Source organism: Lampetra fluviatilis, chromosome 33 (genome assembly GCF_964198595.1).
Source record: "Lampetra fluviatilis chromosome 33, kcLamFluv1.1, whole genome shotgun sequence".
NCBI lineage: Eukaryota > Metazoa > Chordata > Hyperoartia > Petromyzontiformes > Petromyzontidae > Lampetra > Lampetra fluviatilis.
The window spans coordinates 5,987,766-6,118,913 of record NC_136307.1 but is presented as its reverse complement, the minus strand read 5'-3'; the positions used below and the strand labels follow the sequence as shown (position 1 = coordinate 6,118,913).

At 48.3% G+C, this 131,148-nt stretch overlaps 5 protein-coding genes across 16 annotated transcripts; 3 read left to right on the top strand and 2 right to left on the bottom strand.

Moving 5' to 3' along the window:
* Nucleotides 1–6,174: 6,174 nt before the first annotated feature.
* Nucleotides 6,175–11,574, top strand: LOC144943982 (cystatin-like). The gene is made up of 3 exons (XM_078871928.1): nt 6,175–6,539; nt 9,129–9,242; nt 9,906–11,574. Exons 1-3 carry the CDS (start codon nt 6,312–6,314, stop codon nt 10,020–10,022), a joined length of 459 nt encoding a protein of 152 aa, XP_078728054.1. The 5' UTR covers nt 6,175–6,311; the 3' UTR covers nt 10,023–11,574.
* Nucleotides 11,575–32,617: 21,043 nt separating this feature from the next.
* LOC144943981 (activator of 90 kDa heat shock protein ATPase homolog 1-like) lies at nt 32,618–49,233 on the bottom strand. 3 transcript variants are annotated; one of them, XM_078871926.1, is made up of 10 exons: nt 49,148–49,233; nt 48,699–48,808; nt 41,878–42,068; nt 40,723–40,808; nt 40,177–40,294; nt 39,526–39,614; nt 39,082–39,210; nt 38,294–38,395; nt 37,557–37,608; nt 32,618–37,077 (listed from the first exon to the last, which is right to left on the bottom strand). In XM_078871926.1, the coding sequence occupies exons 2-10, from the start codon at nt 48,776–48,778 to the stop codon at nt 36,896–36,898; spliced, it is 1,029 nt and encodes a 342-aa protein (XP_078728052.1). In that variant the 5' UTR covers nt 48,779–48,808; nt 49,148–49,233; the 3' UTR covers nt 32,618–36,895. The 3 variants fall into 3 exon arrangements, with proteins under 3 accessions (XP_078728052.1, XP_078728051.1, XP_078728053.1); XM_078871925.1 differs by lacking the exon at nt 49,148–49,233 and having other exon boundaries at nt 48,699–49,076; XM_078871927.1 differs by lacking the exon at nt 49,148–49,233 and having other exon boundaries at nt 39,082–39,207; nt 48,699–49,076.
* A 1,875-nt stretch (nt 49,234–51,108) lies between these two features.
* Nucleotides 51,109–94,911, bottom strand: ANAPC1 (anaphase promoting complex subunit 1). 8 transcript variants are annotated; one of them, XM_078871920.1, is made up of 50 exons: nt 94,867–94,911; nt 93,128–93,409; nt 92,532–92,723; nt 91,181–91,241; nt 90,632–90,726; nt 90,176–90,258; nt 89,489–89,562; nt 88,323–88,468; nt 87,098–87,537; nt 86,233–86,433; nt 85,746–85,841; nt 84,539–84,632; nt 84,321–84,386; nt 83,782–83,925; nt 82,873–83,016; nt 82,197–82,257; nt 81,174–81,361; nt 80,729–80,803; nt 79,797–79,913; nt 79,243–79,424; nt 77,919–78,013; nt 77,371–77,528; nt 77,158–77,236; nt 76,709–76,745; nt 75,506–75,576; nt 74,291–74,466; nt 72,997–73,099; nt 72,016–72,259; nt 71,537–71,655; nt 70,595–70,875; nt 69,580–69,814; nt 68,931–69,022; nt 68,554–68,688; nt 67,801–67,883; nt 66,631–66,709; nt 65,592–65,666; nt 64,909–64,994; nt 63,777–63,867; nt 63,051–63,104; nt 62,279–62,472; nt 61,557–61,643; nt 60,902–61,019; nt 60,172–60,249; nt 59,124–59,191; nt 58,324–58,462; nt 57,346–57,432; nt 56,483–56,578; nt 54,708–54,945; nt 54,171–54,308; nt 51,109–52,742 (listed from the first exon to the last, which is right to left on the bottom strand). In XM_078871920.1, the coding sequence occupies exons 2-50, from the start codon at nt 93,386–93,388 to the stop codon at nt 52,630–52,632; spliced, it is 6,369 nt and encodes a 2,122-aa protein (XP_078728046.1). In that variant the 5' UTR covers nt 93,389–93,409; nt 94,867–94,911; the 3' UTR covers nt 51,109–52,629. The 8 variants fall into 8 exon arrangements, with proteins under 8 accessions (XP_078728046.1, XP_078728047.1, XP_078728039.1 ...); XM_078871921.1 differs by having other exon boundaries at nt 92,532–92,702; XM_078871913.1 differs by lacking the exon at nt 51,109–52,742 and having other exon boundaries at nt 53,547–54,308.
* Nucleotides 94,912–96,183: 1,272 nt separating this feature from the next.
* RCE1 (Ras converting CAAX endopeptidase 1) lies at nt 96,184–112,962 on the top strand. 3 transcript variants are annotated; one of them, XM_078871922.1, is made up of 8 exons: nt 96,184–96,398; nt 98,914–99,016; nt 102,748–102,831; nt 104,963–105,041; nt 105,670–105,835; nt 106,972–107,043; nt 108,389–108,451; nt 109,564–112,962. In XM_078871922.1, the coding sequence occupies exons 1-8, from the start codon at nt 96,289–96,291 to the stop codon at nt 109,928–109,930; spliced, it is 1,044 nt and encodes a 347-aa protein (XP_078728048.1). In that variant the 5' UTR covers nt 96,184–96,288; the 3' UTR covers nt 109,931–112,962. The 3 variants fall into 3 exon arrangements, with proteins under 3 accessions (XP_078728048.1, XP_078728050.1, XP_078728049.1); XM_078871924.1 differs by having other exon boundaries at nt 105,668–105,835; nt 109,520–109,888; XM_078871923.1 differs by having other exon boundaries at nt 102,742–102,831; nt 105,668–105,835; nt 109,520–109,888.
* Nucleotides 112,963–113,892: 930 nt separating this feature from the next.
* LOC144944130 (uncharacterized) lies at nt 113,893–119,454 on the top strand. The gene is made up of 2 exons (XM_078872209.1): nt 113,893–114,674; nt 117,758–119,454. The coding sequence occupies exons 1-2, from the start codon at nt 114,593–114,595 to the stop codon at nt 118,507–118,509; spliced, it is 834 nt and encodes a 277-aa protein (XP_078728335.1). The 5' UTR covers nt 113,893–114,592; the 3' UTR covers nt 118,510–119,454.
* Nucleotides 119,455–131,148: the final 11,694 nt, after the last annotated feature.

Sequence of the window (131,148 nt, the reverse complement as noted above, 5' to 3'; positions counted from 1 at the left end):
GGTGAGGCTGTGGGGGGTGGTCCAGTTTCGAGTTGGTGGCCATCTTACGTAGGGGATGCGCCTGTGGGGGGGGGGGGGTTCAGTTTCTAGTTGGTGGTCATCTTACGTAGGGGGAGAGGCTGTGGGTGGTGAGGGGGGGGGTTGAATTTAGTGTTGGCAGCCATCTTACGTAAGGGGAGAAGCATAAAGGTGGAGTTCAGTAAAGTATAAGTGCTGTACTGTACAAGGTTTTTTTTGCATTTTCATGCTCGCTGTTTTGTTCACGTGGAGAAATCGACGAGGACTCGAGTCTATTAGAATGTGCCATCTCATGCGTACCGTGTTCAATAGCCAAACTCACCAAATCACCATACTTTATGTCACAACCCACTCACCAACTCACCACACCGCCAATCACAACACACCAAGTCATACCTGTCAACAACCCATACGTTTTACCCGTATTCTTGTACAGGGAAACTGAGTTTGCAGGTCCATGCGGCGTACAGCCGTTCCAATACGAGCAAAACAACTCAATATTTGTGTATTTGCGTTTCTCCTTTGTGATGTGACTTTGTAGGATGGATGTTGAGATTTATAAGGGCACGAGGTGACCAATAAGGTCTGCATTGGTCTGTAATAAGTAAGGTAGGCACTGATAAGGGGTTGACAGGTTTGCCAACTCATCACACTGCCTATTCTCTCGCATTGCTCGATTCTTGAATTCCCTCCCATCGTCTTTTCCCCCCAAACGCTTATAACTTTACTCAATCTAACAAGGTTTCATCTATATTCTTGGTTCTTTCGGTAAAGTCACGTAGAATGGAAATAATAAAATAATACAAATATTAAAAAATAACAATTCTCACGACGTTTCGACTACAACACAAGCAATCATCATCAAGTGTGAAATCCACAGCAAGAACATTTTCTTGCTGTGGATTTCACACCTGATTATGAGCACAGCACAACACAAGCAATCATCATCCACAGCAAGAAATGTTTTTCTTGCTGTGGATTTCACACCTGATGATGATTGCCTGTGTTGCAATCGAAACGTCGTGAGAATTTTTATTGTTTTATATTTTTATTATTTTATTATTTTCCTTCTACGTGACTTTACCGAAAGAACCAAGAATATGAATCCCTGCAGTCACGAAAGCTTTAAATCAAAATGTCGTATCTATTTAAATTTTGACGGTGCTCATTGTTTCTGGCCGATTGACGTTTTTGGACCTTTGCTCGGCATTAAACAAAAGTCATCACAGAGAACAACGCTTGGTCCAAAATCTTTAAAAAGCGGGCTATCTTACCCTGACTTTCTAGTTCATTTTTTTATAATATAGTGTTTACTAATGATGGCCTGTGTCCACGCCGAGTCACTCACGGGGGTTGTTTGACCATACTTCACCACTCTGGTCAGTGCGGGTAGATTGAGTGGGTGGGTTTGCTCAGGATCAGTGCATATATAATTCACCAATGATGCTCGCTAATCACTGCGCCACCGCTCCTAACATTTCAATTGAAAAAAATCCGTTTTGTGCCTGAGGACTTAATATATCTCTGTCATCGTTGCGAAAGACCAATTTAATACCAAACCTACATCGGGTTTTACTTATATTGTTTTGTGCAATCATTACTCAGTAACCGGACAGAGAACATTAACGTTGCTGCACCTGGTCTAATTAACCTGGTTAGGATGAATGATTAAATCCAGGTTACATTTTAACTGCTTTTAGAATACAAAATTCTGTACTGGAATGGATAATTTGTTTTTGTACATAGCAGCTCACTGACTCGACTTCTGATGCCTCAAATAACTTTTAGTTTTATCACAACTCCTGACATCACAAGGATACTTTATACGGGGATCACGTGAACCACGTGGTGTTTACCGGAACACGTTTAGGGTGACACGTGGATGTTTGTGTTTTGAATTAGACGAGAAAACGTCCGTGAAAGATCAATGTTACATTTTTTTCCTTAAATACACGCATCACCGCAACATCTGTCATGATCAATCTACATGGTGATAAAGGCCTCCAAAGACCCCTCTAACCCCTCAAACGTCTAGCCATGTAACAACTCAGCTCCTCTCTACACACGACTGATTTAATAGCTCCATCTCCTCGGGGAGCGTGGTGGTAGAGACGTTGCGGCGAGTGTTTGTGGGATTGATTTTATGGCGTTTTTTTAGTATTTTCAGGGCGTAGAATTTGTTTGAGGGTGTTTTGACATACTGTGAGCTTTGTGGGATGTAGACATACGGTGAGCTTCGTGGGATGTACGGAGTTAGACTGATGGCCTTAATCTAAGTTGTCTTGTAGTTGTTGTTGTTGTTTGACTTGCATCCCACTGGGATTTTTGCACACAGCGTTGGTGTACGGTGCTTTTTCTGCAATATTTTGCTGTATTTTCTTGGATTTTTTGTTTGCACATAGTCACATAGTCACTTTACGATGTTTTCTTGTTCATGTTTTTGCTTTCTGTTTGTTGCGGTTGCACCCGATTCAAGAGCCGAATGGCTCACATGGCTATACCTAATAAATTAACTTGAACTTGAGTATTTTGCAGGGTTGTTTGATAGTGTAGATTATTGCACTGTTTAGATGGCTATTGTATGGTCGAGGCTATGTTGTCAGCAAGGGTAGTGCCGCAGTGGACCAAAATCCAACGTCTCTGCTGTTCACCTTCATTCACCCACACTGACCGGCGTGGTGATGTATGTCCACAAATCCCTCCACGATCCAGCAGTGGAAAGGAATGGTAATGCACTGGTGTTTTAGAAGATGCAATGACACGTTTTAGATGGCATTTAGAACTGTTGGAGAACAATTGAGAGTGTTGTGTATATATTTAGGAAGTGTGTAGTAGACGTGTGTGTTCTAGAGGGTGTCGTGATTGAAAACAAATCGTTGAAAGGGCACAAGTGTGTATTTGAAGATTTGAAGATATACCTTGTTAATTTTAGACGTGTGTGTTAAAATAGAGAGTGAACATCATGTTTGTGGCTTTTGAAGTTTGTTGGAGGAGGGTGTTAACAGCACAATAAACAGGATGCTTAAAAAAATGTTAACACTTATATGAGACTATCGTTTATATAATGGAAAAAGAACGGATAATACACTGTAACACAATAAGAAATGTATGTTAATAGCTTCAAAAAGTTAGAGTCTCCACTTATTCGTCATCATTGTCAACACATGCCTGGAATCTTCTCCAGGTGGTCTCCAGAGCCCGGAGGCACATTTCTTGTGGTATTGTTGTTTTTAAATTACTCTATACTCTATATATTATTATTATTAACCAACATGGAAAAATATGGACAAAAACCCACGACGATCCGTGCGGCGTGGGGAGGCCCTCATGCAGGGATTGACAATGAATTTGAGAAAGCTTCAAATCTAGAATTAATAGCCTCTACGGGGATGATTTCCACCTATCTGTTAGAATTTTTAACAGACGAGACAAGAAGTCACAGCTTCTCGAGATGCTGGCCTTCCTCAAGAGATGCCGCGATAACAAGGTAATACCCATCGCTTTCACACTCACATCTGCTGCTGTGTCTGATAAGCCCCCACCCCCCTCTCCCCCCCCCTCAACTTGTATTTAAGGGCTTACATCTTGAATTCCTGCCTCACTTGATACAGCAAAATCTGGCTGTGACGGTCCCACCTGATGACGGAGACTTGTGTTGCCTCCGAAACGTCGTGATTTTTATTTTATTTTTTATTAATTTTAATTTCATTTTTTACCTACGTGACTTTACCGAAAGAACTAAGAATATGAATCATTGCAGTCACGAAAGCTTCAAATCTAGAATTGAGAAAACGTGTTGGAGACATGTAGTGCGTTTTAGTTTTCGACGGTCTGTTGTGATGTTTTCATTATATTTCCAGGAGGGTGTTTATATAACATTTTAGGACGGCGGGGTGTTAATTATAGCCACGTGGGTTGTTTGGGACGGTACCGTGACGGCATGACGGGTTCTACAGCGAGTGTTGCTAACTCATTATCGTCACTATGAGCCTCAAAAAGTTGACGCTAGATGTCGCTACAAGAGACATGTTAATGTCATAAAAAAAATGCACCACTGGACAATTTACAAGTGCAGTATATCAACACTAGAGGATCCTTACGAATTCCATGGAATAACGACAAATAGTTTTACCACATTGTGGTAAACAAAAAGTGCATTTAAACAGGATCCTGAATGCATACCTGGAATAATGTCACTAATTACGGTATTCACCGTAGGACACTGATGCCAGATATTTAATCCAGACCTGGAATCGCACTTAAAACTGCATAATGTCCTCATCCCATAAAGTCACTCGATGTTTCGCTACCATCGCTGTGGCACATCCTTTTGGCTGGCCATGGAACAAAGACGGTCAACTGCATTGCGCTCATCTGATATTAGGAAGCCACTGGAGCTATGCACTTTTAAATCTAGAGAGACAAACTCATTTCTTTCCAAATGTTTTTTGTGTTCAGTTTGTTGTCCTACCCCCGCACCTCCGTTTAGCGCGGTTGGCTACGTACGGCGCAAAATAAGTTCAACATGTGTTCACACAAATCTAGCGACACTTCAGAATAAACACCTATTTCTGGAGCCAAACATCGCACTTCCTGGCTTAGATATTCCTCCTCGAAGACACTGGTCGAGCGATTGTGGCAACGCAACCTAAACTATGGGCCATGTAAAAAAAAAACCTACAGAGACTCATAGAGAACCATAGATATACATTAAAGACACGCGCCACAGTCGTGCCATTGTGGCCTTGCAGCCGAAATTATGGACCCATATAACAAATACACCACTGGGATAATACAACTACTCACGAACTATACATCTCTCTCTTGTGAAGCACTCTCGTCATGGCCTAACATTTAGCTCTTGAATAACACAATGCTGGCCATCCATTCTTTAAGAATAGAATCCGGCGAAAAATAGAATCCAATGAGAAGAAAAATCGGCCAGGTTGGCAACACCGCAAGAAAACAAACAAGCGGCGGTGTGACTGGGGTCGTTCTTTATACTAGGTCGACTCAGCCTCAAATGGGTACCTGATGCGGTGTTTAGTAAACATCGCCACTGGGGGGGGGGCAAAGTGCGGCCGTGCGTGGTGGTGTCGGCCACAACCCCTCGTGTGCCACAGTGCCGACAACCTTCATAGGTGCTGCTCGCTCACAGCACTTGCCCCAACAGTCTCTTACAGGCTACACGGGGGACCTTTGTCTTTGTGTTGCAGTGGGGGAGCGTTGGTGTAGCGGTCAGGGCGCTGCGCTACGAACCTGGCGATCCGAGTTCGACACCCGCTCAACGCCACCAACACCGGTGACGATTATCTGAACCGGTTCCTGGGCCTCCCCTAGGTCGACTCAGCCTCAAATGAGGACCTGGTGCGGTGGTGTAGAAAACATCGCCACTGGGTGGGGGGGGGTGCCGGCCACCCACCCCCTCGTGTGCCACAGTGTCGACAACCTTCATAGGTGCTGCTCGCTCACAGCACTTGCCCCAGCAGTCTCTTACAGGCTACACGGAGGGGAGGGGATGGGGGATCTTTGTCTTTGGGGCCGTCCATAAATGACGTCACGCACCTATGGCGGGGGGGGGGTCAGACATTTGTGACGATGTGTGACGAGGGAGGGTGAGTAATGTGACGTCACATCAAAATGCGCAACTTTAAATAAATATAGACAACACGTTCTACTTAATTAAATAGACTTTAATTTTCGATTTAAAGCTTTCGTGACTGCAGGGATTCATCTTCTTGGTTCTTTCGGTAAAGTCACGTACTGAAAGAACCAACATCAGAGTGCAGCGCCACATTAAATACGCACTACAATGACAATAGTTTGAAGCATATTTTGGTTCTTTCGGTAAAGTCACGTAGAAGGGAAATAATAAAATAATAATGTGAGAATTTGTATTGTTTTATATTTGTATTATTTTATTATTTCCCTTCTACGTGACTTTACCGAAAGAACCAAGAATATGAATCTCTGCAGTCACGAAAGCTTTAAATCAAAAGTTTAAAGCATGTTTTATTTGGGGGGGGGGGGCAGGCAGAGCTTTGTGACGTCATTTTTGAAGGGGGGGGTCTGACTTTGTGAAGCCGCGTGACGAGAGAGGGGGGAGGGGTCAAAAAAAATCTCGTGACGTCATTTACGGACCGCCCCTTTATTTTTGAAACTCCACCCCCCAACTGCTGCCGCTGTTGTTGTCGTGGGTGACCTCCTCCATCCCTGCTCCACCACCACCACCACCCGCCTCCCTCCTGCATCACACATCGCGAGGCCACACACCACCACACACCACCATCAAGATGATGTCCCGTGTGGCATCGTTGTCCCTACTGCTGTGTGGCCTCTACTGCTGCTGCGAGACGCTGCCAGAGACTCGCTGGAGGCCCATGCTGGGTGCACCGACCGCTATCCAGACCACGGACCCGGGCCTCCACACGGCGGCCGCGGCGGCCACTCGCCTGTTCAACTCGGGCCTCAACAGCCGCACGGTCTACAGACTCGACAGGGTGACGAAGGCCACACGCCAGGTCAGAGACGTTGACGGGTGGACACGCAGCAGCAGACCGCCGGTGCCAGGCTAGGTGCACGTCGATGCCGCGTGGAAATGCCAGGGTCGGCTTTGTCAGAATTGTTTTTGTTTTGGAGGAATCCGATGAGCTATGATACTCTTTTGTTGTTGTTGTTGTTATCACGGGATCGACCCCCCCTCCCCTCCCGGCTGTGTCAGTATGTTCGTGACGATATTTTTGTTTTATTCTATTAAGGACCGTCTCTTAAAATATATAGTTTTTTTTACAGAATAAAAAAAATATCTTGTTATTTTTGGCTGCCGACTCCGGGTCTATACAAAACAAAGATGTCATTGTCGTCTTGCATAGCTGATTGGGGTGGGGCAAGTGCTGTTAGCGAGGGGGTGGGGTGGCCAACACCACGCCCGGCCGCCTTTGTCTCCCCATTGCCCATGTTTACACACCGCACCAGGTGCTACTGATTTGAGGCTGAGACGACCTAGGGGAGGCCCATAACCGGTTGAGATTAATCGATCACTGGTGTGTTGGCCGTGAGCCAGAATCGAACTCGGGTCGCCGGGTTCATACCCAAAGGTCTTCCAGAATAAGCTTGCTCAACCTTAAAGAAACGTGTTAACTCGTAGGCTTTCGCGACCAATATTATTCATAATCAACGTTTTTGGGTTAGATCTCGTTATTAATAAATGTGTCGTAACCCTCCACCACCCGACACGGCCAATCGGCAAAAAAGTGTCACGTTGACAAAAAGACAAATAGTTTCACTACTTTAGCCCACCGGTGTGTTAAAGCGTGAATTGCCCGATGATGCTGGATGCAATTACCAGCGAAACGTCGTACTCAAAAAACGTGTTAACTCGTATATACAGACTGTATTGCAACTTCGATAGTGCCGTTTGCTGCTGGCCGCCAAACGATTATGGCCTGTGCTCAGCAACTACGAGAACAGAACAATGTCATCATCGGCTATTGTCCATAAAGTTTAGTCCCCACGCCAAACACACAAAATGTCACGCAGTCAACTTTTACACACACAGACAGTCATGTATACACAGAGGGCCTTACTCAGTAATCATGCCAACGTTGTTGGCATGTGGTTGGAACCGTGGGTTCAACGTTCAATATTCACTGGGTATACTATATATGTGCACGGAGGGATTTTGTGTGTGTTTTTGGATGTGTTTACACTAACATTGGCGCTGTTTCAGTGGTGTACATCACACCTTCGAAGGGGTGTGGGGAACCATTGCCTTAGTGCGGACTGAATAGAACTTTCAGGCGGCATCTTTGGTGGGCCTCAATTTAACTCACAACATAAACATTGAACGTTGGGCCAACGTCGGTCCAACGGTTCCAACCACATGCCAACGTTGGCGTATTTGACATACAGCACAATATTTTACTTAAAATGCTAGGTTGAACATTCCCTGATGGGTACCCAATTCGTACGGCTAAGATGATATGAGTGGCGGATACATATTGTTGTGGGCTGTTTTGACATGGTGTGGGGTCCTATGAAATGAAGTCGTGGGCTGTATTTGGCCCGCAGATCAGTAGATCCCCCCCACCCCTTCTTAGAAGGATGCTTTTGTATAGAAACAGTACGTTTACCCTGATGTATCTAACGTTCGAAATTTTAGGTTAAATTCAAACTTGTGCGGCTTAAACTTAAGCTGATTGTTGATGAGCAGTAATGCTATATACCACACAGCTACAAATAATATTTAATAAAACCCCACATATGAAGTGTCATTTGCTCGTGACTGCTGTTAGGGTCGTAAATGTTGACCTTTTAGACTGGACCTCATGCAAAACACAGGCCCCCGACTATTTCCACACCCTGCTTATAGCCGTCTATGACCAAATAATCCAAAATGATTTCGTCAAAATGTTGTTCATCGAAATGGCTTTTACCATTAATTTAATAGTAAAACTTAGGGATGTGTTTCGGACAGTCATTCCAACTGTACTCCTAACCTAAAAATATATACCTATATCACTTTTAACGATACAAAAATAATAAGAACATAAATATTGAAACTATTCAATAATAAGTAATTTAAAACTAAAATAATTAACCTTTTCAGGGAACTCCCCAAAATATCTGCATGTTGGTTTGACTGCAAAGGTGATGTGGAAACCTGACTGTTGCACTTTAGGGATACCGTGACACTGTCGTGGAAGAATGACAGCCTCCTGGGCGGTGGTTCTTTTTTGATCTCATGGCACGTGCTGTGTGAAATTTCATAACGTGGAAATAACATTTCGAAAAGTTAATTTGTCATTTGGGTTAATGCAACATTTTGTAAACTGAACGTTCGTCAATCATGTATTGTGATTTGTATTGTGATTTCCTCCAACACGAACCAAAGTTCACGGATTTAGTCAAACGTCAAAATGCAGGATCCTCGTGCATTGCGACGTGTACCTGGCACACCATATCCAGTCTTACCTCTCACTATCGATGTGACTACTGGTCATGTGCCTGCTCCAGTTCACCAGCCACCCAGAAATTATTCAGTGGCAGATGAAGCTCCTATTATTATTATTGCTACGAACTGATGTTCACTTTATCGCTTGATGGTGCAGATTGTGAGCGGTCTCAAGTATATCTTTGAGGCAGACCTGAAGAGCACGGAATGCTTGAAAATGGAGGAACGAGTGGCTGAGGACTGCAACTTTCACGACGATGGCGTAGCCACTGTGAGTACAGCCAATGCTTGGAAAAAAAAAATCCCCTCATTGTGCAATCGGCATCACGTAATGAGTCGAAGTATCCATTTGTATCTCTTGCAGAGCTGTGACGACCCTTCGTGTTTGAGAATGGTCCGCAGAAGCGTAGATCGCAGAGCTACCCTCCAAATGACCTCTGGACTACAAAGTTGAGAGGAAGCTCCTGAAGGCAGGCTACTCGCCAGTCTTGAAATGACAATATAAACATTGCTGATCAACTCTCGAGCATAAGAATTATATATATATATAAAAATTGACGACGTTTTGGCCCATCATTACTATTTCTCATTGCAATGACTGCTCCTTTATGAGAAATCACCAGTGGTTATAATATGGTCAGACCGGCTCGTGTCATGGGAATGTGAAAGTTTCACCACCAGTTAAGAGCCACGTGTAGGAGGTGAATGCTGCTCCACACTACTATGAGCAATAAGATGTGAAGTTATAAATAATATCATTAAAAATATACATCAAATTAGTTTTTTGTTGTACATTTGAAAATGTATAAATTAATGTACATGAAGCTATAAGGGTCAACCATACAGTCACATAAGGATATGAATTCAGTTGTTGTTTCTGTTGTTATTGCTGTTCAGTGTAAGAGTCTTGCTGTACGTGGCCATCCTTTGCCAGGTTTTCAAGTGCCGCTTTGAGGTGTGGACAATCCCCTGGCGCAAGCAGACCAAGGTGCTCAGTCAAAGCTGCGAGCAAAACAACCCAATCAAACCTTCTACCATGCCAAACGCCTAATTAGGAACACATCATCCAGCTGGCTAGGCAAATATAAACATGCATTTGGCCCGCCAGCCAATTATTTGGGCACACGTACAAAAACCAGACATGTTCAGCTAGTTATTCAGGCACACAGCGAGACACCTTTATAATTAGCCAGACACACATACATCGAGTCATTTGGATGAGTCAGACGCACAGTTAGCTTTTCAAGCACGCAGCCAGTCTACTTGATGGCTTTGATGAGCACACTTCCACTCGACATTCATAAAATTAGTAGACACCTAAGTCCACTGGATAATGATTCATTTGCACATCTACGCAGCTGGACAATTAGGAATACATTACACCGTGAGAAGACAAATTAGCGACTCTGTAAGACTGTGTTTGGTATTGAGGTGCGACAAGGAGTTGAAGATTAATTTACAAACATTTGCTTTTAAAATATGACCAATACACACATGACACAAAGTGTTACTCTATTTCAGAACATATAAAAAAATAGATTTTTAACACTTGCTTTAATTTAGCATGTATACTGTTGTTTTTTTCATTGCTTATATTAATATTATCTCTTCATCACAGTTATTTGATAGTGTAGCCACTGTTATTAACGAGAACCCTGTATTTTCACATCTCTTGCACAATTATTAAAAACGTCAACGAATTGCGTCGGTTTTTCGCGGTTGCGTTGCACAACTCGCCGTTGTTGTCTGCGGTCGTACTCACGAGCACGTCAACATGATGCCTCGCGTTCCGCTCCACTGCCGAGCGGAAAACGTCGGTACATCCTACCGAACAGCATGTGGTACAACCCAAAACACACACACACCGGTGAGCTATGCTACTCTTTACACAACCTGGAATGGAAAAAAGAAATACAGACGCAAATTGTACTAAATGCAACTTTCATATCAAGACCGTTTGCAAGTTGTGGCAAAGGAATTCAAACGTCCATGTGGAGTAATTGAAAAAGAGGTGAGAGAGGGAGTTTGGGGAGTTTTAGCTTGAGTGAGGAATGGTGGCATAGACTGCTAGGGGCCCAAGGGCAAAATGTATACAACTTTATTGTTGGAAGTACAGATGCAAACACTTCATTCGGAGAGGCAGACTGTCTTGAGCCTGGGTCTGAACAGGATGTCTCAAGCAGTGAGGATGGCCAGAGTAAGAGATAACCGATGGTTGAAGTAACAAAGAAGGTGTGACCTCCCACTGCGCAAATGTTGACAGACTGGAGCAGAGGGAACGTGAATACGTTGGGAGTTACACCGGACAGGCGATCACGATGGGACATACGTTTGAATTTCAGTGCGACTGACGCATTTGACATAGACGATATTTAACGTGGGGTTTTTACACATAGTTTACGATTAGAATGTTTGCATGTTATGTACTGTCGCTCACCTTTTTTGTTGCGAATTAGAAGCCGCATAATCTCAATGTATGCTTCACAATTGATTCTCTCTCTAAAACAATAGTATTAGCAGTATTAATCGCAAGAAATAATCAAATATAATCGTATTTTGCATATTAACATTTAGTTGGAAATAAAATCAAGTTTATCTCACCAGGCTTGCGTGTGGGTACACTTTTGTTTACAGTGAATGTGGTTGCGGTTTTTGTATGACGTGTGAGAAATGTGTTTCCTTTGCACAACACATGTTACTTCAATTGCAGTCCAGAAAATCGGGCCACCACTCACAAAAGATTGCAAAACTATTTTTTTTTATAAAAGCCACCCAAATGCAAACGTGACCATGTGATCGAAGAAAATAAATACATGCTTTACGATGAATCTGTATTCTTCTTTATCGTCGGTGATTTTATGAAATAGCTCCATTCAGGGCCTTGATTCAAATAATGGATCGATTCCCCTTATAGATTTTTTCCATTGTGAATAGTAGTGCCTCTAGTGGCTACAAAGGACATGATGGTTACACACAATTCAACACGTGTATTGTGAGCTCGAAAATCGATTGTCCACCCCTTTTAGGAAGTTTCTGTTTGCGAGCACCTATAACCCTACGGTGTCACTATCATGCGGCGGGGCTAGTGCTGCGAGCACCTGACCACGTTTGTGTCTCCCCCCGCCCCCCCCCCAGTAATAATGTTGCCCAGACCATACAAAAGGCTCATTAGATATTTTGGTTGGCACAGGCCAGGTTCATGCAGCAATCCTTCTTTGGGCTTTGTTTTCCTCAAGTCGTGCAGGAACTTCACCCAGGTCACACGAATTCTAAAGCGATGTGCCAACTAGCCCGCTATTCACCACTTCCCGCACGTGTAAGCAACGTTGCAACGTGGTGTTTGTGAAATGGTGAAACGCACATGACGAACGCACACAGATGGGCAAGTTTGTGAAAATGGATCAGCCACTTAAAGCTGTGACAGTCATGCGCACTGCCTTGGCCGTCTTCTTCCCCTTCATGACACCATATACCGTACACGTATTTGTCAGCGAATAAACATATACCGCTACTAGTTGCGTGCTAATGTGTGGTCCAAAGTTATTTGAAAGGCCTATTCGGCCCTCAGTAAGGACATGGTGCCACTGCCCCTGGTATGTGTATTTATATTCTACAGGGTTGAGAACCAGTCACACCCACAGCCCAGATGATTATGTACGAAGCGATGCGTCCAAATAGTTTGTCTTCATTTGTTTTCGGTGGGGTTTTCCTCTTCAACTAGGAGACAAAAAACATTAGTTTTCCCGACTTTGAACTGCTTATTTGTTTGAATGTATAACACGCATTAAATTGTTCATTTATCCGTGATAAAAAGGTTTGTTTCCTTCACACCACGGGAAGAGGGGTAGAGACAAGGAAGTTCCCGAGACAGAGAGGTGGACACGGCTCAAGGTGAGCAGCGGGAAAGTGAGGAGGGAGAAGGAATGGCTGGGTCAGGATGTCGGGGATTGTGAGAGTTGTGATGATGATGATGGAGAGGAGAGGGAAGAATGGCAGGAGAGCAAACACGTTAACGGCACGGAGCAGCGTCTGTTTTCACAGGGAGTGGGGAGAAGGGAGGAATTAAGTGGGGGTGGCCACACGGCACTTGATTTAGATATTAGCGTTATTTCATCATTAGAACAGTGGCAATGCAGCAATTAGTAGAGCAGTTGCACGAACACAAATATTGCCCAAAACCTCGCTTGAAATTTCTAAACAGTGGTGTGTTTGTGACTGCATAAACTTTCTGTACCAACTTGGCTGGAGTCGCATCCATGACTGGACAACCCATAACGATGACCACTGCACTACATGTTGCTTTACAGAAATCCCTGGATATTTCCACGTTAGCTTGGCCGTTCAAGTGACCGAGTTCCAGTTGCCAAATCTCGTTCTGATATTCTCTTTTGACACGCGTATCTCGGCCATGGTACGCAACAGTTTCCCGAAATCGTGGAGAGATTCGTCGAAAGGCGACTGTCATCAGGTCCCATGGTATGAACAAGTGCAGTCTCCAGCTCGTATTGTCCACGATCTCTCTGGCCTCTGTGTAGGTATGGGGGTATTGAGTGGTGGTTTTATAATCCCTTGTACTGGTAGGAACTGCCAGGTTACACCAGTCCACAGGGGATTGTGTCCGTCGTGCAGGGAGGGGCTGGTCACCCCGTGGTGCCCTTATAAAACTCAACGTTTAACCTACTCACGCCGGCTTGTACCCACCCTCAGTCGGCCATATTTGCGGAATACACCACGCCGCCGTTGACCCTGGCCATTGACAGAGCAACCCAACGTTCCTACCAGCTCCCTCCGTAGGAATGTGTTTAAAATGTAAACAGACCTGCCCCTACTGGACATCTGTGAACAGAACTTTATTTGCTCAGATTCCTCCAGTATAAATATTCCAATACATTTCGTCGTGCTATATTTGGACTCCCCCCAGCCCACCTCCCTCCCACCCCGACCCTTGAATGGGGGTCATTGTTTCACGGGGCTGGTGAATGCACCACTTCTTTCCCCCTTGCCCTGACCGCACCGTCGGCTCTTTTGCTGCAACGCCATGGCGTTGCAGCTGCCACTCACCACCACCACTCGCATGGCCACGTCACACGGGAGCGGAGGACGGCGGCCTTCACGCGGCCCCATCTCTGCCAAGTGAGACATCACGACGGATGCCATCAACGCGGCGACCGAACATCGACCCCCCGGGGTCTCCAGAGCGACAACAAACACCACGCCAATGGCCGTATTCGAGGGCCAAACGACGCGCCACATGGCTCCTTAGACGAAGATCCTCCAACCGAACAATGAGGGGCTCTTGCCCGGGCGAAGTGCGAGTATTTTGCCGCTGTTCTTGACGAGGTTGTCCGACTCGACCACCTGAATGCGAAACTGTAGTTGCTCTGCATCGACTTCAGCCACACAAAAGAAGCCACGCACCACAAGAGGGCCTCTTTAAAAGTTCACCCCCCTTTGCGTTCCCTGCCAATTTCCCATAAAGAATCAAATAACCAGCGCCCTCTACACAGCCCTGCACGACCCCTGGGTCTACCCGCCTTGCCAATTGAAACAAAGCTGCCCTAAAGCCAAAAGCAAGTCTTGGGAATCGTCCATATACCCCTAAAACACAGAATCTTTGATTTTCCTGGAAATATCTAGCGTTATGAAGCTCTTTTTTCACGGATCTCCAGCAATGAATTATTTACGAAAGAAAACAATTAAAGACCACGGCTCCTTTCAATTCGCTTTCAAGAACCAAACTAAATTTACGCGACTCCGCTGGCTGCAATTGTTACAGCCAATCCGATAGAGCGAAGGGACACCGATGTGCGCGACTCGGCCTATACACACACACACCATAAAGACCCATTCTCCGATTTAAAGCAGTGAGTCTATAATTAAGTCGCCGCCGCTATTTAAATATATTTCTCTCCCATGTCCGCTCAGTCACACAAACGCAGCCCTTGGTCGCCACACAAAGCAGGTCCCTGTGCTGTCAGGGATGAATGGAAGTTGGGGGGGGGGGGGGTCAATGCAGATACATGCAGTGGGGGTGAGCGGTGGGGGCGGGGACGTCGCTGCCGCAAAGTGACTCAATGCATCGTGCCATACAAGGGGAAAAACGTTCCCAGGACAAAGGCCCTGTTTGTTCGTGAAATGCATAGGCTGGGACATTTCTTCAATACTTACCACTGGGAGGGTTTCGCGATTGTGCCGCGTAGCTCTAAGATTACATTTTGGCTTGTACTGCGCAAACTACAGAGCGCATTAAAAAGAAGTTTCAGATGGGCTTTGGTTAGAACTTGCAACAAAAAAGTTCCCCGTTAGCAATGTATACACATCGCACACACGCAAGCCGGAATGGTGGTGACAATGGCCTTAGCGCGTGTAATGCTCGTTAGAGGCACACGGTGCAATGCCAGCGATGTTGGTAGTCCAAACGTCCAGCTTTTTTTCTGCAAAAGCTCATTGTTTTCCTCCACCAGAAACACGATGGAAGACCACATTACACACACACGTTTGTTTGTCATAGGCAGACTTTATAAATCTTATGCCAAGCTGCAGGGCCCCAATCACAACAGCCTCATCCCGGTTTACCAAACCGACGGAATAGTTTCTTTCCATTATATTGTATATGATGCTTATTTACATACTGTATGGATGCTATACACAGAAGTGGGTGGACAAATGCAGAAAATATGAAATAGTTTGTTGCATCAAGAATGAATAACTGCGCTCAACTTCAGCCGTCACAGCCCAGAACGTGGTTCCGACAATTATTTTTCGCACTTTGATTTGTCATCATTCGGCACTGCACCAACGTCGAGTCAAACATGTTCATGGGATTAAAGGCATATTAGGGCACCAAAAACACAAACATTTCCGGATAGACCCAACTCGTACCTCTAGTGGTTTAATGCCTTACACCCCGGATAAGCTCCTACTCCAAAGTCAGAAATCAAAAGCGAAAAATGGCTGCGTGAAAGACGAGTTGTCGACCAACATGGGGCTTTTATCAAGGAAAAGAAACCAACAATCGTAGTTCTTGTGGAAGCACAGGCTGGGTAGATGGCATGGAAGCATCGCAGGCTAACGAGCAGTGGAGACGGTACACATTTTAAGGGCACAACCGAGCAATGTCTTGGTACACGTCAATGATGTGGCGTAATAAAAAGTACCGCGTCACAACACCGCAGTGACATCACCAGACTACAGGACGCGCACCTGAAAGTCAATTTCAAGTCTTACACCCCCCCCCCCCCAATCATCCAAATTCGTGGGACCCGGGCCTTAGAACACGCCTAGCAGGGCACGTCGCGGTTCACATCTCCACACCCCTGAGCCAGCAATTCACAACAACCTGCTACGCGCGTCGCGTTTTTACCAACTTGTTTCTATTCGGTTCTTTTCGGATTTTTTTAAATACAACCTTGTCCACAATTGCGCCGAATTTAATGGCACCGTGTGATTTGCATATCAAGGTCAAAAGGTGCAGCCCTGAAATTCCTTGCTCACGCTACTGCTTGCACGGGGGGGTGGGGGGGGAGAAACTTCACTCGCAGCAGGGCTCGATGGCATTCGGCCTACTCCTCCACACTGGCTAGGAAGTCTTGAAAGAGGTGGGTGTACCCACACTTCGCCCCACCACACAATCTGCTGATCAACTGTCGTTGTGATCATTTATAAGGCTGGGTGGACAGAGGTGCGGGGGGGGGGGGTGATTTAATGACTTTGTTTTTGTTTCAAGTTCCACGCCGGGAGATTGAATCAAACTGGCAATCTATAGATTGCACATAAATCCAGCTTGCCAACCACGACACCAATGCAGCATAACATTTGTACGCATTAATCTATGCGACAATACGCTCGTATGACGAGTATACAAATTACATACACCACGATAAATCGTGCCCAATTCCCATGGGAATTCCCATGGGAATTGGGCAAGATTTTCCCATGCTATTCAAGGTTGATTATTATTACACCAGTGGATCGAATTGTGACTTCTAGAGATGACAATCCATTCGTGTTGTGGGCCCCATCTTCAACCAACTCTTCACATCTCGGCGGTAAGAGGAGGAGATGGGGGCGGCAGCAGTGGTGGTGGCGGCGGAGGCGGGTTCGCCATCCTGGCGGCGCACGCCTGCTGCTCCGATCCTTCCGCCACGAGCTCTTCGTCCACGGTGGACACCTGCAGGTCGCCCCGACGCCGGTACTGCCCGTTGTGGCGGCCCCGCTGCTGGTACCGGCCGCTCATGCCGCTCGCCAGAGGCTGCGGGACGGCGGCTCGCTCGCCGTACGAGCGCGCGGTGTAGGTGTCGCCAGGGCGCGGCGGGGAGCCCGCGACGGCGGCGGAGCTCTCGTCGCAGTCTTGCCGACACCGTTTCGCGCGCCGCTTCTGCACGAGCGTGGCGAGCAGCAGCGCCATCATGACGAGCAGGAAGAGGCCGCAGGCCACGGCGCCCAGCACTACCGCGAGCACGGCGGCGGACATGCTGCTCTCCTGCACCTCTGCACGAAATGTACATTTCGATATCTTACCTGGCAGATTCAAATCATTCCCCATGCAGCATTACCCCCATCCAAAAATAAAATAGTGCCTGCCCCTGGCCAATAAGTAACCGTTCCAAGGCCAAATTGTATAGGGACAACGCCCACCAACCACCATGGCTGTCGCAGCCTTCAGCAAAACTTGACCCAGAAGCCTCCACCGCCGCTTCCTCACACAAAAAAACCCTGCCCTGTATAGCCTGAGACTTTTGGGGCTGTTAGCGAGTACCTAGGAAGGCCAGCACGGTACGCAGGGGGTGGTGGGTGGCCAGCACCATGCCCGGCCACCTTTGCCTCCCCAGCGGTGATTTTTTTTCACTTTACACACTGCACCAGGTACGAGGCCAAGCTGATCTAGGAAAGGCCCAGAACAAGTTCAGAATCGTCGGCAATGTTGGCCAGGAGTGGGAATCGAACACGGGTCGCAGGGTTCTTAGCCCAGCACGCCAACCGCTACACTGCCGCTCCCCCCACTATCGCACGCACAGGCGGGTTTAGCTCGAGCGTGGCACCTTCGAGCTGCACGGTCGTGCAGCGCACGCCCTGCCACGCCGGGTCCACGTCAAGGAAGCCGTCGTGGCAGCTGCAGGTGTAGGATCCCTGCGTGTTGCGGCACGCGGCGTTGGTGTCACACAAGTGCTGCTCTGCCACGCACTCGTCCACGTCTGCACACAGACAGAGCCACTCAGCCACGCATGCCCCCACCACACGCCCTCCATGGTCGCCTTCAGAAAATAATCAAATTGTACTTGAATAGACACTCGGAGACTGTTGTCTGCCAAAACTCACAGCTAAACATTTTGGGTGCCCATGGCAAGGTGCTATCCCTCACGCACCCTTGTACTCAGTTAAGGTATTAATCACCAATGGTTTGGCGTGAGCGGGACCTTAATTTCTATATTCTTAGGTTTTTTCGGTAAAGTCACGTAGGTAAAACATTAAAATTAATAAAAGTAAAATAAAAATCACGACGTTTCGGAGGCAACACAAGCTTCCGTCTTCATTAATTTCTAGTTGCCGGGTTCTTAATGCAGTGCCCTAACCACTACAATAGCACTCCCCCTGTATACACACACAAAAATGCCCAACGCTTGCCTCAGAACACATGAATGCAACAAAGAGGCCATTAAAATGTTACATGGTGAAAATCCGAGGATGAAAAAGATCCTACTGAAAACACCAATAAATATGTAGCATCATTTACATTACTGCATATGAATAGAGTCCTACGTTTCCTGCTATAAGAAAAAAACATGTGCTGGTTGGTCCACAAGCGGGCAAATGACGTCACCCACATCCCAGAGGTGAGCCGGGTTCGAGCGTACCGACGTCATGCCTACCCACCCCAACCTCCACCCTGGCCAGGGAATGCACGAGCCGTGCTAGTCTTTACAAGAAAAGGTGTGGATTCTTCTGAAGTTGTGGGAGCTCTAGTCCCATGGGCCAGAGCACAAATTGGTGCCACCTAGGAGTTAATACACAAGGTCTAAGCGTCAACCATTTACTTAGGATGGCCAACCAAGAGTAAATTGCTCGATAGCCCACAAATAGAACCCAGAAAGTTGTTACGCCACTGCAGGTCGTACCGCCAGGCTAAAACTTCTCTGGGCGCACAGACTACTAGACATCTCCTGCGTCTACCTGCCAAATCCAGCCATGGGGGGGGTTCTCTCCTGGCCTCACTGGTGCCCCCCCCCCCACCCCCCGTAACTCCATCACCACGCATACCCTTAACATGCACGGCCAGTAGCTCCAGACTCGTGCCGTTGTCGCGGCTGCTTAGGAAGTGGTGGTGGCCGTGGCCCAGGAAAGCCTGCAGCTCCGAGCGGGCCCCCGCGTGCGTGTGCGGGCGCAGGAAGAGCCCAAACTTGGTGAGGAACTCCGATTTGCTGATCATCCTGGTGGTGGGGTGAGTGGGTGGGGGACGGATGTCACAAAATTATGCATAGAGTAAAAATTAACGCGTGTGGCTTAAATCGGTTAATACATTCTTATCAGTCACTGCTGGATCAGTGTTCTTCGTTGCAAGGCCTACGGGCCACTGGCGGCCTTTAATGCGGCCCCCGACAATTACACAAAATGTGAAAAACCCCCTTAATGCTGTCAAACCAAGTTCCAAAACAGCCCCCCCCCCACCTCTGAATATGAGTGAAGAACACCGTACAGGATTGAAGGCAGTCCCAATAAAGCCGCAGTCATTCATGGTTACGCAATGCAACAACCACCAACCCAACACCTGGCACACAAGCAGCGTTAAAAGAGTTCCATCTCCGCAGTGGAACTCTGGGTACACGTTCTTTCCTTGGGCTACTAATCCTGTGGTCACAATCTTACCGACCGGCGATGGCCCCCTCGCTGGCAACGCGTCCCGACTGGGCGAAGCCTTGATGCGCCCCTTTGTAAGTCTATAGCTGGATGAGGGCCTCCACAAGCCGTGCGGTTCTTGAGGGTTATTTTACCGAACTTCATGCTGGTCAGTGCGGGTTGGTGAATGTGGAAGCTTAGAAGTACTGTACAACAATAGATGTCGCTGGACTCTCCTTTGCTGCCCACCACTTTGCCCTGGAGAGCTATGGACACAACCTATTGTGTGCTTGGTGGGCACCCATCTGACTACGGTACTAGGCAGGGTCAAACCTGCTTGGCTTCCAAGATCTCACAAAACCGGGCGATCAGATGATAATAACAATGCAAAGACTACGCACCAGTTGGAATGCCTGGGCACCACTCCGAGGAACGTGTCCTTATTGACGCTTTCCAGCTCAGACTTGTGGATCTGCAATGAAAGTGGGGAACGTGGTAGCACACATTGGAGCACCACACAAATCAAGAACATCGTCGCCATTGTCGCCTTTGTGTATTGCTAGATATCGTACCACGCACCAGCATAGACCGAGTCGCGCGGACCAGTGTAGCGGGCGCGTACGACTGAACAGATTGCTGCACCAGCGGTAGTCGCCAGGCAGGAAACTCGCTCGCTACGCTGTATGCACTGGAGCATATAACCAACACACAGAAGCAAAACGCGTGTGGCGACAAACACGCATGCACACGACTTGAATTACACGCTTCGGATTATGTTACAGATGTTGGGATTCAAGGATGTTGGATCTCTGATCGTTTACGACTACGACCACTAATTTTACATCGTTTTACAAAGTAAACAAAGAATGTCCGAACCAGGCGTGAAGTCTGGGAAGCGCTCTCCCTCTCTCGGCACGCCCCTTACCAGGTGCTCCAGGTGAGACTTCAGGAGCTGCACCAGCTCCTCAACCTCCACCTTCGTGTTGTTGCGACTCCGCAGGGCCGAGTGCACCGTCACCTCAAACCACGTGTACTCTGGGGGGGGGGGCGACACATTGCACGCACAAACGGGGAGACACCCATCCCACACCCCCCCCCCCCCATATAGCAGGAGGAAGGATTCCCTTTTGAGGAGCTGAACAGGACTTTCACATCTCTCTTTGGTAGGTAACCAGTCACATTACACCAGTGTGAAAAGTTCAACATACATACACGTACAAATAACGTGATAAACAACGTGCGCCTCCATCCAGTTCTGTATAAAGAGCCCCCCCCTCCACACTCACCAAGCGCAGTGCAAAGATAAAGCAGACATTGTTTTTTCAGGGCTACCTTTGGGTTTAAATGGTCCCGAATGTGTGCGGTAGGACGGTCCCTTGACTCCTCCAGGCTGCTGGTTGTTCTGGGCGTCTGCGTCACGGTCATAGGGGACACACGTCACAGCAAACAGGGCCAGTGGCAGGGGCAAGGCCAAGGAGACGGCAAGCTGCAAAGTGTCGCCCCAATCACGAAATTCACCAACAGTCAGATCTCAAAGCCAAGCAGGGTTGGGTTAGCGGTTGGAAGGGTAACACCACAAGGCTTGCTGGGTGTTTGCAAATGTTGGGGTTACATGCTGTGGCCAGGAGCTTGCAGTGCAGAGTGTCACCCCCCCTCGCAGTTATGCGTGGGGAGTTCAGGATTTCCTCCCGTATTAAAAACCAAAAACACATTTCAAATGGAATAAACCAAACATTTCAATTGTAGCAGCAATCTCCTGAAAACGAGAATCGGCAAGGGTTTGTGCGAGTAAATATTTTTTTTAAAATGGGGAATATGCAACACCTTTATGGGCGACACTGGCCAAGCACACGCATGGCCACATTGCACCACAGTGTCCAGTCTGCACGGAGCCACCTCCACATGCTGCACCTCGCAGCCGGTGGAAATCCCGGCTGTTCCATGGCGAGCGTTGCTCACCTTGCGGTGTGGCCTCCTCTGCAGGGGTTCTCATCCTCTCGATGATGTGGTCAAGCGGGCCCCATCCCGGAGGAGAGAACAAGATGGACACCTCTTTGTCCACCGGCTCTGATGGAAGGGAACTCGTCGCGGCTCTAAAGGGCTCATCTCCATCCTCCTGGGGTGTCCCAGTTGGATCAACTGCCAAATTTATTCCCTTGTCGGTTTGTGACGAAGACCAATTCTGGATAGGCGGCTGGGTTTCTAGCTCGGAGTCACTCGTGGTGCCCAAGTAGAACTTCTCCAAACTTGGCCCCGGTGGAGTGGGCACAGCGTGACGCTCGGGTCCATTCTCCAGCAGAGGTTCCAGCCGAGGTTCCAGCTGCTCCTCCTCCTCTTCTTCTTCCTCTTCCTGGGCCTCCTCAGTGGGGCGGTGAGAATGGTATTCATCAGCAACAACGGTCACCGGCACGGCATCTGTACCATTGTCCTCGCCGAAGGTCCACAGAGTGGAGGCAAAACTCTCTGCCCCACTGCTGGGATCTTCTGCAACAGTGTCCAGTGGCAGCGGAGACGGTCGGCCGATGGCAGCACGGCGCTCGGGGCCGTGCTCCGTTGATGACTTTTCGAGAAGAAGAGTTTCCTCCTCGGCCGCTGCCTGGCTCTCGAGGTGTTTGGCCACTGCCAAGAGCCACATGTTCCCCTGCGGTAGGGCCGGCCTATGAGTCAAGGGGAGATGTAGAGGGACAGGTGACATGGACGAGGGTGCGGATGACAACGTCGCGAGAACATCGCTCTTGGTGTCCGACCTCTGCACGTCCGTGAAGGTCGGCGGGCGTCTCGGCGACTCTGCCACCATGGCCGAGCCTTCTGGCCGTTCGCTCCAATCGCGCGTCGTGACTTCCGTCACACCAGGGGACTGCGTGCTGGTTCCGCTGGGATGTTCACCGCCGCCATCCACGCCTTGCGCCACCGGGCTGTGCGTAGAAACCGTAGAGAGCGTGGAGACAGCGGTGTGAATCTCTTTCAGCCGCATGGACCGCGTCGTTTCTGTGGTCGTCCCTCTCGAGCGGCCCAGGGTGGCTTTCACAATCTTGCCAACGGACGCCGGTGTCAACGGTGTAACTGCCCGGCGTTGCCCTCCTAGCTCCTCTTCCACCTCCGTGGATTTAGCGGATGACAAAACGGTCACCATGGTCGACTCCAACACTGTCAAATCCTCCTGCACGCCCTTCACTGGAAGTAACATCCAACGCCACAAGCGGTCCCATCGACCTTCAACAGCAGAGTCTCCCTCCGGCGTCGCCTCCGCCATTGCCGTAGCTTCCATCGCTGCCTCATTCGTCATCACTGGAGCCTCCTCATAGTCCCCAAAAGTCAAAGCATCTTCGTTCCTTCTGCCATCACGACCTGAGTTGCCACCATCATCAAGATCACTGTCATCATCGCAGCTCAGCTCCGAGAGGTTCACCACGTCGTCATCTTTGTCCAGGATGAAGTAGCGGCCCCTAAAACGACGCGGTGGCGCGGCGGCAGCGCCGCCACCACCACTCTCCTCGTCTTCCCGCTGGCCGGCCATGAGCACGACGCTCACGCCATCGCCGCGGGGGCTGTAGAGGAAGGCGCCGTGGCCCCAGCACGCCAGCACCATAGCGCTCGCAGAGCGGCGGGGCACCTCCTCCAGCACGAGCTTATCGCTCGAGAGGCAGCACTCGCCGCGCCGTCCCGCAAACCCGCACACGCGCACCAGCACGGCCTGGCCCGGCCGCGCCGCTCGCACCGTCCAGCGGCAAACCGCGCCCGCCGGGTAGGAGCGCGGGAAGCCGGGGGACGAGAACGAGCCCGAGCGGCCACGCAGTTCCACGTGGCACTCGGGCAGCGGAACCGGCTCCTGGGCAGTGGACGGACGCGACTCTGTGGCGGGGGGGAAACAGACAAAAATGAGGTGAGGGGGGTTGCCAGTGTAAAACACACAACTGGTTGTGGGTGATTGCTGCCGGCGAACACCCGTCAAGATCAACACGAGGGGGGTTGGGGGGGGGGCGGCGGGGCTGTGTAGCCAGCACCATGCTTGGCCACTTTTGGTCTCCCCAGTGTAGATATTTAACCACTCCACAAAAAGTAATAATTTAAGATCGAGTCGACCTAGCGGAGGACCCAGAATTGATTTGGATAATCGTCACTAGTGTTGATTGGCCGAGAGCAGGTATCCAACTTGGGTTGCTGGGTTAGTAGTGCAGCGCACTAACCATTACACTCCCGCTCCCAACAGACGCAGCACGGAAACCACTGCACTCCCGCACCCAAGACACACCGACACCCTCCCACCCCTCCAGTGAACTACCCTCACGTGACCGCCCACTGACCGCACTTGTGGCCATCGGCCGCGACCTCTTGGCTGCTGCCACGTCTCTCAAACGTGAGGAGGTTCTGGCTGAAAGGCCCAGCCGGGTCCAAAGGGCCGCTCGCATCGTCCGAGTGCAAGGGTCGGTCCACGCGGATGCGCAGGGACCTCATGGCGGGGCCCTTGAGGGGGGCCTGCACCCAGGCCTGACGGCTCAAGTCCCGCAGGGCGGCCACGAACCGGCTCTCTGCCTCCCCGTCCTGGCCCGCGGGCAGCAGCAGATGGAGACGTGGGTAGCCACTGCCCAGGTCCAGCACGCGCTCACGGAACGGTGGAAGGAGCGAGGACGGCCGCGACAATGGAGGCCATGGGATTTGCACGTCGGCGACGTCGGACGCCATGGTGGCACGGCCGAGCGGCGGGGGGGACTGTGGCATGGCCCCGTTGGGGTCGGAATCGACAGGGCTGGTTTTGGAGTTGGTCAACGGAGAGGTGAGAGCAGCGGCACCACCACCACCACTTGCAGCACCAAGAGCAGACCCAGCTGCACGACCATCAGTAGCAGCCCCGCTCTTGACACCTTCACTCAGACAATCAAAATTGTCACCATCTTGAAGAACGCCATATTCGGAGCACCCAGCCCTGATCCAATCTCGGAGTTGCCGCAACGTCCTCGACCTGTCATCGTCGTCAGCATTCGGGCGTCCACGCGCTCCCACCTCGCTGGCAGAGGCGGCGCCGAAAGACGACGAGCGGCGCCTTCCAAACGCGATGTAGCGCAGCCGCACGGGGATTCGCTGCTCACCACTGCCCGCCCCCCCTCCGTGCCCCAGAGACTGCGGCACCACCGTGATATGCGCTCCGCTCCAGGGGACGAGCAGCACGCGACTCGGAGCGCAGCGGAGGATGCAAGGTCCCACCGACACCACCTGGGGAGGTGGAGGAGGGGTGGCCGCGGACGAGGACGACCCCGGTGGAAGTTTCTCGGCAGGCAACACCGACACGAAGACTCGCTCGCAGCGGGTGGAGCGAGGGCAGGCCGTCGGGCAGGCCTGCACGAGCAGGCACGAGCGCACGTCTGGGGAGCGGAGCGTCCAATTGGACCAGATGGTGGCGGCGGCGACGGTCGGGCCGACGTCGCCAGGACTAGTGGTGGCGGCAGACGCGGACGGTGCGATGGAGCAGCGTGGGTCCAGCCATCCTGCGCAGCCCAGAGCCGATCGCTGACAAGCGGCTTGTGGCGGCGCCCGCGGACTGAAGCCTGGGATCGTCAAAGATGAACAAAACACAGGGCGTGGGCCGGGTGGCACATGGAGAGATTCCAGAGGTTGGTAGAAAAATGGTTAGAAACCAGCATTTAAAATTCACCTGAAATTTTCCAGAATCAAAAGTTTGGCTTTGAGTAAGGGACTATCAGCATAAGGCATTCCGGATCCATAATAATTCTGTATTTCTTTGCAAGTGGTGGGGGGGGGGGGGGGGGTACTGAAATATCAAGCTCTTTAAATAAGGCCTCTCGATTAAATAACCTCGGATATTAATATCAATATAAAATTTATAGAAAAAAAAAATCAATAAAACACCAATTTTCAGGGTTTCAATGGGGGCGATTGCACCCCCCCCCCCCACCATTGAATATGCCACTGCTTTAAGGTGTGACCGGCGAGGTGTCATTAAATCAAGTCGTGGGCTGCATCTGGCCCATGAGCTGTAAGAGGTTCCCCCAACCCCTGGCTCAAACAGCTGTTCAGTCCTCCATTCCCTCATCACGGTCGCACCCACCTGAATTCATATAGAGAAGATTGAGTCCAGCTTGAGCCATAGACAATTCCACCTGCATAGACATAAGCTTGGTTTTAATTGGTCGCAATTACACAAACACACACAAAGAGCACATGGAGGGATCTGCCATAGGAATGTGGAATTTCCACCACCGTCTCAGGGGCTAGCGACAAAGAGGAGCCCTCCCCACTTCGTTAAAGTGTGGAAACCGTCACATTTGTCCAGTGGAGTCCTAACAAACTCGGGGAGCGCGGCAATTGGTCAGATAGGGCCCCAATATTTTTTGGAATAAAGGAAAATACGTGGAACGTAAATTGAATCAGCTCAATAAAAAAATTTAAACCGCGTTTTACACCGTTGTCGAAAACATCATGGTGCTTGTCAAGGACCCCCCCCCCCCCAACTCGTAGCTTTGGCCACCGGGGAGGGGGGGGGCAAGGCACCCCCTGCCCCCACGCTAGTTACGCTTCCGAATCTGTCACATTGCCCAAAACGGTCAAAAAAGCTTGCATCATCTCCTTTGCAATTCTCACCCCCCCCTCCCCCTTCCCAACATTATTGGCGACGGGAACAGTTTGAGTTTTTTTTCACTTTGCAGTCCAATTTTACCAGGGCACCACGGTGGTGAGATGTTAACCACCTCTCCTGGTATACAAGGTCGTGGGTTCGATGAAAACCTTGGCACCTGCTGTATATTTGGAGTTCTTTCCCCGTGGTCGCGTGGATTTCTCTCCTGGTCCTCCGGTTTACCCCCCCCCCCCCAACATTTTAGAATCGACGTGCGTTTCACGTTTTTGGCCGCTACAAATTTCCACGCGATAAGCCACTTCGTTGAGCCATCATGTGACCAAGTCGCTTCTGAAAACGGCCACATAAGATCAGTGAACCTTTCCTGGGTAAAGTAAAAAAAAAGCTGAGTTTAATGAGTTTCTACCTGGACACACCCCGAACTCACCCGGCTCGGTAGCTCTGCACCCAACGCTCTGACATCCACTCCGCACTCCTGGGCCGAGCTCTGCGTCAGGAGGAGCAGAACCAGACCCAGGCTCCAGACCCATGCCGGTCGTTCCATGACCCCTCAAAGAGCAATGGCACCCTGTGCTTAAAAAAACCACACCACATAGTAGGTTTTTACCCTTTTAAACAACTGGTACAAAAACTGACACCTTTATTCAAGGCATCATGTTTGCAATAGCCACAACACAAGTAGTCAAAAAAGCAAACAAAAAGAAGCAACTCTGATAATGATAATAATATGCACTGTCCTTGAAGTTGATTGGTCCACACCCGCGTTCATACCAGCGATTGGTACGACGACCCCACCGTCAAGAAATACCTCTTTGCTTATACCCCCAGACTATACAAAGTTACCAAGGTCACAATACAGAGGCGGGCACATCAGAATATGTATTTATACTGGAGGAATCCGAGGAGCTATAAAAGCTCTTTCACAGATGTTCACAACTCTAGGTCAACGCGGTATTTTTGCAAGGCATGGTGCATGTTGTGTGTGTTTCAGTGTTTTCCAGAGGTTTTTGGGTTAGTGCGTAAAAATGTGTTGCTAACCCACCACCACCCGACACAGCCAATGAGTCAGGTTTGTCACGGAAATAAAAACGTGCCAATTTGTTACTACTGTAGTTAGTTTAGCAACACCGGTGTGTTGGAGCGTAAAGCCGTAAACCCACAACATTTACAATTTGAGTACGGACGTTTCGCCGCCAGTAATTACAAGCAGCATCATCAGGCGATAGCCAGAGTTGGTGTTTTGTAGCCGCGACACGCGCGTTTCACCCACACCACCTCACGCACTTTTAGAATTAGTTCCTGCACGGTATCCATGCCACAGCCTGGAGGACGGGTTTGAGAACCGTTGGTTTAAATGAGCATGGGTAGCACCCAACATCGCGACGAACGAGCTTATATTTATTTTTCAAATCAAGTTTGTATTTATTAATTAATTTTTATTACCACCCCTCGCGAATCGATTAATGGGGTCACCAATTGTGTGTGTGGAGGGGGTCGCGGGTTCAATAATCGTGTGGAGTTGTAGCGCCTCCAGTGGCTGTAGGGGTAGGTGTGGCGCCATGTACGGTACTCTACACTAGGACTGAACGATTAGGCTGCGATTTTTTTAGATTTGAAAAGTAATATTACTTTCTTATTAGAATTGTTGTATTTATTATTAAAACTTTATTTAACTTAATTGTTCTACGTTTGATTGTTCTATTTCATCTTCTTGGTTCTTTCGGTAAAGTCATGTAGAAGGGAAGTAATAAAATAATAAAAATAAAACATAATAAAATAATTCTCACGACGTTTCGGCCACAACGCAATCAGCCGTCCTCAGGTGAAGACCAGGTCTGTCGGGGAGACAGCGTCTGAATGAAACACCACCACGCTTGGAGCGTATATTTATGCTGGGTTGGAAGGGGGGACAGACCTGGTCTTTACCCGAGGACGGCTGCTTGCGTTGTGGCCGAAACGTCGTGAGAATTATTTTATTACGTTTTATTTTTAGTATTTTATTACTTCCCTTCTACGTGACTTTACCGAAAGAACCAAGAAGATGAATCCCTGCAGTCACGAAAGCTTTAAATCGAAATGTTCTATTTCAATTAAAACATTAATAAATACATGTTGGAAGCGTTATTTATAAATGTGTCGTAACCCTCCACCACCCGACACGGCCAAACAGTAAAAAATGGTGTCACGTTTTTCAAAGGACAAAATAATTCACTTCTTTAGACCACCGGTGTGTTGGAGAGAGAAAATCAACAGCATTTTAAAAGCATTTTTTTTAAAACGTGACTTTTTTTTTTACTGTTTGGCCGTGTTGGGTGGTGGAGGGTTACGACACATTTATAAATAACGCGATCCGACCCAAAAACCTATATTATGAACCCTTCAAGGATCGCACCACACAACCGTGTTGCTGCGGTCCCTTCACCGGCTCCCTGTCGGTACCAGAATTGATTCAAAACATAAATTTCTTGCCGATATTCAAGGCCTTCAAATGGACGTGCTCCTCCCTAGAGAGTCACCACACCTCCCCGTCAGCCACACAGTCGAGTCCACCAAGATCATCAAGGTCCTCTCAGATTGCGCATCGCTCACGAATCTCTGGAATTCCTTGCCTCTTCGAGGTCAGCACTTGCGACACGAGGACAATGACAAATCTTCTACTCGACGAAAAACGCGTCCGTTTAAAAATGGCTCCCTTAAGTTAAATTTTAATAACGTCTTTCCCACTTTCCTTGGATGATATCAACTATTTACGCCTCGCCATGCATAGCGCCCCGATAACGAGTGTTTAAAGGGCGCTTTTTAAAAGTGTAAAATTATTATTATTGGCGGAGCTCAAATATTAAAAAAGGCGACACGTGTGTTACCACCCTTAACGTTGCACCGGCTACTGCTTTACCGTATTCTACCGATTACAAGGAGATGTTTGGGGGGGGGGGTAAAGAACAAACCCCTAAATTGTGGCCGATGTAAAGTCACAAAGACAAAGATCCCCTCCCGCCCCCTATAACCTGCAGAGACTGTTGGGGCAAGTGAACCGGATGGCGGCACCCCGGAGAACCATCGCACCTCGGCTCTCGCACAATGTCCGCGATGCAGTCACGGACAAAAACATGTGTCCCAGAAATAAAGTATTTAATTGTATTATTTGGTACCCCGGGGTGCCGCCATAAGGATAAAGTGCTGCCGTTAGCGAGTAGCAACCTACGAAGGGTGGCACACGAGAGGGTTGTGGTAGGTGGCCAGCACAACAACTCTGCCTCGCACATCCCGGATTGCAAGAGGCACAGACGGATTTTAAAATGAGACAAATCTGACGATGCGTGTACGCAAGGACGGTGAACAACAATAACCACGTCAATAGCAGTTGGACTTAAAAACATATATCAATCGGCGACGTTTCGGCAACCGATCCTTCTTCATAGCACATACATGACAATACAGAAGTGCGTCTTACAATCCGGAGAATACGACAATACACACGCACACGGTTACCATTAAGCGAGCTTGAACTTTGAATAAACGCCTCATTGAACGGCATAAATTAAAAACACGGAGGTGTTAAAATGTTCAAACACCAAATAGACACATATTAACAATGCATCAAGTCTGCATTAACCACAAACTGGCGGTAATAAATGCAAACAAATAAGATTGGACAACATGCTCGCCCTCCTCGATGCCGTAATGTGGCGTTTAACCATCTTAACATCTCCCGTATTCATGCCAGAAAAAGGTAGATTATTTTTACGATTCAACTTCTTGATTCTGGCATCATTCGCGTGGCTGTGTTATTACCTTTCGGCGACCGTGTCTCTGCTTGTGGTGTAAACGCACCGACCACACACAGCCAGACAGACAAGACGGGCAAACTTATCTTCTCCGCGCGGCTCAGCACTTTGTGCACAAGCAGGACACGTGGGAGCGACCCTGCCACTTTGCAAAAACGAGAAGGCGTTTTTCTTAAATAGATGCGGGCGGTTCCCGCGGCTTCGGACGCAATTAAGTTAATGCAATTAAATATGGATAATTATTTTTAACACGAGCTTATCAGTTGCACCTGGCCTAATGATCTACAGGTGAGCGATTCAAAACACGCTCTTCTCTGATTACCTATTTGGGAACAGGTGGGTCCGAGTCCATACCTGTCAACCACTTATCAGTGCTCTACCTTATTACAGACCGATTCAGACCTTATTGGTCACCCAGTGCCCTTATAAATCTCAACGTTCATCCTACAAAGTCCCATCATAAGGGAGAAACACATACAAATAGACAAAATTGATTTTTTTTGCCCGTATTGAAACAGCTGTACGCCGTATGGACCTGAAAACGCAATTTCCCTGTAAAAGAATACGGGGTAAACCGTGTGGGTTGACAGGTATGTGAGTTTAACCACTTGCAGGGTCGCGTTCTCTCTGATGGGTGAGCTATTCAGAACACGTGGTCTGAAAGGCGATTTCATTATCACTAAATGCTAATGCCTAAAAAGTATAAAAAATGGCTATTATTCCCCACAAACTTTGCTTTTGTGACCAGGACTTTGTGTGAACGAAAGACACAAATGCACACCGCGTTTTCTCATTGAAAATATGTACATTTCAAAATATCACTGTCCTGGTCACAAAAGCAAAGTTTGTGGGGAATAATAGCCAATAGCCATTTTCTGTACTTTTGAGGCATAAGCAATTAGGAAATAACACTTACTACCCAGGGACAAATGTTACACAGTGATAATCATCAATTATGGAACACGTGATCGAGATGAGCTACTCACATCACGTGCTTTTGGCAGGTGAGATACTGAAAATGTTTGCTTATTGAAACGATCCGTCTCGGAACACATGTTTAGAATCGCCTATGTCTAGCGAGGCTTTGCAAAAGCACGGAGTGTCAATTGTTTAAGAACACGGGGTCTACCATTTGTAAATTGTCATTTGTGGCCAGGTCGCTTCTGAAAAAGCGATAGGCTCAACGGGCTTTATCTGGTAAGTCACAAAAAGAAGTTTAGTTTTATTTGGAGATATTTTTTCAGTGATTTGTTTACCTTTCCTATACTTTGCAATCCTGCCGTGTTTTTGTATTGTCTGCCCCAACTGTGAAAGAGCTTTATGGCTCATCGGATTCCTCCAGTATAAATACATATTCAGATTCGAATGATACATTGCAAACCGGTAGTGATAAAAAAAATCACTGGTATCTGATGTTTTGTTTCAAAACAAAAATATCTAATAGCAAATAATCATGTGTGTGACTACGTCAGCCAGAATGTCTCCGCTCTCGTCACATCTAGGAGGCTAAACAGAGTTGATTGCTTGGATGAACGACCACCACCAAGTATTAATCACTTGGCGATGCTGCTGCGTCGGCCGTGTACACAAACCCAATTCTTGACGAATGTGTCGAGGTTTTTGACAGACTGAAGGTGACTTGAGTGCGCTAACATTATTCAACTGGCCTCCACGTGGAAAACAATTACCTCGAGTACCCAATTGGTGTGGATAAGAATCTTCCAGTGCGGATACACACAAGGGTTGTGGGACATTAAGCGGTAACGCTGTCATCGTTTACCGAATCTATTGATTGGATTCTCCTGGAATTTAGTAGTGCTCTTGACTGGCACGTGTGGACATTCATATGGCAGGGCGGTCTAAATAAACTACCGCGTGGTACAATTTGCACTCGTGTCCCAGTGAAAATGTGGAGCGCTGAACTCGCGTGCTTGCTCGCATCACTGCTGTCGTAAATGCCTCCACTCGAGGGAGCTGAGGTTATTTGGTCACCTCTTCCACAGGCCAGGACGTGTTACGAGCGGAAGGCGTACCCACACTTTACCCCACCACTAACGTGTGGTCTAGCAAGTTTATACTGACGCGGTGGATAACTTTCAACCTGATGCTTTTCCCGCCGCGCCGGGAGATCGAGTCGAACAGGCGCCATCAGGACTGCAAGCACGGTGTGCTAAGCCAACCCTTCCGTTTTTTCAAGTTTAAAAAAGGTAAACATCTCAACAGTATATCAATTGCTGGACATTTGTGTGTGCGGCAAATCGGTAACCAGTTTAACTCTTGAGTTTTTTTTCCATGTGATTACCGGTATTCACACTGGATGAGCCACCCTAGCAAACATCGTCTGTGGGCCATCTGGGATCGCGAGGCCTCATGGGATGGCGGGCACCTGACCCACGCGAATAATGTCGAACACAATGAAAACGCGTGCAGAAGTTTGTTCGATAGGAGTGTGGCTTTAATGCGTCAACATTTTCATTCCACCTCCCGACATTCGCAGCAAACCTCCAGGCCGAAGTACACACCGTGGCTTGATTTAATGTTGCAAGTGGGACATTTAAAAAAAATATACAACGGACGACTTGGAAGCGCAAGAGGATTGTAAAGCACGAAGTTGCCCCCAGGCGCAACAGTTGTGGATGGACAGAGATCTGAGAAGACTGGGGGTTTTAAGCCAACATCTGATATTGATTATCAAGAAGAGAACTTGCCACTATTTAACCGATACCACTTCCACCCCCCCCCCCCAAGACTCGCCCCTTAAAATGGAAATCTCTGGACATGCCCCATCGCCTAATCTATTATATTAAATAACATAAATTATAAAATACAATGTATAAATGAACACACGCGAAGCTTGTTGTGATCACTAACGCAATTGTAGCGAGGCATATATACTTTTTAGATTGTTCTAGTACTTGTTCTTACCCTGTAGTATACTAAAATCAAGTTCAATTCGCTGTGCTTAAGTGCAAACATATGTGGCGGATTCATGAAATGGAAATTTGGCATGCTAGAGGGGCTTGGGCAGGGCTTTCATCTAGCAGTGGATCAAGCGTGGTTGGTGAAAATCTTAAGTTCACCCTTGGGATGCCTTGCCCCGTCTTCCACAAGTGGCTTTGTGGAAGAAGACCCATTGGTTGATGTAAACGGTTAATTCTGGTAATTCCTCCTACCTATTTCGCATAATCAACAATTTGGTAGTGCATCACACTGTTGGGACCACGGTACACTGGATTTCAGCTGGGCTAACTTAACACAGCAAAGTGGGCAGTCATCGCACACCCTGACGAATTCTTGCCATGAATTACCTAAGCGAGGAACGAATAAGAACCGTACAATGCACCAGGTGCAATTGGGTCGCACGACATGATTCACCGCTGTCATCTCCCACACAACAGATAAGAGCTGACCAGCTGGTGGTGGCCCCTACATCCTGCCTCTCGAAAACAGAAAACTGCCTACAAGCCAAGAGCAACACCGCTGACGATGTCATTGTGTTCACCATCCATGCAATAGTAATCCACATCCACACGATGGCCAGTACCGAACCGTGGTGCAAGCAGCACATTTGCTGTTACCATTTTCCAACAAAGATTCCCCGTATAGCCTTAGAATACTTTTTGGGAAAGTGCTGTTAGCGATCACCTTATGAAGGCCGGCACGGCACACGAGGGGGTGGGTGGCCAGCACCACGCCCGGCCGACTTTGTCTCCCTTGTAAGTGTTCACACATTGCACCAGGCACTCATTTGAGTTGACCTTTGGGAGGCCCAGGATCGGTTCAGTGGCTGTGTGCGGGGAATCTAATTTGAGTCACTCGGTTTGTCGTGCAACGGGCTAACCGCTACACTTATCGCTCCCAACAACAACCGCCATTCGCCACTAAGTGGCGGTGACGTCCCCACGACACTTGTGCCAGGCTATGTGCACCTTGAGGCCACGTGAAGTGTCGAACGCCCGCTAGCAGGTCACGGGGCAGACCCAGGTGCCACGGGTCGACTGAGATGACTGGCTGATGCACCACCTGTGCCCCCTACTGTGCGAACTTGCTGTACTTTAGCCACCCGGCGCTCCGCTCGTTGTTGTGAGCGTCGCTCCTCCGCTCTCCGTTGTTGTTGGAGGGCGACTGCCTCCAACTGCCCAGTAGCGTCCTTCACGAGCCGCCTCCACAGAGGCCGATCTTGACACCGCTGGTACCAGTCATCTGGCAAGTCCACTCAGCTCCACATCCTCCTGTACCCCATCACTCCATCTCTTCTCTAGCCCATGTCGCGCCCGTTTAGCCCCCTCGATCCGGCCGAACAAAAGCTGTTTAGGCATGCGGTGACTGGGCATGCGGGCTACATGGCCCAGCCAACACAGCCTTGCCTGCTGGAGCTCACCGATGGGACTTTGTCCAGATCTTTCAAGGATTTGTGATCTCCTTACACAATCCAGCCTGGTTAAACCCAGGATGGATCGTAGGCAGGCCAGCCTAAATGTTTATAACCGGCGAAGATGTTCCATTAGGGGGGTCCACGTTTCGCAAGCGTAGAGAAGGGAGGGAATGACCGTGAAGCTTCGTGTGGAGTGACAGACCAGGTAGCTTCCACACAGCGTTACACAACCGATGAAAAGATAATGCCGCTCGACTGACTCGGATTGAGACCTCTGCTGTTAAACCGGAGTCGGTCATAAGCACACTGCCCAGATATGGGAAACTCTCCACAACTGCCCCATCACCAATTGGGAGTTGTGGGGGTGGAGTGTCCGATGGTACAAATTACCCTGCCAGGTGCTTAGTTTTGGTGGGGCTGATGGTAAGGCCCCACCTCTTAGTGGCAAGCTCCAGGTTTAGCAGCAGCGCCTCCAACTCCTCCTCTGAGTGAGCAGCGATTACCAGATCATCGGCATACATAATATGGTTGAGCAATAGGGAGCTCGCTCCCAACATACACATGCATACAGGCAACTCTCATTTGACTCGCACATTTAAACTTAGAAAAACACAGATCAGTCTATGCAGCTGCTTTTTGTGCAAGGTATATAAAAAAAAACTAGAATAAAAAACACATTTACAATAAATTCTAAACAAATATATAGTAATAATAAAAACAGACATTTTTATAAAATGGGAATGGACGAGTTAACATTTCAATAATATAATGCACATTTACAAATAAAAAATCGTACAAAAAAATGCTAAAGTTGCACAAGTTCGGAAGCATTAGGAAACATGTTGTCACGTGAAGTAGCGTGTGGGAGACTGTGTTATGTGACGAGCGTTGTGTGACGGACGCGTGTTTATGTCCACCTGGAGGAAAATAATCTCGCGGAAACCCCACACTCCATGGGTCCTATTACCCAACCGGTCTAAATACGGATTCACACCTCCGGCGATCAGTAGCGCAACCATTCCTTCTTGGAATCGCACAACTCAATCGCCTCCTTACACGTGAACGTCCCTGGTTTTGAAGACGTCCGCATATAAGTGATTCAATCGCACAGAGCCAAGTTGCGCAACCGATCGCTCAGGTGCCGACCTGTCTTAAGGCCTGTCAAGGACAATGTCCTCCTTACCCCTGAAAATCAAAGGAAACCGCCCCAGACTTGACGCGCCTACCAAACCTTTGCACGGCATTGCATGGCTAATCTGCAGTGCAGTTGCGACTCGTGTAAGTTTACAATGTGGACTGGGTTTAGCAGACTGCAGAGTGCACTCGTGCTTGCTAGATTTAACAGTTGGGGTGAGGAAGGGAGCAAGGCAGAGGCATTTGGAGAAGCCCCCCCCCCCCGATTGGGGGAGGCAGATCAGCTGCGGCACAAGTCCGTCTGGACGTGGAGACACACCCGGCCACTAATGGGACACTGCGTTGTGAAAATTGCATGTGCGCGGCCACAAAAGCGCTTCTTTGCAATTTTGCAACTCTTAACTATCCAAGGCATCAACGCCGTTACGAAGGCCACTGCATAACTGGATGAGCCTTTTAACTCCGGATTGGTACAACGGTGTGCCGATCACTGCTCTGATCCATTACACCTTCAAGGTAGGGGCGGTTTTGTGGTCTCTCCTAAGTCCAAACACCTATCTATACTTCAGAAGAGGTAGCAGCATTGGCTGCATATGAAATTAATATCAGTGGTATTTTCTTTCCTTTAAATTTGCCAAAGGCAGCAGCAAATGGTGAGCAATAGAAATTGCAGCAGGGCCAAGTATTGCCGCTGAAGCAAAAGTGCAGCTACAACACATCCTCAGCCTAACCTCTTCTCACCCCCTAACAGTCTTTCACACATCGATCCAACACTCGCTCCAAAGCACAGCTTGCAGAGACGACAAGCAAGCGATCACTCCGTGCCGCACGCCACCCTCACGATCCAAGCCCAATACTAACAGCCCTGCAGTTGGTGGACATGTCAGGCTTATAAAGAGGGCCCACTATTCAATCTAATATCAAAGCATGGGAGGGCTTTAAGTCTGCACAAGGGGTCCCAATTTGAGATCCCCCCCCATGACAAACAATAAAAGTGCTATCTTCCCCATCCGCCCACCCATCATCCCCTCCCAGTGGGCCCCAGATCTGCATCATGCAACTAGCGCCCCCTAGCGCTTGGTAACGCAGCCACCTGCTCCAGTCAACGGGAAAAAACGTGCGGCTTACGGTAGGGACCGTGCGTGCCGCGGTGTGGCGTGCGCGGTGCGATGTTGCGGTGTGACGTGGCGTGGCGAGGTGGCTCAGAGTGGCGGGGGGCTCGCAACCCATCCGAAGGCCTGACGGATCCTGTGGAAGTAGTGGCGCTGCCAGTCGTGGCGCGTGGCCTCCTCGTGCCTGAGCGGCACGTGCAGGCAATCGAGCCGCAGCTCCGTGTTGCCGCCGTCGGCCTTCCGTAGTCGCAGCGTCACGTCGGCGTAGTGCTCTGCGTCGCACCGTCACACCGGCAGGCAACGGGGGGAGAGCGAGGAAGGGTAAGGGCGCGTAGATTCATCCATTCATCCATTCTCATGGTCAACGATACGTTTGGCTGCTAGAAATGTCCACGTGATGAGCCACTTCGTTGAGCTATCATTCGTGGCGAGGTCGCTTCTGAAAAAGAGAAATGTAGCTCAGTGGGCCTTGTCTGGTAAAATAACAAAATAGTTTAAGTTTTTAGTAGTATGCGAAAGGGAGAGGGGGGGCACTGTTGCAGATTTTTTTAATTCATCCAAAAAAAATCTGTCCGAAAAACACTCAATTTCGGAGGATATGCAGCTCAGTAAAATTTTTAAAAAGACCTGAAGCTATGGTGACGTCAGTTCTGCTGCCAATTTCCTGCCAAAAGTGGTGTCACATTGCATAGGATTACAGGCGTGCGTTGTATCCACCAAGCCCGAGATGGAAGATGGCATTTACACTCACCCTCTGGCCACGTCTTGCATCGCCACTTCATGACAATTCGCTCATTCTCAACCTGCAGGCAAACACACAGAAGACACAGTACACACACTCTTGTTGTTCACGTTGTTGTTGTAATTTAGACTTGAGGGTTATGGATCATAGTGGGCGGTAAGTCGAACATTCGTGCCTGAAGTGAAATCCATTTCCGTTTACTCTTAAATGAATATAATGGGGAACAAACATCACTGAAGTGGTTCAGAGTTGAGGTTTAAGATTCAGTTTCGTACAGTGGTGATGATTTGTATTTCGCATGAGGAGGTATGTTTATGAGTAAGCATATTTCTCATCCACTTGAAAATCCACTGCTGGATAAAGGCCTCCCAAAAATGTGTCAGCTGTGGTGGTTGTATTGACCGTACTTCATCATGCTGGTCAGTGCCGGTAGGTAAAGGTGGGGTCATGACCCGTTAAGATATAACGCACCACTTAAGATGTCCAGGTTTTTAGCACAGTGCACTAACCACTGTGCCACTGCTAAAATTGATTATTAAAATATATTCATAATGATTTTTATGCCGAGTGTCTGCTGCTGCTGTGTCCTGTACGGCGCATTGATATCCTTGATGAAAAGCGCCACATAAAAGGAATTATTATTCGTGTCTAGAGTTTTGTTTCACGGTTGTGGGTGAGAATTTAAGGGTCAGTGTTTAGGGTTGGAATGAGATTTGGGCACAGGGTCAGCTGGAGCGGGGCCTCACCAGCTCGCAGAACTCGCCGCTCACGTTCCCGTTCAACATTCGGATGCGGCCACCCTTCTCCGGCTCCACCAACGCTGGGGCATTTGTGAAGAGGGACACCAGCTACACAGCAAGACAAAGATCCCACTTAACAAACCTGTTGAAGACAAGTGCTAGTAGCCGAGGACCTACGAAGGCCAACAGCACACGCCTGGCCACCTTTGTCTCCCCAGTGGTCATGTTTACACATTGGACCAGGTACTCATTTAAGGCGACTTAGGGGAGGCCCACAACCAGATCAGATATTTGTGACCAGTGTTGGCCATAAGTGGGAATAAAACTAAAGATGCAGAGTTCATCGTGCAGTCCCCTTACCACTACACCAACCGCTCCCCCACAAATAGATCCATCACAATAACAGCAACCACCATTGACCATTAAGTGGCGGTAATGTTACCGCAGCGCTTGTGCCAGGCTAGTCCTCAAAGCCTTAACAGACTGTTGGGGCAAGTGCTGTGAGCAATCACCTACGAAAGACGGAATGGCAGACGAGGGGGGTGGGTGGGCAGTACCTTGTCTCCCGAGTAGCGATTTTTAGACATCATCCCACGTACTCATTTGAAGCCGAGTCGACTTAGGCGAGGCCCAGGACCGGTTCAGATAATCGTCACTGTTGGTGGCCGTGAGCGGGAATCGAACTCAGGATGCTGGGTTAGTAGCGCTACGCGCTAGCCGTTACACTCCCACTCCCCACAGGGTAGATCCCCACCCCCCCTCGCACACAGCGGCATCGTTATCTCTGGCCGCACCTCCTGGGAGGTGAATGTGCGGTACAGCTCCTCGGCGCACGTGGGGAACGTCTCCATTAGAACCACGGAACACGTCGGGATGCGAACTCCGACCTCCTGGCTTGGCCGCCGGGCACAAGCGTCTTTCTGCTGTGCAGAAACACAAGCAAACACAACACGCACATTATACACCTAACACAGGCACAATACATACAACACACGCATTACACTATACATGTGCCAACACGCACTATACACACGCAACACATGCACTATACACACGCAACACATGCACAATACTCACAATGCATAACACACGCCACATGCCACGTACATACCACATACAACATAAAGACAGCACACACATGACACACACTACACGCCTCGGTAAGGAGACGGTTCCCCCAGCCGTGCTTTAGGTAATTTGAACACGACGCTGGAGGTCGTGGTGCCACACCGACCCACCTGCTCGTCGTGTCCGATCGGCAACGTGGCGTCCGGCATTTGGCGAGTGATGCCATTCTTGGCGGGGAGAATCATGCCCTGCGTGAACTCTTTACCAGCGGCGAGCGGTCAGAGACGCGGGGAGGTGTCGGGGTGGAGACACAGCGAAAAGAGACACGCAGAAACACAAAGGTACAGGGACACAGACACAGAGGTTTAACCATCAGCGTACACGTTATTGCGAGTGTAAATCCGTGGTGTAGCTTGCACTTGTCTGTCCTAGAAGGGCCAGTAGGAAGCACAATAATGATCACTGTGGAAGTGAATGGCAAGTATTCAAAAGTACAATTGGTTTGGATTTTCTACTTTATTCACAGAATGTTGCTGTATTTGTATACTTTGCATTTAAACGCATGACTATTAGAAGTAATGTTATTAAGTGTAATTCATCATCATCATGAGCAACGGTCTTTCCACTGCTAGATGAAGACCTCCCCATGTCATTACCATCCCTTACTGTCCGCCGATGCCACAATCAATCTCACTCATCGCTCCGTCTCCGCAGCATGTCCTGCCCAGCCTTGCTGACTTTCCTTAACGGTTCCACGCGACGCCTCTGGTTGAAAGAAATCTGAATTAACTTCCAATGCCCGTGGGTCGCGGCCTCCTCACCGGACTTGAGTGTGCGGACGTAAGTGACCAGCGCGTGCTTGATGCCGTCGACGCCCGCAGTCCTCATCACCTCCAAGAGCGGCGTGTCCGCCTCATCCTTCTTGAGGCTCACCACCACCTGCCGCCCCCCCCGGATGACACGAACGTTCGGTATTAGCGCCTATCCTGTTGTGCAAGGCTATAGCACGGGTGGCTACGTACGGTGCGAAAGAAGTTCAACATACATGCGTTTCACATACGTAGTCTCCAGCAGTGTTAGAGTCAGGTGGCGGTGTTCGTTGCGTGCAATCCAAATTGAGTAATTCGGACCACGAAGCCGGCACACAATGGCTAATGGCTTTCTCATTTCGAATGACGACAGAGGGATCTTTAACGTCCACTTTGAAGCAGACGGCGCGTATTATACGGTTAATACACCCGCAGTAATAACCGGGTGGGGGGGGGGGGCCTGACAAATTTGAACCGTGTGAACCTCTGCTTCAAAGCTCCTTGAGAATAAACAGGCAGGAGGGTGGGGCGCTCCCGCCAGGGTCAGCAGTGATGCACCTCTATCTCGTCAATGTCGTTCTCCTCCGAGAGGTTGGGAATCTTCACGATACCACTGTACTTGGTGCCCATGGCACTGCCAGTAGCTGCAGGGAAGCGAGACGGACACGACGCACAGTTTAGAAAGAGAAAGCAAAACCGGGGGACATCAAATCGGCAGCCAGGTGAGGGAGTCTTCAACGTACGAGTAAAAGGGCTGAAAACGCATCGCCCGTCAAGACACCGAGGGATCGGTAACCTAACGCTTATTCAAGCGCCTCCCGATTAACACGGTTGGCTAAGTACGGTGCGAAAGAAGTTCAACAACCACATGTAGAAGAGGACAGTCGGCCAAACGATCAAATAAACCGAAATGACCCAGTGACCAAACACTTCATTGGGAATGTAGCAATTGGTCACCTGCCCCAACCTCTTCCTGAAATTCAATCAATTGTCAGAATTTTGGGTTGTCATTTAAGAATGAATTCATTTGTCTTAATTTTGTACCTCTTCTTGGCATTATTTCTCACTCTCGATTATAAATGTTTCGTCTGCTCTACGAGCATACATTTCTCATGATTAAATTTACATACGATTTGCATAAACTGTAAATGACTTTCATCACATGCACAATATGATTGTGTCACAAATGTAGGAATGATAAATAAGTCTTAATAATGCCCTTTAATTAGCGAGGAAAGCCTCATTGAGTCTCGAGACTATTTTATTCAAGAGGGCCCTACATTGTGGTACTTGACCAATGCCATTAATGAGTGCTTGGCTCATAGTGCAGCATATATGTACGTTGAACTTCTTTTGCACCGTACGTAGCCAACCGTGCTAATCGAAGGTGCAGTGCGCCAACCCCTGCGATGTCACTCCACCTTTTTGTACGGCCGTCATAACAAAAGCGCAAACACAGTCCCACAACGGGGACTGCTACTGCAACCGGAGTTCCCATACCTGTCAACCCCTAATCAGTGCCAACCTTATTACAGACCAATTCAGACCCTATTGGTCACCCCGTGCCCTTATAAATCTCAACGTTCATCCTATCACAAACGGCTGCACGCCGTATGGACCCAAAACTCAATTTCCCTGTACTAGAATACGGGTAAGCCGTATGGGTTGACAGGGATGTGTTCCTGTCCCTGCTGGTGCTGGCCCGCGCCACACCTTGCCAAGCGAGCTCCAGGTCCCACTCGTAGAAGAAGATGAGCTTGCCCTTGCGATTGTTGCAGGAGGCCTCGCCCTGCACGCGGGTGACCTCCGTGACCTCGCACGTCCCGTCCACAGAGGTTGCCCGCACGTCCAGGAGCAGCTGCCGCAGCAGATCCTCTGACCACTTGGTCACATCGCGCTCCGTCCTGCAGCGGCGAGTCAGGTGGTGTTTTAGGTCGGAGGTGGTGGCATCAAAGGAAGGCACACAAGCCAAAAATGTAATGGCCGTTTTCCTGTACATTAAGGGTGTGGAACCTACAGCCGACAGGCTAATTACGGCACACAGCCACGATACGTAAGGCCGGGTACAAACTGCTGAGCAGATCGATGCTTGAAAGCAGATCTCTCTATTGTAACCAACTGGTTAAGCAAACTGCTCACAACTGGTTGCAGAAATGTCCATGAGATTGAGATGCATGCAACTAATATGAGCAACTGATTGCTTAAATGTAGACCTGCCTTTACACTTAAAAATTACCCCTTTTCAACTGGTTTGCTTAACTTGATTCCTCTGTTCGTCGTGGTCAAATCTTGAAATACAAATTTCGTCCGCTTCCCGTTGTCCAATCAATTTTACATTTTGCACACGTACTCAGATCCGGTGACAATGCATGCCTGTATCAAAATCGGCATAAATTAATTCGCTAATTTAAAGCAATTAACATTTTGTTTGGACGCCTTATTATTTATATATATATTTGTGTGTAGGTCAAAAACGCCGTGGTCCCTAAACTGAGGAATCGGCTCGCACAAAACGCAGGCGCCATTGACGTACTTCTCGACCGTGAGTTAAACGAAGTTGTTAATAAACCGTTGTTTAAAAAAAAAATGTTTTAAAGGAGTTTATGAGTTAAATGATTCCACAAAGACATAGACGATAATACACGGAGCAACTTCATAAACGGCATGGGACCAGCTCCGTGAATTCAGATGTACATTGGTGCAATCATTAAATCTCTTTTTTGCATGGGTCGAATGCGTCAGACAATTAGGGTTATAATTACGATAGAAGTAATGTGTGCACCATTATTGACACGGGAGACAAACTGACTTGTTTAATTCATGCTTGGATGCTGATGGTGCATTTATTTTAATTTCTTTGTCAAACCATTGACTTTTTCCATAAATAAGGAATATTTTCTAAAACGTAGCCTCCAAAGTTACTTCCTAAAACTGTCTAAATGACACCCCATATGCATTTCTGATATCAAGGGTAATCTGCAATCAAGGTCGCAGTTTCAATCTCGTGGCGCAGCCGTGGGCAGAATTATAAAAATCCTCACCCAGCAGTATAGATTGGTACACCAGTTAGTCGATCGGCACGTCACATGCGGTGGGGTAAAGTGTGAGTATCCCCACGTCTGGCCAGCGTGGAAGAGGAGGCTGAAACACCATCAAGAAGGGCAATTTAGCAATTACTTGCACTAGCAGTGGAGCAAGTAATTGCTGGGCTGCAGTTATTTTTTATGTTACTGGGATGATTTACATGAGGTATATTGTTCTTGTACTGGTAGGAACCTCCTGGTTCCACCAGCCCACAGGGGATTATTGTGTCCGTCCGTCCGTCGTGCAGGGAGGGGCTGGGTGGGGAAGGAGGGCTGGGTGGGGAGGGGAGGGTGGAGAGGGGCTGGGTGGGGAGGGTGGGGCTGGGTGGGGGGTGGGAGGGGTGGGGCTGGGTGGGGAGGGTGGGGCTGGGTGGGGAGGGGAGGGTGGAGAGGGGCTGGGTGGGGAGGGTGGGGCTGGGAGGGATGGGGCTGGGTGGGGAGTGGCTGGTCACCCCGTGGTGCCCTTATAAAACTCAACATTTAACCTACTCACGCCGGCTTGTGCCCGCCCTCACAGTCGGGCATATTTGCAGAATACACCACGTCGCCGTTGACCCTGGCCATTGACCGAGCAACCCAACGTTCCTACCAGCTCCCTCCGCAGGAATGTGTTAAACCGATATCTTGAAAAAAAAAAACTGTGCTCAATTTCTGATTAGGGTCCATCATTACCAGCACCACCAACGTCCGTCCCTTCGTGGTTGGAAAAATCAGCACCACTGAAGTGACCGAATGGTGGCAAGTCAAGAATAATATAATACTCTTATATTATACAAGCGCACAACTTTATCTGTGATGATAGTGCATTGTCTTTGAGCTGTACGCCTTTTGGCGTCCTCTGGTCGAGCACCAATTGGGTCGAGGCTCAAAAGAAAGCCGTCCCTTGGTGTGGACCAATCAGTTTCAAGGACAATGCATATATTATCAGTGTGTTTTTTGTTTGCATTTTGACTGCAAGCATTGTGGTTAATGCAGACATGAATCCTTGTAAAAAGGTTTCAGTTTTGTTGCCAGAAAAAAGGGGGAAACCCCTATTATTACAATTCAAAGATGTTTAATTTAAAACTTCAAAACGGAGCATCGGGTACTTGTCTGAATGCGTCGTTCGTGTGCAATTTTTGGTGACTTTCCTGGCCAAAGGCCGTAAATGGTTGATTATTATCTGTCATAGAAATGTGGAATTTCAACAATTTGCACCAGACCCAAGGAAAACCACCACCATGAGGCAGGAATATAATCTATAAACAGCCCTCACGCCGTATCCGCCACGGGGCCTTTGTGACCATACTTCACCACGGTGGGCAGTGCGGGTTGGTAAATAAGGGGGGTTGTAACACAGCGTGGTACATCTACTGGACATCTGTGAAAAAGAGCTTTATAGCTCATCGGATTCCTCCCGTATAAATATTCTGAGAGCGATTCAACTGAAAAGAGCATCAAATGTATTGCAATGTGCTTTACACGAAACGTCGATTTCTTTAAAGACTGAAAGTCACGGCTTAAGTTGCATCAGCTAATAGAATGCTGCTCGAATTACACACTCCCAGAATGCCGTGCGACTGATGGGATGTGCGTAATTCTAGATTTGAAACATTCGTGACTGCAAGGATTCATACTCATTGGGGTTTTTTTTCCCGGTAAAGTCACGTAGGTAAAACATTAAATAAATTAAAACAACTTCTTGGTTCTTTCGGTAAAGTCACGTAGAAGGGAAGTAATAAAATAATAAAACATAATAAAATAATTCTCACGACGTTTCGGCCACAACGCCACAACGCAAGCAGCCATCCTCAGGTGAAGACCAGGTCTGTCGGGGAGACAGCGTCTGAATTCATTCATTCAGATGCTGTCTCCCCGACAGACCTGGTCTTCACCTGAGGATGGCTGCTTGCGTTGTGGCCGAAACGTCATGAGAATTATTTTATTATGTTTTATTTTTATTATTGTATTACTTCCCTTCTACGTGAAAGAACCAAGAAGATGAATCCCTGCAGTCACGAAAGCTTTAAATCGAAAAATGAAAACAACTAAATTAAATCACAGTGTGTGACACACTTAAGCGGTTGCGCTCTCGCTACCGTTGTCCCCACCTGAAGAAGGACGCTTGTGTTGCGTCCGAAACGTCGTGATTTAATTTACGGTAGTTGTTTTCATTTATTTTATTTTTTACCTACGTGACTTTACCGGAAAAAAAAACCAGAGTAGGGATGTGCATACTTTTGTAAATTACATGTTCAGCTAATTAAACTGGTCAACACACTTTTTCTGGCATAAGGTATTCCAACGGGTTGAAGGTAATTTTGGGGTGCTGATTCCAAATCTGCCATCAGTTTTTGTCTATCACATCAGGTTTTTTAGATATCAAACATTGCATTTTCAATAAAAACTGCAGAAGAAAAATATTAAATAAATGTGGATATCTACATAAAATGATATTATAAACACACTATCCTAAAAATACAGCACCATATTTTAACACTAAAGCAGTCACTGACTCGCAACAACTTGCAATCATAAGTGACAGATTTAATTTTGGGTAAAATCAATGAAAATAGGGTATGCTGATAGCATAAAATGAGATGTGATAGAGCAAATCTGAGATCAGATTTGGAATCAGCACCCTAAAATAAGTCTAAAACAGCTGCAAAAGTCCAGGCCAGAAATTTTTTTTTTTGTTGACCAGTGTTATTGATTTTTTTTTTCGATTTAAAGCTTTCGTGACTGCAGGGATTCATCTTCTTGGTTTTTTCGGTAAGAATGATTTTATAATGTTTTATTATTAATTTATTATTTCCATTCTACGTGACTTTACCGAAAGAACCAAGAAGACAGTGTTATTGACATTACACGCAACGAGAACGTCAAGATGATAATTGTGCACGCAGCCTTTGCTCACTCCACTGCTGAATGAGGGCCTGCTAGCGAGGCGCGCCCACGTGCGAGTGGCGAGATGGTCGCTGGACCATCCATCCCTCGCCTCACCGGTCAAAGTGCACGGTGGGCGAATCCTGTACGTCAGTTAGAACGGGAAGAGGACATTTAATGCAGATATTGCACACGTTGCTTAGCATCGCTGCACGTAGCTATACGATACAAACCGAGAGGCTTGACGATAATAGCGCGAATTATTAATGAGCGGATGTACACACGTGAATTCATCATCGGTGTCACAATTTGCATTTATACTGGAGGAATCCCGATGAGCTATGTACATCGCAGATGTACACTTGACGATAATTATACATTAGCGGATGTACACACGCGAATTCATCATCGGTGTCAGAATGTATTTATACTGGAGGAATCCAATGAGCTGTAAAGATATTTTTTTCCCTTAGATGTCCGGAGACATCGGAGGCGATATGGGAGACGTGGGGTTTTTAACGAAGCTTATTCCGCACAAATTATCGTGCGCATCCCCGGCACGTTGAGTGCGCCACATTCCGATAAAACGATTTGGTGATGCTGCTGCTGCTGCTTCGGTAGTTGGTGCACAATCACAATGAAACGTTACAACGACAAGCAATATCGCCCATCAACAATATCGCCCATCAACAATATCACCCATCAACAATATCACCCATCAACAATATCACCCATCAACAATATCACCCATCAACAATATCACCCATCAACAATATCACCCATCAACAATATCACCCATCAACAATATCACCCATCAACAATATCACCCATCAACAATATCACCCATCAACAATATCACCCATCAACAATATCACCCATCAACAATATCACCCATCAACAAATAGCACCCATCAACAAGCAATACCACCCATCAACAAATACCACCCATCAACAATATCACCCATCAACAATATCACCCATCAACAATATCGCCCATCAACAATATCACCCATCAACAATATCACCCATCAACAAATAGCACCCATCAACAAGCAATACCACCCATCAACAAATACCACCCATCAACAAGCAATACCACCCATCAACAAATACCACCCATCAACAAGCAATACCACCCATCAACAAATACCACCCTTCAACAAACAATATCACCCATCAACAACACATACCACCCATCAACAACAAACAATACCACCCATCAACAAATAATACCACCCATCAACAACAAACAATACCACCCATCAACAAACAATACCACCCATCAACAACAAACAACACCACCCATCAACAAATAATACCACCCATCATCAACAAATAATACCACCCATCAACAACAAACAATACCACCCATCAACAAATAATACCACCCATCAACAACAAACAACACCACCCTTCAACAAACAATATCACCCATCAACAAGCAATATCACCCATCAACAACACATACCACCCATCAACAACAAACAATACCACCCATCAACAAACAATACCACCCATCAACAACAAACAACACCACCCATCAACAACAAACAACACCACCCATCAACAACACATACCACCCATCAACAACAAACAATACCACCCATCAACAAACAATACCACCCATCAACAACAAACAACACCACCCATCAACAACACATACCACCCATCAACAACAAACAATACCACCCATCAACAAACAATACCACCCATCAACAACAAACAACACCACCCATCAACAACACATACCACCCATCAACAACAAACAATACCACCCATCAACAAACAATACCACCCATCAACAAACAATACCACCCATCAACAACAAACAACACCACCCATCAACAACACATACCACCCATCAACAACAAACAATACCACCCATCAACAAACAATACCACCCATCAACAACAAACAACACCACCCATCAACAACACATACCACCCATCAACAACAAACAATACCACCCATCAACAAACAATACCACCCATCAACAACAAACACCACCACCCATCAACAAATAATACCACCCATCAACAACAAACAACACCACCCTTCAACAAACAATATCACCCATCAACAAGCAATATCACCCATCAACAACACATACCACCCATCAACAACAAACAATACCACCCATCAACAAACAATACCACCCATCAACAACAAACAACACCACCCATCAACAACACATACCACCCATCAACAACAAACAATACCACCCATCAACAACAAACACCACCACCCATCAACAAACAATACCACCCATCAACAACAAACACCACCACCCATCAACAAACAATACCACCCATCAACAACAAACAACACCACCCATCAACAACAAACAACACCACCCATCAACCATGGCCAATCCACTGCTGGATGAGGGCCTTCCCCTCACCCCCAAGCTAAACTACCCCCACCACCACCCACCACGACCCAGCTGACCTAGCGACATCCACGCAACGCAATTCTCTTCGTAATGTCGCCTTCACTTCGCTGTCGTGCAACACGCGACCACGAGAATTAGTGAACGATGCCGCGGGAGTTATTGATGTTGTTGTTGATGTTGTTGTTGTTACGCACCAGTGCCAGTTGTTGACGTTCGTGGCGTCCGCCCGCTCCTCCACGATCCACCTCGGGTCTCCCTCGCCCCACTTGGCCATGGCGACAACAACAACAACCACCACCACCGACTACGACAGACACACAAACAAACAACAAAGAGTTTGCAACAAAATGAAAAACGTGCGCTCATGAATTAGTTGATCTCTCGCTTGATTGCAGAGGGAGGAGGGGGAGGAGTCAGAGCCGTGACCCGGAAGCAAAGAACCTTCCAGACGTGACCCCCAAAGACAAAGGTCCCCCGTGTAGCCTTGCCACAGGCTGTTGGGCAAGTGCCGTCAGCGTGCAGCGCCTATGAAGGTTGCCGGCACTGTGGCACGCGAAGTTGGGGCAGCAACCAACCACGCCCGGCCGCCTTTGTCTCTCTCCCCCCCCGCCCCCCCCACACAGCGGAGATGTTAATTACCCACCCGCCACCGGGGTGCTTATTTGAGGCCGAGTCGACCCTAGGGGAGGCCCAGGACCGGTTCGGATATTTGTCCACTGGTGGTGTTGGTGGCCGTGAGCGGGAATCGAACAATGCGGTAGTTTTACCGGGGGGGGGGGGGGGGTTTGCGTAACGTGATGATGTCATCGCGTCGTTGCCATAAGCGCGTTGCGACGTCTACGTTGTGACGTCATGACGTCTGCGTTGTGTGGTCTACGTTATGACGTCACGACGTCTGCGTTGTGACGTCACGACGTCGCGCGCGTGTTGTCGGGTCAGTATGAGGTCAACACTTTTCCAAGGGCGCGTGTGTTGAACTTCTTTCGCACCGTACGCGGCCGAAAGTGCGAATCGGAGGTGCGGGTTTGAAGTACAGCAAAACTAAACACAAAAAATCAGCTTGAAAGACACGAGTTCGTCAATCTAGGTGATTTTAAAGTGCGTAGCGTAGCTCCGGCGGCTTCCGAAAATTGGAAGAGCGTTCCAGACGGCTGCAGAAGCGCGTTCGAAGGCGCGCGACGCGGTGACCGACAACCCCAAAGGGTTCAGAGCAGCGAGACCCCTTTACTGAAAAACGAGAAATAAATCCAAGAAACGGAGGCACTGATCCATTTAGCTGTCACGTAAGGCAGTCTACTGTTGGAGAACACATTCCTGCGGAGGGAGCTGGTAGGAACGTTGGGTTGCTCGGTCAATGGCCAGGGTCAACAGCGGCGTGATGTATTCTGCAAATATGGCCGACTGTGAGGGCGGGCACAAGCCGGCGTGAGTAGGTTAAACGTTGAGTTTTATAAGGGCACCATGGGGTGACCAGCCCCTCCCCACCCAGCCCCTCCACCCAGCCCCTCCACCCAGCACCTCCCACCCCCCACCCAGCCCCTCCCCACCCAGCCCCTCCCTCCCCACCCAGCCCCTCCCTGCACGACGGACGGACACAACAATCCCCTGTGGGCTGGTGTAACCAGGAGGTTCCTACCAGTAAAAGGGTCTACTGTCCATGTCTACTTATGGGTGGACGGGTTACTAATTGAGTTTGCGTAGTAGCAACACTCATGTCCAGCACTTGGTGAACCCTATATGCCCCCCCCCCTCCCACCACCTCCATAGCAAAGGACATTATAAATACCTAGGACAGTCGTTTCTGGCTTGGCTCTCATACAAAGGCTGAGTGAAGACAACGCTATACTCTTTGGTTCTTCGGTAAAGTCACGTAGGTATAAAATAAATCACGTTTCAGGCGCAACACAAGCATCCATCATCAGGTCGGAAAGCACAGTCTGCTGCTGAGGCAGACTGTTTTAAACGTGATTTTCATTTTTGTTTCATCATTTTCAAACTGTTTAAAACAGTCTGACTCAGCAGCAGACCGTAATTTCCCGCATGATGATGGATGCTTGTGTTGCGTCCGAAACGTCGTGATTTATTTTATACCTACGTGACTTTACCGAAAGAACCAAAGAGTATGGATTCCTGCAGTCACGAATGCTTCAAATCAAGATTGAAGACAACACTTTTGGAGCTGACCCTTACGTGAGACCTTAACTACTGTCCAGTTTCCTGGGTGAAACGTGGGCTGAGTTTTGTTTCCCAATCATGCCCAGTTGGCTCACAAAACTTAGACGAATTCTATTGTTTTTAGCTATTGGGGGGGGGGAACCAGAAAACCGAAGGAAACCCATGCAGAACTCCACACAGTACGGTGTTCAAGTCAAGATCGAAGCCAAGTCCTTTCTGTTGCGACACACGTGTCAACCACTGCACCACAATGTCACCACCCAGAAAAGCTTCGGGATAACCAGGACAGCCTTCCTTAAACCACCGGGATGGTCGGGGCCAAACCTGGACTTTGGGTATCATTACCCCAAGCACGATTGTGATGTACCCCAGTATTAAATGGAAGCTGCCGCATTTTCAGACCTGCGGTGGTGGAATTCAGATGCTTGGGAGTCTGGCAGTGATGCTGAGGTTTACACTTTTATTTCAACGAATGCCAACGAAAATTACGAGGGCGCAACACGCACTTGAAATGTCCACGAGGGAATTGATTTTATACACGTAAAGTACTGCAGGCCCACTCGCCCAAGCGAAGTTCAACACCGTGGCAAATGCATAATTTTACAACTTTGCTTCATATGAACACACTGGCACTATATTTTTGTACAGTAAACGTGAGCGACATATGGATCCATCTTGTGCGAGGACAACAACACCAGCGCTTATGGCTGTACACGCCTTTAAGCCGTGGAGGGGCAAAGGGAGGGAAGAGAATGGGAAAGAGAGGTGAGCTAAGTGGAACGGAAGGATGAAGGGGGCAGTTAATGTAGGATCACAGAGCTTGGGTAATTGTTGGCGCCAGTTCGTTGTCTTCCCGCTTGTCCGTGATTTCCTGCGCTCCTGAATCATTCTCTCCCGAGATTTAACAAAAACTGCATGCGTCACAAATTCAGGTTGATGGCCCATTGAATCTGACACATCATATCTACCAATGGCCATTGCAAATCAGCTCCCCGATGTGTTTTCGGGGTTGTACTGGCTGTCTGTTGTCTCCACACGGAGCATGGTGTCTCGAAGTCTTCGTGCCATGTGCAGAATTCAGTTCCTGAAGCTCCCAGCACTTGGGAGCAAAACGTCCGACATAGTGCCGAGCAAGCGGCACAACGCAAAAACACATCGCAGAGCTCGACAGCACATCTGTGAAAACATACGCAGTAAGGACCATTGCAAGGAGAACTTTGTACCCGCTCCAGTGGTCTGCTGTGGGGCACAGCAGATCTATGAGTCCTGAGCAGAATCACAATTATTAAATGAAAAGCACAAGCAGTGAACGTCCAGAAGTCGCCTATACATGGAACCAATTCTTCAATAAAAAATAGCTTCAATTCCACCCGTGCAAAACAGCCATCATTGCCAGTTCTTGAAATATCCTTCCCCATTAAGTGGAAAGTCGGCTGTTGTCACGTAAATACCTTTTTGGTTTATACTCAACTCACCTTACGTCATTAACCATCACTTATTTTGCTGAAGGGAGCAAGACGACAATTTTGCGTTCAGGCGGTGCTGCTGCTGCTGCTGAACATGTCTGTGCCTGCTCACCACGTGCTGCTCACCACGTGCTGCTCACCACGTGCTGCTCACCACGTGCTGCTCACCACGTGCTGCTCACCACGTGCTGCTCACCACGTGCTGCTCATCACGTGCTGCTCACCACGTGCTGCTCACCACGTGCTGCTCATCACGTGCTGCTCATCAACACAGCGAATGTCATCATGAGACCACCCTACGTCGGGCACATGTATCTCCCACTACGATCGGCGGCGTGGACAATTTTTTCTAAAACTGTCAGGAGGACGCTGGTGCGGTCCTGGATGCCCGTCCACTTGCTTCCCCCGCATCGGAGACTCAAGGCGGCCGCGTGTCGCAAGGCCGTGGAGTGGGGCTACGCGGCTCCGGAGTGGTGGTCTAGGCTCAGTCGCATGGTGTGACTTTTGCGCCATTGAGGAAGATGGGAGCCAAGCGCAGAAGCGTATGTGGTGCCAGCCCGCGCAAGCGTAACATGAGTTCGGCAAATGTCCCCATACCTATTGGGAAAAAACACAAGAAAGAAAGAAAGCATGAATTCTGTGACGCTTTCTAACAAAGCTTGATTTTACTTTCCATGCTAAGTCTTCTTTAACTATGAATAATGTAACACAATTTTTGTTCCTGGGTAGTAAGTGTTATTTCGTAATTGCTTATGCCTAAAATGTAAAGAAAATGGCTATTATTCCCCACAAACTTTGCTTTTGTGACCAGGACAGTGATATTTTGAAATTTACATATTTTCAATGAGAAAACAGGCGAATTTGTGCCTTTTCGTTCACATAAAGTCAGAAAAAAACAACATATGAATCAAAATTAACATGTAATTATACTAAAGTAATAGAAAAATTACTACAAAAGATTTAGAAGTGAGTAGTTTTTTTGAAATTGTTCCTCCCCACAGAGAACTTGGTACGCTGTGGACAGTCCCGCCTGTGGTAGTGCGCCTTGGTGTCTAAATTTTTTGTAGCGTAACTTGGGTCACCAACATGACAAATGCAATAAACATAAACACAAGCACAACATGTTCTTGGTTCTTTTGGTAAAGTTACGTAGAAGGGAAATAACTAAAATATATAAATAGTTTTTTGTATTATTTTTATTATTTTATTATTTCCCTTCTACGTGACTTTACTGAAAGAATCAAGAACATGAATCCCTGCAATCACGAAAGCTTTAAATCAAAACAAGCACAGCAATTAAGCAAATAGAAATCGCAGCAGAGAAATTATCCTTTGCAGGTGTAAAACATCGTGAAAAAATTCTGCTAAGAATTTGGTATTCACGCCATTCTTACAGCACACAGCTATCGTGAAGGCACTATGTTTCACATAGTGTGCAGTGTAGTTTCGAAGTAGGTTGCGACGACGTTGCTATGTTTAATCCCATTTGAGTAATTTGTGGGGGAATTTTTTTCATCTGATGAACTTGAGCCATGTCGTCGGCACAGAATGGCGTGTTTCGAATGATCCTAGGGAAACTTTCATATCCACTGTGAAGTGGACAGGTTGTGAGTAATTTTACGGTTAATATGCCCATAGTAATAACCAGGGCAGCCTGCCGAATTTTAACTGCGAGATGTTAACTACCTCGTGGGGTATATAGGAGGTTGTGGGTTCATTCCGGACCCGGACGCCTGTATATTTGGAGTTTACATGTTCTTCCCGTGGTCAAGTGGATTTTTCTCCGGGTCTTCTGTTTTTTGCCATCCACATTTTTAAACATGCGTTTAATAATATTTGGCTGCTATAAATGTCAACATGATAAGCCACTTCCTTCAGCTATCATTTGTGGCCAGGTTGCTTCTGAAAACGAGCTACATAGCTCAGCGATCCTTACTTGAAAAAAATAAATAAAATAATTGTAAGGTTCCATTCTGAACGCGTATATTTTTTGTTTAACGCAAAATTTAACTCTCAACTCCTCACCTTCCATAACCGTGGGGCCGAAGGAGGCCGAAGTGGGCAGGTCGTGCATCACGAGGAAGGCGGCGAGCATCCCGAACTGCGACCTGGCCACCGTCTTCCCCAGCAGGTAAGACTTTACAGCCGCTGCACCTGCTTGGGCTGCGCACACAGAGAGGGATGACCGGAAAATTGAACAAGTCAGGTAAAAATGGTGCACGCGCCGGGAGCATGTCACGCTTTGTCTGCGAAAGTATCAGTTCGTTGGTGGCACCGAAGCTGATGGGTAGCTGTTAGGGCAAAAAAGTGTTTGAAATTCATAAAATAGTCATTTTCTTCTTTGATTTTATGTTTCCTCAGTTTTGGGAAAGAGATCCACTTTCACAAGGGTTCATAGGTGAACGATCAAAGCAGGCAGTGGTGTCATCACGTGGACCATCGTTTCAAACTGGTGACCACAGTCAGCGTAGGAGGAAACAGCCGGATCTGCCATGTGATGGGGAAACCCGTTCTCTACATGTGCAGACACGCACGCACGCACATCCACATGCGCGCACTCACTCTGCAGCCACGTGTCCAGTGCCTGGTCCACCACACCCTTCATGGCATCGAGGAACTCGGGCACGATGAGGGGACGTGCCTTCCCGTCCGTGCCGGGGCAGCCCTCTCCAGCGACGGCTGCCGCGGTGACCCCGGGCGACCCTGCCACTCCGTGCCGCCCGCTGAACTCCAGCAGCAGCCGGAGCTGCCAGAGTGCGGTGGTGTCCGGGATGCTGCGCGACTGCAGCATGCGTGTCGCCTGCCCAGTCGAGGGGTTGACCCACGGATGAGGGGGGGGAGGGGGTACAAGTAGCAAGACATGAAACCAGCAGAGAACCACATAGTGTGTCACCTATGGACAAGACCTGGCTGATAATAATAATGCAATTTATAACGCGCGCAAATTTCGCGGAAGTAACGGCCGCAACTCAGAGGCGCGGAGCCAAGCTCAGAGTCGCTCGAAAGCGCGTGGTTATAGAGGTGAGTTTTTAAGTGTCTCTTGAAGGAGGCGATTGAGGTGATGCTGCGAATGTGCATTGGGATAGCGTTCCAGACTGTTGTGGCTGCCACCGAGAAGCGGCGCATAGACATGACCATCCTGGATCTTGGAATCAAGAGGAGGTCGTGAGTCGCGCTGCGCAGGCATCTGCCGTGTGCTGAGCTGCAAGTTGTCAATAATGAAGAAAGGTACGGTGGGCAGGCAGATGTGAAGGCATTGTGATGATCACAGGTGGTAATTGGTCTGGGGGGGGATAATGAAGGGGGCTTTAGATTGAGGGACTCAAGTTGAGTTTCAGGTCCAGGCAGGGTTGACTCTTCATTATCGTAACCACCATCATCATCGTCTGCAAGCAGTTTCAGTTTCCTTGCAGTTACAGATGCGCAGGGCATCTTGTTCATATGAGCACATCGTGCCACAGAGATGAAGATTCACCGATTAAACCTTTTTTTGTTACCAACCTACTCGGATTAAAGGTACATAAATTGAGCTGAAATTTAACTGAAACCAAATGTAAGAGAACAGTGGCAACTCTAGGATGCTTTTCAGTGGTTGTAGGCAAATACAATGTGGATTTGAATATCATCTACACGTGACAACGTTATCATCATCATCATCATTATATCCTGTGTAAATAAATCATGAATCATTAGGTTAGAATAAACAATAATATATTCATGATTATCATCACCATCATCCACATTATATATGATGGTAAAGCAAGCACCACCACCACTACCATCCACACAGTGGTGGTGGCGGTTGTGTTAATGTAGATAGGCGGTCAACTTAGAAAGGAAAAATCTCCACCGTTGGCTCCGGATCAACAGTGCAGATGACCACCATCCAATCAGTGTACGTGCGGAGCTGTGAACGTGCTTAATCATCGATCCCAGTAAAAAAAAAATTGCAGCAACTGAATCGATTGGCACTTGCAAATGCTAATAAATGCTTGTCGCATTCCAATGTGATTGGTCAGTGGCAGCCTTCGAAAGGCATCAGTGTCAGAGCTCATCAATCACCACGTAGTTTAAACACACACAAGGACACAACACAGGGCTGAACAAATTCTGTCAGACATCTAGAAGTGTGCGAGACCTTCGCTCTGCTCGTATTTATCCTGAGCCCGACTTTGCAGTATTTTTGTTGTTGTCAGAAATATCGATAACATGTGCTGTAAATCGATTTTAATCCGAGTTTTTTTTTTGTGCACGCGATAATTAATCGATAACGTTGAAAACCATCATGAGACGTAACAACGCCGGTGCTGGAACGAGCGGGTGGCGACTGCCCCCACCTGGTACGCGGCCATGTACGTGGGCAGCAGCTCAGGCTTCTCCTGCGTCACGCACTCGTACAGGACGGACGACAGCATGTCGCACGCCGCGCGGCCCTGCCAACGGCAACCGCACGACACGGCACGCGGTTACACTGCGTCATGAGCCCAGGAGATGCCTGGTTTGAAGACGCCACAACCAGAGTCCGATCTACGAGTCTATTATTGTGCAGCCCTATCAGAGACTTAGTCTGTGACGTGAGTGTTCAAAGACTATCAGAGGAATCGTCTGTCAGCTGTCTAAAGGCCCTTTCGAAGATAGTCATTTAAACACATTCCTGCGGAGGGAGCTGGTAGGAACGTTGGGTTTCTCGGTCAATGGCCAGGGTCAACGGCGGCGTGGTATATTCCGCAAATATGGCCGACTGTGAGGGCGGACACAAGCCGGTGTGAGTAGGTTAAACGTTGAGTTTTATAAGGGCACCACGGGGTGACCAGCCCCTCGCCACCCAGCCCCACCCCTCCCACCCCCCACCCAGCCCCTCCCCACCCTCTCCACCCAGGAACACACCTCCCATTTTTGGATGCACGACGGACAGACGGACGGACACAATAATCCCCTGTGGGCTGGTGTAACCAGGAGGTTCCTACCAGTAAGATGCCAGCTGAAACAATTACTGTCAGAGGCTCGTCATTTAGGACCATCATAGGATGGTCTGTCACAGTCTATTGTGCAAAGTCTGTCGATCTACTTCCTGAAGACCACATCACATAAACTATTCTGCCAGGCAATTGTCCAAAGACCCTAACGGAGACCGATCTGCCAATGTACCATCTAGAGGCATGTCCACAGAGTGGTAAAGAGTCAAGGAGGCATCTCTCACCTCTTCAGAGCTCTCGACCGCCTTGCAAAAGTGCTCTGCAAATGCCAGGATGGCTGGGTCGGAGGAAAACGCTTGGATGGCTTCGGGCTGTAAGAAAAAAAACAGTTTTATAATCATGCCAATAAAGCTGACTGCAACACACCAAATGTGCGACAATAGTTCTGCCACAACCGTACCCCAACGTGATGAAGGCGCTGATGCCTGCAGGATTTGTGAAAGGACATTTTCCTCACATTAGCGGTGAGGAATCTTTTCCTCACCGAGAGCCAAATAGGACGTTCATATAGCTTTGGCGGGCCACACATTAGCACCTCCGATTAGCACGGTTGACTACGTATGGTGCAAAAGAATTTCACATACATACAGCACACATATCAGTCACTTCCATCATTGAAAGAGTCACACAAGTGACTGAGCACACTATAATTTGAAACACGGTGTTGCCCGGTCGAAAATGTTCTCCAGTATCTGATTAGTGGAGCTAATACGCTTGCAGTGATGGACACATTTATTTTGCGGGCTGCTTGAAGTGATAGGCCTCAAGTGGCCGCAGGCCATACGCAATTAACTCAAGGGATGTATCCGGCCTGCAGGCCATGGGTGCTCCATCACTGCGTTAGTCACTGTCGTGTCAATCGGTTGCCTACTTGTTTGTCTACTACTGCTACTTTCATGTTCATCACTATGCCGACTCTCTCATTTACACCATGTCACGAAACCAATTACTCAATTGGGATTAGACACAACAATCATCGCCCTCCTACTGCCAGACTGAAGCCCGCTTGCAGGCCAGGTACCGAGTCACCTTGTGCCGCACAAGGAAAGCTGCCACTCGAGATGTCCTTTCAATAAATATATAAGATGAGATGTTTTGCAAGTCACTTATCACGTATCAAATGCTTCATGACGCCCCGGCATATAGGGTGCTTTCTAAAAAAATAATTATTATTCTTGGCAGAATCAAACTGCAATGGTCACCCGGACTCTCTGTAGCTCGGGGCTCTGATGAGTGAAGGTCTGGGCGAGGAGGCTGCGGTAACCCATGGGGTCCTCGGCAAACGATAGGTGCCCGGCGCGTTTCTTCACGTACAGACGCCCATCCCGCTGCAGCATCGACCTGGGAAAGGGCCAGCGACGAAAGCCACGTGGCGTTGGTCAGAGCAATGAGGGATGGTGGAGGTGGTAAGAGTGCAGACAAATTGTTTAAAGGCGAGTGCAGGAATATTCTTGTTACCGAAGGCACAATAGGAAACTTCGAATACCTTTGGCGGCAGGCCACAAACATTAGCATACACTTCAGCGTTATACAATTATAAAACTAAATATAATTAGGGATCACGTAAATCGCACCAATGCGATGCCCTGCCCATGTGTTCGTTTTCCTCACACAAACGCGTTGATGTCGGGTCGAACGATATCTCGGAAAGATGATCCAATATAAATTACACGTTTCTCAGCCAAATTGTACAAAGGATTTTCCAAAACTTGGCATGACGTGAACATGCCATGCACACAACTCCGCTTCTCCTCCTCCTCCTCCTCTTCCCTCCCAATAATGCTGCGACGTCGTCTCGCAGCATCACACGAACAGCTCTACGTGTGACGCCATCGCGTTTGTGCGGCTCAGAAGGTAATTTTTTTTTTATCAGCAATTAAATACTTTCCCAGGACAAAATTGCACAGGCGTGATTTTATCTCCCCATTTTTTTCCCCCTCGTTTTATATCATTTATTCTCGCGTGCGTTCAGGTGTGCTCTGGCAGCTCGCGTGACGCTCACCTGAGCTCCTGCGCGCTGTTGCTCGTGTCGATGGAGATCTCCCAGTGACGCGGTCCCTTCACTTTCACCTGCATTGAGAGAAGAGAACACTTGAGAACACAACACACATACCCCCCCCCCTTCCCCATTTACCCTTGAGATTACTGGGTACGTGATGTTAGTGAGCACCTATTAGGACCAACACGGTATACAAAATGGGTGGCGTAACCACCGACACGCCCAATCGCTTTTGTCACCACCATATCACTTATGTATTTTATTTCTAGATTTGAAGCTTTCGTGACTGCAAGGATTCATACTCTTAGGTTTTTTCGGTAAAGTCACGTAGGTAAAAAAAAAGAATATAAATAAAATAATAGAAATAATAATAGAAATAAAATTAGAAATCACGACGTTTTGGAGGCAACACAAGTCTCCGTCATCAGGTGGGACCGTCACAGCTAGAAAAAACCTAAGAGTATGTATTTTATGCTCGGTAAACCTAGAGGAGAATCATGCCAGGTTTAGATATCCGAAATGTCACCGGTTGTTAGAAGAAGTAAAACCCGAATTATTGACATTGTAAGGCAACATGCTCATCAATACTCCCAATTACACACAAATACAAAGATCCCCCATGTAGCCTTCAACACACTGTTGGGGAAAGTGCTGTTAGCGCGCCCCTATGAAGGCCAGTCCCATAACAAAGATCCCCCGTATAGCCTTAACAGACTGTAGGGGCAAGTGCTGTTAGCGAGCACCTATAAAGGCCGGAACGGTACACGAGGGGGTGGGTGGCCAGCGTCACGCCCGTCCGCCTTTGTCTCCCTAGTAGCGATGTTTACACACCGCACCAGGTACTAATTTCAGGCTGAGTCGACCTAGGGGAGGCCCAGGACCGGTTCAGATAATCGTCACTGGTGTTGGCCGTGAGCGTGAATCGAACCCGGGTCGCCAGGTTCATAGCGCAGCGCGCTAACCGCTACACTACCGCTCCCATAACACACACACATACACGCACATAGGCAAAGCCCCGAGGGGAGAAACTACAGCCCAGCTGCAGAAGTACCTCCTTGAGTAGGTGGAGCTCGGGCAGCAGGGTGGGAGCCATGAGGTCCACGGATATCTCATCGTACCACATGGTCGCCTGCAGGTCACCGAGTCGGGAAAGAACAAAACACAAATGCGCGCATTGCTGATGAGACCCTGGGAAGTTAAAACCGGTCCAGAGTTTGCCTGTTTCCAAACAAATGCCACTGGAAAACACTGAAGGTGAATAGGTTGATGGTTACAATGTTATACATGTAGACTCTTGCCTGTCTGGTTATGTATTACTCCATCATGCACTTAAGATGCAAAGCAATTGCTCTTTAGGTGAGATTTACGGTATTCTCTGCATTATAAAGGCAATTTTTCTGACTCTATATTTAAAGAAAAAGTTTGTTGCATCTTAATATCCACTTGGTGTGTGAAATTGCTAGGTGTTTCCCAATTAAGTAGTTGGCAATTATTTTCTAAAATTTGGACCATGTTGCCAGTGCACAACGGCCTACTCTTCTTAGGCTTACGTCACAAGATCTTTCAATGTCTACCGCGAATCAGACCGGCGCGTATTTTATGGTTCGTACGCCTGCAGTGTTATTAACCGGGGCGGCCTGTAAGAATCGAACCGCAAACATCTGTATAACAAGCGGCAAATGCTCTACCGCTCGGCCGTGCATGCCACCAAGTAAGGTGCGAGGGGGAGGAGGGGTGGGGGGGCGGGGGAGAGCAGCTGCGCCAGCGTGGGGCCACCGTGCCTGGTACGTGGCGCGGATCTTGGCGTAGCAGGGCATGCCGGTGTCCACGTCGACAGGCACCAGAAGCCGCGGCTCCACCGCCAACACGTACAGGTGGCGCAACGCCTGCAGGTGGTACCTGGGGTGGCGCGCAATGTCACGTGTCAGCCACTTTAACAGTGGAGCTGCGTTGATTAGTCGATCAAAAAAATTACGAGAAACTAATCTTTTTGTGGTCGATTACGCGTGCCCCTTTAAAAATACCCCCCCCCCCCCACTCCCGGAACATGCCGCCTGCCAGAGGCGGTAAATCTGCAATGAGCCATGCGCAGCGTGACGCGGTCGATGATGAGGTAAGTGGGCAGCCACCGTTATTGTATGTGTGTACGTTGAACTTCTTTTGCACCGTACGTAGCCAACTGTGATAATCGGAGGTGCGGGGAAAGCACAACAACTAAAGAGAAAAATCAGTTCTGAAGAAATTCGTCTCCATTATTAAAGAAGCCTGAATATAATTGGTGACGTTTTTCATCGCTTCATAGTTTGAAATCGTACCCACCTTTAATAAGCTGTTTCAATTTCACTCTACATAGGGTGGTTGTTGAGCCGTGTAGTTATCGGCTTTGAAAACGGGTCTAGGCTGGGAGGAGTGGCGGGTGGGAGGCTGCCTTCTCACCTGTTGTCGGTGCTGTGAGCCGGGAAGCGTGGGTAGAGGGCACACAGCAGGGCGGCGATGGCAGAGTTGGACGTGCTGAGCGAGCACCTGCAATGGGACAAACGGAAACTTTCAGTCTCCGCGTGGAGATCTCTACACTCCACCGGGATGCTGGTACACAAGTTGCGGATATGGCTATGGACTTTGGCACGGTGCTCACGGAAATGATGAACCGGAATAAAATATAGTGAACGTAAAATCCTGGAAATTATTGTCGAGGTGCTCGTTGGGGGAGAGGTGAGCCCAGGACCAACTCAGATATCACTCCACTCACAATAACCGCAGAGAGGAATCAAACTCAGGTCGCTGGGCTCATAGTGCAGTGAACTAACCACTGCACCAACAACACATGTACATAAATAGTCCTTTGTCAATCCACTGCTCGATGAAGACACCGCAACACATTTTGGTCATGGGGGTTCTTTGACCATACTTCACCACGCTGGTAATGTGCGGGACGGTGAAGGGGGAGGGCCCAGGGCTGGTTCAGATATCGCTTGGCAATGATGTTAGACGTTGCTGGTAATGGAACTCTTATCACCGGGTTTGTAGCGCCACTTCACTAACCACGGCACCACCTCTCCACCCATGGCCACGAACCCTAGCCCTTTAGTATTTCTCTCCGTGCCGCCACTGCCTGTGTAGCGAGTCGGTGCGGGCAGCGGCAGGGTGACCGTACTGACCTTCCGGCGCCGAGGAACAGGAAGCCCAGCGCCATGTGCGAGGCCATGTGGGCGCCATAGTTAAGCTCCCCGCCCGTGCGGTAGTGCATGAAGCGGCACAGCTGCAACGCCTGCAGGTTCCCCGTGCCGGCCATCACGAGCGCCAAAGCGAGCAGCGTCACCGACAGGCACGACTCAAGCGTGTGCCGCCCGACCTGTGGTGCACGCCACACCGCGGCCAAGTGGGGGGGGGGTGGGGGGGAGTTGAGGGGGAATAGGTTTGGTGAATGTGGTACAGGCGGCAGTGAAAATGGGGCGGCAGTACGGTACACTGTGACAGTGACTAGAGTGTCGAATGCGGCCGTCTGGAACGCTCTTCCTTCCGAAATTAGAAAGCTACTGGAGCTATGCACTCCTAAACCTATATTGAAAACTAATTTCTTTAGAGCTGCTTTTTGTGTTTAGTTTATTGTCCTTCCCCCACACCCCCATTAGGCACAGTTGTCTACGTACACTGCAAAAAAAGTTAAACATACATACATAAATATTAGAATCACAGTTGCTGCCAAAATTAATCCCATCTCGGGTACCCGATTAGAGCAGCAAAGATGCCGGCAGTGATGGAAAACTGTCATGAGAAAGCCTCTTGGAAATGGTGGGAAGTAGTATTTGGTTCGTGCGCCACAAGTTCCCCACACACACCCACCACCCACCCATCCATTCCAGCATGAAACACATTTCTGAGCTTCCACCACAGGGAATAAAATCATGGGTCGGCAGGACAAACGCTTACCAGCTCCACGACGGGGTCGCTGGTCATGCCCAGAAACCTCCGTGCACATTTGTACTGCAGCAGGGAGAGATCGCACGCGGGTTTTGTGAGCACACGTGATATGAAACCTACGACAAAGATCAGGACGCACTAGGCTCAGGGCCTCCAATCCTCACTGAGCAGGAAATCGGTTACTTTTTAACACAGGCCATGGAGGTGGTCGTGCGGATATGGGGACTCAATTAGCCTATGAACAAATCACCTGGGATTTTCCCAATCTTATCAGATCTTGGAAGCTAAGCAGCGTCGAGAGCCCTAGAGTGCTTGGATGGGTGACCACGATGCACGTAAAATTATCACAGGTGGCCGCCTGGCGGTACGACGTGTAGGTCAGCAGTGCAGCAGGAAAATACATTGCTGTTCTGTATTTCTATGGACCTAAGTCTATGCTGCCCACCGTCACCAACCCTCACTGACCAGCAATGGCCAAGTATGATCAATTAACCCTAATGACCCGCACAGTGTGGGGAAGCCCTCATCTAGGAGTGGATTGACAAATGTGCTGGACATGAAGAAATTCTTCAGTCAACAGTCACCAAACCGCTAGATGAAATCGCGACTTCAAATTGTGACAATTTCTTACATTGTGAGGGGGGGAGATCTGTTACAGGCCTGTGTGAGACCAAAAGTAACAATGTTAACAAATAACGCACGCGAATGTGCGTGTGCATGTATGTGACAACGTACCAGGCAGGTGCAGGCAGAATCGTTGGCCGATCCGGCAAATCGAAGACCCATGGCCATGCACGCACCAGCAATGATGTTAACATGGGCCTGCCTGTGGATAGAACACCCGTAGGTTTGGAATTAGTGTTCACAAATGCATGTTTGCTAACAAAGCGGGTCATTTTTCCCCAAGTCATAACCATCATAAGCCAAGGTTAGTCAATTGCTGTATGAATGAAGGCCTACCCCCAAAGCTGCTGCCACCTCTTACCATCCCCCCCGATGTAATAATCTACCAAAGCACCTGCCCACAAATGAATTTCATCATTCCATCTCCTCGGTGGCCGGGTGGGTTCAGTGATAATACCGTGTCATGGACACTGAGCCAACACCGCTCGGATCCTGGGCTGGATATTAGATCGGCGAGACGTTAACTACGTCGCCTGTTATACAAAAAGTTGTGGGTTCGATCCCGACCCTTACGCCTGTATATTTGGAGTTTGCATGTTTTATCCGTGGTCGCATGCATTTTTCTCCGGGTCCTCCGGTTTTTCCCTCCACAATTAGAAATGAGCGTTTAAAAGTATTTGGCTGCTATAAATTTCTACGTGATAAGCCACTTTGTTGAGTTAGCAATTGTGGCCAAGTCGCTTCTGAAAAAGGGCTATACAGTGCAGTGGGCCTTACCTGGTAAAAGAAAAAGTTTTAGTTTTTTATATATTTCAATCACCCATGATTCTCCAGCGTAGCAAAATTCTGGTTGCAGTGTTTTTATTTAATTTAATTTGACATATTCCAATTCTGAAAATTAAAACCCTTGGTTTGATCAATTGACATGGGATGAAAATATTTTGCAGTCCATACAGAAGGTGCGTCCATAGTGTGGATAAGAGGTAATGATTCAGGAGTGGTTGAGTGATGTTATCTTCAGGGGCTATTTTCTTCTTGCGTGTGGGGTTGTTATCTGACCCAAGGTGCCGACTCACTCCAAGAGATCTCAAATGGAAACCTCCTTCATCGAATGACTTGATACACAAAAGTTGAAGACAATAGATTTGAAAACGTACATCAACAAAAAACGGTTCCAAGGCACGCTCATATTTTTTCCCCCCAAATAGTGGCGGCTGTACTTTTGAAATCGTGCCGAGCTCACCACATGGTCTGCAAGTTGACATCGTGTTCAAGGACCTGAGCTGCTCCGTTCTCCACATCGAAGTCCAGTCCGTACTGCCGAACAATCTGTAAGTAAGGGAACAATTCGGGGGGGGGCTGATTAATTACAAGTACAATGGCGTCATTCTTACAGCCTCAGGGCTCTCATGAAGGCGCTGTGTTTCCCAGACTAATAAAGTCCGCAGTTGTTTCACAGCAGGCGGCGGTGGTGTGGGTTTCACGTTAGTATTCGTACTGCCGTACAGTTTAAAAAGAGAGGAACACAAGGGGCAGATATTTATATTGCTGTTGTTAGTTCAGAGGAATTCAAATACACTGTACACACCGAAAAGGCACAACAGAGGCGCGTAAATGAAATAACAAAAGGTCAAGGAAATGTGGTGACAATTGTAATATAGCAAAAACACAACACAAAAAAAACGTACGCCCTTGAGTACTCAATCAGTGCGGCTGAGTTCCTGGCAGTGATAGATAAATATGGTTTGAGGGCTGTTACGAATCGTAGGAGTGCTTTGTGGGGCAGTGTGTGGTGTTTCTAGTGGGGTTGGTGGTAATAGTTTCCCTCTCCCTGATGTACAGAGATCCTTGCTTGTGGGGGGGTTGGGCAGGCTGTGGTGTGGCGTTTCTCGTGGGGTTGGTGGGGAGCGGGGTAGACAGCCTCACCGCTGGCACGTTGCTGTTTATCCACGCCTCCGTGGGCAGCACCTCGTCCCACATGATGAGCCCCTTTGCCAGAATCTGGGGGGGGAGGGAGGGTCAAGGGTGAAAAGTCAAGGGCAGTTGTCGCTTCCAAAATTGAACAACTGTTTGTTTTGCAGTACTGCGTTGGCAGTTGTGTACAAGCACAAATAATAAACTCAACACAATCGTCAACAACAAATGCACGAATTTCAATTCACTGTAGACAGATCTGTCCCATATTTACTCTTCTTAATACAGATTAAGGAAGCGTAGCGGGATATAGATGTGGGACAAGACTGAGCATCTAAATTGAAAACTCATTTCTTTAGTACTGCTTTATGTGTTTAGTTTATTGTCCTTCCCCCACACCTGTGATTAGTACGGTTGGCTCTGAATGGTGCAAAAGAAGTTTAACATACATACATACAACACTGCCCTGAAAGGAAAAACAAATACAATAGTCTACGTTTCTGGCAATGGTCCTTCTTTTATGTGGCCATAGTTCCTAAATATATATAATAGGGCCGTGTCGTCATCTTTTATAGTTTTTTTTTCACTTTTAGGGCAGGGTTATAAAAAAAAAACCTATATTATGGATATTGGTCACGACAGCCTACGTGTTAAACAGTGTTATTGATGTAATGTGTTGAATGTGTTCCTCTTTCAATGCAATCAGCCCCCACAAATGATTAACAAAAAAGCCCATGATGCATTGCTCCGGTGCATGATGGGTCATAACATATAAACAAAGCTCAGTTCTGCGTCTTCACGTACAAAATATTTGTTAGTCATCAGCTTATTCGTGTCAATGCCAACCAAGCAGCATTTTGTTTAACAAGCCTGACTGAGTTTGCTTTCTTAAACAAATATTGCTGGACAATTTTGGTCTGGAAAAGAAAATAGGCCGATGGACGAAAATCCTTTTAAAGACAGAATAAAGGCCTGTTTATATCACTTAAAAAAACCACGACGATCAACTCCAAAAAAACCTGGCAATATAAAGGGCGCAATGTGGACTCACCCGCAACATGAGGAAGTCCGGCTTCACGAAGTCTAGGAGGTACTGGGTTTCTGGTGCCTCTAGCCAGTCGGCTATTGACCTAAGATGTCAAGTATCGCACGCACATGTTGGTTAAACGAATAACGACACAGCCATCCAACTACAAGCATTGAGTGTGTTTGGTGGAAGGAAAGCCCTGTCTGCATCAGCAGGCCAGATTCACATCTTGATGAAATAGTGAAAGCAAATCCCCTTTGGTGGTGCACCCCATTATCGGTGATAGGGACGTGGGACACCTTTCGCCTAAATGCTGCTGTGGACAGATTGCTTTGTCAAGACCGTTGTCAAGAGGACGCATGAGAAACCCGTCTGTCTGTTGTTTACAGACCCTATCATTGGCCAATCAGGGGTAGGGATATCGGGCCATTGGTTCACAACCCCTGATCAAGAGAGGACCGTGCTTGATTGGTGGTGCAAGGTGTGTGCGGTCTCTCCGATAAGGTTGGTGGGGAGTCGGGTAGACAGCCCAAGATGAATGAAAATAATATTTGGGCTGGCGTGTTTTGATAACTGCGTTGCAACGTCCTCCATGGTCACTGCTATCCATTGGCCATTCCATCCTTCTCTCTCAGAAGCTAAGCTGAGTTGAGCCGGGGAAACCGCCATGCACAGCAGGTTGTTATAGGGTGTGCGGTGCTATGCGATGATCAGCGAAGGGCTGTGCGACAAAATCGATTCCTGTTCTGTACTTCTGCGCTTCCACGCCTATGCTCCACCGCCTTCACCAACCAGCACTAACCAAAGCGGTGAAGTATGAATTTCGATTTAAAGCTTTCGTGACTGCAGGGATTCATCTTCTTAGTTCTTTCGGTAAAGTCACGTAGAAGGGAAGCAATAAAATAATAAAAATAAAACATAATAAAATAATATAATATAATAAAATAATATGTTTTATTTTTATTATTTTATTACTTCCCTTCTACGTGACTTTACCGAAAGAACCAAGAAGACGGTGAAGTATGGTCAAATAATCCCCATGAGCCGCACGGCCTGGGGAGGCCTTGATCCGGCAGTGGATTGACAAGAGTGCTGTACATGTGCACATCCTGTTAATTGCGGTTTGGCAGTACAACACTTTTACGTAATGAAAATCTATATGCAACAATGTTAATACTATGTCAGTGTAGTCACCTGTTGTTGGTCTTCAGGTAGATCATGGCCAGTGCCAGCGTGGCCCCTGGGCAGGTGACATCCACGTTGACGCTATCTCCTTCCTGCAGCGTCACACACACACACACAGATAGCAGAGGGAGCACAGGCCGTCTCACCGAGCGCATATCTCCATCCACAATGAACCCAGCGAATCTGAGTTCGACTCCAGACCATGGATAAAATCAGGGGCAAATAGTCTCTGAAGCTGCAATGAGCCTCATTTATGTCAACTCAGCCTTAAACGGTGCACTGTGTAAAAATTAGCATTGGGGAGACATTGGCTGACGGGCATGGTACTGGTGTGGTACTGGTATAATTTGTGCCATTGTTTTTGGTGAGCCTGTGCGTAAGAGCGTGGGTGAACATGTGCACGCATGTGTGTGTATGTGTGTGTGTGGGGAGCGGCAGCGTTGCGGTCAGGGGACAGTGTTACGGATCTGGCAACCCGAGCTCAATTCCAGGCCACGGCTTATATCAGTGGCGATTCATATCTGAACTGGTCCTTGGCCTCCCCTACGTTGACTCAGCCTTAAATGGGTTCCTGGTGCTGTGTGTAAAATCACCATCCCAAAGACGACCGGGCATGGTGCTGGCCACTCCACCCGCCCGTGCGCCGTGCCGGCCTTCGTAGGCGCTCGCTAACAGCACTGCGTTTACAAGGCTGTAGCGGGCACCTTTGTGATTTGCGTGTGTACGTTTATGGACACACGAGGTGGTGCTGCTGCTGCCAACCTTAATCTGGTAGCTTGGCGACTTGTGGCGCTCGCGCGATGCCCCCGACGTGCTCCGCCGGTGCCCGCCCACCATGTACTGGTAGAGCTGATCTGGCACGTTCAGGTCCGACATGCCGATGAGGTTGCTGCCGTGCTGAGTGCCGAAGAGCAGGGCCCGCGGCCACCACGGGTGAGAAGAGGGAGCGGCAGACAGGAGGAGGTCAAACATCCAAATATAGGACCACAGAGGTCGGGTAATTGTTGGCACTGGTTCTGGCTGCCGCTTATGAAATCTGCGCACGTTACATTTTCTGGAGCGCTTTTGAGATGATGGAGTTAATAAACTAAAACAAATAAACAACAAACCATTGCGGCACGGAGGTGTGCGTCACTCACCCCGAGGCACACCATGCCAAGGCCCAGTCCGGCGGTGAGCGAGTACGACTCCCGGTCCGTGCAGTTTTCCATCTCCGGCCCGGGCGCCCTCCCTGCCAAGAGTCCACAAGTCATCGTGTTCAAACATCAGCGATCCAGGCACACACGCGAAAGACACATGACATGCTTCAGAGCAGGGATTTCCCAAACTCCAGTCTTTGTGAATCATCACAGCACACCTTTGCACATTGGGCAATCAAATGCAGATGAAGTTGACACACACTGCATGAACCTGATAGTTGGTAAACGTATGTACGTTGCGGGACAAAGATCCCTCTATAGCTATACAACCAGCTGGGATAGTGCTGTTACCGAGCACCTAAGAAGGCTGGTACAGCACACCAAGGATTAGTGTGGCCAAGACCATGCCCTGCTACCTTTGTGTCCCCAGTGTGATAATGTTCCCATGACACACCAGCTACTCATTTGAGGCTGAGTCGACCTAGGGGATGCCCAGGACCGGTTCAGATAATCATCGCTGGTGTTGGCTGTGAGCGGGAATCGAACTCGTGTGGCCGGGTTTGTAGCGCAGCATGCTAACCGCTACACTACCCACACACACAAACATTGACACGTGCGCCCGGCCCCCCCCGCACATGCCCTGCCCTACCGATCTCGTTGAGCAGCGTCTCGGTGATGTGGCGGTGAGCCGTGCCCTGGTAGACGAGGCCCACGGCCATGGCGGCCGCCACCTGCACACCGTGCGCCACGTCCATCTCTGTGGTGGATGGCGGCAGCAACGCAGGCAGATGCACGGCGAGCAGCCGTGTCACCGCCATGTCCATGGTGCCCAGCTGCGCCGCTGACACGCCCAGCAGCAAGCCGATGGTCGTCATCTCGTGGCCCTGCACACGACGGCGATAACGACACAGCCTCAGCTGCCACCTCCGTCATCGTCATCGTCATCATATTCGTCATTGTCCACACTCCAACTGCCGCCGTCGTCGTCGACACCGCCATCACGTTGGTGCTCTCACCTTCAGGACTACAACGAGGGTGTTGTGACCCTTAGACGTGCACTTTAAGGCCGATTCACGACGGCCGCTCTCTCTCAATGCCGATCAGTCGCTTACTTGTTTCTCCGCTACTGCTATTAATTACATTATCAGACACGTGGAGCGGTGGCATGGTGCTTCGTGCCCTATGCTACAAACATGGCAACTCGAGTTAAGATTGATGGTCGTGCACCGGCCTTCTTAGGCGCTCGCTAACAGCAATATCCACAGCAGGTTGTATGGCTACGAATGTGCGTATGCGTGTATGGGGAGCGGAAGCGTAGTGATTAACGTGCTGAGCTACGAACCCGGTGACCCGAGTTCTATTCCCGCTCAGGCCAACACAATTGACGATTATGTGAACCAGTCCTGGGCTTCCCCTAGGTCGACTCAGCCTCAAATGAGTACCTGGTGTGGTGTGTAAACATTGACCACTGGGGAGACAAAGGTGGCCAGGCGTGGTGCTGGCCAACTACCCCCTCGTGTGCCATGCCAGCCTTCATAGGTGTTCGCCAACAGCATTTAATCTCAGGCTACACGGGGGATCTTTGCGGGTTTAAATTGTTGAAATTACTCCCCGCCTCCGCCAGGCAATCGGCCACACTCCCGCCGTGGTTGTCCCCGCCACACCTTGGTGAGATAGTCGTGCACGTGCATGATGGGCAGGTCGTTGAGGTGGCCGCTGAGCCCCAGCGCGAGCAGCACGCCGGCGTACTCGGGGATGGGCTCGCCGGCCTGCGGGCGGTTGTTGTAGGAGAGCCACGCAGCGTGCAGGCGCAGGCGCTGGGCCGGCGCGATGCGCAGGCCGCATGCCACGCCGTTGTGGAAGCTGGGCCAGCTTGCCATGTTGGCCGGCATGTCGATGTTGCCGCTGCTGAGGTCCACGATCATGTTGTGCGGCGGCGCGCGGCCTAGTTGGGACGGTCCGGGATGGTGTCGATATGTGATTAGTTCGTGTGTGCACCGAGAAGCGGGAATTGGTATGGCCAGAGGTGGCAATGAGAGGTTATAGTTGCCGTTTTCTTCGGATTATGAGATGCTCCAAAAAGTGAGACGCACCCCAAACTTGTGCCCGGTGTCAATAAAGTTATAAAAATCTGGTCTCGCACACACAACACTCTTTTTTACAATATTAGCCAGCTACTGGAGCTTTGCACTTATAAATCTAATTTGAAAACTAATTTCTTTAGAACTGCTTTTGTCTTAAGGTTGTTGTCCTTCCCCTGCAACCACGATTAGCACGGTTGGCTACGAATGGTGCAAAAGAAATTCAATATATACACACAGAGCGAATTAAAAGACGGATTCCCAACTTATTAATCCAGAATATACAGTAGACGTAGAGCCTTTTGTCAGTTTGATTCAGCTCCTGTTCTACCACTACAGGGCAGCTGTTGATGTTCGTGGTAACGGATATAGTTCTAGAGCTGGAACTATTACGATCCGTTCAATCGTGACTACATTTTAACTGGATTCCACTATGACGTCCATCACTTTTGAAACACATTACAACAACGATTGAACGAAGCACCCACCGGCGATCGTAGAACAACCACAACTGGAGGCACTGACCGGTGAGGTTGAACTTGGTGATTGGGAGCGGCTCCGTGGGCAGCGGGTGGTGGGTGAATAGGGTGAACATCCCCCGGCCCACAGGAAGAGCCATGGTCCTCTGGCAGAGCTGCAGAAGCCTGCGGCGTCAGCGACATGGCAGATGGAAAGAGGCTTAAGAGAATCCCTGTGATCCATGGACTGACTCAAACCCATTTGGGCCGGGGGCAAAGCGATGACGTCACATGGCGGAATGCCGTCGCAAGATGACGCGTCACGCCCGGCCACCTTTGCCTCCCAAGTGGCGATGTTTACACACTGCACCAGGTACTAAATTGAGGCTGAGTCGACCTCGGGGAGGCCCAGAACTGGTTCAGATAATCGTCATTGATGTTGGCCGTGAGCGGGAATCAACCTCAGGTCACTGGGTTTGTAGCGCAGCGCGCTAACCGCTACACTACCGCTTCCCACGCGCACACACACACCACATGAACACTCACCTCGCCTCCTTCTCCTCGATGAAGTCGTGGTCGCTGACCTCGGGCCTTTGCACAACGTTGATGCGCACGGGCCGCGTGCTCTGCAGCAGCCGCCGCACCTCCTGCGCGCGCAGGTCGCCCGGCCACACCAGCGACATGACGCCGCCGTCCAGGTCGCCCATGCCATCGTCGTCCTCCTCCTCCTCCTTCGTCATCGTCATCGCTGCTGCGGTTGTTGCACTCGCCGCTCCGAGGCCGCCGCCTGCTGCCGGGAGAGGACGGATCGCCGAGTTAACGAGCATCGACCGCAGCACCGTCCAGAAGGTGGCTCAGCAGTAAAGCATTGAATCAGAATATGTATTTAAACTGGAGGAATCGGTTTAGCTATAATGCTCTTTTTTTACAGATAAGGAGATGGCTCTGCAGTCGAGCTAGCGGCTCGCAGGTGAAAGGTTGCGTGTTAAAATTCTGGTTGAGTGTGACTCAGCCATTCACGACCCCGATGGGGTCGATAAAAATGAGTACCAATTTCTGAGGAAGTCAAGAGTGGTTGTCACCCATTGTCTTTGAAGTGGTTTGAGCACATGGTCAATGCATATAGCCCTAGCCAGATCATGAGTTTCTCATCAAGCAATGTTCTGTTGAAACTCCTATTCAGTCCTTATTTAGTAAAGGCTACCCAACCCATGAATTAAACATAGGTGATTTATATAACCAGGTAAGACCTGAGAAGACCAGGACCATCTCATTTGCTAGATAGACCTGGCTCTGCAAAATGACGAGAGAAATAGAATCAAGTACTACAATGAAGAAAATAGAAAGAGCAAAAACAAGCAAACAGAAATCAGAACAAATGCAACCACGTTGCAGAAATGATGCGATGCTATGCCGATTGCGAGCGGAGTGGAAGTGACATTTCTTCATGTCGCCCAACAGCAGAACTACGAAGCGATCATCGATAGGAGCGAGCGAGCGACCCGGCACACCAACTGAGTCACACACCCGCGTCCGCCCCGCCAGCCGTCCCCAAGCCCCGACCGCTGGCGCCGTTTCCGTTGCTCCAGCGCTCGTCCCCTTGAGAGCTGAAGCCGCTCGTCTGCGCCTGCTCCCAACGGCAACAAGCACACCCATCATGTCTCGCACAGCGGCACAACGAGTGAGAAACTATCTGGGAGAGAAGGGGTCCAGATGAATGTTATGTTTTATACCTCATGGGCCATACAGCCACATTACTGTGAGTTTCAGCCAGATGGCGCTGTGAAGAGGCTCTTAATTACACTCGGGATGGGGAGGAGGCAGTCTGTGGGCAAAGTAAACGAGCCAAACGTGAGCCCTACCTTTAACCCGAACAGACTAGCCAACCAACAACTAGGACTAGCCCTCTCTCACCAACCATATACCTAACCGATAGATTGCCATGGTACAGCGCAAAATAAGTTGCCGTAATTATTATGAACTAGATCACCAGTCATTTGTACTCACCCCAATATTGACTCTAACCCTAACCAACCAGTCATATGAACTAACCCTCTTATTGAGCCTAACCTTAGCCAAGACCCCACCTCCAATGCTTTGGTAGGATCCCTTTTCACAGTTTGTTTTGTCTTTTCCACTGTTTCTCCATCGAAGTCCTTGTACAGCAATGGTTAGTGCATAAAACTTTCAATTTGAAAGTCTCAAATCTCAGAGTTGTGAGTTCAACTCCTGCTCAGGGGTCGTGTAAAGCGTGTGAACCAAGAAGCGCAACCCCCTTATCGTCCCAGCCTTGGAGAGGTACACGGAGAAGGACGATGTGATGGAGGGATGTAAGGGTATCCAAGCATGAAGGACAATTCTAGATTTGAAGCTTTCGTGACTGCAAGGATTCATATTCTTAGGTTTTTTTCGGTAAAGTCACGTAGGTAAAAAATTCATAAAAGTTAAATAAAAATCACGACGTTTCGGAGGCAACACAAGCTTCCGTCTTCAGGTGGAACTGTCACAGCACGATAGCTGTATTCAGCTCTCATACAGCTGTCGTGCTGTGATGGTTCTACCTGAAGACGGAAGCTTGTATTGCCTCCGAAACGTCGTGATTTTTATTTTATTTTTATTTTACTTTTATTAATTTAAATTTTTTACCTACGTGACTTTACCGAAAAAAAAACCTAAGAATATGAAGGACAATGCTTCAGATTTGAACTCACAACCTTACAATTGCAACCCATGCCTTCGAACCAACGTGTGCCACCCAGCAGCAGCATCTCTTTATCTCTCTCCTTTAATGACAAAAGGCTCGTTTTGCTCCTCCGGGTACCGATTTCTCGTGCTCGCTCGCGGCGCGGGCCTGCAGGGAGAGGTCCTGGCGGCCGACGAGGGCGTAGGCGGCAAGGGGCCAGCGCTCCGGCGGCGCTGGGCGGCAGCGGCAGACGGCCTCGTGCAGCGGCAGGGCCACGCCAAACGGCAGAGACGCCAGGTCGTGCAGCGTGAATCCTGGGGACATGCGCGCGCGGTTGCCGCTCGGCGATTATCCATGGGTAGATGATCCGAGGAGCAGATTAATAACGACAGTAAGATATGTGTACATGTGCTATGATTAGATGCTCTTTGATCGTCTGGTGGTAAAACTTTTGATGGGTTTCACTCGTTTTACAAACGTTTTCTCATTAAATTCGCGTCCGTCGTACCAACGTAGTCAGATCGTCAATGACCAATTGTGAGCGTCGGCCCGCGCACAAGGGTAAATTGCACTGCTTTATACTAAAGGTTTGTCATCTTGTATCATCTTTTATGGAGTTATCGTACCAACCCCCCATTACAGGCAGATGAAAAGACAGAATAGCTACACACTTTCAACCTGGGGGCAAATGTTATTAACAGCACCCATTAAGGACGAAACAGTTACGGAGGTTTTGATGTGGTCAGCACCTGGCATGCCTTTCCACCTTTGTCTCTCCAGTGTTTATGTAAACACAGGCAGTAATTTAAAGCCACATTTACCAAGAGGAGGCCAATGGCAGATTAAAGCAACATTTTAAACTAAACTAATTTTATCTTACCAGGTAAGGCCCACTGAGCTACATAACTCTCTTTCAGAAGCGACCTCGCCACAAATACAGGCGTCAGGGGTCAGGATTGAAGCCACGACCGCCTGCATACCAGGCAAGGTAGTTAACATCTCGCCACCACAGTACTCCATTTCATGGATTGCTCGTACACTCGCTCACAACAGCGTGTTCAGCATGGGTCCTGGTGCAAGGAATGAAATGGGGTCCCTTGTCCAATTTCGACCCCCAACTTCGTAGCCCGGTGTGTAGGCCCTTCCGACCCGTGGACTTCCGTGTAATGGCGCAGCCAGCACTCAACAGCTACGCTTCCGGATGTCGGCGATACGGTCAGGGGTGCGATTCACACGTCGCTGAATGGAGAAATAAAATCCTGTCGGAGCAAATCTGCCAATGCGTTTTCCAGGCTGATGACGATGAGCTTTGCTTGTGCAGTCTCACTGCCGGCACACTGCTCGCTCGCTCACCCATGTTGGCGAGGAAAAACACCAGTTTCTCGGCCGGGCTCGGAAGGGACGACAGCTGCTCCGTGCAAATTCTGAACAGCAATCGGCATAAACACACACACACACAAAAACACACAAACGCAAAATTACACGGAAAAATATTTTTTGTAGCAATAGCAGCTCAAGATGCTGTACAGAACAGAGGGACGTATGCATTGCGGGATATAAAAAGTGTACACTGGAGGTGACCAAAAACGATTTCGTCTAATGCAGGGCTAGGGAAACTACAGCTTGTTACGGCCTGGCAAACAGTAAATATCTGTTACTGCAAGCATCTTAGCTGTACTAACTGGGCACTCGAGGTTGAATATATTTTCAATCTTGCAACACTGTGTTTTGTAAATTTAGCACATTCGGTCACCTGTTCTCTTTCAGAGCACGTAGTCCTAAAGAGTGCATCATTGTTTAATAATAATACTGGTAGGAACCTCCTGGTTACACCAGCCCACAGGGGATTATTGTGTCCGTCCGTCGTGCATCCAAAAATGGGAGGGGTGGGGCTGGGTGGAGAGGGGAGGGTGGGGAGGGGCTGGGTGGGGAGGGTGGGGCTGGGTGAAGGGTGGGAGGGGTGGGGCTGGGCTGGGTGGGGAGGGGCTGGTCACCCCGTGGTGCCCTTATAAAACTCAACGTTTAACCTACTCACGCCGGCTTGTGCCCGGCCTCACAGTCGAGCATATTTGCGGAATACACCACGCCGCCGTTGACCCTGGCCATTGACCGAGCAACCCGACGTTCCTACCAGCTCCCTCCGCAGGAATGTGTTAATTTCAACTGTTATGCACCACCGCACAGTCTTCTGCCACTCCAGGAGAGTAAGCGGTTGTGACTTAAGAGGCGTGAGGAGCCACATAAAAGCAGGAAGGCAGCAGCCAGGCGGTGATCTGGCGCCAAAAATTGCCCGAGCTCTGCGGTTCTCTGTACACTGAGATATTTTACACCGATTCATGAGTGTTAATAAATGTGGGAGCACCCGTAGAAAACCCACACAAATTGAACAGATGGAGACAAGTCCACAATTAGCTGAATTGCCTTCTCCCGGCAAGCCAGGGTATGTATGGAACCTCGCCAATGGAAAGAGAGGTTCGCAACATACGTGTGCGAGCCACCAAACCTCTCGTGCAGTGCTGCATTGTAGACGTGCGCCACTACCGCCCATCAACTCACCTGCTGGTCTCCTGTTCCGTCTGTGACCAACCATGTCCTAACAAACCATTAAAAACAACCAACACATACAATTACACACACACACACACCACAAAAACAGAACTGTGATGTACAATTCACTGCTCCATCCATGAAGGCTTCCTCACACCAGAATCAGAAGTGTATTTCTCGAGTAAAGCCCATTGAGCTCAGCTCTTTTTTTTACCCGGCCCGGCAGACAACATCACACCGTGTCCTTCACGGTGGCTCTTTGACCATACTTTACCACCAAGCTGGTCAGTGCCAGGAGGATATGGACAGTGCCATGCCTGGCCGCCTTTGTCTCCCCAGTACTGATGCTTTTACACACCAACTGAAGTTAGCTGTGGCCAGGAATTTCACTCGGGTCGCCAGATTGGTTGCGCGTCACGCTCACCGCTGCACTGCTGCTCATCCCGCGCTGCCCTTACCCGCGGGTATCTTGTCGAGGTATTTGCTGGGCTCCAAGAACGCTGCGCTTTCGTCTCCGAGGATGTAAATGGCGAAGCTCTATGGGAACGCACGCACGGTACAGAGAGAAGGGTTGGGTGCGCGCTCACTGTGTTCCGCTTAGGGCCATATCGAAATGTCCGTTATCGTAGGAGTAGCGGTGCCGCTCAAACGGTTTCTCTGTTCCAACTTACGAGCACCACCAGCCGTGTGCGCTCACACACTCCGGGCACAGATGGGAAGGGTGGGGGCGCCCCACCGGTGCGCCACCCGATCATGCGGCACAGCCAGCGGCACACGCAGGGGGGGTCCCGGGCGACCGCGTGGTACTGCGCCATGGTCTTTAGCTGGGCTGCAGACATGCACATACACACGCACACACGTAAATACAAAGATCGCCCGTATAGCCTTAACAGAGTGTTGAGGTAAGAGCTGTTAGCGAGCACCTTTGAAGGTCGGCTTGGCACAACATCACGCCCGACCGCCTTCGTCTCCTGAGTGGCGAAGCTTACACATCACACCAGGTACTCATTTAAGGTTGAGTCTACCTAGGGGAGGCCCAGCACCGGTTCAAATAATCGTCACTGGTGTTGGCCATGAGTGGGAATCGAAAGCGGGTTGCCGGGTTCATAGCGCAGCGTGTGAACCGCTAAACTTCAGCTCCCAACTACATACGCCTACACACAAAAAGACACACGTAGCAATGCATTGGATGGGTGTATTGTAGGTCGCTGTGCAGTACCTTGGGGCATCAAAACCGCATTCTGCCCGAACGATTTGAGCAGCGTTGGGTTGTCGCGGAGGTAGTGGTCGCAATATGAGGTCAGGCGGAGGTCGCTGTGAAATACAGAATCGGTCAAGAACAGGAATAAACGTTCGTTTTAGACACCACACAGGGCAGGGCATTCATACAGTGCGTCAACGTGATCATCATCATGTAACTCCTGTAGTTTGGTACAAGAACAATGTGGATGCATAATGGACGTTTATTACCATGTGAATAACCCAACCGGAAATTGATGCCCACTGTAATTTATATGCATTCATTAATCCCCCCCCTCACCTTCCCACAAGGGCTTACAAGTGACATCGTCACATCTATCGCTCTATTTAAGAAACAAAACAGGACTTCTCAACAAATCTGGCTCACGCCTGATGAAGCTGGTTGTAATTACTGGCGAAACGTCGTACTCAGATTGTAAATGTTGTGGATTTGCTCTCCAACACACCAGTGCACTGTACTAGTAACGAATTGGCACGTTCTGTTTACGTGACAAACCTTACTAGTTGGCTGTGTCGGGTGGTGGCGGGTTTAACATATTTATATTTACGCGATATAACCCAAAAAACCTATATATTATGGATATTGGTCTCGAAAGCTTACGTGTTAAACAGGATGTAAACACACAAACCTTTCTGATCAATTGCTAGCCGCTCGCTCTACCGAGCCACCTGCCCGGCTCATCCACCGACGATCCTGTTCACCGTGCGGCAGTAGCTGACCACGCGTGCGCCCACCTCTTCTTCTTTTGTACGGCTGATGTAGATGTAACAACTTACAATTTCACATTCAGGTGGTCAAGCCAGATAACCACGTTGGGAGCAGCAGAGTGCATCGCTGCGATGTCTCCTTCGTATTTGCGGATCAGCCATTGCGTCGCTATACATTGTCCGGTCTGTTCTGGATGACCATGGTCGCACATTTGAGAGTTTTTAATGTTCCATTTGTGCATCGGGTATCCGCATCTGCCATGGCTTGTGCACCAGAGGTCGCAACCGGGTACCCGATACCCGTACCCTACCCGATACCCGGCGACCCGTACCCAGCCGGGTACGGGTACGGGTAGCCGTTTGCGACCCTGGTGCAGCCGGGTACGGGTACGGGTAGGCCGTGAGTCACTGGTGAGTAACCGTTTGTCACTCATTTCGGGTAGGGTACGGGTAGGGAACGGGTACCCGTACCCAGCCGGGTACGGGTACGGGTACCCATTTGCGACCCTGGTGCGACCGGGTACGGGTACAGGTAAGGAATCAAAACCCGTTTGCGACCTCTGTTGTGCACTCACCTAGCGATCTGGTAGAGCAGCGTGCCGAGCGCGCGACCCGTCTCGGCGAGGGCGCTGTCCAGCTTGGAGTCCTCGTACACCAGGTGCAACGCCCAGAACACAGTCGGCAGGTGCGTGAACAGCGGCGCCTCGGGGTTCAGGACGTGTACCCGGGAGAAGGGGCCCCTCTCCGCCTCGCCGCGCTGGGTGGAGGAGGGGGGCGGAGGGGGGGCAGACACGCGAGGAGGAAGAGGAGGTGGATGAAAATGAAGAGGATGAGGAGCATTAGGATTACATTTAAACAAATAAAAGTCGGCCACGTGTGCTGGAGACACGGTCCAAATTTGAAAACTTATCGCAAATTACTCCAACTGGGAAAACGTATCGTAACACCACCCGCCCTCATGCGAAACTACCACAGACTTTACTCATTCTGGAAACATCGCGCCTTCGTGATAGCCTTGCCCCGTAAGAACAGTGCGAATGCCAAATGTACTCATAATTTGAGATAGACGTGACTCAAAAGTTTCTCGCTGCGGGAGAAACTAAAGAGGTTGCAGAATACCTCCCCATACCTCTTCAACGCCGCCGTCGGGGTTGGCCGACTCAGCCATATCGAGACCCAGCATACCAACCAGCGGATGGGACAGGAGGCTCTGATGGTAGCTGCTGTTCAACAGAAACTCCCAGTCCTATCAACAGGCAGCGACATACACAAAGCAATCAGACACCTTGCAGTAGCGTGGCATGGTTGGTGTCGGCAGTGTTGTTTTGTCTCCAGGTCTTCGTGCAAGCCTTCGACAAAATGTAGCTCGCTTCATCACCGGGGAAGTCCCCAACTGCCACACGAGGTTATACAAAAGTTCCGCTCACAATGGATCATCCTTTTGGGGGGGGAAGTGATCGCACTTCCCAGTTGACGTTGTGCGTAAACACTTCCTCCATTCATGGCCGGCGTGACCGCGTGAACGTCTCGGCAAGGTAACAGATTTCTTGAAGAAATTAAAATAAATGGACGACACGATTCTCCCATCTTCACAATCATCCTACGTAGGTAAACGTTGCGCATATATTTTATCGCCTAATTTATGCTTCCCATTTCGAATTCGTTGGAAAGCAGAAAAAACGTCCAAGCTGTACTCTCTTAAGAAACCCAATTAATTCTTTATCAGCGGAGGTAACTTGCACCACGCCAAGCACAAAATGCAGCGTCGGCTATTTAATGAAAGAATGTGTTTAAATACGTGGAAGACTGCGCATGCATCGTGTGTTTGTATTGCTTGTTAAAGTAATCGGTCACTGTGTTGCGACCGAAGAGCAGAAAATTGTAGAACCAGTGTGCGGGTAAAGAGCCGTGAATTAGCGTAAAAGACCACATTTTCTATGTATACCCCTCGTTCCCTAGCACGATTAAAACTGCAACCAGGATAATCCACCATGGATAAGCAAAAATTAAATAAAAATGAAATGTGCGCGTATTTGTATATATATGGGAAGGGGGTATCACCTCGTCCGTTCCCGCGTCGGAGGTGCGCGGCTTCTTGGGTGTGAGAACAGGCGACAGGCATGGCTCCTGCTCGGCCTGGGTGACACAGAGCAAATGTTCACGCATGAATCCACAAGCAGGTGTGTTCGTACGCGTGCGCACATGCACCGGCATTGTGTTAATACTGGCGCGTGGAGAGGTGGCATAAGCGGTAATCGTACTGTACCATGTGAACCCGACTACCCGAGCTTGATTCCATGTTACGGCTAACATCAGTGGTCTCCATGAGGTCAACTCAAAGCCACCCGGTATGATGTTGGAGAGTTAACACTGTATGTGGTTTCCGAGTCGCCGACCCGGGCAGAGCTGATTGAAATTAAGCTCTGTTTAATCAGTTTGTCCCTGGTGTGTGCGTGCGTGCGTGTGAGCATTATCGACAACGTGTGCTCATGGGTGTCACTCGTACGAGCTGCGCCCAGGGCAGGTTCTCCATGTCGTATCCGCTGGCCGTGAGTAGACAGTTGCGGAAGAGTGCCCACTCGCTCGCCAGGCCCGGGCTGCCCATGCGGTTGCGTGCCGTGTACCAGCGCAGTTGGAGCTGCAGCGCCGTGTCCCGCGGGAGGGCGTAGCACGCCGCGCCCAGGCACATCCGGACTGGCGCCACCAACACATCCCATGACACGGCAGAAAGAGAGATGAATAATACGTGGCACCGCCACACAGGCACAGAGAGAGAGACAAATAGACGAATTACAGTGGCCCCCACCACACACAGGGAGAGACAAATCCACATTTGTGTACGAGCTAAACATACAAAAATGCAGCGATTACTCGATAAACTTTGATTCTTACACTCCAACACATGGATCAACTGTATATGTGAGAATTGGCTGTTTATGAATTGTCATCATCATTGCTTATAACTCATACTGCGTCACACATGTAGTACATCTCGAGGTGCACTGTGGCAATCTAGCCAAGGGGACCCCCACGTGGCAACTGTCCCTGTGTGATACAAGATGAACACAGCACCAGCCTACAAGTGGGCATTCGTTTTCCTGTAGAGGGTGACGTTGCTATTTTACTTTTCCCCAACTATGTAAATTGCAAACAATTGATCAAACGTGGAAAACAAATCTGGCTGTCACCTGATGAAGCTGGTTGGTAATTACTGGCGAAACGTCGTACTCAGATTGTAAATGTTGTGGCTTGGCTCTCCAACACACCGGCGTGCTGTACTAGTAATGAATTGGCATGCTCTATTTACGTGACAAACCTTACTAATTGGCTGTGTCGGGTGGTGGCGGGTTTAACGACATTTATATATTTACGTGATCTAACCCAAACAAACCTGTATTATAGGGGAAAATCTGAGACATTTAATTGTAAATGGAGCAAATTTTTCAGAAGCGGGCAATGCGGTGGCAAAATGCGATGTTGTACTGTACTATGCTCCAACGCCTGCAGCAAAACAGATATGGGAACTCACCCAGTGAACAGCTCGCAATTTCCGGGAGGGAAACTCGCCTCATCGTTCCCCCAACCAACTCCTGTGGACAAAACACAAGCAGTTCTTACGTTCCACATTAAACGCATAGAATAATAATACGCGGCCCTTAATCAGTCAACTGTTGGATGAAGGCCCGCACATGCCGTATAAGTCGTGGGCTTGTCAGTGAGGGATAGTGAACTGGGGGGGAGGGGGCCCATGAACGGTTCTGATACCACTCGCCACTGCCGTTAGCCATGGCCAGGAATCGAACGCGGATCGCCGGGTTCTACTGGACATAGGTGAAAAAGAGCTTCATAGCTCATCGGATTCCTCTAAATAAAGATTCTGATTCATAGCACATTGTGTGAGAACCACTACTCTATTTTTGTTATTGTTGAATTTTTACGACGTTTAGGGGTTTTTCAATAAAAAAGATTACACGGAGGACAAGGTATACCTGCCCACATTATCTTGAGGACAATCTGTACACCTGAAAATGGATTGCAATGATTCGTCGGGTTTTTTCTCGCACAAAACATATCAGTGACATAGGCCTCGGGGGTGTGTCTACGCAGCAAACAGCCTTGGGTGTGTGCGCTCGTACGCTGAGATGGCACCAATTACGGGGACCGGATTCCTGTGTGACGCCTCTCGCGCGGTGCATGATGCTCACGAGGGTGAGGCGGGACAGCACGGGGTCGCGCAGGCCGGTGATGCAGCTGGGCCTGCTGGTGTGGAAGAGGGAGTCATCGAGGTCGGACTCCGGCCGCATGCCCATGGACTCTCTCATCTCGGGCACGGGTGACACCAACATGGCCTGAACACGAGGGGGCAGGTGGAGGGCGCGCTCGCACACACACAATGTCAAAGTGTGAGACCAGCTTTCAGTTAAGCTAGTTTTTTTTTGTGTAATTTTTTTACCAACTGCCTCCTGCTTTATCGCCGTACGAGCGGAATGACTTTTGCAGATTCTATCAAAGGCATCTCCGACCCATGTCTGTCAATGACAGTCCATTACCAGTTGCGTTCAACATCTTTTTAAAATATATAATTTTTTGGAGAGATTTAACCGTCAACTATAGCAATGGAATAAAACATTGTAATTAATTCGCATATCATTTTCTGAACTATACAATATCTACACACAATACGTGTGTTTTAAGCAAGGGATTTAATGCACTTGATGATGTCATCGCTGTTGCCACGTCACACCCCATTGTAAACATTGGCTACGATCTCTTGGCAATCGTGTGTTATGGTATCTCATAGTGATGTAGGCCTAATCAGGAAATTGAGGTTGCGATGGGTAGGACACGGGTGTGTAGGATGGAGGACAGATTACAGCGACAGGCACTGGAGTGGCAACCCAGAGGCCTGCAACAATGAGGACAAGAGGAAGGCCTAAAGCCAAACAGTGGCACACTGGAACAGCATAATGCCACTATAAAAACTACGAGACCTAACAAAATAAAGTGAAATATAATTTGCAGGTCAAAACCTATTCAGTCGACGGCCCCGTAGGTTACCCCCACTGCCGCCCTGTTGAAATCGTCACTGTTGTTGTTGTTGCTGCTGTACCCACCTCGTGCATTGTCACCGCCGAGGTGCCGTACGGGCGAGAGGGCGTGCTGTTGCTGTCGAGCGGCGTACTCGGCCGCGGCATGGGCTGCAGCAGCGAGTGGCAGAGCGACGGAGCTTGCAGGCCAGTCACGTACACCTTGCTCACCTGGGCACCAGAGACGAAAGCAGCCGCCACACACGAGAACATTCACCCTGCCGTCCCCCTGCGATGTGTCGAATTGCCACGCATTATCACGATTGGTGTCGTCTGTTGACTCAAGAATCAGTTTGTTTTATTTTTTACCGCTGAGGCACCACAACCCCTCCACAGAACCTTCCGCCGGCACCAACACCACACTGATCAGCAGAGTGAATGATGGTAATATAGCCCCCACAACCTGCACCGGGAGGTAAGGCCCTCATCCAGCAGTGGATTGACAAAGAGGCCGCAAGTTGGACGCATGTACACGACCCAGCTGGCCACACCGACAGTCCATACCCAGTGACACTAACGCCGCATGGAACGGCACGGGCAGCGTGGGAGCGGCAAAGCCCTCTCACCTTGATGAGGCCGGTGAACAAAACCAGGCTCCTGGTGTCATCCAACACCAACATCATGTTCAGAGACTGCAGAAAAACAGCAGCAACAGCAGACACATTAGTTCGGTGGAGCAGAGACATTGCCACGATTTCGCTAAAAAGTGGACTAAGAGGAGGAACATCTTGCAGCACGCGAACGTGGGCCCCGTGCCCGCGACGGAACGAGAGGCGAGCGTCACCTCCAGCGGGGCAGCGTCGCGAGCCGGAATATCGGTCACGACCCCGAAGACGAAGCTGGAGGGGTTGTCGTTGCTCTCCTCGAACTTGACGCACCTGCAGCGGGGGGGGGGGGGTAGGGGGATGGGGGGGGAACAAAGCCTTGAGCTGCTCCACAGCTTCGAGAAGTGGACAACTATTACAAAACAATCGCGTACCGTTATCGCCTCCTTTGGTCGTGATTGGGGTTTGTTGTCATCTATTTTATTTGTCCGCTATCAATAATCGCGCACAAAAAGAGATTAAACTTCGGTTACTGGTATACCGCACTTATCGAAATCCAAACATTTAGTTATCCTGAAGGAATCTGATGAGCTATCGAGCTCTCTTTTTTCACAGATGTCCAGCAGTATCTAACGATAAAAGTCAAGTCCAGCCCTGTGCGGTGTGTCTATGGTTGTCTAAACGTACGACATGGTGACCAATGAGCCCTGCCACTGGTGGCTTACGATGGCTGACGCTGACCAATTTGTATTGTTTCTAAAAAAAATTGTCTCAATTGAAGTTTTTTTCTAAATTAGCCTTCTAATAACGTAACAATATCAACCGCATACACCTAAAAAAATAAATTATTGAGTGAAATAATAAATACACCATCATGTGTCTAATCGTTACAATAATTCTGTAGTTTTGATTTTTTTTCTGTTCGGCAATACACAATTTTAAAAATTACATTTATTTGTGACTTCGAAAATGGTCTTTGAATTAGGTGGTCACATGGCGTAAGAGGTCAAAGTGCTAAGGTCCTGGGTTTGAATCCGGGTTCCAGCATGCCTATGATAAAACACGTCCCTCAACATAGTGAGTTGATGACCTCAACCCAATCACCCATGACTTCACAAAAAACTATGATAATATATTTGGTTTCGACCTTTATTTGTCAACACACGGTGCTCTGTGAGATTCTAGCTCCGAGAATGAATAAAATATGTATCAGTTTGACTACCATGCAACAATCTATTAATGAGTCCCATCCTGTATAAAGGGTAAAAATGGCACTTTGCATGATTTTAACATCAGATAAAACCATGAATTTCTCCAACACACGGTGCTCCGTAAGATTCGCAAAACAGCACAATTTGAATATATTGGGGAAAAGTAGAAAGAAAGAAAAAAAGTATTTCGAATTGACAAAGGAAATTTGCCCCAGTCACAGGGGCACAGGCAAACCTGAGCTCGTGGTGGCCGTCCATGAGGTAGCAGAGAAATCTACGGCCGCACAGGTCGGTGGTGATGAAGGCTTTGCTCGCTTGGCTATTCGATATCCTGAACGCGCAGGCACACACGGAGACCGCACATCCCACACAATCGCCCCCCATCCGGTCTCAAGAACAATAACAGCAGTACGCCATTTGGTGAGCATCTATTAGGGCCTGCACAATACACGCACACAAGGGGGTAGAGTGTTGCCAGCACCACGCCCGGCCACCTATGTCTCTCCTAATGCTAATGTTTTCACACCTGTTCAACACATTTCCTACCGTAGCTCCGGATCATAAGACGCATAGGAAAGACACACCGCCAAAAGTGTGCCCGGTGTCAAGTTGAAAATTAGTATTCAAGTCCTCTTCGGCACTCGGTGAAATAAAAAAAACTTCCCCGACCTAGCACTCTAAGAATGGTAAGTGGCTGTAAATGCAAGTAGATTTGTTCCCACCTGTTGGTGAGCACCTTCTCAGTCCACAGGTGGTCCATGCAGAGGTCGGGCAGGTTCAGCATGTGCTCGGTCACGGATTTCCCCGCGGAGCTGTTGAGCGACTGGTTAGCCGACGAGTTGGCCTGACCGCGCGGGGACGGCGAGAGAAAGCGCTGCGTGAACGCGGCCAGGGAGCTGCCCGGCGCCGGGGAGTGGGACCGGCTGGAAGGAGACAACGGCTGCTGTTTTTCAAAAATGATGAGGGAGGAAAAAAATAAACGCGCGTTTCGTGGATCCTGTAACTCTTTGCAACACGCGTTGGTCCTGTGAATGATTTCATGAACGATAAAAAACGTTGCCATCTGAGCCGCACGAGGTGACGTTATGTGTAACGATGTCGTAGAGAGCGGAGGCCTTGGCCTAAAATGTCAACGCATTTAACGCTGGATTGTTTTGCTAAGTTTTGGGTAACCCTTTGATTAATATATCGGGCTTTCTATAAGGTCTCTAAAAGGAAAACGACTTTAAAGTAACATTGTATTCATACTGGATCGTCTTCATGTAAGCTATCGTGACCCCACTGCTAGACACTGAAACGCGTGAATAATAATAATAATGTACAGCCCTTTGTGAATCCACTGCTGGTTGAAGGCCTCCCCCTGCCACGTCGAGGGTTGTAATGAAGATAACAATGAGTAGTAATGACGATTATGAATTAATTGGTAATTATGATCATTCAAACGATGATGACGCACGATGACGCTACAGACGACGTTAATTGACAACGATAACAGCAGCAGCAACGACAGTAGTGATGGCAACCCTCACAACGGTGACGAAGATCGTTGTGACGATGACCACAACGGCAACTCTGAGGAATGCTCACCTCAGCGACGCCATGTTGGACATGGTGGGCGACCAAGACCACGAGTAAAACGGCAGCCCCGAGGCCGGCGGCAGAGTAGCACCCAAAGTCGATCCTGCACCACTTCCGCCACCGCCGCCGCCGCCACCACCAACGGCACCACCGCTGCCGCCACCACCAACACCGGACCCGCCCCCCGCCGTGGTGGAGGCGTGAAGCAGCTGCTGGCAGTGGAGTTGGTGCAGCGGGGATGAGAATCCACCGCCGTGGCCCAACGTGCTCTCATTGCGAGTAAGGCCGCGGAGGTGCGCGGCGAACGAGATGGCGCTACCGACGCCGCCGGCGCCGCCGCTGCCCATGAGCTCGTCGGTGAAGCCGCCCACGACGCTGCCACCGAGCGTCCCGCACAGGCTGCCCACGACGGACGATGGCCCGGGAATGCCGAGCATGCTGCTGCGCTCCTGGCGGAGAGGAGAGAGCCGAGCGAAGGCGGTTAGGCTGAAGATAATGATGGTGCTTTGTTGAGCTGGGACCAGTTACATTCTACTGGACGTCTGTGAAAAACTACTGGACAGCTGTGAAAACCTATTGGATATCTGTGAAAAAGATTCCTCCAGTATAAATAAAGATTACGTGAAAAAAACTTCCTTGGCTCCTGTTGGAATAAGTGTCCATGAAGGGAGATTTTCATCCAAGGTGTTTTATGAAACTGGCCACCAGCTGCGAGTTCACCCCCCCCCCCTCCACCATGTGTTACGATACAGAGTTGTAATTAGATTCAAAATCTACCCTTGTCTATCAGCCAATCACAAACAACATAGAGTAAACATAATAATCGTAATAATTTACAGCACTTTTGTCAAAGTACTGCTGCAGCATGAAGACTTCCCCATGCTGTGTCAGTGGTAAGAGGTTAAATGACCATACTTCATCACGCTGGTCAGTGCCGGTTGGTGAAGGGGGGAGGAGCAGGACCGGTTTAGCTATCATTCACCAGAGATATTAGCCTTGGCTGGGATCTGAACGCAGGTCGCCGGGTTCAATGTGCTGTCCACTAGCCACCGCACCACTGCTTCAACCCTTTAGGGGTGTACGTACCATACGGTTACACCTCTAAAAACATCTACCTGATGTGTATATCCTAACATTAATAATTGATTCTGGCTGACAATCACTTAAATGAAGCCTTTCAGGCAAGATGGTAGACGGAGGACAGCAGGGAGGGTGAGCGAGCCGCCTCCTGTACCTGTGGCGTGGCCTTTCTCAGGAACCACACGGCGTGCAGGCCAAGGGTCGGGTCAAAGGTCAGCAACAGCGGAGACTTGGGGGAGGCGAAGACGATGCGGTGCGAGTGCTCGTACGTGTAGCCGACGCGCGGCGTGCCGCCCACGCCTGCCGTCGTACGCACACGGGGCAATGCGCACATGCACGGTCAAGCGCGCGCACACACACTACGGTGGCCGTGTAGGGATGAGCATATGTCAGCGGTCACTTACGTACAAATGGGGGTTTTATCTATATATATAAAAGGGAAATTTGTGAATATGTGTCTAGTCGAAATTTTAGCATACTTCCCAACATGAAACAAACTTGAAATTTGGCATGTGGGTAGCTTCCACAATGCAAAAATTATAAAAATAGACTTTGTATTTTGGGGGGCGGGGGGGGGCCAATAATGCTTATATTTTGCGCGGCAAGTGAGTGGTGACGTCACATCTGTGATGTCACCCGCATGCGGCAGCGTCACGCAGTGTGCCTGCTGACGTCACGCATCCCCCCCCCACCCTCCGCGTAGGCCGTGTATTAATCCAAGACAAGAATCCAAGTCTCGGGCGAAGCCGGGTAGTCAAGCTAGTTAGGACCATATTTGGCATTGGCCCCCGGCTGCTAACACAGATGAGAGCTTCCCCGTTGCTCGTTTGAGTAGGGAGACACTTTATTCGTTTGTCCTTAAAATAACGTGCGCAATATACCGCGCCGCATCGCCATGTTGCGCAGAAACACTACGTGCCAGGGAGATCGGTGTTTCGTACTACACTGTACGGCGGTAGCTACAGCGGCGTTGTGCATTCTAAAATTGGCTTGTGATTTTTGGTGGTTTCAGCGGTCTTATTTTACCTTTGTTTTATTTCGCTTATTATATTTTATAGTAAAAAAAAGCAATATAAATAACTTTACAACCTGTAAATGGGCTAAATTTGGTATTGGTAAATTCGGGGTGTTGTTGACAAACCTCAGAACTAAGAGCTGTGTTTCAGGGACACACTGAAATGGCTGACGTTTTACCAACATTTACAAGTATAAATGCTTTAACCACAGTTGCGAGAGACTCGCTGGGTAAATGGGGAAGGATGGGTGTGAACGACTGACATGGGTCAGAGATGCTCATGGAAGAATCTGCAAAAGTCATACCGCTCGTCCGGCAGAGGACAGGAGACACTGTGTCGAGAGGATGCAGCATGCTGTACATCATGGCCAGCTGCTCCCTGAGAAAAGGGCAACACAGACACACACATAATGACCAAATTACCTGGAACGTATATATGTATGTTGAAATTATTTTGCATCGTACGTAGACAAACATGCTGATCGAAGGTGCGGGGGAAGTACAACTAAAAAAACGCAGTCCCCAGGAAATTAGTTTTCAATCTAGATTTAAAACACGCCCGATCTCGTCAAATCTCCAAAGCTAAGCAGGCTTTGAGCCTGGACAGCGCTTGCACATGCGACCATCATGCGAAGCAGGTTGGCCTTATAGACTGCTGTGAAGGCTACATGTAGGGCAGCCAAGGGAAATGCAGCAACAGTCATTGTATTTACTGTCTATGCTCCCTGCATTCGGCAACCTGCACTGACCAGCGTGTACGGCATTTCGGAAGTGCTTCTCCAGGAGGGGATTGCTGAAGAAGTGCTATTAACGAGCACCTAATAAAAAATTGCCCAGCACAAGTCGCAGAGATATCACTAAAACCACATCCAGCCACCATTGTTTTATGGCACAATTATTCATCGCCTGTATGTTGCAATAAGAAATACACAAGTGGGTTGACATAAAAATTGATGTAGTGTTTAGGGCAATGTTTCTAAAAAGTGTTGTACCTAATCGACCCTATAAGCATCTCACAAGGAACGGCTTCTCTCTCAAACAGAAGACCTTGTTTGGTGGGCCACGTGTTAGCGACCTGCACAAAAGGGCATATACAAGTAAAAAATATGCATCAATATACAAGTCTCAACTTTCGAGTTTATTTGTTTAACCAGGTGAAAATTCAAGCGGCCAGAACAGTCTCATTTGCAAGAGCGACCATGGGTCATCAAATCTAGAAGCAGATCTTATGGAACACCCAGTCTTCTGCTCCAATGGACAGAAATATCTTTAAGTGTCGTGTCACACGCACACGGTCTCAACGTGATCGACCTACTTTGCGAACAAAGCGCTGGCTTACATACCAAGACCGGGCGTGAAACAAAGGGCATGTGTTTTTAACAATGAAGCGAAAGAGCCGCAAGAATTTTGAGAAGCGAGGGTGCTCAGAAAAAAGTGCGACTCATCACCTGGAAGGGCAAGGGGGCAGAGAAGTCCTGTCCATCGGACGTGTGAATATCGACGCACGTGGTCTGCGCGATGCACACGCAGTGAAGGACCTTTGCTGCAGCGTATGCCCAACACACACACACACAAACAGAGGTAACGTCAACACACGCAACAACATCATCACACATATGAATGTGTTTGTATATTGAACTTCTTTCGCACCTTCAGGAGCCAACTGTGCTAATCAGAGATGCGGGCGGGAGGACAACAAACTAAACACAAAAAGAAGTTCTAATGAAATTAGTTTTAATCTAGATTGAAAAAAATATATCAAAACACACCATGGCAATGACAACACAAGCAGAAATGTCAACAAACGGAATAACATCCACACACAGTAATATCAAAACTCAGTGGTAATGTCAGCACACAACAGCAACGTAAACACACACAGCAATATTAACGCACACGGCAATAGACATAGAGGCATGGTCAACACACACCGCAACACCAACACATAAGCACACACGTCATTAACACACACATCGTTAACACCCGGGCTCTCTCACCAGCAGGGCTCCCACCATTCTTCTCATTATTTTCCCACTCCTGGAAGTCACACCACAGCACCTGTGGGAAGAATACATAAGGAATGATTGGGCAGTCGACCTCTGACTGGAAGCTGATCAGTACATGTTCCTGCTCGAATTAACATTTGGGCTATGCTCATGTCCATTACGAGTCCCGAGCCAGTCAATGAGATGACCCTGATTTAAGGTCACCGAAATACAAAAAACAAACACATGAAAACGAAACCTCATCTATCAGCACTGATGCAGAAGGGCTCTTTTGCAAACAAAGTGATCATCGTCATCATCACCATGGATCATGATTTGCAATTCACAAATGGTTGCCCTTTAGGGAGATAGATGGAACTGTAACAGAAGACAGAGATTGAATTCTAGATTTGAAGCTTTCGTGACTGCAAGGATTCAAACTCTTTGTTTTTTCGGTAAAGTTATGTAGGTAAAATAATTAAATAAATAAAACTACATTAAATCACGACGTTTCGGGCGCAACACAAGCATCTTTCTTCAGGTGGGGACAACGTAGCAGCGGTTGAATGTTAACATTTATAATATTACCACTTTGAATCTTAACATTTTATACAGATCACCATGGAAAAGAAAATCCTACATCGCAACAATTATATCGTTTCTCAGATGAAGGTGAAGAAGTTTGGCATGTCACACTAGGTCAAATGTGCCCTTCACAGTCAGACAAAGGGAAAGCTCCTGAACCAGATGAAATAACTGTGGATAAGTGGTAATGACATTTTTTGTGAATAGTTCTAGGTTTAGGTTATGTTGCAAACCACATTTGCATGCACACAGGAATAAACTCGTCAAGACTTAAATGAAAAAAGCTCCTTGGCCATACGTATGTGTTTATAGTACACGTAGTATAATGGTTAGCACAACGCTATATGAACCCAGCCACCTGAGTTTGATTCTTAACCGCTGCTAACATCAGTGGTGATTTAGTTAACCAGTTCTGTGTCTTCCCTAGGTCGACAAAGCCTCAAATGAGTACCTGGTTCAGTGCGTACACATCAGCACTGGGGAAACAATCTTAGCTGGGCATGTTGTTGGCCACCCACCCCCTTGTGTGCCGTGCCAGCCTTCATAGATGCTCGCTAACAGCACATGCCCCAACAATCTATTTCCGCAATAAGGGGAGGTTCCTTGTCTTTTTTCTCTATGTATTAGGGATGTGACTGAGGATCAGTTAATCGATTAATATAAATTATTCAGCTCATGAGAGATGATTCAGTAAGTAACCCAGCAGTAGATGGACAAAAGAGCTGTGCATGCACACACGTGCAATAAGGAGACTGTGGAATGGCATGGCAAGTGCCACCTTCTGGATGGGCTCCTCGACGGTGAAGGACTTGTGCACCGTGGCGTAACTGCTGGATGAGCCGCGGCTCCACACGGCGACGCGCCCCGAGGCGTAAAGCTCCTCGTCAAAGTTGTGCTCGTCAGAAGCGGCGCCCGGCTCGGAGCGGCCCGCCCGCATCTCCCACAGCTCCTGTCGAAGTGCGATTTGGCACTGAATCAAACAACGATGCAGGCGCTGCGTTGCCAGCGGTGCACAAGCACCAAACCAACAGGCCAAGATAGCTGAATGGATACAATCGAGATTGTGGGTTCGAATCCAGGCATCAGCAAATACTTGCACAAACAAGAAAACTAGTTGTGGGATGATAATTTGATTAAGTTGGTTAACTGAGTGGAAGTTTGACAACTTTTAAAACTACTTTGTAGTTGAACAAAGTTAGACCACTTTGTGGTATTTTATTACTCAGGAAAATGTGACCAACGATGGCTCCTGAAGGTGGGAAATATGCACCAGCAGCACATGTGAGAACAGAGGTGAGACTATTTTTCCCCCCCTCCAACTTTTCCCAATTTCCTCATTTTATAATTTCCCCAACAGTCAAAAGCATCACGCACGCGTGGGTGCTCCTGAATGGTGACCTCGCGCAGGCACCCGGCGAGGGCGCCCGTGCCGTCAGCGGGCCACGCATCGGGGACGGGAGTGCGTAGTGCGTGCCGTCCCGCCGGGGAAAGGTTTGCGCTGCCACCGCCGCCGATATCGCTGGCGCCGCTGGGGTGGATGCGGTACAGCCGGCGTCCGCACGGCTCGAACTCCTGCGCGTCCCACGCCGAGATCATCGTCTCCTCGTCCTCGCTCGGGTCAGGCTCGCGCGACATCGGGCAGCGCTATACGCATCTCTGCTCCAGCGAGGGACAAGATGGAGACAAGACGGGGGAAGGTACCACAAGGCGGTGAGACACAATTTAAACCCGCGAGTATCTCTGTTAGGTACAATTCATTCGTTTATGAAAATCGCCTTTGAAACAAAAAACAGCTAGAGAAAACCATGCATATGCATGGATTATGTAGGAAGTATTTAATTATCAGTAAATGAACAGCTGTCTGAGCAAAATGCAATGGCATATTTTAAAAGGATTTTCAGCTCTAGTTTGTCTCCCATGTTTTGGACAACCCTTTGATTTATACAGTGTAATATCACAGCACAAGATATCACCATATAAATGATTTCATTTACACCTAATCTAATGCAGCACGGGTGATTAAACAAGGTATGGAAACTGTGCAGCAGTGGTACCACACATTATACAAAGATTTGCATGGCAACATATACATGAGTTCACTGTCACTCTAATATTCGAATTCACTCCGAATCACACTCTGAATTTTGTATTTGCTCAGTCAGTTTCAGGTTCATTTTGTTTGAACCAGAACCAATCTGGGGCGATAATTGCTATGTATAATCCCAATTGCGTAATACTCTATGCAGGGTAATTTTCGAACGTGGAAAATTTGGACACCGGCACACAATGGCCTGCTCTTACGAATGACGTCTTTAACGTCCCCCGACACCTACCTCGCTCATTCACTTACGCGTTATCTCATAATTCATCAAAACTGCTGCCACCAAAACTAAGGACCATACATTTAAACCACTGTAGTCTGCGCTCCTCAAATGGATCCATCTCCTGGAACCCTCTCGTGGCAAGCACATTGGCATTTAGCTCCTGGCAAGAATAGAATAAAACTACCCCGTGGTTCAGTGTATAGCGCAATGCACTGTGAACTCGGCCACCAATTCCGTTCGATTCGAGGCCACGGATAATTTCAAAGGCGAGCAATATCTGAAGCGCTCCTGCAATCGCCGTATTAACCCCCACGAAACAGAAGTGGGGGGGGGGAGGCGTAGGTATGGTCAAACATCCCCCATGATTGCTAAGGTGGCAGTCCTTCCTCCAGCAGCGGATTGTTGACATTCATCCATTCATTCAACACGCGTCGGGGAACAAAAAACACCTCGCCGCTCGCAACTCCCGGCTGTCGTACAACTTAAACCACCGACTGAACCCGCCGAGACGATCCCCTCCACGGAGGCGTTCACCGACTCCCCAAACTCCACTTCAAAACACGCGGCAACGTGCCGCCTACTGTACGTACAGTAGTCATTTTGCTGCATGGCGGGAAAAGCGGTAACGGCGCGAGCTTAGACAGCGTCCATGCTGTCGGTGTGTGTGTGTGTTGTTCTGTTGCGTGGCTGTATAGCGTGAGTTGAACGCGGCTTGTCCGAGGCCGTGTATTTGTACTATAACGTTTGAAATTTGAGTTGTAACTTTGTAATTTTATGCGCCGCCAATACCAGAACGGTGGCACGAAGGCCGCGCGTCGTCGCCGTCTCGCGAGTGACGCGACGGCGAGCGGCGGCGGACAAGCGGCGGCTTGGGCCTGAAATACGAAACGCGTTTCGCGTGTTTCTGCAAAGGATAAGAGAGCGACGATACGGGCGACTTAAAAACTCGTGCCGCGGTCGTTTACGTTTGTTTGTTATTCTCCTCTCAAATGTAAACTTTAGACTGACGGTCGTCATCAACACGCAGCATTAACGTCCCCCCCCACCGATTTCCATCCCCGAAGAAAAGTGATCTGACGCACGTGCCCCCCATCACGCTCGGGTTCCTTACACGACCACGTTGCTTGACCGTGCCGATCCCGCGAATACACCAACCACTTACCTGTCGAGGAAGTTGTACACACGCCTCCCCACACTACACCGTGGTGGGATCAGTAAAAAATAATTTACAACAAAAACACATAAGCAAACACACAGCGGGGGGGGGGGTGTCTTCTTACACAAGGCCAGGAGCTCATTATAGTAGTGTCCCGATATACGTCGTTTCGCAAATACGTCGTGAATTTGGTCGCACTACACACCTGATTTCCGTCGTCTCAACTCACACTTACGTTGCTGACAGCAAGTTCTTACTCGTATCCATCGCCTCGCGGTCTTCGCCTCGACCTCCACCACCCACCATGTAAATCGCTTGCATTGACGTTTCGATATCCGTCGTGGCACCTTTCAGGAACGTATCCCCAACGTAAACCGGGGTATTACTGGTGTGCTGTGTCTATATATATATTCAACGAGCCGTCGCGTGCACCGATGTCACTTCACCGCGAAACCTGAAGCCTTGGGAGCAGTGTTGTTCCACTCGTTTTTAGAGTGGGGGGCACTTTCGCCGATAAGGCATCATCAGTGTGAGTGCCGTCACATTCGAAACCATTGTTGGGTTTGACAGCAGAACGATGATGACAATTTGTGTATTGTCGGGGGGCTGCACTAAAGGCCACCAGAACACGGGGGGGGGGGGGGGGTTCGATCGCGTAAATATATAAATGTGTCGTTAAACCCGCCACCACCCGACACAGCCAATTAGTCAGGTTTGTCACGTAAACAGAACGTGGCCAATTCGTTACTAGTACAGCACGCCGCTGTGTTGGAGAGTAAAACCACAACATTTACAATTCGAGTTCGACGTTTCGCCACCTTTCCACACCCCCAACCTTTCCCACCCCTCCACCTTTCTCCCCACCTCCCCCCCACCTTTCCACACCCTCCCCCCACCACCACGCCCTCACCCCTCCTACCCGCCATATTGGATGAGGGGTCTCCGCGCGCGCGAGTCCCGTAGCAAGAGGGCGGCCGCGTGTGTTGTGGACTGTGCGTGGTGTGTGCGGAGAGAGAACGATGCCGGATGCCGCCGAGTTCCAACACTGTCGTTAAATGGCTCTGAGGTTCGAGCAGCTGAGCTGCGCGCAGTCCGTGCCCGCCTGCCTGCTGCTCGCCTGCCTCTACGTGGGCAGCCTCTACGTGTGGCGGCATGAGATGCCCAGGCGAGTCGGGGGGGGGGGTGGTGGCTGATGGTGGTGGTCGCAAGACCTGCCGTGGGCCGCTGCTTTGGGTTACCACCTCGCCCGGGTTTGGCCGGGACATTCCGGGAATTGATAGAATTCGGCGTGGTGGTGGTGGTAGTAGTCGGACTTGTCCAGTAACTAACCGGGGTTGTTGAAATCGTGGGGCTGGCTTTTTGTTGTTGTTGCGTACCGGTAACCGAATGAACAAAACGTGCGGTTATAGCTTTGAAACACACGTAGACAAATGTGTAGCAGTAGAAACGCAATGTTTACGTCTTAACTGAGGATAAGGAGGGGAATGTTGTTGTTTTAGCACCACGCGGTGAACTTAGGCCGCCACGTGTCACTCGACGCATTCATTTCTGCTTCTCGACTTTGGGAACTGGTCACCGATTATGAAAACCCAAATTTGCAATCGAGATCTGTCATTGTTACGATGCTGCGTTGAACTCAATGCCAGTGCTGTTCATTGCACGTTTTTGTTGTTGTTGACAGACCTCGGAAAAGATTCCCGGTTTCTTTTTTTAGTCTGCAGTGGGAGGGAAAAGGTGGCAACCCGGACCGAGAACCTTGCGTGTGTTGGGGGGTTGTCATTTAACTTTTTGACTCGGCTTTGAGTGCACCACCGTCAACAACGTGTCCCTTGCTTGCTCTTGAGTGACCAGCTGAGAAGAAGGATAATGCCCTGCGATTAACTTTAGCCGGGTCTGACCCAGTCGCCTTAGTCGTCAAACTTGGAGATGATTTCATCACCCGGCACTCCACACCCATGGAGCAGCAAATACCTCGCTCTGTGGGTTGTGGACACTGCAGATTGCCAACAATTTCTCAATGAGAAATTAAGCAACCTCATTAGTTGTAGGCAGTGGGGGGGCATTGATAATTGGTTCAGGCTTTTTTCCTTTCTGTGCCATTGTTCAATGATTCTCTCCGTTTGTCTTTTATAGCGGGTGTTCTGTTCATTTTGCCTTATGGTGCCTAGTCCATGCCGATCTCTTTTTGGGCCCCTTTTCCCCCTACTTTCTCTGGTTTCTTGTGGTCACTCGTTCCCCTTCGCATCTGTTCTGGTTCCTGCTGGAATTATTCTCTCTCTAGGTAAGCTGGCAGGCTCCTTCTGATCTGTACTGCCTTATGTCGCCTTTTATGGTTGCTTTCACTCTTTGGTCAGGGCTTAATTTATCACAGAATGTGCCCCAGGTAGCAAGGTGTGCCGGAGTTGTTGGCACGTGATGAATAACCACAGCCATAGCAAGAAATACACTGTGGTGTCCTGGTTTTTATTTCCGAGTCACCAACCCATACCAGTTTAAATTAAGCTTTCTTCCTGGTCCTTGGTCTCTTTCTCCCCCTTTCTCCCTGCTCTTTTTTTATTTCGTTCCCCTGCTGCTCCCTTTTTCCTGGTTCCTGGTCAGTCACTGAATTAGTATTTCCCTGATTCCTTCCTCGCCACCCCCCTCCCCTCTCGTGCCCCAGGTGTTGTATATTTCCTGGCTTCCTGGTTGCTTCCTTATCTCTTGATCTCTCGCCTGATTCCTGTCACCAGTTTCATAAAATGCCTTATCTCCATATATTAAAGGCAAAGTTGTGATTATGTGTGTTTGTTCAAAATGTTTAGCGTACTTCCCGACATGCAACAAACTTGAAATTTGCCATGTGGGTACTTTCCAGACTGTACACCATGCAAGAATGATAAAAATACACTTTTTGGGGGGGGGGGGGGGCTCAATAATGCATATATTTTTTTGCACGGCAAGTGAGCGGTGACGTCAAATCTGTCACGTGACCCGCACATGTATAAACGTAACGCATTGTAGTGTAGTGGTTAGCGCGCTGCGCTACGAACCCGGCGACCCGAGTTCAATTCCCGCTCACGGCCACCATTATTTTAACCGCTCCTGGGCCTCCCCCAGGTCGACTCAGCCTCAAACGAGTAACTGCTGTGGTGTGTGAACATCGCCACTGGGGAGACAAAGGCGGCCGGGCGTGGTGACTCCATTTCCCGGGCGAAGCCGGGTAGTAAAGCTAGTAGATTATAATTAGTATCCGTTTGTCACTTCACTGCTGGATGAAGGGGGTGTCGGTTATTGGGGGTTGTTTGACCAAACTTTGCCACGCTGATCAGTGTGCGTTGGTGAAGGGAAGGGACCGAGGACAGCTTTAGATATCCCTCGCCACTGGTGTTAGCCGTGGCCAGGAGTCGAACACTGCGCCACCACTCCAAGATGAATCGTTCATCCTCAGCAGCCATGATCAATCCATTGCTTCATGACAGCCGCCCCGAGATTTCGCCATGTCGCGCAGTCCATCGATGTAATAATCCACCTAGCACCTGCACAAGAGTTAATTTCATCACTTCATTATTACAGTAATTGCTACGTGCTTTGTATAAATGTATTGAAAGTGGGAATACGTTTTAGAGGGCATATTACTCTCTGGAGCAACTAATAATCCAGAGAATACGTTAACAGGTGACAGTGTTGTTGTGTTGCCACAGAGACCACCCCGATGTCATCAAGCGGCGCTTCACCAGCGTGCTCGTGGTGTCAGCGCTCGCCCCCTTCTACCTGTGGCTCTGGTCGGCCGACCAGGAGAACCAGGTGACTCCCAAAGCGCCACGACCGTGGTGTTCGACGCATTCAAACGGCGAATGTCACGCTCCACTGCACGTGACCCACCAATGTGGCCCCGACTGCCAGCCTGTGTTGTCTACCAACCATCCGTTCAAACACAAAAACTCAACACATTTGTCTATAACACTACCTTAAAAGGAAACTATATATATAACATTGGGGAAATTTAAGGAAATGGCCCTGTTATGAATAGGGGGCCACTGCTCGTAATGTCACCTTTTTTTTATTTTAACGAAGGATTAAATAATTGTATAAATGGGGACAATCCAGGCAACGGTCCTGCCATGAAGAAGGGCCACTGCCAAAAATGTCACATTGCATTTTTTTCCTCCTTTTAGGGCAGTGTTATTAAATAATGTGTTGAGTTTGTGTTATTTGTGCTCGTGCACCACTGGCAATACAGTATCGCAAGAAATATTTTATTTGTTCAAATACAAGTCGTTACGTGCTGCGCGCACGATCATGTTTAGTGAACACATTCCACTTGACCGAGAGAGTGCTGATTCAAATTAAGATGGTGTTATTGTGTGTGTGTCTGTATGCATATGCATTAGTGCATTAGCTTTGTCCCTCTAATGAGTGGGTACTAACTCTGAGATGATCCAATGTGAATGTAAGTTGAGCGTAAAGTTGTGTGGCTATTAGGAGTTTTAATTTCTAGATTTGAAGCTTTCGTGACAGCAAGGATTCATACTCTTTGGTTTTTTCGATAAAGTCACGTAGGTCGTGATTTAATTTAGTTGTTTTCATTTATTTAATTCGATTTTTTACCTACGTGACTTTACCGAAAAACCAAAGATTATTAGGAGCTTTCCTTATTGAAATTCAGCCACGTTGATCAAATCATTGACCATGCCCTCCTTGCCAGTGCCACTATCCAAGCCTTCTTGTCTCATCGCAGCCTATGCACGTACTACTTGCTGATGACTTGGTGCAAGTGCTGCTGTTATTATTGCTAATTGTATAACTCGAGTACAAATGCACGTGGGAAAGCCTTACAGAGCCCATGTATGCGTATGATCGTCATTCCTTGTTTTTATTGATAAATAATTTAAACTTGGAAAGCTGCACTGGTATTACAAGTTCATATATTTAATATGGCAGGATATGTCATTGTCAAGGAAATGCTTCAAGCTTGATGTTCAATGAATCACCGTGGAACATTTTCTACTGATGTATTATGTCACGTACCGTGTTTAAAATGCTGTTTGAGATTTCGTAGTAATACAAAACCATTGTCTTTGCATTATGCTTTATTAAATATGAAAAGAGGGAAGCACATAAATGTTTTTTTAAATGTAAAACAATGGAGCCTCACAGAATGGCTTGAGACCTTTCTCCCACTACTCTTAGCTCCTTCGATAAGTTACTTTAGTTTGGCTGTTGAAGACTTTGGCACTGACACCCTATCTGCTGTGACTTAGGCAATTTGCAGTGATCCAGAGTTCGTAAGTACATTGGTTATGAAGCTAATTATATGCTTCGTATTCATAAGCTAGTTATTATTTATTGTTGTATCATTACGCATAACAGTAGTATTAGTGTGCCCAATTCTTGGCAAAGCTTATGCGTGCGCGTTGGCTTTTTGCTTGATGCGGCTCGCTCTGATGGATCCTGTGGGCCACCATCATGTGGCGCTATCGCACCGCAGAATCCACTTTTAGCTGTCGACAAAAATGTATTGTCTTATTTTTATTCAAAGGTCTGTGCTTTTTATAACATTTTGGTGTATGGTAGAGCCTCATTCCTGCTGTGTCCAACCAAGCAAGGTGATTTAACACACCGACTTGTCAAACTTTGTATATAATTTGCCTTCCAATAACAGGTTAACGCCTTATACTGTCTTCTTGGTTCTTTCGGTAAAGTCACGTCGAGAAGGCAGAGTCTCTGCAGAGTCTCTGTCTTCTCGACAGACCTGTTCTCCACCTGAAGACGGCTGCTTGCGTTGTGGCCGAAACGTCGTGAGAATTATTTTATTATGTTTTATTTTCATTATTTTATTATTTTCCTTCTACGTGACTTCACCGAAAGAACCAAGAAGATGAGCCTTATACTGTGTTAGAATGCAAGCAGTCGGATGTCTTGCAAGTTAATGAATCGATTCGTTTTAGGGTTGTAACGATGCAGCAATTACAATCGATTCCCTTGTTCTTGATACTTTATTGAATTGTGCGTATAATAATTGTCAATTGTTTACGGAAATAATTTGTTGTTATTTGATTAATGGAGCTAACAATACTCCGATACAAACGACAGTAAACTTACGAAAAGCAGCATAAGCAAAATTGTTAAAAATTAAATCTATTCTTAAATTGAATCATGCGTAAGTAATAAGCATGCTTAAAGGCGCATTAGTTTAGAGGCTTGTGTACTGTATTAGTGCTTTGTTGTGGTCAGCAGAGGGCAGAGCAGAAAACTAAATTGTTCTATGCTTCTTCTTGGTTCTTTCGGTAAAGTTACGTAGAATGGAAATAATAAAATAATAAAAATAAAACATAATAAAATAATTCTCACGACGTTTCGGCCACAACGCAAGCAGCCGTCCTCAGGTGGAGAACAGGTCTGTCAGGTGGAGAACAGGTCTGTCGAGAAGACAGACCTGTTCTCCACCTGAGGACAGCTGCTTGCGTTGTGGCCGAAACGTCGTGAGAATTATTTTATAATGTTTTATTTTTATTATTTTATTATTTCCATTCTACGTGACTTTACCGAAAGAACCAAGAAGATGAATCCCTGCAGTCACGAAAGCTTTAAATTGTTCTATGCTTCTTCATCTATGCTCCCCACCCTCACCAATCTGCACTGCCCAGTGTGGTGGGGTTAAATAAAACCCCCACAACCCACATGTCATGGGGAGGCCATCATCCATCCAGCGATGGGTTGTAGAAAGGGCTGCACATATGCACATACAAATCCGCATTTGCTTGTGTTTACCTTAAATGGCTAACGTGGTCATAATACCTTTCTCCTGAACAGTTTTTTTTTAGTTCATTGGGGTGAATTGTCTTGCTTGAAGCTTTTAATTAGTCTAAAGGCGCATTTCCATGTAACCGGCATGATGTGGAAAGTTTGATGGGAATGATATTGGGATAAAACATAAAGCAAGGTGGCAAGCCAGCCTATTAAAGGAGCCTCTGTTTTTTTGGGGATTACTTGGGCTATACTAATATCGGAAACGCATGGGACGTGAGGATACTCGACATACGATGATATTGTTACACATTTTAAAGAGAAAGTCCTTGCAAAGCGGAGCTGATCGCACGAAGGAACGAGCGCTGAGAAATATGCGCCCGCGAGTAATGCAGCAGTTGGTAACAGTCAACACTCGATGGCCCGGAATGATTGTGTAGGGATAACACAGCAATGTGGGCAATGCAAAACATTTAAATGAGGCTATAAAACATAATTATTGTTCAGTAAATCGGCGCACATGAGGAAATATTTAACACTTTCAAGCTTTTATTGAATGGCTAAAGCCACGCAATTGTTTGTTGATGTTTGCGTTCACTTAAGCATTGGGTCACTGACCCTGGAGATTGAAGAATCCCCAAATAATGAAACCAGTGTGCAAGTAAATATTGTTTTGGCAAGCACAGTTAATCCACAACACGGATAATCAAAAGTTTATCTGTAATCGCACGAAGGAGGGATGTGTGACTAACTGACGGTGCGTCTCGTTTGTGTGTCATGAGGATCAGTCATGGGGCTCCCTGCTGGAGACGATGGGTATTCACACCCGTGGGCTGCTCCCTGCCATCGTTCTGCCGCTCCTGCTCACCGCGGTAAGTCGGCTACGACGTCCCAGTTTGGCATTGCTACAGCGCGCGCGTGTTTGCCACGGCACGGGTATCTGCGAAGCGCCTTGTAAAAATCGGGGCCACAAGTCTTTCGCTTAAAGCAGGGGTGGGGTGAACCTTTGGCCCCAGGGGCTGTATTTGGCCCATGTCTTAATTTCATACAGCCCGCGACCACACGACACCTACCGATTTAAATCTTCGCCGCCGCAAACTTTATTTGTCTGTCACCACAAGCGTCTTAACCGCACTTATCGGGTACTAGAGGGCAGTATTTTTTGAGCTGACAACACTCCGTTTCTAACTTTACCGCGCTCACTCGCTTATGTCACTCCAAGGGCCTCTTTAAGCTCGGCGGGCTCGCGCGTTATCTTTTTCGTTGTTATTTGAAAGCCAAAAAGGGTGCCCTCTCCTGGATTAGAGAGGAATATGCAATTCCGAAAATAACGATGTGTGGATGCTCTGTTAGCACACTGTAATCTCTGCTGGTGCACATCGTTAATTTATTTACCATTTACAGCCATTTGTGAATCCACTTCTAGATGAAAGCCTCTCCGCGCTATGTCTGTCAAGGGCGTTGTTCGATTGCAATCCACCACTTGCATCAGTGCTGGTCGGTGAAGTGGGGCGTACCCAGGACACCAGCTCGGATATCACTCACCATTGAGATTGGCTGTGGCAAGAATCAAACTCATGTGACTGGATTCATGAATCGGTGTGCGAACCACTGTGCCACCACTCCGTCCAGTTATCAACTGATGAAAGTGTCATTGAAGGTCTCAACATAAAATATTTCAAATAAAAAGATGTATTAATACATTTTTAGCAAAAATATGCTACTCGAAAGTCGTTCTTATACCAGCGTAGTCCTGTTTTGTGTGTATGTTAATGTTAGTCAATCACTCTCTAAGAGGCGGTGTTCGATTTACCACGACCCTGGCACATAACAAACCTCGGTTTAAAGTTGAGTCGGGGAGCCCCCTTTTGTTTGGGCCTCGTGCTTGGTTTCCAAAAAAACGCTGTTACTGCACGTCCGTCCCGTCGCCATGAATCCACGGACGCCAGTAATTTTAACCTCGCCTCTTTGGCGAGGTGTACTTTGCGAGCGTTGCTTTCATCCCGTGTGACCAACTTAATCCGCCGCCAGGTATGAGGGTTTGTCCACAGCCTTCTGAGTCTTTGTTAAAAACACTGGAGAAAATGTAAAGGGCAAACACCTCCACCGCCTTAATAAAGTGAGCACCAAACAGCACTGTAGGGAACATCAAGACCCCCCCGGGTTAAAGAAGAGCTCTCTGTTTTGTTTTGCTCGTTGCCGCAGCGGTTTAGTCAGCAGGATTTACGTCTGTGTGATGAAATGGCTCATGGCTGTTTGTGGGGTGTTGTTTGGTGACGTTTGCGATGCGTTTCCAACTGGAAACACTCGGACCAATTGTGGTTTTAAAAACTGCCTATTATAAAACTGCATTGGCATTTATATTTTACTTTTATTAACAAATACCTAACCATGAGGTGGCTGGGTGGCTCATTGTTTTGGGCAAGACTGGGTACAAATCTGCTCAGCCAGGTTCTGTCATTATTAAAATTCGATTTTTTTTCCACTTAATATGCCTTAATTCCAGCTCTAAGAATGAAAATAACTCGAGTGACAAACAGTCTTATTCGTAGAGTGTGTGGGAAACTGTACTCCCCTCGTGTGTAAAGATAAAAAGGTCACTTGGAGGATTTTTAAGAAATAGTTTCCTGAAAATTGCTTGGGCAGCCGTTTTCAGGCACACGAAACTGTGCTGCTGCTCTGCGAGGTTTCTGAATGGATTCATTGTCACATGATGCCAATAGCGCGCTGGGAATAACGCAGAGACAGCTTTGCATCCCATCCAGTGTTATATGTTTGACGTCCAGGCAGATCCTGGTCTCCCTATCTCCACGCACCTTGGAATGTTCCTTCCATCAACATCTTTTACAGCTAGTCACCACGTGTCTGAATTATTGCAGTTCCCTGCACGTGACCTGACCTCGTCTCCTTGATTGTTTCTAAAAAAACAAAAATTCCAGGACTTCCACCACCTATTCATTTCATTTACAGAGTAGAAAAGCAACACGTGTTTCTGTGATGCAGGTTCTATTCTTGGGTCCCATCGTTCAGCTGACCCTTGACTGTCCCTGGGACTTTGTCTCTGGAGTGAAAGTGTTGATTGGTAAGGCCCCCGCTCACAGTGCAAAACATAGAACACAGGGTTTCCCATAATCCAGTTCTCACGACCCACCACGCTCCTTCACTCCACGGTTACCAGTCTTCAATCAAATACAAATTAAGTCTGTGCACGCTACACATTCCTGATGATTGCGAAACGCATCCCATGTGACATAAAGAACGATAGTTCGATTAAACCGACCTCTCTACATCAAGTGGGACACACAATACACACGATGTTGGTCTTAATTTGAATTGATAGTCACGATTGCACATGACACATGTTTACCAATCATCAGGCCAAACTTCAGTGGTACAATCTTCTTCATATGACCATTGACATTTTATTATGCCATGAACTGTGATGAAATGGAGTTCACCTAGAAAAACCATGCACGCTTTGGATGAAGGTCACGTGTATAATGAACAGACAATATGTAGTGCACAGGAAGCCCATCATCTATGGTGCACACCATCTATATGCTCCTTTTTGTTCGGGCCCAATAATTAATTGCCTTGCTTGTTCTTTTTGCTTTTTGTAACCCAGCTCTCCCCTGAACAAGAGCTACGTAGCCTCAGCAGGCTCTGCCCCTGCTTATGACTAACTACCAATCTCTTCTCTTGGGCTAGAGCCGCGGTTCTGGGCGCTGTGCGTCTCCGACATCTGGTGGGTGCGCAACCACGTGGTGGCGCCGCTCACGGAGGAGCTGGTGTTCCGAGCGTGCATGCTGCCCCTGCTGGTGCCCTGCACAGGCCCCACCATGGCCGTGTTCGCCTGTCCCCTCTTCTTCGGCGTCGGTACGTCCCGACTCAAGTCGGTCAGGCGGTTGTTCGAGCAGTCAGTTGGTTGTTGGATCAGTTGGTCAGGTGATCGATCAGTTACTTTCTTCAGTCAGTCAGCCTGCCAACCATTCAGCTGGTCAGGCGGTCGGTCAGTCAGTCGGTCATTTGAGAAGTTGGATCGTCAGCAATTCATGATTCAATTGGACAGCCTGTCAGTAAAGTGATCAGTCTGTCCAGCAATCATTCTGTCATTTAATTGGTCAGTCAGTCAGCCTGCTGATCAGTCGGTGAACCCATCAGTAACTGAGTTTCCTGTAAGCCAGCACTTGCCAAATGGATTTGGCTCATATTGACCTCACAGCGTGCGCTAAACTCACATTTTGTGGGCTGTTTATTGTGGGACATCCAGCATTTTTTTGGTGGATGGCGGAGACTGCCCTGAAAGTTGAATGGCTTTTAGCCGATATATGAGTTAATGTATTTTGTGCAAGAATCGGTGAATGTGTTTTGGATGGTGGTTGAATGTGGAAAAATGAAAGTGGCATAAAAGGTAGCATAGTGGTTTGCGCATTGCGCTACGAACCGGGGAACCTGAGGTTGATTTACCACCCACGAGTGATACCTGACCCAGTGTTGGGCACCCTTCGCCCTTCACAAACCCGCATTGACCAGTGTGGTGAAGTATGGTCAAACAACCTTCATGACCAATATCGCGTGGGGAGACCTCCATCCAGCAGTGTTTTGACCAAATGCTTTAGATTATCATGAATATTATTATTATCATCGTGATATATTCTGTTGTGCATGATCACTTGTTTGAATTGGTAAAACATAAACCAGAATCAGGGCCGTCCTGAGGGGGGTGCGGGAGCCCCCCCGATGCCTTCAAACTAAACCGGAAGTATTACATCTTGACACTGATGTCGAAGCGTGAGGCCCCCCAAAAGAGCGGCGCCCGGGGCAGTCGCCCCTGTTCGCCGTGCCCTCAGGGACGGCTTTGACCAGACAGCACGGTGATGGGATGAATCCCAAAGTGCGCAATTACTCTTGAACGAACTTTATGTTGCCTCGAGCTCAGCCACACAGATTCTTGTCGCCTAAAGGAGTACGCTCGCTTGCTCGACGTGTGTCACGTGTCTGCTGGCTTCCAGCTCACTTTCACCACGTCATCGAGCAGCTCAAGTTCAAGCAGGGCAGCGTGGAGATGATCCTTCTGTCCGCAGGTAACCGACAGCAGAGTCTGCCAGCCACCCCTGGGCTTTAATTATTGTAGATTTGTTACGCTCCAGGTAACACTCGATAATTATCCGTGGGTGATTATTCGGGTTGCGGATTAACTGTGCTGACAAACGGTCACTGCATCGCGCTGCGCTTTCAGGTGCACTTCTGCGGCCTTCTGGAACGCTCTTCCTTCCGATATTAGGAAGCCACTGGGTCTATGCACTTTTAAATAAACTAGATTTAACACGCATTTCTTTAGAACTGATTTTTGTGTTTAGTCTGTTGCGCTTCCCCCGCACCTCCGATTAGCACGGTTGGCTACGTACGGTGTGAAACAGGTTCAACGTACATATATGTGCATGCACGCCGATTTCATTATTGGCTGCTCCCCACTTGCCTCAGGTCAGTGACTCAATAAATGATAATTTCAACTCTTGATACGCTTCATATTCGCTCCCTCCTGAAGAGAGAGCACGACTCAGAGTGAGGAACCACAGACGAATGGGGAAAAAGCAGCAGCCACGCGGTGAACTGGCACAATCAATTTACCAAAGCTCTGCGGTCCCCTGTATGTTGAGATGTTTTCAACCAAGTAATGGGTATTTAGACATGTGGCAGGAAACCGGAGGAGCACCTGGATGTGCAAGGGGGGGGAACACCCTATCAAATACTCAAGGGACAGATTGAGTCCACACTTCTGCAAAAATCTGTTTTAATCAATGAACCATTTATGTATGTGTGTTAAACTTATTTCGCCCTGTACATAGCCAACCGTGCAAACCGGGGTTGAGGGGAAGGACAACTCAACACAAAAATAAGTTCTATGCCTAGTTTGTATGCTGTTTATGTCCAACTCGGTATTTCTGTATGTTTAAAGTATCTTTTTTAATTTGCCCTTGTGAACCTTGGATTGCATTCAGTACCATTGCAACTGGCGCCGAGCCAGTGGTGGAAATTTCACGTCACCATGGCGAGTGCCGAGGTGATGCTCCAACACAATAGCAGTCATCGTTGACTGAGGACCACGTGCGCCGCTGCGTGACCATCGTCACGATGTTCCAATAACTTGGCCGATTGCTCAATATGGGCGTGAGCTGAGTCGTAGGGTCACCTCGGGCCCACGCGTTCACATGGGCAACCTCAGCCGAACCTCAGAGAGCAATGCGACGCATTCACATGCAAACAAAAGAAGCGCCACAAGCTCACCCAAGCCGTCGCTAATTGGCCAAGCGTAACTTTGTGTGCGGGACATAATTGATTTTGTGTTGTTCATGTTTTTTTTAATACTATTGCCTATCCTAGCCCACGTGTGTATGTGTCCGGCCCTTTACCCCTCTATTGTCGCAGCGTTCCAGTTCTCCTATACGTCGGTGTTTGGTGCCTACACGGCCTTTCTCTTCATGAGGACAGGTCAGTCATATCAGGTGTTGCGGATAATCCTAACCTCCCGGCCGCACGCGGTTGAGTATCAGATTGCTGATGCGCCGTCGTTAATGCTGTGCTTTGCTGACTGCCAACTGTTGATGCCCGATCTCGATATAATATTAATATTAAGGACAGTCATTTACAGAGCCCCATATCAATCCGCTGCTGGATGAAGGCCTTCCAACGCCGAGTTGCTTCCGATGTTAGCTGTGGCCGGGAATATAACTCAAGTCTCCGGGTTCTTAGCACAGTGTGCTAACCACCAAGTCACTGCTCTGCCCACAATATATTTATATTATTTAATATTGAACACTTTTTGTTCACCCAGTTAGCACATACTGCAAAATGTGATGTAATGTTCCCTTGCTGTGGTTGGTGAAGCCAAAATAGGTTTGATAACGTGCATTTTGTTGTTGTAGCGATGACGCAAGGGCACCATGAGAATCGCTAAGCTTCTCTATACACACGCACGCACATGCCCTCTTTTGTGGACACAAAGATAACACGATACCCTATTCGGTTTTCCAGGCTGGGCAGTGATTGTTAGCAAGCGTCTTTTTGTTGTCTGCCAGGGAACACGTAGCGACGATTTGATGAGCACCGTGCACACTCGCACGCGCACCCTTGTCTCGCCAGCATCGGGGCAAATGTGCTGTACCAATTATCTAATTCTCTGATTTGTGAGACATGACTTCCCTCCCCGGAATTTTCAAGCAAAACATTTACGGTGGGTCTTATAATCTGCTAGCTGTGTGCGTCTCTTTGTATATTTAGTGTGTGACCGCAGTTTTATAACTTTATTGGCACAGCCTTGGGGAATCGTCCTACTTTCCAGACTGCTTCTTTACCTGGAGAATACGGTATTTGTTTTCGGCTAAGGGATGACCTCGGAGAGACCCAGGCCAGCTTTGGGGGTGCATTCGAAATCGTAAGCCCAACGCTCACCTCGTCTTGCCCCTGACCAACCTCTCATCACCCTCTCTAACGACTCTCCCGTCGTCTGTCCAATCCGCCCCCCACCCCCTCCCCACCAACACCGCCGACTGCACGCAGGCCACCTGGTGGGCCCTGTACTCTGCCACTCGTTCTGTAACCAGATGGGTTTCCCGCCGGTGGCAGCCGCGCTTGAGCACCCGCGGCGCTCCGCCATCGCAGGCTGCTACGTGTCGGGTCTCGTGCTCTTCCTGCTGCTGCTGCACCCGATCACGCAGCCCGCGTTCTACGCCGACAACGCGTTCGGGCTGCTCGGCGCGAGTGCGACCGTCGGGCGGTAGAGACGCGCGCGGTGCGTTTTGCGACTCGCCTTCCTCCGCGGTTCGTGGAGTTCGCCGCCATCTGATTCGAGTCGGCGGTTGTCTCGTGTTTTGCGCTGCGTATACCGTTTCATTTGTACTCGTTCGCTTGTACTGCCGCGTTTGTGTTTTAGTGTGTCTTCTTCTTGGTTCTTTCGGTAAAGTCACGTAGAATGGAAATAATAAAATAATAAAAACAAAACATAATAAAATAATTCTCACGACGTTTCGGCCACAACGCAAGACTTTACCGAAAGAACCAAGAGGATGAATCCCTGCAGTCACGAAAGCTTTAAATCGAAATTTAGTGTGTCTTGTTTTGCGCTACCTGTATGGTTTCGTTTTGTATTCGTTCATTTTTATCGGCTGCCTCATTTGTTTGTCTGTACAGTAGAGCTGCGACGATCGGGTAATTACATTAATTAATCATTATCTAAAAATTTCAAATCGACGATTTTTTTGTGATCGATTTCTCAGGCCCCTTTTGACATTTTCCCTCCTGAAGGTAGAAAACCCCCAACAAGCTACGCCCAACATGATGCGGCTGACACACTGATGGTGTCATGAGCCCCACCCATCACCTCCCATCCAGCGACATGCTTTGGAACATTATTGAGACTTTTCCTACTTATTTTGCATTATCCCAAAAGTAGTCTACTTGATAATCTCCTGAGGAATCGATTTTTTTATATTTTGGCATCTCACCTCTACTGTACAGTTTCAACCTCTATCTCGTTTGTACCGTCTTGTAATTCTGTACTGATGCTTTTGTACTGTCTGTTTTATCCGTGCTGTCCTTATTTGCTTTACCGTTTCGTCTGTTCTGTCTCATAACTGCCTCATTCATATTGTCCCTGCTCTGTTCTGTCGCTACGGTCCTGTTTGTACCATCTGTTGTTATATTTTTTGTCTTCTTCGTTCTCAGTACAAGCTGCATGCACCCAAAAACAATTGATCCTTTCGCGCACAAATTTGTTAATGTTTTGCGATCGTAAGGTTTGGGAGATACATTTTTCTTACAAGGGAACATTTTTTGTGGCAACTATTGCAGTTGACAGTTGTGGGTAACGGTTGCCCTTAAAATTTCCCAAGTGTCTCAGGGCCTTGAAGGGTGCCACTGCTTGTGCACGCAAAGTGGGGCTTGACGGTACTCCCATAATTCGTGACCTTACTGGACCCAATGATGGAGTTTTCATTCAAAGGTCACTTCTGATATATTTCCCATCATAGTTTTCAGCCCTTATGCCATTCCACCGCTGGATGAAGGCCTCTCCATACCCTCGTCGGTTATGGGAGTTGTGAAAGGGGGCAACAGGGATGGGTTCAGATATTGCACACGCCACCGATGTTAGCCGTGACCAGAAGTCAAACTCGGATGACCGGCTTCATAGCGCAGCCTGCTAAGCGTTGTGCCAGCGCACCCACCCCCACCTCCCTTTTATCACGAATAATTAAATAAGCGTAGCAATGGCATTTAACGAATGTGATTCCCATGCCTGTTTTCGTTCAGTAAATTATTTTGGCGGCAGCAATCAAAACTTCCACCATGGAGGCGTTTTGCAAAACGTATCGTCGATTGTGACAATTTGTTTTGTAGGGGGTAACTGTTATCTTGGTGATTTGTTTTTTGTTGTTATTGCCATGGCTATTACGAGAGGACATCTGGTGATGGTGGCTTTTGGACGGGGTCTGCAGTCATGGCGTTAAACCTGTTTGCCGTTGGAAAGCGCTTATCGGTTAATTAAACTCGCATTGCGATGCCGCCCAGTCTTAAAATGCGCTCAGAGTTAACGTCCGTCGGACGATTTGAAAGGGCTTGTGTAAATTTGCAGAAGCACCAGACTCCCCTACAGCTCACCAATATCACAGCAGCCCAATTGGATGAAGGTCTCCCCATACCTTAAAGTCATGGGTGGTGTTTGACGATACTTCATCATGCTGGTCAGTGTGGGTTGGTGAAGGGGGGTGCCCAGGTTCAGTTAAAATACCACTCGCCACTACCGTGAGCTATGGCTGGGAATCAAACTCAGGTTGATGGGTTCATAACTCAGGGCATTTCACCATTGCACCGACTCTCCTGTGTCGGTGCGTCTGCAGATTTCTATACAGACTCGGTTCTTGTGTTCTTGTGTTCTGTGCATTCATGTGACATGTTTTGACTGCCCTGCAATTTCAACTTATCTTGACACGTACCCCATTCGCTCAATCCCCCACCCCGACATCCCACCAATTAACCAATCACAATTGTTCACAAATTCGTTGCCGTTTTGGGTTTTTGGAGTTTGGAGGCATGATTTCATTTGGTCAACATACAACCAGACGATACGAGTACCCATAATAGCTTAATGCAACACAAGCGTCAATGACAGTCGGTACACCATTTGTGATACAGTCTACATATATACAAAGATCCCCTGTATAGCCTGCGTCGGCTGTTGGGGAAAGTGCACACATGTACGTAATGCGAATGTATGCACTATAGGTGTATCGATTCATCCATCCCCACGACGATTTCATGAATTCAGGATGTAGGGGTTGCCATTCGAGTCGACATTATTTTTTTAAAGATTACGGTGAATGTGTGGCCTCTAGTGGCTGCAGGAGTCATGTGACCCCTATACCATACAATGCAACATAAAATCGATATTACTCAAGTAATAAGTGTATCCTTACACCCCTAGTTTATTCATGCTACACCCAACATGCCACATTCTATCGCGCGTGTATATTTTTGATGTGTGTGGGGTAACAAAGGGAAATGCGTATATATATTAGAGCTACTAATTTGTATTATAATACTGACAGGCTTTCTCTGCTGGTACGTAAGTTCGATGCATAACCTTTTGGGATATTGAATATTTTGTAATACTGTATTGAGCCTTTATAGAACTGTCTCATGGCACAAATAAATGCAGTTGTTTCTAAATGCGTTGGTTCTTATAAAAGATGCTTCAAACCAAATACTCAGATTAATATATATTTTAAAATATTAAAAAATGATGTTTGGACCATTCTGTGTCTCAGGGCCCACTTGGCCACGACAATACGTGCTTAATATTTTTTTAAATGAAGTGCGTTACATGTAATCGTCACCTGATATTTCTTCAGGCTGTCGCTTTGAATCAAAAGTGAAATTGCCTGTTGTAAAATTCACTTGAATAAGGACCCTGTGACATTGTTGACAAGAGTGGGCCATCGTGTGCTTGTGAGCTGTTGTAAGTTGAAAACTTTGAAAAAAATGTTCCTCTGCTAAATAAACAGCAAAAAGTAAAAGGCTGTCCTAAAATGTATATTCCACCTCCATCGCAGGCCTTGGTGGAATGCCACTTTCAATGAGGGCAGTACGCAAAGTTTTCAGCCGAACACATTCAGTACAAAATACATGCATGATTTTTCAGAATGGTCACCCTTATTGTGCATTTTGCCTATCGTTCTTGAAGATTTTCATTTTTCTCCACCTCCGGTAATTCCCAACCTGCGGTCCGTGTACCTCCCGGTGGGCCGCAAGGAAATGGCCAAAATAATCAATGCAGGTGCAGCAGTTTTTTTCACGAAACAAAATATTTTTACTGCCTATTTCACAACTAGCCAATACAAAAGCAAGTTTATCGTTTTTATGGCATTTTAATAAACATTTCACAGCAGTTTTTTAAAGTACAGTACTGTAGTTTTCATCTTGAAAAGTTTTTTATGGGTGCATGGCGGTCCAGTGATCCACGGTCCGGAGAGTTTTGGAAACCACTGCTCTCAACAATTTCCACGCCGCAGGTGCTCCTCCAGGTTCAGAAACCGATGGATGCCACTGGGAGTCGCGTTCGGAGAATAGGCAGTACAGGAGAAAAACATTATCCGCGGTGAGATTGGACGAACCCATATCGTGGGTCCCATTATTCGCGGGGTTATCTGCAATTGTACACCTCTTATCCGTACATTATGGGTAAAATGACGAATGGAGGTCGCCGGTGATATATGGCCGCGAATATTAGGAGTCCTGTCTGCGGGAGTTCCTCCAAGTGGCATTCCCTGATGGCATCAGCATTTGCGGTGAGTTGATTATATCTTGTCATCTCATTGAAGTGGGCAAGGGGGGCGGGAGGGGGTGGCCAAAGTAATTTCTGTTCGGGGCCTCCATTGGTTTCAACAAAAACAGCCTTACACGATGTGCAAAAACCACCAGTTCCCGAAGAACTGCACCGTGGCGTGCCGTCGCACGCGTATCGCTGAGATTAGGGCCCCCCATTTCGTGAACTCCGGGGGCCAATTGTCCCTTGCCAAAGCAGGGCGCAACAAGAACAATACAAAAAGAAACCCGGCCAACTCACGCGGCCACAATGCGACACGTGTAATCTTACACGAGTGAATGCCAAAACGTGAAACACAAAGCAGTGCGCGTACAAACAGCGCGGGAGAGCGACACCGCCATTGGAACGCTGCGTGACCGTTAGCGGAGCCCTTTCAACGGCGACAACAACAACAAAAAGTCGCACTCTCCTTTCCATCGCACAAAACCCCACATCGCAAGGCGAGTTAACAAAAAAAAACGGGTGCAGCGACAAAGAGAAACAAAAGGCGATCAGAATAACACCCCTCCCCCAATAAATCACCGTCGGCCACAAAGAAGAGAGAAAAGCCTGCCAGGAGACGGTGAACTTTCGTCTCAAGTGTCGACGAGTATCGGGTTGCGGCGCGAAGCGAATAAATGCAGGAGCTTCGAGCTCGTGGTTGAGCATCATCGCCTTCCGAGCCCGAGGTGTCAGTGCGACCTTGCCTAGGAGCAATCCGACCGACTGCTTTTTTTTCTTCCTCTCCGGCAGCCTTAACGGCTCGACCGATCATGATGGTCGCTCACACCAGGAGCCTGCTGATGGCTCTGTGTGCGGTGGTCCTGGCGACGGCTCAGGGACCTCCTCCACAAGGTGATCCACTCTAACGCAATTTAATCCACGCGTGTGTGTGTGTGCGCGTGTCCGGAGGGCAGAGGAGCGACGCTCACGACAACGAACGGAGCGCCGGGTGGGTAAAGCGCAGCAAGTTGGCACAGTTAGGGGGCACAAGTGGTGCATCGGCCAGTCATCTCGGTCAGGCGACCCGTGGCACCTACTGGGTCTCATTGCTTTCATGGCTTTATTTTGGTGATTTCTAAAAGTGTATTGGTTTAGCCATGTTTGTTTGTTGTAGTACAGAGTTAGACTGATGGCCTTAATCTAAGTTGTCTTGTGGTTGTTGTTGGTTGTTTGACTTGCATCCCACTGGGATGTTTGCACACAGCGTTGGTGTACGGTGTTTTTTCTGCAATATTTTGCTGTCTTTTCTTGGATTTTCTATTTGCACTCAGTCACATATTCACTTTAATATGTTTTTTGTTCATGTTTTTTTTTTGTTGCGGTTGCACCCGATTCAAGAGCCGAATGGCTCACAGGGCTATACCTAATAAATTAACTTGAACTGTCCCGTGACCTCCTGCCGGCGGGCGTTCGACACTTCACGTGACCTTAACGTGCACATATCCTGGCACAGGCGCCGTGTTGATGTCACCGCCACTTAGTGGCGAATGGCGTTGTTGTTGGGGAGTGGTGGTTGCAGCGCTTCTTGCAGCGTGACACCAACGCCAGTGACGATAATCTTAACCGGCCCTGGGCCTCCCATAGGTCGACTCGGCCTCAAATGAGTACTTCGTACGGAAGTGTAAATATCGGTATTTTGGGAGACAAAGGCGGCCAGGCATGGTGCTGGCAACACACCACCGCTGCTCGAGTGCCGTGCCGACTTTGATCGTTGCTCGCTCATAGCACTTGTCCATAAACGATGTTTCGGCTTGACAGGGAGTCTGACTTTGTACAGGTGTGGGTCGTGGTGACGCAGTCGCTCGCTCAGTGTAATTGACTGCGAATTGCCATGCTGGTTAGTACGCGTGTTTTCTCATGACTCTGTTTCAGGAGGGCCTTGCCATGTTTTTCGCAGCAGGGAAACGCAATTTTGCGGGTTTATTTTTTCTGATTTTGACCATGAATCCGGCCTGTTGTGACGTCACGCGACATGTAACGCCCACTTGCGAAGTAGGCGACGTGTCGTATATTTTATGGTTAATACTTCCGCAGTGTGTAAACAATCTTCTTGGTTCTTTCGGTAAAGTCACGTAGAAGGGAAGTAATAAAATAATAAAAACTAAACATAATAAAATAATATAATAATATAATAATTATTTTATTATAATTATTTAGTAATAAAATAATACAAATAAAAATAATAAAATAATATAATAATATAATAATTATTTTATTATGTTTTATTTTTATTATTTTATTACTTCCCTTCTACGTGACTTTACCGAAAGAACCAAGAAGATGAATCCCTGCAGTCATGAAAGCTTTAAATCGATGTTTAAACAATGTTTTATATTATCAGGTAATGTCCACTTAGCTGTATAGCTCTTTTTCAGAAGCGACCTGGTGCCAAATGATAGCTCAACGAAATGCCCTATCATCATGTGGAAATCTAGATTGGTCAAATACTCAAAACACGTGTTTCTAAACGTGGAATAGAACAAAATTGGAGGACCCGGAGAAAAATCCACGCCACCACGGGCAAAACATGCAAATGCAAATATACAGGCGTCAGGGTCAGGAACGAACTCACGACTAGCGGCGTACCAGGCGAGGCAGACAACATCTCGCCGCCATGGCGCTCATATTAATGAGGGCGGCCGCTGAGAATCGAACCGTGAAACCTCAGAATTCTTTGGTGGGAATTTCACGGCAACGATTGCCGTCATAAGCTGACAGTTCCCACCGACTTTTCCCGGTGTAGTAATGGTTGATGGCCTTAACGTCCGTAGTTTCGATTCACGTGTCCGCGAATAATCCCTCTCCGTCATAGTTTCGGGTGAACACGTGCCGACTTCCCACCATCACGGACGATGACGATGGCCACCAGCTGCTGTTACTACTTTTTTTTGTTGTGACTCCACTTGTTTACCCAGGAAAGCCCCATCGAGTCTCTTTCGCAGTCGGGGGCGATGCCGCTTCGTGTAATCCCACTTGAGTAATTAGCCAGCAATTTTTTGAAGCATTGGGATGTTTGAACAATATCAATTAAATTTCGATTCACAGCTTTCGTGACTGCAGGGATTCATCTTCTTGGTTCTTTCGGTAAAGTCACGTAGAAGGGAAGTAATAAAAGAATAACAAATCTAACATTATTTTACATTATTTTATTATGTTTTATTTATTATTATTTTATTATTTCCCTTCTACGTGACTTTACCGAAAGAACCAAGAAGACAACATCAATTGCATTGATTGAAATATATATACATATGTATCTATATTTATGAAGAAGGGCCGTGGCCCAAAACGTCACCTATTGTATTTTGTCTTCTTATTCGGGCAGTGTAATTGACCACTGTGTTGAGTTTATGTTATGTGTGATTATACACCACTTCCAACGCAGTATAACGAAAAGTTTGTGTTTGGTTGTGAAGATCACAGGAATTTGGAGAATTCCAACTCAGGCGACATTGTGCCCTACGTGGTCTTGCATTGCTGCCCTTGAACCTGCCACGAGTGACAAAATAAATACCTGTCCATCCACATGAAACGTTAAGTAGTTACTTTATATACATCCCATCCGTGTGACACTGCCTTCTGGGAGTGTATACTTTCAGCTGCATTGCTCTATTACATGAAAATATTGGACTGCTTTTGACATCCAGTGTCTTATTGCGACAGGTGTATCATTTATTTTATTCTGCCGAAAATCTGCCGTAAAATGATCAAATTCAGTCGGTGTGAGACAAGAAATATTTTCATCAACGCGAGATTGATGCCCTCTGTACAAATACAACTTTGCGGTTAACAACATTTGGTGCCCCCGTGCTCGCGGGTGTGCGTGCGTGCGTGCGTGCGCGTGTATGTGCGTGCGTGCAACATACACCTGGTTCTGATCCTCCTCTAGCTCAACTCGGCACGAAATAACTACCGTACTGCTTGTCCTCCCACAGCGATTCCCGGCAGCGTGCCGTCCGGCAGCACGCCGCCAGCAGCACCGCATCAGCAGCAACCCCCGGCCAACGGACAACAGGCCATGGACGCGTTCCACCAGATGATGAATCTGGGCCAAGGAGGCCAGTTCCTCGACCTCAATGCCATGCTGCAGCACCACGCGGCTGCTATGTCGCAGCTACTCCAGACGGGCAAACTGCCCTGCCCTCCTCCCGCCATGTGGGACTTCGCCTCTGCCCATCTCCAGCGTTGCGCTCAGGGTGGTGGGCCCCCGATGCCCATCCAGATGAATCTGGGCCAAGGAGTCCAGAACCTCGACCTCAATGCCATGCTGCAGCACCACGCGGCCGCTATGTCGCAGCTGCTCCAGACGGGCAGCCTGCCCTGCCCTCCTCCCGCCATGTGGGCCTTCATCTCCGCCCATCTCCAGCGTTGCACTCGGGGCGGTGGGTCCCCGATGCCCGTCCAGCAACTGCCCGTGCGAGGGTTTCCGTTATTCTCGCCGCCACAGATTCCAATCCATTTGCCTAATATCCCAATGATGCCGCTTGACCCAAATTTCCCACGTATGCCGAATATGAATCTCCGCTTCCGGCGCAGCCCAATCCGCGGTGCTGGACCCGATTCGGTGTCACCACGTCCTGACAATCAGGGAGGGCCTAAGCAGGAAGGGCCCAAGCAGGAGAAGCCTAAGAACCCGATCAGTGACAAAGGAGGGCCAGGAGACCACATGCATCCCATTCCAGCTTAGGGTAGTGAGGGGGACCTTTTTGGGGCCAGTAGATACGTGAAGCCATCCACCCAGCAGTGCAGCCGCCCACGGTCAGGTAGAACATTCATCAGATAATGTCCAAGATTTGGCAAGGACAAGCTTTCATGACCCACCGACTGTCCAAATGTTAAGCATTTTAAATAAATGATGCAGTCAATGATTATTATTATTAATTATAATAATGATGCCAATTATTTAGGAAAGCATCAATGAGTTTGGCCAGTAATTTTACGGATATTTTACAGATTGGAGGAAACCAGGGTCAGCTACTGGGGCACGGTGCAAGTGGCTCAATGGTTAACCCACTGAGTTATGAACCAATTGATCTGATTTTGATTCCTGGCCTTGACTAACCTCATTGGCGAGTGATATCTGAATCGGTCTTGCCAACCCCCTCCCTGACCTCGTTACTCCTCCCTGCCATGGGGCGATGTTGCAGGCAGTAGAGGGCCGTGCAGCAAGATCCACTGTTGTATCGTGATTCTATGCTCCCATATCTGGTGCATTCACCAACCCACACTGAGCAGTGCGGTGAAGTATAGTAAACACACGAAACCCACGATAGACATTGTGTGGGAAGGAGGCCTTTATTCATCAGTGGCTTGACAAACGGCCTACATTCTTATTATTATTATTAATAATGATTATATTTGATTGAATTTGCAACATTGAAAAATAACTACATTTTTCGATTAGGAAAACTTAATATAAATCTCTCATCTGGTCCGGTTGCACTGGCTGTTTACATAGCTCGTAATATAAAACTACTCGCTTTTGTTTAACATTTTCAATTCTGTTACAAGATTCAATTACGTCACGTACACAGTGATTCGGAGAGCGTACAACCACCTACGTACACCAACACAAACATATCCAAGTATCGACTCACTGGCTTACCGTCGTCTCGTTCTGTCTCTGTTTTATTCTCATGTGGGGGGGGGGGGGAGCAGCGTGGGTGCGTTTTGTAACCCCTTCGTTAATAAATAGTTATGCAATGCAACCACGTGTGTCGGTTTTTTTTTGTTTCACACTCACGGTGAAGCCAATGAAATGGCATTGGCCGTGCTTCCGATAATAACCATCATCATCATAAATAACATCCCTTTTATAGTAATAGGTTTTTACCCTATCAACTGGAACAAAACTGACACATTTATACAAGGCATCATGTTTGCAATAACCACAACACAAGCAGTCAAATTAAAACAAAAAGAAACAACTCTGATAATGATAATGATATGCAATGTCCTTGAAGTTGATTGGTCCACAATTTTATATGCTAATTTAGCATATATGCTAATTTTTTTCTCTAACCCCCCTTCCTTCTCTCTGCCTCCGCCCTCCCCCCCTCTGTCTATTTAAGGCCACCCCACAGAGACGATCACCCCTCTCTGTTACCTGTGTTGCTCCCGCTATGTATCTTGGTGATATCTGTCTGCTAATATGTCTGTCTATAGTTTTCTGGTTAGATTTTATGTCGCTATTTCATTATACCTGATGATGATTGCTTGTGTTGCAATCGAAACGTCGTATTCTATTATTTAATTTAATTTATTATTTTATCTTTAGACGTGACTTAACCGAAAGAACCAAATAATAACCTATTACTATAATTTTCCACTGGTAAAGGAGATGTCTCATAGTGTAAACATCCCTTTTGTCTGGGAACTGCTGGGTGGAGGCCGCCACGCATGCGGTGTCAAGTCGTGGCGGTTGTTTTTCACCATATTTCACCTACACCGGCCAGAAGGCCAGAAGGCAGGTGGGCCAGCTGAAGAAGGCAAGAGGGCCCGGGACCGGGTCAGATCGCGCCCGCCACTGACATTAGCCATCAGCGGCAGGAATCGAACTCAGGTGGCTGGGTTCCTGGCGATACCGACCACCCTTGAGTCAAGAAGAAGAATACAGTACTGATGATGACAGAAATTATGTATTCAGAAGTGACGCAGCACCAGCTGAACTGGTAACACCGAGATTTTGGGTTCGAATCCAGGCAGCTGCTTGTAAGTAGATTTCGTTCTCAGACGTTGCGAGTTGAATGGGCTCAGCCCAGTCACCGATTACGCACGAGAAGCCATCACAGTGCATTTAAGTATTGCACTTTAATTCGGATACATTCTCAGCTGTGGGAATCAGAGGACGAGTTTAACTGTCATACGATACACATTACTCTCCTACGCAAAGAGTGCCCAGAAAATTGTGCCATATGTGTCTCAATAGGTGTATTTCATTTCCTGGTTAAATAAAGAATGCAACAATAGCAACAGATTGGTGTCCTCTCCTGTGTGGACCAGAAATCACTTTAAAACACATTCCTGCGGAGGGAGCTGGTAGGAACGTTGGGTTACTCGGTCAATGGCCAGGGTCAACGGCGGCGTGGTGTATTCCGCAAATATGCCCGACTGTGAGGGCGGGCACAAGCCGGCGTGAGTAGGTTAAACGTTGAGTTTTATAAGGGCACCACGGGGTGACCAGCCCCTCCCCACCCAGCCCCACCCCTCCCACCCCCCACCCAGCCCCACCCTCCCCACCCTCCCCACCCAGCCCCCCCTCCTCACCCTCCACTGCCCACCCAGCCCCTCCCTCCCCACCCAGACCCTCCCTGCACGACTGACGGACACAATAATCCCCTGTGGGCTGGTGTAACCAGGAGGTTCCTACCAGTACAATCTCATAGGTAGCTCTGTGACATCTTCTTTCGTGGGGCCCTTCTCTAACACGGACGGTCGCATTGCTCTGTGACAGATCCGATTGGATACTTCGTGTTATGATGTGACAGTGACGGAGACATTGGGATACAGTTAAGGGGGGAATTATTAAAATCATATTTAAACCAATTAATGGAAAGAGCACAACTTGAGTTTATACTGCGTAAATTGATATCAGTATTATTCTTAGTTTCAGCCTTACTGAAGCAAACTTACTAAATTCCTGGCCTATGAGTCGAGGTGCATGCGAGGAATTTTCACGGCACGGGGATAAGGTAAGCAATTTGGCCGTTCGGCGCAGAGACCAATCACGAACGGACACTCTTCATAGACAACAAATAAACCAAAACGTCTCTCGTTGGTTCTTTCGGTAAAGTCACGTATAAAGATAAAATAATAAGTTAAATACTAGCATACGACGTTTCGATTGCAACAAGCAATCATCATCAGGTATAAATGAAATAGAAACACAAATCTAGTATACTTAGAAATGGAATGTAATACAACAGAGAGTCGGATAACATAACAGTCAACACCCTACCTGGTTGGAAGCTCAGCAGGTAAATTGACTGTTATGTTATCCGACTTTCTGTTGTACTACATTCCATTTCTAAGTATACTAGATTTGTGTTTCTATTTCATTTATTCCTGATGATGATTGCTTGTGTTGCGATCGAAACGTCGTATGCTAGTATTTAATTTATTAATTTATCTTTATACGTGACTTTACCGAAAGAACCAGAGTAATTCCTGCAGTCACGAAAGCTCCAAATTAAGATTCAAAACGTCTCTTCCGGAAGCGATGACACCATCACACGTGACACACGCGCGTGACACGTGTGCGTGTGTGTGTGACGTGCAGAGCGCGTGGCACGCGACATCTCTCAACGCACGCCACACATCGCTCGTTCGGTCTCGGCCATCGAGTGGCGTTGGCGAGCGCCGTGCAGCGCGTTCGTCTCGCGTTGCAGAGGTTCACGGCTTGAACCCGAGGCGGCCGCCCCGGTCATGTTAACGCGGGTGCATTCACCGTACGGCGATACGCGCCGTCTGCTTGCAAGGGCGACTCGGCCGGCAGACAGCATCGAAGCATTCGCGGTGGACGTTAAGGAGCCCTTCTGGCGTCCTACGCAAACAGTAGGCCATGGCCTGCCGCCGGCGTCAGGGTCCTGATTTTGTCAAATTCGAAACTTACCCGCAAAGTATTTAATCAATTTGGATTATGCACAGCAGCAATTGTCCCCCTCCTGCCCCCCCCAACCCCCTACTGGTGGACTCATGCCCCAGGTCACCCTGGAAAATGGGACTTATCCTGGGTCGCCTTGCATTCTTACCTGGTCACTCGAAATACATTCTAGATTTGAAGCTTTCGTGACTGCAAGGATTCATACTCTTAGGTTTTTTCGGTAAAGTCACGTAGGTAATAAATAAATAAATACTAAAATTATATAAATAATAATAGAAATAAAATAATAAATCACGACGTTTCGGGCGCAACACAAGCATCCGTCATCAGGTGGGACAACCAACGCCCACTTCAGCAATTGTTTCTTGCTGTGGTTGTCCCACCTGATGACGGACGCTAGTGTTGCGCCCGAAACGTCGTGAATTATTATTTTATTTCTATTATAATTTCTATCATTTTATTATTTATTTTTATTTTTTTACCTACGTGACTTTACCGAAAAAACCTAAGAGTACTCGAAATACACTTGAATCACAATACAGGCAGACTTCGCTTCGCGCTCAAGACGCGTTCCTGGATAAGTGAGCGCGAATCGAAACAGCGATCAAAGGGCGGCGGTGGTGGCGATCATCTCCCATCCAAATCGCTAACCAGGCTCAAATTCCCCTGCTGAGCTTCCAAGATCTCACGCCATGACTGCGCATCCTCTTTGATGCGGTCATCGTTTCCCTATCTGCCATTGACGATCAGCAACGACAAAAGAAATAAAAACCGCACTGGAATGTGGAACGAAACGTCAGTGACAGCGGTTCGTGTCCGCGGAGAAATATTCATTCCGGTCATTCGTTCATTTCACCAGTTGCACAAAGCTGTGGGTGGCGGCTTGCTATTTTAAGAATCAATCTCGCAATCGCAGCACACATCTGGCATTCCACGTTCTGGTGTCGCACACGCAGTCACTTGCTCGAGCCCTTCTTGAGCACGGGCTCGCGTTGCCCTCTCTCTCTCGAGCCGGTGACGTCGCACGGGTCACAGCAGAATTTCCTTTTTTTTTAACATCACGTGCGGGCAACGTTGATCTGCGTAACCGTGAACCCGCTTCACACCGAGATTCAATGCCTCTTTTGCAATCGTGAACCGAGTCACCCCCCACACACACAACACCAACACCAACAGATGATCTGCTTTAGTGAAGATCTGGAGCGTTGCTTAATCATCAGTCATGGTCAACCCACTGCTGGATGATGACATCTGCAAGCCGCCGCCGCCACCACCTCTCGTCACGATCATGGAATGTAGTGATGATGATAATAATCCACCTGCACATTATCGATCTGCAACATGAACTGTTTTCGTCGCTCCATCTCTTTGGAACAGCTTCATTCCTTGCCATTGATTACGACTATCATAAATTTTATTTCTATTTATTCAAAATATATACGTGCTGTATAGGAGGGAAAAATTTAAAACCTTCATTATTGTAATCTGTCCCTTCCGTCAGCTCATTTTTGGGACAGTGGCGACGGAATGGAATTTCAACAACGATGTTCTTACTCTTTGGTTATTTCGGTAAAGTCACGTAGGTATAAAATAAAATTAATCACGACGTTTCGGGCGCAACACAAGCGTCGATCATCAGGTGGGAAAGCGATGTTCTTCCTTCACGCGGTCTCACTGCTTCGCTCCACCCTTACTCATCCTTCGTTGAGTTTCATCCGAGCACGAGTTTTCATCTCGGAACGTAAGCGGCTGAGAGCGGCGTGGCGTGGTGTGCTTGGCCCGGGGGCTCTGACGAAGCGAACGCAATGCTCCGTAACCGCTGCACTCATGCCCTCCTCAATAAATATTGAGCTGGAGTGGCAGAATATTTTTTGTTCAACATCTTAGACTTCACGACAGAATTGGAAGAAAAAAAAAGTTTCGATAAATCGAATGTGCTAAATGATGCAAAGCCAAAGATGATGAAACGAATCAAAGTTTGCATTATCCATGAGCGGTTTTTGGGTTAGATCGCGTAAATATAAATGTGTCGTTAAACCCTTCACCACCCGACACAGCTAATTAGTAAGGGTTGTCACGTAAACAGAACATGCCAATTCGTCACTGGTAGAGCACTAGTGTGTTGGAGAGCACAACACACCGATGTACGCGTTCAACGACACATTTATATAAAAAACCGGTGCTGTATTATGGATAAAATCGATAGAGCAATTGTCCTGTTTCGGCCTTAAATAGAGAAATAAATGTGATGTCGACATTTGTGAGACAATGAGGTGCGGAGACCAGATGCATGTGGCGGGTTAATGTTTGAATATAAATTACGATGGATATCCATCATCGGTTTTAATGTTAGGTTAGAAACACGTTGTCCATGCTCTCCAGCTACCTGGGTGAAAAGTGGAGGCCTCAGTTTTGATCAATCATGGCCCAGCTGGCTCGAAACTTTGTAAAATGAACTAACATCAGCAACGCAGTTCAGGAGGTTATGATATTTAGGCTGATTCTAAGCAGCAGTTTCACATGCCCAGAGAAGCAGAATGATTAAATGCACGTGAAGACTTTAAGTATTGAGATAACTCTAATGTTGTAATGAAAGTGGGGGAAGGGAGGGGCGAGGTAAAATTTCAAGCAGATGATGACATTGGAATGTTGAAAAAATGAGGATGTTCATAGTCAGCTATAGAAAAGCTGAACACAGTGTGCAATAAACAAGCAGCTTTAAAACCGGCAGCAGTAATAATAGTACTTCGTATGAATATTGTGTTTCATTTACGGGTGGGACAATGCGTGTGTAGTGCTGGGGGCTCTGGGACCCTAGACATCCCAGACGCTTAAGCCCATTGGCGCCAGGCGCTGGGACCCTAGGCACCCCAGCCAGTTAAGCCCCTTGCCGCCACCAACGGGGGGGGGGGGGGGGGCTGTGTGTGCTCTGTGGGATATCTGGGGGCGGACACAACCCCACCCCTCGTTGGGGTTGAGGCATAAAAGGGCAGCTCCCTGGACGATCGAGGCCAGTTGTAGCTCAAGACCCAAGACCCGAGACCAGCCATCTGAGGACCCTGGGACGTTGTGAGGGCCAGTGGTGGGACTCTGGAACTCCCGGCTCTACGTCCTTGTGAGGGCGAGTTCCAGAGCGTAGCCAGAGTAGTGTATCTAGGCTGTGTACCTAGGCTGTGTACCTAGGCTGTAACAGAGTATCAGGACTGTTGGAGTGTTGTTGGATTGTAATAAAGAAGTTACCTCTACAAGTGTCTCCGGAACCCATTACACGTGGATTCATTCATGTGTATTCTTACGTTCACGAGAGATGGAATCATCGAATCACGTGGGGTGATAAAAACATCAAATCGACGTTCGTCTACACGTTAAGGATTATGCAATGGATTCACCCTGCATCCGATAGAAGCATTCCCATTCGTACACCGTATTATGGGATCTTTTTTGCAAGTATCAAAGTGTAGAGGAGTAAAATGGGGACGTGACGTCATGTGTGCCGTTCAGTGCGATGACGTCACGAGTATTTAAGGGAGACCCCGTGAAGAAAACGGGGTCACTTTGGGAACGAGTAGAGTGAGAAGGGTAGAGAGGGAACCAGGGTGTAGAGGGATGAAGTCGTGAGTCTGGAAGGACGCCGGTGGTAGCCGATAGAGATGCTTCTCCCTCCGGTCGGTGGAGTTGGCAGAGCCGGGCAGGGACCAGGACTCCGCGTAGGACCCCTAACCCCTGGGAGTTGTGTACCCTTGTGTTAGATTGTAACATCTTTAATAAACCTTTGGCGAACATAACCTTACCTCCGTTTCCGAGTGCGTCCTGAGAACTCCTCAACAAAAGTATGAAAAATAAGAACAGGTGTTGCCCTTTCTGGCAATAAAACAGGTCTTAAGATATTCAAACACTGAATAGAAACCCTTTGCGAGGAATGAAGTCTGCATTAACCACACCCGGCACGTGTGGTGTTTTGTTTCCATGTTCACCACAAGTACGGTGTGAGTGGTTAATACAGACATGATTCCTTGCAAAATGTTTATATTTGGTGTTTGAACATCTTAACAATAGTTTTATTGCCAGAGAAGGTGAAACGTATTCTCATTTTCCATACACCGTATCGTGGTTATCGCTTTGTTATTTTATTTCCTGGAACAAACCAAAACAAATATTAAAAATACTTAAAAAAAAAACACGTTTTAATGAAAGGTACTGTCCGAGCTGCCTCTCCCCCTGCCCCCTTCCCCTATCGTCCCTCCCCTCCTGCCGCGACGTAAGGGACCACGTGGTGATTTACAGGCAACGTGAGTTGAGCGTCGACAATTAGAGCCGGAAACGTGGAAAATTAGAGCCGTAAAAAGATTGTTTAAAAATATATATATATTTAATTTTCAATGATAGAATATAGTATTGTCATCAGTATGACATACCTATACCAAGTTTGCAGTCGATACGACATTGGGAAGACGGTTGAAAAAATTTAGTTACACGATTTTAGGATACGACAACACACAGAGTAAGTTAAATAGAAGAGTGTAAAATGTTTTTAAATATATGTTTTGGATTTTTTTTTTATGATAGAATATAGTATTGTCATCAGTATGACATAGGCATTTCAAGTTTGCAGTCGATAGCACATTGGGAAGTGGGTAAGAATTGAGTTACAATATTTCTTTTTTGAGGATACAACAGACGGAGTGAGTTAAATAAAAGCGTGTAAAATAAAAAAAGTAGCTGAACGCATGAACAAACACAGACAATTGAAGGTTCTAAAATGACATCTATCGCTTACTAAATGATCGCCAGTTGCGAAACGGGTTTCGGAGCAATTGTCGACGCGCTGCTCACGTGGCGACGACATCATCATCCAACTCCACGTGGCGTCTAAAGCGGGTACCGTGTTGTGGGCACTGACAACGCGAGAGCGTCGTGAGCGTCATAGATTGCGAGGAGCCTCGATGATCATCGCATAGACTTCGGGCGAGCTGATGCCGAGTGCACTGCGGTATTTTTTGTGTGTGTGTGTGTATCTCACTTGATGGCAGGTGGCACACACGCGTATACGCGCAATCGTATGCAAATTCGCATTGCAATGCGACAAAACTGATGCGCCGGATAATTTTGTAGACGCGACATCGCGCGTACTATCGTGCCAGGGCTTAAACGAGATCACGGCAGCCTCCAACCACCTTCAGTCTCCCTTCGCTGGTTTTACGCAACGGGCGGTACAATAGAGTTGCGCAATCGACCGCGGTGCCCGATGCAAACGCGCCGTCTCTCCTCACCTTGACCGACAGCCCCCAGCGCCCCACCCAGCAGCATGTGCCCAGAATACACACACACACAGCCCAGGTGTCTGTGAAGAACACACCTGAATGAATGAATGAATGGGGGCAGGTTTTGCGCAGCCGGCCCTCTATAAAACGGCCAGTCTGCCTGGATGGAGAACATCAAAAGCCGGCAGCTGCCTCTGTAACCACGTGGACTCAAGATACCGCAGCGCTCGTGTTCACGCTCGCCGTCTGCTCAGCTCAAATCATGGCTACTGCTGCTGCTGCCCGTGCCCTTCCCGTGGTTATCATCGCCGCCTTCCTCTCATCCTCCACTCTGGTTTCGTGCGCTCCTCTTCCCGGCGCCAACGGTGAGCGAGCGGTTCGCGAAAGATCACGGGCGGCTCAATGTTTTGCAATGCCGAGGGCTGCAGAGGGACCTTCACACGCAGCTGTGGCGGGCAGTGAACGCATCAATACGCACGCAATATGTAAACACGCGTACGTATCGTAGTAGTAATACTTTCAACTTGTGAGGCGCCGCACCGGATTCGCTCACTCTCGTTGAGAGAGGGAACGATTCGGAGGCGCGAGGAACCACAAGCAGAACGACAGCCACGTGCTGAGCCCGGCGCCAACGATTCTCCAAGCTCTGCTGTCCTCTATTAATGAAGATGGTTATTGGCCAATGAACGAGTGGATGTGGGAGGAAACTGGAGCGCCTGGAGAAAACGCACGCTTGCGAGGGGGTGGGGAAACACTGTAATCTCATACAGACGGAACACGTGGAATCCACATTTTTGCTTTCCAGAACAGTATTGCATTCTCCTGGCGAGCCAGGGTACGTGCGGCTCCCTTTCGACGCTCACGGGACCGGATTTTCACAACTTTTGCGCGGTGATCCGCCAACCCTCGCTGCATCCACAGTGCTGGATCGCATGCCGCGCAGAGAGCCAACACCGCCCGGCTAATGCCGCGATCACTGCCGTCACTGCAAGAGGGCCCTTGCAGTTACACACGGTGACTGAGCGCGCTAGAAATACACATTACGCTGTGTATGCTTCCAGGTTAAACATACTCTCCCTTCAGTGCCAGATTAATGCGGGTTGAGGTGTCGATCGATCCGTGCTGCGCGCAGTGACTCCGCGTTGTTAAGTGTCACCTCGATTGTGCGGTGTTTGTGATGTCGATCGATCCGTGCTGCGCTTTCAGTGACCTCCAACTCCTCGGACCCGCTGCTGAGCGCATTGGAGTCGCTCCGCGCGGCGCTTGGAAACGGATCTCTGAGCGCCCTGGGGGTCGTGCAGCTCCTCAACAAATGCGGGGCGTCGGACCTGGTGTCCCCTGCGCTGCTCCAAGTTGCCAGCAACTCCAGCCTGGGTAACGCACGCGCGCGCGCGCGCACGCAGCGACGTCGCAGGCGATTGCAGCTTGCACACTCCGGGAGGGGGTGGGGGATGGGGGGCGCTATTTGCGAAACTGCTCTCAGCCACCGGACATCATAGAACTCAACAAAGACACCCATAGACCCACGTGGAGACCCACATGCTCGTATCGAAACCCGAAGACTCGCGTATAAATCCATATGCGTATGTAAAAAATCTTCTTGGTTCTTTCGGTAAAGTCACGTAGAAGGGAAGTAATAAAATAATACAAATAAAACATAATAAAACAATTCTCACGACGTTTCGGCCACAACGCAAGCAGCCGTCCTCAGGCGAGGACGGCTGCTGAGAATTGTTTTACTATGTTTTATTTTTATTATTTTATTACTTCCCTTCTACGTGACTTTACCGAAAGAACCAATAAGATGAATCCCTGCAGTCACGAAAGCTTTAAATCGAGACGTATGTAAAAAACCCCAAAATTTAAATATTTAGCCAAACATACCCATAGACTCGCACAGAGAGCCATATGGCGACGTAGCTATCAGATGTGCAGGCGGTGCAACTGCACAGGGGGGGGGGGGTCATTGAATTCCTCGCTTCACGTCACACGCAGCTAAGCACGCGACACCATTGCACGTGTCACTGTGTGTGGGGAGCGGTGGTGCAGTGGTTAGCGCTACGCTGCGCTACGAACCTTGGTGACCCAGGTTCGATTCCCGCTAATGGCCAACATCAGTGACGATTATCTGAACCGGTCCTGGGCCTCCCCTAGGTCGACTCAGCCTCAAATGAGTACCTGGTGCGATGTGTAAACATCGCCACTGGGGAGACAAAGGCGGCCGGGCGTGGTGTTGCCGTGCCGGCCTTCATAGGTGCTCGCTAACAGCACTTGCCCCTACAGTCTGTTAAAGCTATACGGGGGATCTTTGCCTTTTGGGGGTGGTCGTGTGCGCGCTACAAACCCGCGACCCAAGTTCGATTCCCGCTCACGACGGCCCGTGACGGTTATCTGAACTGGACCTGGACCTCCCCTAGGTCGACTCAGCCTCAAATTAGTACCTGGTTGCGATGTGCCTTCGTAGGTGTTCACTAACAGCACTTGCCCCAAACGTATGTCAAGGCTATGCGGGGGATATTTGTCTTTGTGTGCGAGTATGTATCTGTATGGGTGCCTGTGTGTGTATGACCTTCATAGGTGTTCGCTAACAGCACTTGCCTCAACTGTCTGTTAAGGCGATAGAGAGATGTTTGTCTTTGTGTGTGCGAGTGTGTATAAGTTGCGATCATCTTAACAAGACCTGGGCTTCTCCTAGGTCGACTCAGCCTCATATGAGTACCTGGTTCCGCGTGTGAACATTCACATTGAGGAGACGAAGAAGGCCCGGCGTGATTCTGGCTACACCACCATCTCGTTCGCCGTGCCAGCCTTCGTAGGATGGCTTAACAGCACTTGCCCCAACCGTCCACGCGAGGCTATCCGGTGGATCTTTGTCTTGTGTATGTTTGCGTGCATGCATGCACCTGTTAATGTATCTCACCTTGGTGTTACAGATCAGTGGCCCGCGACGATGTCAGAGGTCGTTGCCAAGGTCCAGAAGACGTTCAACGTGACCAGCCAGGACATTTTGTCCTGGGTCTCCAAGGTCCTGCAGCTCTGCTCTCCGTCAGCGGCGGCGGGGTCGACTGCTGCTCCTGGGAGCCAGAACCCCAGTGTAGCTTCCCCTTCAGCTGGTCAGAAACCCAGTGTAGCTTCCCCTTCAGCCGGTCAGAAACCCAGTGGAGCTTCCCCTTCAGCTGGTCAGAAACCCAGTGGAGCCTCCCCTTCGGCCGGTCAGAACCCCAGTGTAGCTTCCCCTTCAGCCGGTCAGAACCCCAGTGTAGCTTCCCCTTCAGCTGGTCAGAACCCCAGTGTAGCTTCCCCTTCAGCTGGTCAGAAACCCAGTGTAGCTTCCCCTTCAGCTGGTCAGAAACCCAGTGGAGCTTCCCCTTCAGCTGGTCAGAAACCCAGTGTAGCTTCCCCTTCAGCTGGCCAGAAACCCAGTGTAGCTTCCCCTTCAGCTGGTCAGAAACCCAGTGGAGCT

Bases quoted from the DNA above. Each gene is read 5' to 3' on its own strand.
- LOC144943982 (XM_078871928.1), top strand. From the start codon at position 6,312: ATGATGTCCCGTGTGGCATCGTTGTCCCTACTGCTGTGTGGCCTCTAC. The intron at 6,540-9,128 runs GTCAGAGACGTT...TTGATGGTGCAG, and splicing joins TGACGAAGGCCACACGCCAG to ATTGTGAGCGGTCTCAAGTA. The intron at 9,243-9,905 runs GTGAGTACAGCC...ATCCTTTGCCAG, and splicing joins ACGACGATGGCGTAGCCACT to GTTTTCAAGTGCCGCTTTGA.
- LOC144943981 (XM_078871926.1), bottom strand. From the start codon at position 48,778: ATGGCCAAGTGGGGCGAGGGAGACCCGAGGTGGATCGTGGAGGAGCGG. The intron at 40,809-41,877 runs GTGTGGCGCGGG...GCTTCCCTGCAG, and splicing joins CCTGGAGCTCGCTTGGCAAG to CTACTGGCAGTGCCATGGGC. The intron at 37,078-37,556 runs GTGAGTGTAAAT...GGTGCGACGCAG, and splicing joins ATGCAAGACGTGGCCAGAGG to AGCACTACGCCGACGTGACG.
- ANAPC1 (XM_078871913.1), bottom strand. From the start codon at position 93,388: ATGTCGCGCGAGCCTGACCCGAGCGAGGACGAGGAGACGATGATCTCG. The intron at 79,914-80,728 runs GTGATACCCCCT...GCCTGTTGATAG, and splicing joins CCGACGCGGGAACGGACGAG to GACTGGGAGTTTCTGTTGAA. The intron at 75,577-76,708 runs GTGAGTTGATGG...ATTGCTGTTCAG, and splicing joins ACGGAACAGGAGACCAGCAG to AATTTGCACGGAGCAGCTGT.
- RCE1 (XM_078871922.1), top strand. From the start codon at position 96,289: ATGGCTCTGAGGTTCGAGCAGCTGAGCTGCGCGCAGTCCGTGCCCGCC. The intron at 99,017-102,747 runs GTGACTCCCAAA...CATGAGGATCAG, and splicing joins CGGCCGACCAGGAGAACCAG to TCATGGGGCTCCCTGCTGGA. The intron at 108,452-109,563 runs GTCAGTCATATC...TTCTGTAACCAG, and splicing joins CTTTCTCTTCATGAGGACAG to ATGGGTTTCCCGCCGGTGGC.
- LOC144944130 (XM_078872209.1), top strand. From the start codon at position 114,593: ATGATGGTCGCTCACACCAGGAGCCTGCTGATGGCTCTGTGTGCGGTG. The intron at 114,675-117,757 runs GTGATCCACTCT...GTCCTCCCACAG, and splicing joins TCAGGGACCTCCTCCACAAG to CGATTCCCGGCAGCGTGCCG.